General features: G+C 41.4%; 4 protein-coding genes across 4 annotated transcripts; all 4 read left to right on the top strand.

The window, feature by feature from the left end:
• The first annotated feature begins 6,335 nt into the window (after positions 1–6,335).
• On the top strand, positions 6,336–28,084 carry il21r.1 (interleukin 21 receptor, tandem duplicate 1). Its single transcript, XM_034174238.1, has 11 exons — positions 6,336–6,682; positions 6,915–7,009; positions 7,401–7,509; positions 9,050–9,222; positions 11,201–11,309; positions 13,477–13,667; positions 14,730–14,863; positions 14,958–15,147; positions 15,292–15,373; positions 21,880–21,973; positions 27,091–28,084. The coding sequence occupies exons 2-11, from the start codon at positions 6,949–6,951 to the stop codon at positions 27,862–27,864; spliced, it is 1,917 nt and encodes a 638-aa protein (XP_034030129.1). The 5' UTR covers positions 6,336–6,682; positions 6,915–6,948; the 3' UTR covers positions 27,865–28,084.
• An 18,769-nt stretch (positions 28,085–46,853) lies between these two features.
• Positions 46,854–59,484, top strand: LOC117513294 (interleukin-21 receptor-like). The gene is made up of 8 exons (XM_034173540.1): positions 46,854–47,174; positions 47,498–47,636; positions 49,313–49,479; positions 49,657–49,802; positions 49,901–50,075; positions 51,801–51,897; positions 52,002–52,086; positions 58,856–59,484. The coding sequence occupies exons 1-8, from the start codon at positions 47,096–47,098 to the stop codon at positions 59,210–59,212; spliced, it is 1,245 nt and encodes a 414-aa protein (XP_034029431.1). The 5' UTR covers positions 46,854–47,095; the 3' UTR covers positions 59,213–59,484.
• Positions 59,485–82,703: 23,219 nt separating this feature from the next.
• Positions 82,704–97,422, top strand: LOC117513974. The gene is made up of 4 exons (XM_034174237.1): positions 82,704–83,193; positions 94,205–94,498; positions 94,716–94,803; positions 96,671–97,422. Exons 1-4 carry the CDS (start codon positions 82,833–82,835, stop codon positions 97,080–97,082), a joined length of 1,155 nt encoding a protein of 384 aa, XP_034030128.1. The 5' UTR covers positions 82,704–82,832; the 3' UTR covers positions 97,083–97,422.
• A 16,482-nt stretch (positions 97,423–113,904) lies between these two features.
• On the top strand, positions 113,905–141,115 carry LOC117513972 (protein rapunzel-like). The gene is made up of 3 exons (XM_034174236.1): positions 113,905–113,966; positions 116,517–116,588; positions 140,156–141,115. Exon 3 carries the CDS (start codon positions 140,212–140,214, stop codon positions 140,893–140,895), a length of 684 nt encoding a protein of 227 aa, XP_034030127.1. The 5' UTR covers positions 113,905–113,966; positions 116,517–116,588; positions 140,156–140,211; the 3' UTR covers positions 140,896–141,115.
• The last annotated feature ends 3,064 nt before the right edge of the window (positions 141,116–144,179 follow it).

Below are 144,179 nucleotides of genomic sequence, written 5' to 3'. Positions count from 1 at the left end.
ATGATGGATTCCGGCGGATCCGACAGCTCTGTTTTGACTTAGTCTTCGTGGACCCGGAACAGGGCATCCGATCTTTGGTTCTTGGTCCTGGGGCGATAGGTGATCCGGAAGTCAAAACGCCCGAAGAACAGTGACCAGCGGGCTTGCCTGGGGTTCAGCCGCTTGGCGGTCCTGATGTACTCCAGGTTCCGGTGGTCCGTGAAAACCGTAAATGGCACCACAGCTCCCTCCAACAGATGTCTCCACTCCTCAAGAGCCTCTTTCACCACGAGGAGTTCCTGATTGCCCACGTCGTAGTTCCGCTCCGCCGGAGTCAACCTGCGTGAAAAATAGGCACATGGGTGGAGGACCTTGTCGGACTCTCCGCTCTGGGACAACACGGCTCCTATCCCTGAGTCAGAGGCGTCCACTTCAACCACGAACTGGCGGTTAGGATCAGGCTGCACCAGAACTGGTGCAGTCGAGAACCGGCGTTTCAACTCCCTGAATGCGGCCTCGCACCGATCCAACCAGGTGAAGGGGACTTTGGAGGAGGTCAGGGCTGTCAAGTGGCTAACCACCTGACTGTACCCCTTGATGAACCTCCTATAGAAGTTCGCAAAACCGAGGAACTGTTGCAGCTTCCTACGGCTTGTTGGTTGGGGCCAATCTCTCACCGCCGCAACCTTGGCCGGCGCAGGGGCGACGGAGTTGGAGGAGATGATGAACCCCAGGAAGGACAAAGAAGCGCGGTGAAACTCGCACTTCTCGCCCTTCACAAACAGCCGGTTCTCCAACAACCGCTGCAGGACCTGACGTACATGCTGGACATGAGTCTCAGGATCCGGGGAAAAGATGAGTATATCGTCTAGATATACGAAGACGAATCGGTGCAGGAAGTCCCGCAAGATGTCATTTACCAAAGCTTGGAACGTCGCGGGGGCGTTAGTGAGGCCGAACGGCATGACCAGGTACTCAAAATGACCTAATGGGGTGTTAAATGCCGTCTTCCATTCGTCTCCCTTCCGGATCCGAACCAGGTGGTACGCATTCCTAAGATCCAACTTTGAGAAGATTTTGGCTCCATGCAGGGGCGTGAACACTGAATCTAACAGGGGCAACGGGTATCGATTGCGAACCATAATCTCGTTCAGCCCTCTGTAATCAATGCATGGACGGAGTCCGCTGTCTTCCTTGCCCACAAAAAAGAAACCAGCATCCATCGGGGAGGTGGAATTTCGGATCAGCACGGCAGCTAATGAGTCCCGGATGTAGGTCTCCATTGATTCGTGCTCTGGGCGTGAGAGATTGTACAGCCTGCTGGATGGGTACTCAACGCCCGGGATCAAATCAATGGCACAATCATACGGATGGTGCGGGGGAAGAGTGAGTGCCAGATCTTTGCTGAAGACGTCAGCAAGATCGTGGTACTCCTCGGGCACCGCCGTCAGATTGGGGGGACTTTAGCCTCCTCATTAGCCGTCACACCGGGGGGAACCGAGGATCCTAAACATTCCCGGTGGCAGGTTTCGCTCCACTGAGCGACAAGATTGTGTTTTATCATCCACGGGAAGCCCAAAATCATGCGGGAGGTAGATGGAGTCACATAAAACTCAATCTCCTCCCGGTGATTCCCAGACACTACCAGAGTTACTGGCAGTGTCTTGTGTGTGATTAAAGGGAGAAGGGTGCCATCTAGTGCCCGCACCTTCAATGGTGAAGGGAGCGCCACCAGAGGGAGCCCTACTTCCCTTGCCCATCTGCTGTCCAGCAGATTCCCCTCTGACCCCGTGTCCACCAGTGCTGGGGCCTGAAGGGTTAGATCCCCACTCAGGATCGTAACTGGGAGACGTGCAGATATGCGTGTATGTCCCACATGAATGTTATGACCCACCCTTAGCCCAGTCTCTAAAGGCGAGTGTTGTCATTTTGGCCGTTTGGTGCAGTTTTTCTGTATATGCTCTTTTGAGCTGCAGAGAAAACACTCCCCGCGGGCCAGCCTCCTCATTCTGTCATCTGATCTCCTTTTGGCCCTGCTCGTCTCCCTAGCAATGTCAGCAGGGGGAGCTGTTGTCACACAGAGCGCTGAGGCTGTGGAGCGTGGGGAGGGCGGAACCCTTTCGGACCTGGAAGGGAGAGTGACGGCGTGTGCCCGGCCACGTCCTTCGTCTCGCTCCCGACGGCATTGTTCTAACCGATTGTCTAATTGTATGACTAGATCAATAAGCCCGTCCAAATCCCACGGCTCGTCCTTAGCCACCAGATGCTCCTTTAGGACCAGAGACAGTCCGTTTACAAAGGCAGCGCGGAGTGCAGCAGTATTCCAGCCGGACCTCGCAGCCGCGATGCGGAAGTCGACTGCATACTCGGCTGCACTCCGACGCCCCTGTCTCATAGACAGCAGCACCGTTGAAGCGGTCTCGCCTTTATGTGGTGATCGAACACCAGTCTGAACTCCCTCACAAACTCAGTATACACCGTTAGCAGCCGTGAATTCTGCTCCCAAAGAGCCGTAGCCCAGGCGCGTGCCTCACCTCGAAGCAAATTAATCACATAAGCCACCCGGCTTGTGTCCGACGCGTACATGACGGGACGCTGTGCAAAGACGAGCGAACACTGCATTAAGAAGTGTGCGCACGTCTCTACACAACCTCCGTACGGTTCCGGGGGACTTATGTATGCTTCAGGGGATGGTGGGGGGGTTCGTTGAACGACCAGTGGAACGTCAGTATTCGGCACCAGGACAGCAGGAGGAAGAGCTGCAGCCGCGCCCTGTGCACGCGCTTCTACCTCCGCGGTGAGAGCCTCCATCCTGCGATTGATTATATCGCTCTGCTCGGTCACTAAGTCCATCCGAGCAGTGAAGGCGGTTAAAATGCGCTGCAACTCACCTAACACGCCTCCTGCTGGCGCCTGTGCACCCTGCTCTTCCATTGGTTGTTCAACAGATGGTTGACGCCCCTCGGAATCCATGACGTTGGCCGAGATATCCTGTTGGGAAAGTGTAGGGACACGGACCAACAACAGGGGGCATAAATGAACCGGACAATGGATGAGCCAAAGAATAACAATTTACTGTTGTAAATGTGCACAATGGAATACAGACAGAAACAGAATTTAGATCACAGTCGATTACATGAAGGTGATGTGTGGGCAGGCTCGAGGATAGGAGAGCACCGTCCAGAGAAGAGCCGGGCCCCACACGATTTCCACCACCACCGGATCTAGAAACACACAGGAGACGCCAAGTCCTGATCTCCCCAGATGTGACTTTTAACCTCTTAAAATACCTTTTAAAATAGTTCAAGGTTAGCCATCTTTGAACTTGTCCAAGGTCTGTGTCCCAAGAATGTTCCCTGTGAATTTGAAGACTCTGGCAGTAATAGAACTGGATTTATGCTGAGCACAGACAGACGGATGGACAGACGCAAAGCCTTCACCTGATGGCTAAATTTTGATGGCCTCGGGTAAAAAAAAAAAAAAAATCAGGCAAAGAGATAAAGCTGCATCTGACTCCTGTGCAGCAGGACAGTCACAAAAGTACTCAAAACTTAAAGGTCCCAGGAATGGGAATTAACTCATGACACAACCACTGTCCTTTTTCATTCTACACAGCAGGTGCACAGAGGTGTAGAACATTTTGATTAGAGAGAGAAGTGTGTAATCCTAAAGAGGAAGTGTTAATGGAGAAACTAAAACAAACACGTCCAACCCAGCTACATGTGCATCACCGACTGGTTCAGCCTTGCACTTTGTGACATTTGACTCTGAGTAACGTTGGTCTACTGACATTAAATAACATACCACAAAACACCTACCTAAACCCACAGATTAGCATTTTTTATAAAAGACAGACTGAAGGAACATACAACTTTTGATGTGCACATTTACCATTTAGCATTCATTAATGATAATTAATTTGTTTTTGAAAGTCAGCCCTGAGGGGCTGTATAATGAACGGGTGAGTCATTCAGCTACAGAAACAATTCACTCTTCTGGAAACTTGAAAAACCCCTGAAAAAGTGTGCAGACATGTAGGTGTGAAATATAGGGGTCTTTTCATAGGTGTCTCAAAAACATCCCATCTGCTGTTACACCATTAACTCACAACTGAAACAGTTTTCTTCTGACTAAAGCCAAAAAAATTACCCAATCAAAAAGGCGCTATATCTCATAAATACAGCATTAAAAAACAGTTTCGAGAACAAAACAATCATTACAATAGACTCAAGACTGTATGTGTTTCCTGTTTATATTTGATCTGTGATCTGCACAGAGCGCTCCCTATGAATTAGCTCATATGTGAATGCGGATTAATTACAAAGTTTACATACTAGTGTGATTTTATGTTCTGGTGACTTGTTTTTAAAGTGGTAACTGTGCTTATTTTGACAGAGTTCAGTGAAATCAAAGTGTGAGTGGAGGGAATGTGAAGACGTGAAAGCAGCCTGTTAAAAACACTACACTACAGACAGCTTGCTGCAGGCTCAGCACAGTTCTGCATCCATACACGGAAATAATCTCTCAGAAACATCAGGAGTTGAAGATGAACTGTCTGTTGCCTCTTTCCTGTGCAGTCATGAGTCCCCTGAACTGAGCGCCGTGTTCTAAGAGCAGGTGCAGCCGAAGTAGCTCAGATCCAGAGTTTTGGAAAATAATGAGAATCCCAGACAAGGCCGGTTCTAGCCTGCTGTGTTAAGGTGGGCCAGTAGAAATAATAGGTAACATGGGTTCATAAATTTAGTCTGGAGCTCTGAAAATGTGATGATGCCCTGCAATTCCAAAAAAGACAGGTGTCTTTCTCTGATTAACAAACAGTTTCTCACTGATCAAAATGGAAACACACAGACCAAGTTAAAATAAAAGTATATATTTCAACCAAGCTACAGCATACTCAGTGGTTAAAGTGGAGTTTGACAGGTGGGGGAAAGTAATATTTCAAATTACTGTATTAACTTTTTTGGCCCATTGATCTTATGACAGCATTGCTTCTGAACACTACAACATGGAACACAACCTTGTTTTCGCTGTATTACAATATAAATTTAAATTTTAAATGAGAACTCTAAAACTGATTTATATTTAATACACCAAGATGCCTGCAGAAATGAATCACAGCATACACCATCTGCAGAATCAATCATCATAATCAAACTCACAGTGCCTGCTCTATTGTAAAAGAGGACCTACTGCAGTGTCACTCACTCATCTTCAACCGCTTACTCCAATTAAGGGTCACGGGGGGCTGAAGCCTATCCCAGCAGTGATGGGGCATGAGGCAGGGTTCACCTGGACAGGACAGCAGTCTGTCACAGGGCCACAAACAGCCAAACAAACATTCACATTCACACCTACAGACAATTTTTAGAGTTTCTAATCCACCTAACCTGCATGTCTTTGGTGGGAGGAAACCGAAGCAACCTGAGGGAACACACGCATACACGGGGAGAACATGCAAACTCCACACAGAAAGGCCACAGGTGGGATTCGAACCCATTACCTTCTTGCTGTGAAGCAACAGTACTAATCACTAAGTCATTATGCTGCCAGAGTCAGTCATCAGAATTTAAATGAATTGGGATCAGTCGGTAGGTCTAATGGATTATGTAAGTAAGTCCCTTCAGCTGCTCCCTTGTTTTGTACTCGGGGTCACCACAGCAAATCCAAGGTGGATCTGCATGTTGAATTGGCACAAATTTTACGCCCTTCCTGACGCAACTCCATATTACATGGAGAAATGTGGTAGGGGTGGGATTCGAACCGGGAACCTTCCATACTGAAACCAAGTGCATTAACCACTTGGCCACCACCCCTACCAGGTCTAATGGATTATGTACGTGTTATAAATAAAGTTATTGTTCTCCCCTCACCAGACAATGCAGAATCCTCATTTTAAAAAAAAAGAATCTGAAGTTATGAACTTGCATCAGGTTTGCTCCATTTCTGTTCTTTTTTTTTTTTTTTTACTTTTTCTTTAACAAAGGCTATTTTCATTTTCACTGCTACTGTTCATATTGCAATTTAACATAACAATTTTTAAATATTTTATTTTTAAAATATTGTGTAAAATATTGGACTCTTTGATTTCATTCAGAACCACAGGCTAAACTTCCTTGATTTCATTCCTTATTGATATTTTCAAAAATGGAAAGGAAAGCAGGGTTTGTCTGACTTTCTTCTCTCTCTCTCTCTCTCTCTCTCTCTCTCTCTCTCTCTCTCTCTCTCTCTCTCTCTCTCTCATTTGAAATAATCTGTTCCGTGACTTAAAAAACGTGATCTGATCTTAACTGTGGGTTTTTTGGGTTTTTTTTTGGATCAGTAACACCTTTTGTTTCCAGAATAAAAATAGATGCATTCTATAAAGTTTAGTGTCATATTTTCAGCTAAGGCCCGCCTTATTTCTTTTTTAAAGCCAGATCATAAACAATTGTTTTGTAAGAAGCCAACTGATTTCCCCTTCAGCGTCTGTTCTCTGGGTAACAGTGCATATTCATAGCAGCAGTGTGGATGTGGTGGGAAGGCACTACAGAGACACCACTTACAGGCTGGAAACCCACATCCTCAGTCACGCCGCTGATGATGACGCCTTCAGCGTGACGAAGCCTGAGTACTGTTCCACTAAGCAAAGTCACAGAGACACCACTGCATCTGTACCTCACTTAACCCGTTCGATGAAGTGAGAGAATTTTGAATTTAAAAAAAGGTAAGATTTTTAATTCATTAAGATTTTGTTATGAGAAAAAAATATATAAATTAAGAAGTACAAATCATTAATTATCTAATTATTGGTGAGTGATGATTTGATTTTACTGTTTGTTGTTTTTGAATAATGACTCCTCTATTCAGTATTTCCAGGAAATCTCAGATGATGTCATTTTAAATTACATTATTAAATTGTAGCTAAATTGTAGAGTAATATTTATCTTTGATTTCAGTTGCTGTGTTTTCAGTCTAACCAGCGCCATTCCCATGGCTCCTAAACTCGTGCTCTTACTGTTGCTGTGGGTCCTCAGATTGTTGATTCATGAAGGTAGGCCACCAAGTCTCATTAATATCACATTGTCTCTGAGAAAATGTTCTTCTATAATTACACAAGCTTACATTTTTATTTGTTACAATGATGTTGACAGTAAATTTTGTTGAATAAAGTATACCATTTGATCCCACATAGTATAAATAACTCATATTAGAGTTAAACAACTTGAGGTAACACTATGATATATCTAAGATAACATAGTTGAGTTCAATTGGCTCTCTTTGGAGTGGGAGTTTATTTTACTCAGTAAAATTTACTGTGTGTCTTTCTGCTTGCCTCGACTAAGATTCCCATGACGTAGATGTGCCTAAAATTCAAAGCAATGATTTAAAGGGCAGACATATGATGCTAAAATGAGCAAAAATTGCTTTCATTTCTGCTGTAGTCGCCTCTTTATGCAATGTCACCTGCATGCCAGACTACAACGGCTCACTGAACTGTTCCTGTTCGGGCTCAGTGTTGACGCATCCTGTCCTACTGGAAGTCAACTGCAGGTAACGTCCTCCCTGATTTATGATAACACAGCAATTTCATTTGTGTAGCACAAAATAGCAACATGTGCAAGTGCAGATTTACACTTTTTGCACATCACAGTCTGTCCCTGCACCCCGTGAAAGTGAACAATCATGAGATGTCAGTGCAAGATGACTGTATTTACTGGGGGGCAATTTCTCATGAAAAGGGTACAAAATTGTCCTTTCCTGAAGAGTGACCATGGGAGCAAAGAAAAAAAAGCTGCAGAATGAAATATGTAATGTCCAGCAGTCCACACCACCAAAGAGTTCCTGACTGGTACAGTCATGCACAGATGGTGTGCGATAATGAGTCGCAGAATAAAATACGCACTGTCTAGCAGTGCACACTATTAAAGAGGTCCTGGCTGGCACCATCTCACACAGATGACTTGTGATCAGCAGCCGCAGCATGAAATATGTAATGTCCAGCAATCCATACCATCAAAGAGGGCCTAGCTGGTGGTGTCATGCATGGATGATGTGTGATCATCAGCCTCAGGATGAAACATGTAATGTCCTTAGGTCCATACCATCAAAGAGCTCTTTGCTGACACCTTGACACATGGATGGCAAGTGAGCTACAGCTATAGGATGAAATATGTGATGTCCAATGATCCATGCCGTTAAAGAAGGCCTGGCTGGCGATGTCATGCATGGATGGTGCATGATTGGCAGCTGCAGGATGAAATATGTAATGTCCTGCAGTCTACACTATGAAAGAGCTTGTCCTCCTGTGGACAGATGTCCTCCTTAGTTCTTGGGAATGGCCAGTATTTGTCCACTGCTGTGCTGAAGCCCATCTCTGTGTGTGCAGGCTGATTATGCATGCATGCTGTTCATAGCCACCAGCATGACACTTTTTTTCTGATTGTGGTCTTGATTTAGATGAACAAATAAGACAATCCCAGCTACTGTGAACAGGTGTGTCCAGCCCGCTGATCATTCGTATACATGATTCAGCAGTTGATCCACAACTGCTGGACTCCCTTGGTGCCTTCCAGAAGTGCAAACTCTCTCCAATCATCTCCGGTATTTTGGGGGCTCCCAGGGTGACTCCCACAGGGAATATCAGATCCTCACTATTGTCTCCAATCGCTCACAATGCAGTTTTATCCATCGTCAGCCCCTCACAAAGTTCTCTCACGATTCTCACCACGTTATGAGTCATGGAGACTACAATCAGAGGGCTTTTCAATGCCCACAATGGCTCTGTGAGTATTTGGCAAGGACTTTTGCTGTTTCCCTACTTCATACTGTTCAAATTTCTGGCGACATACAAGCAACACCCTAAGTCTGTTTTATGCTCGCCTGCCGCTGTTTTCAGGAGCCTTAATAATCTGCTGTTTTTCTCAAGTGAGGAAAAGCATGTTGTACATTTGTTATACAAATACAAAGATATTTGGCATTTTAAAAAGCTGCAGACAGTTGCTTTTGTCTTGCAGTTTGGAACCTTTAAGGATGCAGTCATACCCATGAATTGCATTGGACTGATGACCAGTGTTTGTTTTGTGTTTTACAGTGATGGAGATGAAGAAGAGTTTCATGACAGCTGTGAAGTCAAACCTCCTCAATCCTGGTGCATGATATATCCAGCAGCCTTTAGAACATACTGTACTGCAAGAATTAGTCAAAACACTGATCAAGTAATAACAAATGCAAGTGAATCATCCCCCCAGCCGCTGCATGATGTGGGTAAGTTAACTGGTCTCAACCCACTGATCTGATCTTTTGCTGACAGCAGTTCTGTGGTAAATGTAAGAACAAAGGTCAGTTCTGCAACATATGAGTAAACATGGTCATAGTGGGACTTCACAGCAGCTGTGCAAACATCTGTTCACATACACGATAAATTTAATTTACTCTGCCAGGACTACATTTAGTCCCACTCCAAATACACTTAAATTCTACTGCAAAATCAAATTTTTCAATTCTAATTTTTACTTTGATTGTCTTTATATAATTTTGTTGGAGTGGGATAAAATGCAGTCCTAACACAGTAACTCTGAAAAACTGACAGTATAATGTTGAATAGCCAACAGGGGTGGTGCTTTTTTCCAGTGCAGAAGGTTACCAGTTAAAACCCACTCCTGCACATTCACCAATACAGAGTTGTGTCAGGAAGGGCATCTGGTGTGGCAAATACTATGGGAGCTACAACCACAACCTTTGCACCCCCCCCCCCCCCCCCCACCCCCGAACCAGGACTAAACCAAACCAACTGTTTTAGGTTCCTTAGATGAACCCAAAACACAGGATGTTCCCAAAAATAAAAACTGGCCTCAAGCCAGTTATCCAAGATGGCCCCCAAAACAGTTTTTTTTTTTTTTTCACTAAAACACCCTTACACAACATATAAACAACTTGAATATCACAGAGATTTAATGGGAAGACCATTGCAGGTCACAGCAAACTCATTTGTGCCTAAACTAAATTCATTCATGGGTTTAAGATTCAAAATGGCCACCAATAGACCCATATCATTAATATATGGATAATATCAATAGACTTAATAATGACAGAAGTCACTGGTGTTTTAGTTTTAGTTTATATACTGGTTTGGTTTAGTCCGGGGGGTGCAAAGATAGTGGTCGTAGCTCCCCTAGTAAAATCAATATTCATCCACCTCAGATCTGCTGTGGTGACACCGAGTGAACTCAAGGGAGAAGCTCAAGGCACTTACTAATAATACAATAACATGCTTTTGGAGGGCGGCCCAAAACGACATTCGCACGAGTTAGACGAGGGCGAATATCTGTCATTTTGGATGACAGCATGGACGGAGGGACTCAGAAAATGCATACCGCACGACAACTGCATGTTATTTTTTGCTTTATTATCAGTTACTGAGATACACAACACGTGGAATCACATTAACAATATTTAATGTAATTTCAAAATGCACAACAACCAGCAAATGCGTACATAAAAAGTTGGCTCACTTTAAATTGTCGTGTTGGCTAGAGCACGCTGCTCTCCAAATTTGCCAGTGCATCCTCATCAAGCCGGCTGTTTGGCTACTGTTCATTGTCAGACTATCCATGAGAAAATCATCTGTAATATCCATATTGGGACCAACACACACTTACCGCCTTTTCATCTTTTCCTCTGCGGACAGTTCTTGGGCTGCGCGCGCTATGACGTCATCAGTTTATGCACAGCGGGCGGGCATCCCAATACCCGCCCGCTACTGCGGGCAGGTATAGCCAAGTAGCGTAAATGTAAATCTATGCTACCAGCCCAGCAACGCCTCAGTATGTGATAATAATGTTAAATAGTACACTACCAGTCAAATGTTTGGACACACGGGATGTTTGACTGGTAGTGCATGTAATTATGGTGTTACATGATGCTGTTGTGGTTAAAACCTCCTTTCGTGACATGAGCGTAGACGGTGCCACACACAGTTCTGTGCATAACACTTTATGTACTGTAGAGCTTTACGCAAGATGAACTCCTAAAATGATTGAACATGGGATCCTTTGCTCCTTTCAACCCCAACATGAATTTTAGTGTTTTAATTTGTTACACTGATGTGGTTCTCTACTTGTCTTGGCTTAGTTTACCTTGAGGGAATTGTCCCTAAAATTCTAAATAGTCATTTTCAAAGGCAGACATTCTAAAATTAACAAATGCATCATTGTTAATCTTTGTACTTTCCTTTCTGTTGCAGGTTCATCTTTATGCAATGTTACCTGCACCACAGACTACAGCAGCTTACTGAATTGTTCCTGTTCGGGTTCAGTGCTGACGCATCCTGTCCGACTGGAAGTCAACTGCAGGTAAAAGTTGTCCTGATAATGCAAATCAATTTCACTTTTATCATGCAAAATTACAAAATGCATCAGAGGGACTTTACATTTTGTACACTGTCCATCCTTGAGCTTCTTCAGGGGATTACAACATAGACAGACAAGCATATGAATTATTAAGAGAAATTCCATCAATAATAGAAATACAACATACTAAAATGTAATTTTAAAGACAAGTCTGAAAGTTAAAAGGCACAGAGAGAAGAATGGTGAGGGAGATGCACTGGAAAAAGTTGTAAAATGGAGCAAAACTTTTTCTAACGTCATTAATGTTCATTAAATGTGTTCAGCATTTTTTTTTTTTTAAAGATTTAAGTCATAAAAAGAATTTAGCACCACTATAGTTTTATTTAGTAGCCTTTAAATTGGGGATTAATAATACAACATTGCCAATATGATCAAAATTTACATTTTATGGAAAAATAAATAAAAAATAGTTCACCTGAAGAGAAAAAGTTCAAATGAACAGATGGCTTTAAACTACATTCAGTAGCAACCCATCCACTCTATGATAGCGACCATGGAGACGTCATAGATCATGTGGGGGCTTCCCTCAACCTGTGTGAGGGACACTGGGAAGCACACAGTGACAGCCAGTCATAGTAAAAATGCACGGTAACGTCAACTGGCTGCTCACTCGATCAGAAATAATCCAATATGGATTATTATGCTGTTTATGAAACCCAGTAACACCTCTGAAGTGATTTACAAGATATTTTACAGATGTTAGCATGCACTCTCCATGTACACACATCACCACGCGATGTGAAAGGTAATTTCAAAACCTCATGCATGCACACACGCACATCCTCCTGCAGACAGCGTTAAACGGAAAATAAATATGGAATTCCCCTCTCCCCCAGGTATATATGTTCTCTTCATTAAAATGAGGTGTAATTTTGCAACATTTCAGAAAATAAACCACCATTATAACGCTTGGATTTCAGTAGAAACTAAATTTTGTCAGTTTTGTGAAATTTGAAAGGCTGTAGAGCTTTAAGCAATACCCAGTAATGCACAACATGTAATGAGTATGAACATGTAACAAGTTAAAGAGAGCACCGGTGTTGTAAATCTAATTTAAAAAAAAAACAAAAAAAAACAAGGCAAGTTAACATTAAAGTTGAGTGTTGGAAGCAGTAAAAATGGGGACAAATGAAAATTTGAGTAACTTTGACAAAGGCTGATTTATGATGGCTGGACTACTGGGCCAAAGCATCTCCAAAACTGCAGGTCCAGTGATAGGGTCATGAGCAGCCAAAGCTCACTGATGCATGTGGGGAGCGAAGGCATGCCCAGTCCAACAGAAAGCTCCGCTGCCAACATCTTGGTGCCAGATACCACAGCACACCATCAGAAGTCCATGCCTCAGTGGGTTAGGGCTGTTTTGGTGGCAAAAGGGTGCCCAACACAATATTAGGCAGGTGGTCACAATGTTATGGCTGATGGGTGTATTAGTATTTGGAATACAGTAGTGTATGGAGAAACTTGGTTTCAGCACCACTGAGAATTTTTCTTTTTAAATGGCAGTTGATTTAACTGCTTGTTGACATCTGGTGCCAAGATGTTGAAATCTTGCAAGCTACAGTCAACTTTGTTGCACTTTCCACAGAAGATCATCTCTCTGTTTTTCATTTGCAACTAAATTCATACAAAATCCTTTCTGCAGGGTTGTGTGGATGTATAATTGTGTTGTTTAAATTGTATAAAGTAACTGTTGTTAAACAATCAAAAAGTAACAGTTTATTCCTCTGATTTGATACATTTCTGTGCAGAAATGGCCTGTTTCTCTTACTGACGACCACACCTGCTCCTAATCCATCATCAAACCAAATTCCGCTGCCAGTAGTTGGCAGACACATCTATTTGACATTACACTGATTCAAAAACGTAACCCGTGGATGCAATAATGCAAAGTCTTGTTTATGTTTGATCATCACTGGATTAAGGAGTGAAATGTCCATCTTGTTCTGAAGTGATGCAAAACACATTGCACATTTCATTATTCACTTGTAATTATTCAGTTATTTAAAATGCATACAGATGCTTTTGTGTCAGAAATTGGAACTCTGAGGATGCAATCGTACCAGCAAATTGCATCAGACTCATGGCCAGCATTTTGCTTTGTGGTTTGCAGTGATGGAGATGAAGAAGAGCTTCATGACAGCTGTGAAGTCAAACCACCTCAGTCCTGGTGCACAATGTATCCCGAAACACTTTATGTTATAGCAGCCATTGGAACAAACTGTACTGCAAGAGTTAGTCATCAGGCTGGTCAAGTAATAAGGAATGTGTTTGAGTCGTCCCCCTGGGCAGTGAGTGATGTGGGTAAGTTACAATGGCAATAACTCGCAGTAACTCAAAGTTAAGAACAAACAGCAGAGGTTTGAAAAATATGAGTAGAGATGGAATTATATTAGTCATGGTGGCACTTAATGCTTCATAGTACACAGTGGATGTGCAAACGTCTGTTTGCAAAATGTCGAATAGCAAACTGTTAAATTACAGCATGCAATTTCATCGTTACACGATGTTATTGTGGTCTGAACATCTTCTGTACCACATGCGTATACTGCAGAAGGTGCTACATACTGTGCAAAAGCTTGAGGCACAGTAGAGCTTTGGGCAAGACAATGAACTGCAAAACTGTTCAAATATGTGACATACAGCTCTTTGCAAACCTTCTATGTTTTAGTGTTTCACCCCACATGAATATGTAATAAAGATGTTGATGAAAAAAAAAACATCTAAAACTGAAATATTTAAGCACTGGCATTTCATCAAAAATTATTTGGTAGAGTTAAATTTGTTTCTTTAAAGAAACAATGGTCAAGTTACAAACCTCATTTGAAAATTAAAAAAGAAAAACTTTTTTTGTGCATGTGCTATCTTGTACACGACAACACAAAGACAGTTCCTGATAATCATTCAGTAATAAATTATAGGAGAAACCTGATTAAAAACATGTGAAACATGAGCATACATTTCTCTTGTGTGTGTGTGTGTGTGTGTGTGTGTGTGTGTGTGTGTGTGTGTGTGTGTGTGTGTGTGTGTGTGTGTGTGTGTGTGTGTGTGTGTGTGTGTGTGTACTGTATACCGTAGTATTTAAAAAATATGGTAAATACCAGAAAGTAAAGAAAACACTAATATGTTGCACTGAAAAAAATGTGGAATAAAAATTTTATTAAAAAAAAAATGGGGGGAGGGCTTTTGAAATTGTTTTTGTAATGTGGTAACTTCCCCCAAAATACCCAAACCCTCTTGTGGTCCTTACCATCTGCTCCACCCTCCAGATTAACACAAAAGCTACAAATATTTTCCAACTGCAACTTCTGATGCAAGAACATTCTCAGTCTCATAATGATGCCTCTTTTTTGTTTACTTTCACAGTGAAACCTCTGCCTCCTTTTGATGTACATGTGACAAACACAACTGGATTTTACAACATTACCTGGGATGCAAACGACCAGGAATACTGTCAAAGATACCGGGTGCGAATAAGGGAAAGCAAGCACTTGACCAAGGTAGCATCTGTGAAGGAAAAAAAAACACATAAAATGATTGTTGCATTTCTTTGCCAAAATGTTCTCGTGCAAAACATTTTTTCCTTTCTGACAGGATCCAGTTTATTCCCTTTTTGTGGAACAAAAATATGTAGTGATAGACACCAAGCATCTGCAGCCACAGATCAGATATACGGTGGATGTTCAGGCCAAAGTGTGTGCTGATGCCATTTACAAAGGCCCCTGGAGTGAGTGGAGCTCCTCGTCAGAATGGGAGTCCACAGGACCGTCCGTGCAGACCAAAGGTAGAGAGAGCAAACTATTCAGCACAAAATGCAGTGTTCATCGGAAACTTTGTGTCCGAGCTGGGCCAGCTACAAATGTTACTTTGTCACTGTGTTGATCAAATAGTTCACTTCAAAACTTGTATTATTATGGTTGCCTTATAGGTATTGATTCACGGTGGTGGTACATCTCTCTAACCATCGTTTTGGCCATTGGTCTCCTGATTCTGGGTTATTCAAAAAAGCCGTGAGTAGACATTGTTTTATCCATGATTATTCTTACTCAGAAGGAACAAACAAAAACTGCACTCTGTATATTCTGCATATTAAGTGATGAACCTATTATGACCAAACATTCATCAAGAATTTGTATAAAATATGAAATGATTTTTGAGATTTACCCTCTGTTATTATATTATAGAGCCAGACACTGAGCAAACAACAAGGATTTTATTAGAAATTCAGCCACTTTTATAATTAGTTTGTTAGGGTGCATTGGTAGTACAGCATTCTACCTCATGAGCTACAGTACTTACATATTAATATAAATTTTTACCTTTGAAAAATACCTTTTGATTAACAGTGAACATATCCATGTTTCCAAACTTTACAGATCATATGTAGTTGAGATGCAGTTGTTGTCACTTATGCATCTGTCAGTCTCATGCTGATCCTTAATCTATAGGTTTTATAGCACAAATTCTAACATGAGACAGAAAATAGCCATAAAACATCTCAATAAAAATAAAAATTTCTTTTTGTGAAACATAATGTACATCTACCTTCATCGTTTTGAAAAGCTAATATACATATATATATATATATATATATATATATATATACACGAGGGTAGGCTGAAAAGTACTAAGGCTCACTATGATACAGTTAATGCATTAACTAATTAATATATATATATATATATACACACACACACAGTCAAAATGTAGTAACAATTAAAGGTTAGCAGTACTTTGTTTTCCAGTAAGTGATTCAGAATATTCTCACTGCTTCAATGCACACTTTCCTGGCATCACCTCCCACATATATAGAAACCGCTGCTGTTCTTTTCATGCAGCGACACATTGCACTCAATTGGCTCACACACATAGGAAGTCATGCAATGCGTCAGTGTCAGAGAAGTGAGATTATGAAGCTCAGACATGGAGATGAGAACACAAACTTTTAGTTGGACGGCTTCTGTATTTCACTTCATATTTGCTAGACAGCTGACTGGTAGCGTATACAGTGCATCCAGAAAGTATTCATAGTGCTTCATGTTTTTCACATTTTGTTATGTTACAGCCTTATTCCAAAATGGATGAAAATAATATTTTTCCTCAACATTCTACACACAATACCCCATAATGACAATGTGAAAAACATTTTATATATAATATTATATATATATTTGCAAATTTATTAAAAATAAAAATACTAAGAAATCACATGTACATAAGTATTCACAGCATATGCCATGAAGCTCAAAATTGAGCTCAGCTGCATCCTGTTTGGGAAGGGTACAGAAACATTTCTGCTGCTTTGAAGGCCCCAATGAGCATCATCCATAAGTGGAAGACGTTCGGTTTGGATTCACCAGGACTCTTCCTAGAATTGGCCGGCTGTCGGAGTGATCAGGGACAAGGGCCTTAGTCAGAGAGGTAACCAAGAACTCGATGGTCACTGTCAGAACTCCGGCATTCTTCTGTGGAGAGAGGACAACTTTCCAGCAGGACAGCCATCTCTGTAGCAATCCACCAATCAGACCTGTATGGTAGAATGGCCAGACAGAAGCCACTCCTTAGTAAATGGCACATGGCAGCCCACCTGGAGGCAACAAAATTATCTGGTCTGATGAAACAAAGATTGAACTCTTTGGGGTGAATGCCAGGTGTCATGTTTGGAGGAAACCAGGCACCATCCCTACAGTGAAGCATGGTGGTGGCAGCATCATGCTGTGGGGATGTTTTTTAGCAGCAGGAACTGGGAGACTAGTCAGGATTGAGGGAAAGATGAATGCAGCAATGTACAGAGACATCCTGGATGAAAATCTGTTCCAGAGCGCTCTTGACCTTAGACTGGGACGGCGGTTCATCTTTAGGGACAATGACCCTAAAGGCACCTTGACACTTGGACAAATTTGATCCCTGCACTGTCCCACTGGATGCTACGCTATGTAAAATAAGTGTCTCGTACCTGATGACGCATATGCTATCAGAACTTGGCTGGTGAAACCATTCTCTCATCGCTCCCAGAATCACAGAGAAATTATCTACAGCTGCAGGTTTTCTCATGCGCACCATGCAGTGGAGAATGCATTTGGAATCTTTTCTCAAAGGTAATTATTTATTATATATGTATGTTGTAATGGATTGGTAAAACAGTTGCATTTTCATTCCTTCTTACACTTTATACTATAGATAATGTATCTGTAAAGTTATGTTCATGACAGATGTAACATCTCATTATAATCGTTCATATGCCCTGCGCACAATAACACGCAGTGACACGCAGTGTTGTCGAATAAATTGCACAATGTTTACAACTAGTTCCTGTAAGTGGCACGAAATTCAATGTGTGCCAGATATTTTCAACATTTCAAAATTTTCTTTGCGCCATGGCACGCAGCCACACACAGTTTACGATGGTTTTACTCACTGGCACACCAGATTGGGTGCCAGTAGATCAAGTTTGTGCAAGTGTCAAGGTGCCTTAAGATAAAAATAATAAAAAAGAATAAAAACCGTATACCAGACCTATACAGGCCATTGGCCAGCATCTCAAAAAACTTTTACAAATACAAAAGTTAGTTTCTGGGACAAAAACATATTTGAGGATCACAGAGACACAGAGTGGTGAGACGGCTCATCTTTCAGCAAGACAATGACCCTAAGCACACAGCCAAGATATCAAAAGAGTGGCTTCAGGACAACTCTGTGAATGTCCTTGAGCGGCCCAGCCAGAGCCCAGACCTGAATCGGAACATCTCTGGAGAGATCTGAAAATGGCTGTGCACCGACGCTCCCCATCCAGCCTGATGGAGCTTGAGAAGTGCAGCAAAGAGGAATGGACAAAACTGCCCAAAGATAGGTGCACCAAGCTTGTGGCATCATATTCAAGAAGACTTGAGGCTGTAATTGTTGCCAAAGGTGCATAAACAAAGTACTGAACAAAAGCTGTGAACACTTATGCACATGTGATTTCTTAGTTTTTATTTTTAATAAATTTGCAAATATATATATAACTTTTTCATCTTTTCATTATGGGGTGTTGTGAGTAGAATTTTGAAGTAGAAAATTAATTTGCTCTATTTTGGAATAAGGCTGTAACATAACAAAATGTGGAAAAACTGCAGTGCTGTGAATACTTTCCAGATGCACCGTACATACTTGGACTGTAAATTTAGGTGTGCCAAAGCTCATATTAAACTACTAGGATGTACATAACAAATTCTGTGGGCCCTATCTTCTGCCGACAGAAAGCAGCACATAATGCAGTACAAGCGTCGTTGCTCGTTTCCAACTGAAAAGTTGTTGAGTTGTCATTTTCACACCTGTACATTCATAAAATACCATTTGCATCTGTGCATCCAGATGGTCTTAAAATGAGATGCAGGGTTGATGAGTAACTGTGAGAAAACAGAAAGCATTTATGCTGTAGACCACCAAAAACTTCTTCTCAAGACAAGCAAGGAATTTTCCTGTTATCAGTGTGGTGCAGTATAAAGATATACATTCCATGTGTACAAGTACTCTTTCTTTTTTCACCATGAGTGCTCCATGTGAAAATGACAACTGTGCCAGGTGGAAACTAGCATTAATACTTTCACTGCGCTGTGTGCTGCTTTATTCCAAGTGTAAGATAGGGCTGGTGGGACGCACCCACTGAACCAATGTATGCTGTGTGTGACACACCAGCATGTTGTTTGAGAACCAGTGAGACAGACTCATTGTTATCTGTCAACAATTAATCCATTTGGTAGTCACTTTGAGGTTGACCTTTGACTCGTATGACCTTTGACTATGCAGTAGTGATTCAATCTACAATGAAACACTGCAACTCATTGCTTTGTTTTACTACAATTTATTCCTGAATTAATTAAAGTGAAGTAATGTTATTCATGATGGGGGTGGGGGCACCACTATCTTACCCCCCACCCCCAAAATACAGGCAATTTTATATGTGGAAAAATACACAATGAAAGCAAAATGAAAACAACCATTAAATGAAAGGAAAATAAACACTCACACAAAAAACCCTCACCTTCGAGCAGGCTTCACCTCAGGGAGCTTTGGTGTCCACTATCCACAATGCACCCCGACAGGTTGATGTTAATCTGTTTGCTCTCCAGAAATTCTTTCGCTCTGTCAATACTACAGCACTGTGTGCCTGGCACAGTCTAGTTTAAAGGACAAGTGCTACTCTGACTGGTTGATATTGTGCTCAATCTACAGCTTGCCCAGACAGTTATTCCAACCACTTTAATCCCAGCCTCTGGCTTTGTGCCGGTATTCACCAGCACTTAAATGGCAGTGTGTTCTTGTGCATGCACCAAATCGACTTTCACCTTCTGTACAACTCATTTTTGCCCCCACCATCAAGATAATAGGCACTAAAATGTCTAATATTTATCAGAATTTTATAATCCAGTGCATTGATCTCCTGAATTAATTTTAAACTTTTCTTATTGCAGTATGTATACAGGTAAACACATTAATCTGACACAAAACACTTCATGTATTCATGTATCACTTCAAAACACTTCACTTCAAAACACTGACGTTATTGTACTTGGCCCCACAAATCTTAGAAACATGGTGTTTAACCAGATCCTTACTCTGGATGGTATTACCCTGACCTCTAGTAATACTGTGAGAAATCTTGGAGTCATTTTTGATCAGGATATGTCATTCAATGTGCATATTAAGCAAATATGTAGGACTGCTTTTTTGCATTTGCGCAATATCTCTAAAATTAGAAAGGTCTTGTCTCAGAGTGATGCTGAAAAACTAATTCATGCATTTATTTCCTCTAGGCTGGACTATTGTAATTCATTATTATCAGGTTGTCCTAAAAGTTCCCTGAAAAGCATTCAGTTAATTCAAAATGCTGCAGCTAGAGTACTGACGGGGACTAGAAGGAGAGAGCATATCTCACCAATATTGGCTTCTCTTCATTGGCTTCCTGTTAATTCTAGAATAGAATTTAAAATTCTTTTTCTTACTTATAAGGTTTTGAATAATCAGGTCCCATCTTATCTTAGGGACCTCATAGTACCATATAACCCCAATAGAGCACTTCGCTCTCAGACTGCAGGCTTACTTGTAGTTCCTAGGGTTTGTAAGAGTAGAATGGGAGGCAGAGCCTTCAGCTTTCAGGCTCCTCTCCTGTGGAACCAGCTCCCAATTCGGATCAGGGAGACAGACACCCTCTCTACTTTTAAGATTAGGCTTAAAACTTTCCTTTTTGCTAAAGCTTATAGTTAGGGCTGGATCAGGTGAACCTGAACCATCCTTTAGTTATGCTGCTATAGACTTAGACTGCTGGGGGGTTCCCATGATGCACTGAGTGTTTCTTTCTCTTTTTGCTCTGTATGCACCACTCTGCATTTAATCATTAGTGATTGATCTCTGCTCCCCTCCACAGCATGTCTTTTTCCTGGTTCTCTCCCTCAGCCCCAACCAGTCCCAGCAGAAGACTGCCCCTCCCTGAGCCTGGTTCTGCTGGAGGTTTCTTCCTGTTAAAAGGGAGTTTTTCCTTCCCACTGTCGCCAAGTGCTTGCTCACAGGGGGTCGTTTTGACCGTTGGGGTTTTTCCGTAATTACTGTATGGCTTTGCCTTACAATATAAAGCACCTTGGGGCAACTGTTTGTTGTGATTTGGTGCTATATAAATAAAATTGATTTGATTTGATTTGATTTCATGTCTTTAACATGCACATGAAATCCAGGACAAAGCCTTCACTCAGTCTTTGTGGGTAACCAAGTTGGGAATGAGAGGCATGAGTGTGGAGGGCTGGGGAGGAAAATAATGCATCCAGCTGTATGGAAGCTAATCATTGCATTAATATACAAACAACCCAATGCCAACCTTTGACCAAAAACTTTTAATCAGTGCATTCATTTCCCTGAAACGTTTGACTTTGAAAGCCCTCTTTCTGAATTTCTGTGGTTTGACTTTCCCTTTATGAATTTTTAATAGTTTCAAGTTGTGTGAATTCAAAGTACAGTGCACAGGCTGCTTTGCACCACCTTCAAACTTTTCAAAAATAAGAAATAGGAAATAATATGCACCAACAAAAAACTTTTAGGAGTAGCAGGCAGCAGAACACACACTCAGAATAGTTTGTGACACACAAAAAAAAATAAAAAAATAAAAAACTGCTGCCTTTTATTTCAAAGACAAATCTGCAGGTACATTAAACTGACCACGTTATCACAAATGTTTGTTCATGGAGCCTCATGATAGTTTCAGTGAAGCAGTTAACACAAAGAAACGTCAGGACTACAGCTAGCCATGTGGACGTTAGCCGCTAGCCAAGTTCTACAAACTTTGATTCACAGAACACAAATGCTGAAATATTCAGTACAACATACACCATGCTGTCAACGCTACTGTTAAGCAAGACTTATGCTAGTGCTGTTTCAGTCACCCAGTGTCCAGCCTCACTGCTAGGAACGCAATGTCGCTCGCATTAATATGACTTCAACCCATGCGAGTGGCCCACACTTTTGCCTAATTTCATTTGTTTTTCAGGTTTTTGTTGAAAAAGTTCCACCATATAACATACATCCCCAGACCACATGATTTTTTCAAGACCCTCGACCAAAGCTACAGAGGGAACTTCAAGGTAAGAAAAATCCTCAGCTCTATGGGGCCAGTGTACTTTCTACACTTGGCCAGCAGATGTTGCTGAAGAAGTCACTTTCAGCATCTGTTGGCTGTTTGGTGGGTTTTTCCCTCTGACTTCATGTCTGTGGGGCTGGTGGAAGTGAATGAGTCAGTGTGTAGGGGCTTCAAGACGTGCTTCATTTACATTTACGTAACAACCCCAGTGGAAAATACCACTGAAAAGTCAAATTCACAGCTTTGATGTGTTATTGTGGCAGGTTAAAAACTTAGTTGGAGCACAGAGTGTTGATGGGGCTTACAGATGTACCATATAACCTTGTCTGTTATTTTGTTGTAATTTTCTTGTGCTTGAATCGCTCCAAAAATGTATGGATAAAGAAATATTAAAATTCTAAATTATGGTTGAAAATAGCCTGCTTGTCATTTCCATGACACTTTTGTCCAATATAGCGCAATCTTATGTTGGACTGTATTTTTGTAACTTGTGGGTTTAATTTTTTCACTCAGAACAAAATCATTTAATTGGTGGTGTATTTAAATATAAAGCAAACGCCATCACAGGTTAACAGGCTAACTTACTCTCAGAACACAATTTTCAATTTCAATTTATTTTCATTTATATACCACCAAATCATAACAAAGTTGCCTTAAGGTGCTTCACACAAGTTAGGTCTAACCTTACTAACCCGCAGAGCAAGCACACAGGTGACAGTGGTAAGGAAAAACTCCCTCTGATGATTTGAGGAAGAAACCTCAAGCAGAGCAGACTAAAAAGGGTGACCCTCTGCTTGGGCCATGCTACCGACACACTAGACAATACAGGAAATTATACAGGAAATTTTGGGAGATTTTGGGAGTCCATGCTGGTGTCTAGGACGGGAGGCCTACAGAGGGAAACACCCACTCCCGAGCTGCACCTTAGAGAGAAAAAAACAGAATCAGGTGACAGAAAGACAACAAATCCAGTATAATTTATCAGCATTTAGCAACAAGAAAAACAGAAGACATACTAAGGTGACCGCCGGCCACTAGCGGCCACTAGCCCTAAGCTTCACTAAAAGACCCAGAATTTAGATAAAGTTGAGGCCGCGGCACGCTCCATTTCCTAATAAAATGAATTAAAAGGGTTAAAAGCATAATAACATACTATACCAGTATGCTAGCCATATGAAAGGGAAAATAAGTGTTTCTTAAATCTGGACTTGAAAGTCTCTACAGAATCTGACTTTTATTGATGCAGGGAGATCATTCCATAAAGCAGACGCACGATAAGAGAAAGATCTGTCACCACTGAACAGTACTGTCATTAGAAGGGTCTCATTCAGCTTCTGATCTGTAATTGACTTGAAGTGATTCAGTTGTGAGTGATGCTGCAGGGAGGGCTAAGAAGCTAAGGTAAATGGCTAATTGCATAATCAGTTTTAAAACATTTTATAACATTTAGCTTGGTAAACATGTATGTTTACTTCCGTAGGATCCTCTCCAAGCTACCAGACACTTCTAAAGACATTTTTGTCTCTTCATTGGTGACAACAAGCAGATTATTATGAGTGTTTTCAGCTTGCCCCGTGCCATTACATTATGTAGCCGGTTAGCCTGTTACAGTGTCTATGTTCTAAATCAATGCTGCACCAGTTAAATTCATATTTTTCCAAATTGAAAAGATGAACTCCACAACTTCTAAAAAAATAGAGCCCAGGTTAAAAATTACTTAACTTCTTTAACAGGTACCTCTACTATTTCAAATTTAGATCATCTATAACTGCTGAAAAGACATTTTTGAATGGACCATTTTAACTGATCCTTATTATTTGAGACCTACAGTATACAGTTAAAAACTGCAAATGTTAAAGGCGCTGATATATAGGGTGGAGCTGATGTGTGATTAAAGGGGTTTTTATTCTTTTCAGTGTACCAAAACAACCTGATAAGACTTCTTGGTTTGTGGGTCTAATTCAGTGGAATGTTACCCCGAGTCAAAGATTATCTGATGAGTGTTACTATCTGTGGCCTAAAGTCACATAAGAGATGATGAAACCTTTGCAGTCGTTAGCCCATGAATGATCTTTATATTTCTACAGAATTATTATAACACTACTGCAGTTACAATAGTATTTATTTAAAAACACAGTGGAAGATGTTGCATCCTATGCAAAGAGAGACTAAAATTATTTAAAGAATATATTTCTGCAAAATCAACTTTTAATCACTTGTTATAGTTAAATGTGATGACTATATATATTCAAGTTTATACAGTGATGATTAAAAAGGTTTATAAATCCAAACCTGAAAGAACTGTCTCATGTTCTGGAAGAATATGTAAATTTGCCCTGAACAATATTTTCAGGCATGATGCTGTTATTTGATTTTACACTCAGCAATAAGGAACAAGAATTTTTGGAGGGATTAATAATGACCAGATTATAAAGTTTATTCACACTTACGTCTGAAACTGCAGCTGTAATAAGTCTACGGTGCACTTACAGGGATCATTCAGCAGAGTGTGCTCACCGCAAACATGAGTCAATGCATGTAGGTTCACGGAAACTCCATGATATAGATACACAAACAAGATAATGATATCTGAGAAGTCAACCCCTCCCCAATTCACTGTAATTCTTTATCTTTATTTTAAATCTGCTACATCTGTCATAAAGAGCACGTTTATATTAATAACCTTAATGATTCATGCATCCCAGCTATTCTGCACGCAGTCCAGTCCATTAAGTATTTCGCCAGCGGCACACTTTATGTCACACAACCACAATGGAGTTGAAATAATAAAGATGTGCTTCTAGTGTAGACGTTTAGCTTTAATTCAGGATGTCAACTTTACTTTCATTTTTACACAGCCCCTCCTGTTTTCAGAGCCCATAAGTAACTGGACAAACAGAAAGACACCTGTCGGACATCTGAAGGAGTGACAGGCTTTTGTACCTTTGACTGGATAAACTGTGCATAGTTCAGATTTCATCTATTGCACCACCAATTACAAAATGAAAACTTTTCAAAATTGCAGCCTTTCTTGTACTAATGCACTGCAAACTGAACTGTTACAAATAATGTTGCAACTGCAGAAGTATTCAAAATCCCTTGTGTGTGACACATGATTTCTTCTTTCCGATTTTGTGTTTGTATATATATATATATATATATATATATATATATATATATATATATATATATACACACTCTTGAACAAAAAAAGGAGCATGAAAAAAGCATATCAGCAGGGTAGCTGTGACACAGAACAGGGAGAGATTCAAATTTCTTCCACTGTCTGTTTCTGTGCATGTCAAATTTGAGATGTGTGGCACAGACTAAAGTGTGCTTCTAAAAACCATTGCTGACCTGACTCTGTTGTGTTAGTCTTGTGGTGACGGCTACTATCGCTTGCTGAGGAGATGAAAGATTGTTTTCTAAGCACATTTAAGCTGATTGAGCTGTGCTGACAGCGTCGTGTCAGGATGTGGTAGCATTTTCAGTAGGATATCGATTCATGCTTATCTGTCTTGGTAACACTGTTCTGCACAGTTTAGAGCTAATATTATAAGCCCTTCTAAATTCACAGCGACCGTCATACCTAAGACCCTTTAGATTAAATAAAATTAAGTTTTTAAATATTCTATTTGGAATGGGACCAAATGTAGTGTCTTACCCCTTCCAACACCTTTTATTATAAACTCTTTGGCCGAGGAAATAAAAAAAGGGCTATTTCCTTTTTGTCAATAATAGCGTCCAAAAATACAAAGAATGTTTGCTTTCCTAAAACAACGCAGTGACCATTAAACTGCTTAAACCTTGTGCAGTGGTCACAATTTAACCCAAACTAGCACATTGCCTATGGGGATCTATGGGCTCTAGATTGAGTAGTGTTTATAAAATAGGTAGCTGACATTTTTCAAGGGTGGTTATAAATTAAGCAAACTTTCTATCATGAGTTAGAATGGTGTGTGAGTCCAGAATGTTTTTAGAACCTTAGACCTCAACAGCTTTTAGAGGAAGAACTCAGCCCTTTTATTTCCTGTTGATTACATCATTTTTTAATGTTAATTTACTGTCTTAATGTATTAATGTGTTAAGGTTCTTGTCATCATATACACACTAATATTATTCGTATTATTATTACTATTAATTATTACTATTATTATTATTATCATCATCAATATTGTTATTATTATTTTATTTTATTATTACTTCTATTTTGTCATTTAATTTTTAAATGGACCAGAATGGAAATAAGTGTTTTCACTTTCTTGTGTCATCCATGTATTTTTAACATATTTACAATTATATTATGTACTTACATTAAACTTACTAAATAAAATCACGCACACACACGTTTAATATATAGATGATTTACCGCCCCCTGCTGGAATGGTATGTGAGGCTGGAATGTAATTATCAACGTCCATTGTTCAGTGTTGTTTGCTAATATCCATGCTTTCTCCGAAAATATTAGTCCTATTAATGGCAAAGGACAGCTCTCCACAGTTTGTCCATGCTCGAAGTTATACACACGCCGCAACCATGCATGCACACACACACACACACACACACACACACACATTTTGTCTTTTCTGCATTCTGCTGCAATCAGGTGCTTTTATTTTTACACACCCACAGACAGACTGTGGTGGAAAACATCAAATGCACTACACTTCTCATAACAACATGATACCTAACTAAACTGACTAAATCAATTGAACTACAAAAACACAATAAATCATTAACACTAACAATACTGTTAAACTAACATGAACCGCAATAACAACATTTAAAATACCAAAGCCCGGAACTCCCATGGTGCATTGCAGCACAACATCCATTGTTCACTGTTGTTAGCTAATATTGCTTTCTCCAAAAATATTATTGCTATCAACTCTCCATTTTCAGAGCTTTCATCCTTGACCCAAAATACATAAGCATACCAAATGGCAAATGTCAGCTCATCCCAGTTTGTCAGTGATCAAAGCCATACACACGCACACATGCACGCATGCACACAGAGGCCACTTGGCTATTATAATATAGATGAAAGTTAAATTAAATTGTCCAGTACCTGATGGTTATCCATTTATGTAGTGTTAAGACGTTTGATTTGCTGTGTTTTAGGACAGGGTGAGCCTTGTGCCCAGCGAGTATGACGTCCTCATGACCATCACTCCTATTGCTGTGCGGCCTGAGAAGCAGCAAGATGTTCTTCAGTGGAGTGGAGACACACAAAGCTGCAGCAAAAGTGAGGAGATGGAACCATGCGGCTGTTTCCTCTGTAACCTGCAGCCTCACTGCCATTCACTCCTGCACCACCCGGAGGGTGACAGCTTGCACAGCAACGGGCACTCCACCGGCCACATCTCTATCCACACTGTGACCCTGTCAGGAGAAGAGCTTGAGGAGGAAGCCACCTCACACAGCTCTATGAACACCCTGAGGAGGTCCATAGGGGAAGAGAGCTTCAGCTCTTATGCAGGAGACAACAGGCAGGAAGCTGGCTATGATTTAGGAGAACCTCAAATGTTCCAGTTCCACAGACAAAGTGGGATTTTGCAAGAGGATGAAATATCCAATGACTTATCAGCAGAAAATGTCATCCTTCATCCAGAGGTGCAGTTTAATGAACCAGAGCGGGTGTCACTTGACTCCTTTGTGTCAAACGAGCAATCAGAAGATGGATACCCTCGTGTGGACTTGGACACCATTGACAGTGGGTTTGGGGAGTGCGGCAGCCCCGTGCCCTCAGACTCACACATGGCAGAGCAGACAGACTCGCACTTACTCCATGAGCACAAAAATATTCATTCTAACTATGTCAAGCAGTGGATGATATGCAGCACTCTTCAAGTAGACTCCAGCAACTTGGAGAACCAAGTCCACACGACACAGTGAGTCTCATCAAATGAGACCCACTAGTGATTCCCATATCGGACACTAATTGAAACATTAGTGCACTGTAAAAACAAACAAATAAAAAAACTTGAGTTTGCTAGTATTACTGGGGAAAAAAAAAAATCACTTGATCATGTAAACTTAACGAGGTTCTTTGCTCCAGCAAACTGTATTGAGGTGGGGGAGGTGATGGTCTAGTGGTTAAGGCATTGGCCTTGAGACCAGAAGCCTGACTGGAAATCACTAAGTGCCCTTGAGCAAGGTCTTTAATCTCCTATTGCTCTTGGTGTGTAGTGAGTGCCTTGTATGGCAGCACCCTCACATCGGCGTGAATGTGAGGCATTATTTGTAAAGTGCTTTGAGTGTGTGATGCAGATGGAAAAGCGCTATATAAATGCAGTCCATTTACCAATTATTTATTGAGTTTTGAGTAAAAAGTTGTGTTGATGACATTACTGTTGACCAAAAAAAGAAAAAAACTCCATGTGGGGCACGGCCAGCTACATTGCTACACCTGGGTTACAACAGGGTTTCAAAAAGGAATTTGTAGGGGTTTCATCCGATGTATTTATTTTGGCTGTCTGTGTGTAGTTTAAAATGTACACTCTATTTGGACCAAGTTTGTTGAATAAATTACTCTTTTTTTTAATTTTGATTAACTTTAGTTATAATTGTTCTGGGGCTACATGTTCTGTATTTGGACCTTGGACACTTTTGTGATTTGATGCCTTTATGCAGGTACAGTAAATCCAGAAAGTATTCACAGCACTCTTCACTTTTCCCACATTTTGTTACAGCCATATTCCATAATGGAGAAAATGTATTTCTTTACCTCCAAAATTCTACTCACAACACCCCATAATGACAACCTGAAAAAAGTTTTTTTGAATTTTCTGCAAAAATCACGTTTATAAGTATTCACATCCTTTGCACAACACTTTGTTGATGCACCTCAGGGTGTAACATAACAAAATGTGGAAAAAGTGAAGCACTGAGAATAATTTCCAGATGCACTGTATCCCCTTCTGCTGGTGTAGTTTTTATACAATGTGCATGTTGTGCTGTTGTGCTTGGTATATTTGAAAATAAACTCCTTTTCCAGTGTGACCCAGCTGTGTTGCTCTGAGCACACTTCATTTCATTGAATACTAAAAGTTAAGAGGAGTAGATCCTAACAAAAATGCTTTGGAACACCAAGAGCTCAGAGTGTGTTTTTCCACGTCAAGCCTCAGTTGTGCTAGGAAAAGCATCTCGTGTAAAATTGACTTAGACTTAGACTTAGACAACTTTATTCATCCCACCAGGGGCAATTAATTTCAGCAGCCTGCATACCGGCACATAACAAAAAAAAAAAAAAAAACATACTACATCCCCATAAAATGTGCAACATACTACATCCCCATACCCATACATCCACACCTTACAAGGAATTTAAAAGACGGATAGCAGAAGGAATAAAAGATTTTAACAACCGATTCGTCCTGCAGACAGGTGAAACATAACGACGGCCCGAAGGCAACAAAGAAAATTCACCTGCCAGCACATGTCCGGGAGAAGACAAAATACAATTTGCCTTCCTCACCATTTGCTGTTCACAAAAACTAGCTAGGTCTCTGGTTTCCACTCCAATGATCTTTGAACATGTCTTTGTGATACTATGCAAGCTACTTTTATCTTTCAGTGCCAGGCTAGGAAACCAGCAGATGAAAGAAAAACATAAAAGACTTTCAATAAAGGACTGATAAAAACGACCCATAATAACAGAACTGACAGAGAAGGACTTCAGTTTGCGAAGGAGGTACACTCTCTGTTGCCCTCGCTTCACAATGTCTGCCGTATTTACGTCGAATCTCAACTTCTCATCAAAAAAAGTGCCCAGATATTTATATGCAGGAACTTTTTCTACAGCTTTCCCATGAATAATGCTGTCTATAGCAAACCCTTTGTTACGTCTAAAATCAATTATAAGCTCCTTCGTTTTAGATACATTTAACTCCAAGTGATTTGTATCGCACCATGAAACAAAATCAGCAAGGGCCTCCCCATGTCCTGACTCCTCTCCCTGAAGAAGGGACAGCAGAGCAGTATCATCAGAGAACTTAACTAAATAGCTGCGTTGCCTGACACTTCTACATTCATCTGTATATAAGATGAAAAGCAAGGGGGAAAGAACACAGCCCTGTGGTGAGCCTGTGGACAAAACTAAGGAGTCTGAAACGCGTCCATTTACCAAAACTCTCTGTCTCCTATTCGTTAAAAAGTCCGCCAACCATTCAACCATCTGGTGAGGCAATTTAAAATCACACCTTAACCTCTTAATTAAAAGGCAAGGCTGCATCAAGTTAAAAGCAGAAGAGAAATCAACAAATAAAAGCCGAGCATGAGCTCGAGGCTTTTCCAAATGTCTGTAAAGACAGTTGAGAATAAAAAGCTTAGCATCTTCTACTCCTTTACCCGCCTGATATGCAAATTGAAGTGGATCAATATTCCCTTTCATATTTGACATTATCATATTCTTCATAATTTTCTCAAAGACCTTCATACACAGTGATGTAAGTGCCACAGGTCTAAAGTCATTAAACTGTTTAGGAAATGACTTTTTCGGGACAGGAATTATAAGTGATGATTTCCATAAATCTGGCACTCGGCCGCAACTAAGTGACCTCTGAAAGATATAGAGGAGGAGGACACTACTGAGTTGCTCACCACAATACCTCAGTGTACGTCCACAAATTCCATCTGGACCACAAGACTTCCTTACATTAACCTTCTCCAGAAGTCTTTTCACACTATCCTCGCTAATGATTATACCATCGTCAGTAGCAGAGGAAGTGCTCTCAAGGGGGAGTTTATCTGCAACCTCATAGTTCTCAAACCTAGAATAGAAACAGTTAAATGCATTCGGCAGATCCTCATCGTTACTCCCCTCTACTTTAATTGGCGCTCTATTATTATCCTATGATACCTGTGAATTGTAAGCTTAACCAGCACAGTGACTTAGTGGTGTTGCCTCACAGCAAAAACGTCATGGGATCGCTTCCCGACTAGTTCTTCCGAAGTTCACATGGGTTCCTTCCACTTCCAAATTTTCGGTGAATTGGAAACTTTAACGTGTCTCTGGTTGTGAATGTGTTTGTCTGTCTATAGGTGGCCTGTCCAGGGGGTACCCTGGCTGTCACCCAGTAACTTCAGGGATAGGCTCCAGGTCCACTGTGACCCTTAATTGGAATAAGTGGGTACAGAAAATGAATGAATTACTTTTATATACACATCAAGTTTGAAAATGTAGAATTTTTAGTTCATGTAACTCAATATTAATTTCAACATATAAACATACATTTCAACACAAACAACATTTAAGAATTTGAATTGGACTCAAAATCTCAAAAATCATTTGCCGTAAGTTGACTTGGAACTTTGAGTTTTGACCTTTTTCTGGTGTTTCCAGGATAGAAATGTAAAGTTTAAAAAATGTCTCTTCTGTCCACTTTGCAACATTCGGATCAGATTTCTGTGTTTATTAATATATATATATATATATATATACATTTTTTTTTTTTTTTTAATGTTTGCCATTAAAATACCATTAAAGAGACAAAAGGGATTCTAATGACAAATGAGAGTTAACATGCAACATAAGAAATTTTGTGGTGAACATGTTTTTCTCTTTTTTGTATAGCGTTTCATATTCATGATTTTGTATTAGTAACCTGCACTGCAGCACCAGTGTGCATGCTGCCTTATCAAGATCCAGCCATCGGATACAATTTGCTGCACACGCATTTTGTCAACCTAAGGGTGTTTCCACACATCTTATCACAACATCCATCCTCTTTGTACAATGTCACTAAAGAGTACTCATCTCGAAACACAAGATTTTGATTCTGTTATCACGGAAATGGAAAAAAAAAAAAAAAGACCCAGACATGAGTTGATAAGATGTCCTTTAACGTTTTTGCAGAAAACATTTGCATACATTACTTTCTGTATTGTACCCTCAATTGGACTAAGCGGTTGAAGGTGTGTGTGTGTGTGTGTGTGTGTGTGTGTGTGTGTGTGTGTGTGTGTGTGTGTGTGTGTGTGTGTGTGTGTGTGTGTGTGTGTGTGTGTGTGTGTGTGTGTGTGTGTGTGTGTGTGTGTGTGTGTGTGTTTTCTGTATTGTGTTTTTTTTTATTATTCAGGGGTGCAGATGCAGGTTTAATATGTCAAACCTATTTCCATTTTCTGATTATATATAATAGTGTAATGACACTTGGAGTATTTTTGCTGTTGGAAAGTTTTACGTACGGTAACAAATGAAGTGGTAGGTGTAATTTTCACATTTGTTTGCCAAGTCCACAGTTTCTCTGTTAGATAATCTGTAACTGCTATTGATTTTGAAGTTGCAATGCTTTTTTTAAAAAATAGTCATTATTATGGTTCTTACAGTGAGTACACATTCTGTGTGCACAGAACTCAGATGATATCAACTCAGCATTGTCTCTGTACATACGTATGTATAAGTCAGCCCAGTCTCACGTTTTTTAAAATTTCGTGATTTTTTTTTTTTTATTCAATATTCCTAACCCTACTCCTACCCCCAACCCTAACCTTAGCCACACCTTGCCGTGAGACCAGGTTGGTATAAGTAGAAGAATTTCCGCTGTTATGCATTCATTTCTGAAAATAACAGCAAAATATGAAACAACAGAAATAGCATGCATCAACTACCAATCATAGCACAAGAATAAAAAAAAATATGAAAGCTTTCAAATCCAGGAAGAAAGTGTGAATGTGTGGGTTTAGTGGGTAACATCTCCTGCTGTGTATTTCACTTGTAATTTCATGTAGTCAGTCCCATACTCAGCTTTCAGGTTTTACAATCATGGTAAATGTTTTATATTGTTAACTCAGTCATAAAATTTAAATGAAACACGCAGCCTTGTTGGTTCCATTTTTATTTATAGAGCCCCCCAAAAAAAAATCACAGAAAGTCTCACTCTGATTAAAGGAGGTAAAGGGAGTGGGGGATTGAACCTTGCGACCAACTGAATAGAAAGCACCATCTTTAACATTTGAAATTCCCCTAATTTATACCTAATATTGTCTATTTTATTGTAGAACAAATGTAAGAAACTACAATTACCAAAAGTGCACCAGTTTGCAAAAGGATGCCTCCGAATTTGCTTTGCAACAATTTAAAAAAGTTGTTTACTTCTTTTTAGCTTAATTATTAACGTAAAGCTGTACGGCATTTCAAATGTAACAAAACTGACAAAATTTAGTTACTACGAAAATCAAAGTGTTATAATGTGTGTTTACTTTTGAAAAATTTTGTAAAATCACAGCTCATTTTAATGAAGGTCATGTTTACCTGGGGCAGTTCTATAATGAATATTTTTTATTTTCTTTTTAACACTGTCAACAGGAGGAAGCACGTGTGCGCATGCATGAGGTTTTGAAATTACCAGAAATGACCTTTGACCTTGCGTGATGTGCGTATGTAGAGCATAGAAAGAATCGTGATAACGTCATGTGCTGGGCAGGGCCACACCGGTAGGCAGAAAACAAGCTCACCCTGTGTTCCAACTCATCACATTAAAAACAAACCTCCCCTTCTGTATATATTTTTTTTATCTTTTTTCTTTTGGTTTTCTCTGTACAGCTCCAGAATTAGGCGATAAGCTGTGACTGAAGTTATGAGGGCTGCAAACTAACAACAATCTGATTTTCATTTCATTCTTTGAAATCAAACACAGTTTAACACATGCAAATGAGTGATTTCGCAGACAAACGGAGGAACACAAAGTGAAAACTTGGGCTCACCGGCGTCAAAATGACCGTAAGCCGCGGAAGAAATAAAACCAGCGAGAAGAAACACAGAGGTGACTGTCCATGGTTCAGTTCTAGCTGATCTGGTGGCTTTCAGGTTGTTAAAATGTATAAATAAATGAATACATACACACACACACACACACACACACACATATATACATATACGAGGTCTGTCCATAAAGTAACGGTCCTTAACTATATGGATTTCATTCATATGTTTTTACGTCAGACATGCTTGAACCCTCGTGCGCATGCGTGAGTTTTTCCACGCCTGTTGGTGACGTCATTCGCCTGTGAGCACGCCTTGTGGAAGGAGTGGTCCCGCCCCCTCGTCGGATTTTCATTGTCTGGAAATGGCGGAATGAAAAGGACTTTTTTTCCATCAGAATTTTTTCAGAAGCTGTTAGAGACTGGCACCTGGAAACCATTCGAAAAATTTATCTGGCTTTCGGTGAAAATTTTACGGGCTTCACAGAGAATAAGGACTATTACTACAGCTTTAAGGACCCCTTTAAGGACGCTCGGCGCACCGCGCTCCAAGCTGCGACGACGCGGCACAAGCCACCAGACCATTTCTAAACGGATGGCTCTGTGGATACGAGACCATCGTGTGCTCTTTCTCTGGTTATCACAAGAGCTGGACATCAGCCATTTTCCGGCAGATTTCACTTTTAACAAGAGATTTTGTCATGGAAAGTCGCGCGGAGGCTTCGCGCATCACGACCGATTCGCTGATGAAGCGAGACAAAGGAACACCTCCGTTTCGGCGTGTCAGAGGACAAGTTGGGACATGTCCAGCTCTCCACAAGTTCTCTTATACTCACTCGACTAGTAAGCACTGAAAGAGGAGATAGGCATGTCGAGGGGCGGGAGAACTCCTTCCACAAGGTGTGCTCACAGGCGAATGACGTCACCGACAGCCATGGAAAAACTCACGCATGCGCACGAGGGTTCAAGCATGTCTGACGTAAAAACATATGAATGAAATCCATATAGTTTTTGAAAAAAATAAAAAGGACCGTTACTTTATGGACAGACCTCGTACATGCCCATATATAGAGGGGGTTCAGGGGGTTCTGACCCCCCCCCCCCCCGAGAATTCTGCTGATTTTTTCTGCTGATTTTTTTCTGATCTGGATATCAACGTTATGTATTTTCTTTTCATTGATAATAAGCAACAAGCACTAACTGTTACACAGCTATTATCACACATCCTCAAGTTTCAATTTCCTCTGCCAGAGTAATCCCTTAAGTGATGAAAGGGGAAACTGCTAGATAAACGTTTCCCATGGGGGTTGAGAATTTTTGCTCCCTGGTCCCTATCCTCCTCTGATATCAAACAGATTAGTAGGCTTGTAAATACCCATGTAGACACACAATTACACTTGTCTGATTTGTAAAAACATGTTTGTATGTATAAGCTGAGAAATAAAGCGAGCTTCTCCTTCCTGTTGCAAATACTGTAAAGGTGCAAATATTCACGTGGGATTTATTATGCGAATTTCGTGAGTTAAACAAGGTCGCCAAATTAAATACCGCTATTTTAATTCATAACGTACATACGTACATATTCATAATGTAAACGTGATATTAATACCGCTAAATACGAGGTCTGTTAGAAAACTATCCGACTTTTTTATTTTTTGCAAAAACGATATGGATTTGAATCATGTGCGCTTGCATTAGCCAAGCTTGAACCTTCGTGTGCATGCGTGAGTTTTTTCACGCTTGTCGGTTGCGTCATTCGCAACCGACAGGCAGGTATAAAGTTTGCATTAATGTTATCTTGGTTCTTCCTGGGTGATTCTTATGGCAACTGATCCAATCCCAAGCAAGGACTATTTGTATATAAAAATGTATTTCCTAAAATTATACATTTCGGGTTTCAAATGAAATTTATGTAGCTTTTTACCCCTCGAAATCTTCAAAAAGCTTCTGCTTTGGAGCCCCCCACGAGGGCGTTGCTGCTCAACCCCACAGGGGGCCCTGCGGCCCACTGGACCCCCAACTCAAGGATTTGAACCCCTCCCCTTTCACATTCCTATATACGGCCCTGCATATATATATATATATATACAAGTGTGTGTATATATATACGTATATATATACACACACTTGTATATGGAGTATCAGAGAATTTAGACAATTTTCATATACTCAGAAAATATCAGTTCCTTATATTGGCGTTTAAACTGATTGACATTTGGACATCGCTTAAGTTCCTTCGCCAGATTATCCCATATTTTAGGGCCACAAGTAGAAACACAGAAACCTTTCCTGGTCATCCGAGCGCCAGCAATTTTAAAATGATACAAGCCCCTTAAATTATATTTTCCCTCTCTCCCTTAAATAAATTTGAATTCAGTTGCTTATTTTTCACTTTATACATTAATTGCACAGTCTTAAACGTAATCATATCGTGAAGTTTTAATATTTCACTTGAGCAATGTTGGCTGACCAGTAAAAATAGGGGAAAAATGCAACCAAATGTAGCGGGATGAAAGTCCCGGGTCCCAATTGAAAAGACATTCCCGCTAGCTTGGCTAACGGGGAGTTCCCCTTTGGCTGACCTGGTTGAGGAATGGTCTTTTGGTGCGGGCCGTGTAGGTTCGATCCCCCACCGTCGTCCTGGCCACGTAGGTCCTGCTGCTTCAATCTGGCGTCACGAACAGGATGTGGGTCACAGAGTATGCTAACATGCACCTGTGACTTCGGGACGAAGTCAGAAATGGTGGGGAGATGTGTAGCAGGATGAAAGTCCCGGGTCCCAATTGAAAAGACATTCCCGCTAGCTTGGCTAATGGGGAGTTCCCCTTTGGCTGACCTGGTAGAGGAATGGTCTTTTGGTGCGGGCCGTGTGGGTTCGATCCCCCACCGTCGTCCTGGCCACGTAGGTCCTGCTGCTTCAATCTGGAGTCACGAACAGGATGTGGGTCACAGAGTATGCTAACATGCACCTGTGACTTTGGGACGAAGTCAAACATGTTGGGGAGATGTGTAGCGGGATGAAAGTCTCGGGTCCCAATTGAAAAGATGTTCCCTCTAGCTTGGCTAACGGGGAGTTCCCCTTTGGCTGACCTGGTAGAGGAATGGTCTTTTGGTGCGGGCCGTGTGGGTTCGATCCCCCACCGTCGTCCTGGCCACATAGGTCCTGCTGCTTCAATCTGGAGTCACGAACAGGATGTGGGTCACAGAGTATGCTAACATGCACCTATGACTTTGGGACGAAGTCAAAAATGTTGGGGAGATGTGTAGCGGGATGAAAGTCTTGGGTCCCAATTGAAAAGACGTTCCCTCTAGCTTGGCTAACGGGGAGTTCCCCTTTGGCTGACCTGGTAGAGGAACGGTCTTTTGGTGCGAGCCGCGTGGGTTCGATCCCCCACCGTCGTCCCGGCCACGAAGGTCCTGCTGCTTCACAAAGAAAAGATTATTAACTTGAATTTCCTCTAAATCCAAATGTTACTTGACCTTTCATTAATCAAACTAATGTCCAGAATAAATAATATAATTGCTATGTTTAGGGAATATGTTGTGTGAACAAAATGCCAACAAACTAAAAATACAACAAAATAAAACAAGTGCTTTTGGGACTTCGGGGCTTTTATGGGGATTAAATTTATACAGTGTTAAAAATCAGAGGTGCACCTGAAAAATGATGTCACCTCACTGTCCAATATAGGAATTTATTTATTTTTTCATGACTGTTGAAGTACCAACAAAATGAACTAGGGCAAACCTCTCACAGGCAAACTTTGCCTGGTGTAAGGGTCCCATCAATTTACTGAGAAGATTATCTGTCTAATCACAGACTTCCTACACAAACATTTCTAAACATACACACACAGGAACAACTAAAACAGAAAACTGTCCTTTCAGAAAGTGTCTGCACTCCCAGGGATAAGACCTTTGCAAAGCAGCTAAGTATATACAAGCTATAACAGTTCTATGCAAAGACCCCAGTGCAGAGAACTACAATGAAGGTTGGTTGAAAAGATTTTATTGTCCAATAAACAATAGGGCATCACAGTCTCATTTGAACCCTGCGTGATATTGCGGGATTTAACCACTGGGTTTTCAAGGTGCACTTGCAGGGTTCCCCAGAGCTCAGTCCTTGGGCCTTTGCTGTTTCTTTTGTATATCAATGAGATGTTTAGTTTCCAACAGGGCGGAGTTAGCCTATTTTTAGGGGTATTCAAGCACCCCTAAATATATTTTAAGCACCACTAAAAATATATATGTATATATATATATATGCTTCTATACTACTATTTTTTTAAACAACTTATTTCAAGCATTATGCCAAAATATGTATTACAGGAACACAGTAATTTGATCATCTCCCCTTCTTGGGCAAATGGCTCAATCCACGAAGTGCGCCTACATTCATCTCCCTCGCTCTCCGTCCACAACTCCGTCTGCTCTGGCATGTGTTTGTGTCGCGTGGTGCTGCTGCGGGTGGCGCTCATTTAGCAGAGGCGGTCCTGTGAGCGCTGGTGGTAACCTCGCGCAGCCGCGCTGTCAAGTGATTGCCAGGCAACTGTCGCGAGGTATTTATTCAAAGTTTATGTCTCTGAATGTGAAGAGCAAGTGCAACTTTCTGAAAAGTGCTTATTTTACTCACCTGGCAACCTATCGCAAAACATATATTGCTCTACAAATTAGTGCGCGGTGTGCGTGGTCAAATGCAAGATTGATACGGTGTTGTCTTTTTTTTCCAACTAATTCCTCTTGTCAGCTACTAAATGGTGCTCGCCCTTCAATCTGTGTAGCTTCCATTAACAAATCACTCTCCTACATCAAATACCATGTACACAGATCTGACCTTAAATGCTTAGTTAAGGTCCTTAACTAAGCATTTCAGAATTAAGACAGTAAACTTTACCGCAAAGTTTAATGCACAGCATGATAATAAGTGAATAACTTAAATTCCTGCTAAAAAGGCATAAATCATAAAACTCATTTTGTATTTTTATTTGTTGGTAGTAAGCGGCAAACCAAGCCTACAGTACAGTGATGGATATCAGAGCATTTTTTTCAAAAGCAAAAAAAGCTTCAGGTGAGGGTTGTGCACTCTATAGACCTTATGTGATAGTAGATATGGACATTGAGAATAGCAAAGGATGGAAAGTGAAGCTAAGTGGAAATTGAATATGTGTATCAGACTGTGGAGGTGTCTTACTTGTGTTACTGGTGTTTTGGTATGAATTCTGACTTTTAAGTCACACATTTTTATTTTTCTTACTTTTAAGGACTTCATTAGATCTTGTCTGTCCTTTCTATGCTTTGCTGTTAATCCAATAAATAATTCATATTCATATATTTCTTATCCTGAACCCATTTATGTGCAATATACCATCTGTGTTCTCCATCCAGCCTTATAGTGGAGTGCTGCTGTAGCTGTGCTAAACCAGGTCCTCCTGCACACGGCACTAAACCTCACTGATCATAACAACTGCAACTACTGTATTTTTATGACTTAAGACGTGGATGTGCGTGCTGCCAGAAAAACCGAGACATCAGTCAGTTTGTAGAATAAATAAATGAATAGCCAAAACTAAAATACAATCTAAGTAATGCCTAAAACTGTCTAAATGTAATTGAAAAGTGATACCAGGGTGAGTGTTCTGTACTAAGTACTATGACATAATAATCTGTTAAGATGAAATAAAAAAAATCTTCAATAACTATAGGCTCATAAGACTAATATAAAAACAAGGATAATATACTTTACTCAGCCTCTGAATATTTCAGACCTGCTCCTAAATTGTAATTACTATTTACCCTCACCACATTAGGAGATTAAATTATTTGTTATATAAACTGCACCAGAATGCAGGAATTTTATGTGTGGGCCGTTATCCATTGCTAATATGCTTTTTTTTTATCATTTTGACAATGAATGCAGATTTTACAAGTAATGTTTTCACTCTGAAATCATGGGAAATTGTATTTCTGGAGATCTAGATTTTAAAAGTTTTTAAAAAATGTGCTAAGCACCCCTAAAACTGGAAGTCTAAAATCGCCTCTGGTTTCCAAGTTTATGCGTTGTATTTTATTTGCTGATGACATGACTGTGTTTTGTAGAGGGGATCATTTGGGACAGGTCCTGGACATGATGGAGCAGGAACTACAGAAATTCAAGGAATGGTTTGATTCCAACAAACTGTCATTTCACTTTGGTAAAACAAAGTGTATCATATTTGGTAATAACCCAGGACCTTATGTAGAAGTTTATGTTGAAACTGAACTCATAAATGAAACTAAATTTCTAGGGGTCTTTATCAATGATAATCTAAGTTGGAAAACACACAAATTATGTTAAATATAAAATGTTAAAAATTATTGCCATCTTGTATAAAGCACAAGACTTCCTCCCCCAACACTCAGTTACCTATATCATTCATTACTTGTTCCATATATGACCTACTGTAGTGAAGTTTGGGGAACCACCTGTGAAACAAACGAAAATCCAATATTTTTACTTCAAAAGAAAGCCATAAGAATTATTTGCAAGAAACCATAACGTGAGCCAACAAATCCATTGTTTGTCCATTTGCATATTTTGAAATTTTGGGATTTGATTGATTATATCATAATACAAATTATGTTTAAAGCACAAAATAAACTTCTGCCACTACATGTCCAGGACCTGTTTAACCTTATCCAGGACTTTAGTGAGCACAATATGGAGAAAGCAATTGCCATGGGGTCCAGTGGACCCTAAAAGTCCTGAATAGGGTTAAAATGAGAGACTCCAGTTATAACTACGAGGCACATTGTTATTTCAGGTATCAAAGATACGAATTACCGTAAAAAGTGGAGGAAAAAAAAAAGCAGAGGAAAAAAAATATGGAATCTGATTTGATGCAGGTCTTAGTTTTGGGGATGAAAATTTACAGGGTGATTCCATAATTTTTTTCCTCAGAATTGAGTGAGTCCATATTTTTTTCCCTCTGCTTGGTCTAAAAAAGTAACCGTTACTGACTGCCACAATTTGTTTCCTGATTTCTTATAGTGTTTCTTAAAGCCAGAAAGTTGCCATTTGAAATGACTTTAGTTTTGTGTCATGTCTGTGATCTGCTTTTTTTCTACAAAATTAAACAACTGAATGAACATCCTCCGACGCCAGTGATTCCATAACTATTGCCAGGCGTTGTAGTTCAGAGATCGATTTATATTGAATTAGGTATATGTATAATTATTTATATACATATGTACAATTTTTATTTTTAATTTTTTGTTTAAAGGTGTAGGTGTCTACAAGCTTTGCTTCTGCCTGCACCCTTTTGGCTGCATAGGTGTGCTGTTGGACTATTTTCTATTTTTCTTTGTATGTTTTGTTGATTTGCTTTGGATCCATGTGTGCCGAATAAATTCATTCATTCATTCTTATGGGGACCTTTGCTCCCGTTGTGCAATATATACACAGCATAACTTCACATGGAAAAATGGTGCACCGTTGTGTTTTCGGCTGCAATCATTGAAGCAGTCGTGAAAAGTGTTTTTTTCAGTTCTCAGTGGAGAAGAGAAGACAAAGCAAGTGGGAGACGTCATGTCGGTAAGTGTTAGCCTACACAGCTAACCAGAGTAGCTACGTTCTCTCGCCTGCAAAACTGCCTCGACATGTTTGTGCTCCGGGTCAAACAAACCACAACATGACCACTTTTCCACTGCATCGTCACTTTTTCTTTGCATTTTCACTTTGTTAGCATGTAATTTGCTTAAAAATCCACTGAAAATGCTGTGGTTTTTCCCCAAGGAAGTAGAGAAATTATGTCATATGCGTCATATTGTACCCCTTTAGTGCCCGCTGTCAAATGAGACTGTCGTGCCCAATTAACCTAATGCAATTAATTAATGCAATGTGCACTAGACATGAACACTGGGCAATCACAACGAATACACCGTGTTTCACAGACAGTCGGTGTGTCTCAGAGCCACGCTGTATCGTGCACGGCTGACCGGGCTGTCACATCCATAATAGGTTCAAGATTACAGATACAACCTACCACATCCTACTTTTTCTGGCTCCGGCTCAAAACTTTTCAATCACCCCTTGTAACACCAACTAGAAGACATTCTCATAGAGCCTTTAAAGCCACGGAGCAATTACACCTGGACGTGAGCGAACAAGCGAATGTGGAGGTCACCAATCCAGAAGTCAACACTAAGACAGTGAGATGATCGTAATAAGAGCACTGCAGGTAAACACCACTAAATAACATGAAAATACTCAGAATAACAATAAAATAGACAAAACAGGAGAAGAGGACTGGAGCTAAAATGTCATCCATGACAGTAGTCAAACCAGAACACAAATACCATGGAAGGAAAATAACAGGTGACAGAGGGGAAATCAGCAGAAATAACTCTCGAAACTCCGACCTACAAATTGTTCCTGATGTCAACACTTGACACTGCGGTGAACATGTGGCTTGTAAAGGATGCTGAGTGACAGGGATTAGAGAGACTGAGAAACCAAACACAAAAACATTCAAAGTGGATGTATTAAGTAGCGACAGTGAAATCAGAAACAAATGAAAACAAAGACTGAGGACAAAACAAGAGGAACTCTCAAGCCCATAACTATTTGGATAGTGCAAGTTTTTGTAATTTTGCCTCTTTCTAATTCCATTATTGAGAAGAAATGACAATCAAGATGCACTTATATTGTAGAAATTCAGCTTTAGTTAGAAGGGTTTATAATTTATTTAGTTTATATAGCGCCAAATCACAACAAAGCAGCCTCAAGGCACTTCACACAAGTAAGGTCTAACCTTACCAACCCCTAGAGCAAGTCCACAGGCAACACTGGTAAGGAAAAATTCCCTCCGATGATTTGAGGAAGAAACCTCAAGCAGACCAGACTTAAAGGGGTGACCAACTGCTAAGACCATTCTACCAAAAAGATTTACAATACAGAACACAACACATTTTATTTTAAATATTGCCTTAAGCATTAATGGTGAAACATTTATACATTGTCCCCCCATTTTCAGAGTCCATAGGTAACTGGACAATCTAAATATAAGTATTATTGTTACTACAAACCATTAATTTAACATAAAGTTAACTTTAAAGAAATCGGGGTGGGATACATAAACATTTCCAAGTCACTGAATATGTCTTGAACTTTCTCAAAAGCTGAGCAGCCACACAAGAAGGAAAGTAAGTGAAGCCACCAAAACACGTACAGTATGTGCACAGTGCAACTTGTCTTTTTTTTTTTTTTTTTTATGAACAGCGAAGGATTTTCACAAAGCAAAGACTAGGCAAAGACTAGGCTCAAGTCTTATGTGTCTTCTGTAAAAACTGACGCTGAAATTTCATATCTTTTGTTCAGAAAATCATTCTCTTTTCCAGTTCTCCATTAAGATGCACGATGCAACAGAATTTATGGTAGCAGGAAGGAAAGTTATTTATATGCCATAACCTCCTTAAAAACTGTATTCTCATATGACAACATATTGGATATACATTCAAAGAGTGTGAGGCTTAATAATGAGTTGACATTTTTAGTTTAGTTGACTTCAGAAAAGTCTTATCACAAGCAGCAGTGACCTTGGTGTCCACCAGCACCAGACATTGATAATGAAGAAAATAAACTAATTTCCACCAGCATACAAAGAACCAAACATCAGGCTCAGAAACAGCTTTTTTTGCCAATTGGATTTTCACCTATGAGGAATTTGTTATGTGTTATGGTGCAAACATAGAACTGTCATTATAGAAATTTGCAAGGGAAAAAATACTAGATTACTGCCTATGGCTTCAATCAAACACAGTTTGCAATAATGCATCAGCATAAAATGAAATAATTTTCAATTTCAATTTATTTTCATTTATATAGCACCAAATCACAACAGAGTTGCCTCAAGGTGCTTCACATGAGTAAGGTCTAACCTTACTAACCCCCAGAGCAGCAGTGGTAAGGAAAAACTCCCTCTGAGGAAGAAACCTCAAGCAGACCAGACACAAAGGGGTGACCCTCTGCTTGGGCCATGCTACAGACATGAATTACAGAAACAATTCACAAAAGCAATACACAGGAAAAGCTGTTGGTGCACAGGTCAGGAGGGTCTCCAGCACAAATACCGCAACCATCTCTGGATGGAGCTGCACCTTAAACAGAGAGAAAAAACCAGAATCAAGCATCAGAAAGACAAGAAATACAGTATAATTTGTCAGCATTAAACAACAAGAAAAATAGGAAGGTGATCGCCAGCCAACTCTATATAGGACATATGTTGAGAGAGACAGAGAGCAAGAAGAATTGTTAGTTTCAGTAGCATTCAAACAAAATCCTTCCTTAGGGTTGTGTGGAACCTACCTGGCTCTGTGAGTTTTATGAACTGGTTCTTTCAGCTCACTCTCTGAGCCGCTGAACTCATTATCTGAGCTCTCTGTGGTGTCTGAGCTCACTGTCTGTACTCTCTGAGTTGGTTTACTGAGTTCTCCCCTTTTTTATCTCTCAAGGACCCCAATGACTCCATATCTCACTCTCAATCTCCCTTATTCACTTTTTTCATTAAATTCATACACAATCCTTTCTGCATGGTTGTGTCAATGGTTGTGTCATTTGAGATTTAGAAAGTAACCACTACTGTTTTCTTCAAAAAGAAAGAAACAAAATATCAAGCATCCATGAAAATTCAGTAGGTATATCTTATATATTATATTCCAATTCTAAGGTGGAACTCTGCTTGTATACTAAGGTATATCTAAATATCTAAAAAGGAAGAGTAAAATAGAAGAGCAGAAAAGAGTAGAGTGGAGCCACTTAGGTACCTGGTCTTGAAGAACCAGGGATGGTTTTACTGAGTTTACTGAGTTTAGATTTTACTGGTTTTACTAACGATTATTTTACTGAGTTAAAGGCGGCAGTAGATAATTACGCAGGACGGGACATCAGCCTATCGCAGAGCCACATACAGACATGCATGTTTTCGAAAGAGGAAGGAAGCCAGAGGAACCTGGAGATAAACCACAAGAACACGGGTCAACATGCAAATTCCACACATAAGAACCAGGCAGGAAGTGAGCCCAGGACCTTCTTGCTGTCTGGCAACAGTGCGAACCACCAAGCCAACGTGTCACCTTCAAGGGAGTTTCACACACTAATAACTTGACAGCAGCTACTGCCATCATGTTCACACTTAGGTTTTTGATAAAAGAGCAGCTGTTAGTAACAATATGGGAAGTATTAATAAACTTTTAAGAGTTTTCAATGACTTTTTATACCCAGAGTTGTCTCAGAGCACAACTCGAACTGCAGAGCATGAAGCGATGTGTTCATGCAACCCAGTCTCACGGCAGGTACATGATTGCTTCACGAAAACTGGCTTAATCAATTAGTTTGTGATACCATCATGAAAATAATTGATTAAATCACTTTGAATAAATACATATACGGTAGAGTAAATCATCACTTTCACTGCAATTTTACTTTAGTCTAGTCAGATGATGGATACATGTAACATTTCCAAGCCAAAATCTTTAGAATTAAACTTCTGTGGTACTAGTAATTCTGGAATTACACACTACTTTTGTATCTCTCATTGAATCATTTATAACATGCCGTATTAAATAAGTGCTTTCTTTATGATATTGTACCTTTTTAAAGCAAACATTGCTTACATTATGTGTGTGTGTGTGTGTGTGTGTGTGTGTGTGTGTGTGTGTGTGTGTGTGTGTGTGTGTGTGTGTGTGTGTGTGTGTGTGTGTGTGTGTGTGTGTGTGTGTGTGTGTGTGTGTGTGTGTGTGTGTGTGTCTCAATATAGACTACTTTGTAGTGATTTTAGATAAATTTAATTAGCCTAAAAATTTGGGAAAAAATTCTAGAACTCCTAAATAGCTAACATAATAAATAAATAAATTTAAACAGTAAAAATGTCTTTCAATTCTCATCTTCAAAAATAAGTAAGTTCTTTTTATCTGTTCGAGGTCTGAAACGTCTTTTAAAGGTTGGTCTCCTACCATTCATATTGGTTATAGTTAAAGGTTTGTTTTTGTTTTTTTTCTCTCAGAAACAGCTGCACTGCCTAGGCAGAAATCAAGTTTTTTTTTTTTTCATTATATGAAATGAAACAAAACATTAAGTTGTTCTTTTCTATTTTTTAACTACATTTGTAACTTCATATTTGATTTGATTTTAATTAAATTGACATAATTGGATGTCATATTTAGATTAATTAGATGACAATTAGATTAATTACATGGTGTAGATTTTTAAAGGTTGTTCAATTTAAAGGGTTCTTTAGTAATAGATATCAATACATAGTATCTAAGTTTGAGGTTTCCATTAAAAAGCATGTAGAATATGGAATTTGTCTTCCTATAGTAGCAAAAACCTAAAACATATTACATCATAGCTTCTGTTTCTGTAATAACATAACCAGATTTATAGCTTAACCTACTAGCTATAATTTAGTTTTACAACAATTCCACAGACTAGGTAGATGTATTCTATAATCTTTGCCTGTATGAACACTTAGGTTTCAGGAGCTAACTCCTATAATATTATGTAGTACAACTATATTTCTTGTATATGTTGTTCACTGTCCTGATTGTGTAAATGTCATTTATATACATGCTGTCCATATTCTTGAGTCGCATAGGTGGGTAGGGAGAGTTCCCATGGGATAAAAAAAAAGCTTTTCAACCTACCATCCCTGGTTCTCAAGACCAGGCAACTGAGTGGTTCTACTCTTTTTTAAGATATTTAGATGTACCTTAGTATACACTAGTGGAGTTCCACCTTAGATTTGGAATGTATAATAGAAGATATACCTTACTGAATTTTCATAAAATAGTCACTTTTTAAATTTGAATGAGAATGTTTGAATGTTTCTGTTCCTGTTGACCCACTGCTCAGGAAACACATTAAATGTTTGCCAACATTCTGGCCCCCACACACAAAAAAATTGGACACTGTACAAATTAATTGCCCCCAGTTCTAGCCAAACATTTATAGTCTAAAAGTTTCCATATTAATTTACAAAATCTAAATACAATGCCTTACCCAAAACCAAAGAAGATGCAAAAAAGGAAGAAAAAAGGTAGGGGGTGTTGGGGAGAGTGTGCAAAAAACCCATGACGTAAAACCTCCGACTTCCTCTGTTGCAGAGATCATTTAAACCTCAGTTCCACCTTTCATTCACTGACATCAATAGCAGCTGGGCACCCTGGGGTAATAAGACATTTCCATGCTCTGCAGACTATTTTATATTAGACTGAATGTTTTAAAATTGTGTATAGTGGATTTATTTGTTCACCTATATCTCACAGAACAATTAGTTCTTATAGTGTCATAATTCAATTTGATAAATGTCTTGTACACCTGAAGATTTAATCCAAATAATTAGGACAAAAATGAAGACAAGTTTTTTTCCCACCTGTGACTGAGGTCAAAGGAGACATGAAGTGTGAGCAGCTGCTGCTTGTGTGCTGCTGCTGCTGCTGTTCCAGCATCCTACGAGTGACCAACAGCATCAACGGTATCTGCATCTCATCCTGCAACACAACATGCTTTTACCAAATAGTGTCTTTGGAGCAAATTGTCTTCATGATGTGCCCGCTTTGACAGCGATCATTTTTTTTTGGGGGGGGGGGGGGGGGGCTACATTTTTACATGCTGGTCATCAACCAAGGTTCAAGGAAAATGTTTCGTTGTTGACTTCAGCACTTGAGCATTACAATGAAATATCAGCATGCACACACAAATTCATACTGATATACATGTATAATTATATTTCATATACATATGTTTGTATGGCAAATATGTAATTAGCAATAACTGACTATTTTTTCCCATTTCCAGTTAAAATTGAGAGTTATTCCTGTGTGACTGACTACTGGTCTACCATAAGCTGCATCTTGAAAATCACCAGGAATCCCGTGGAACAGACAAAAAAAAGATACTGGATCAAGTTTAAAGCTGTAGATAGCTGGAAACCTGGGTAATTACAGTTCTCAAATATTGCAATAAAATTTATGATTTACAGTGCCCTTCAAAGTATTTGGCCCCTTGGTATTTCAGACATTTTAATTTGCTTATGCCATTTCAAAGACAAAAAGTAAATTAGGCTTCTCAATATAAAAATTTCTAAAATTACCTTCCTTAAACTCAAAGCAAATCTTTACAACTTGACATAAATTAATTAAAAATATAAAAGCCAAGATGATGGGTTGCAAAAGTAATGGGCCCCTTTGGTATAATACCTGCAAGTAATCAGTTTTATTGTCAGTTTTCTTCAGACAAGTCAGGAGATGGATACATGAACATTTCCAAGTCACTGAATTTGTCTTGAACTTTATTTACATCATTTATGAAGAAATACAAATAGTATGGCACTCCATGGTAAATCTGTATGGCCTAGACAGTTCTCAAAAACTGAGTGACTGTGCAAGGAGAAGAGTGAGGAAAGCCACCAATACACTCAGACAACCCAGAAGTTGTTATAGGCTTCTGGTGTATTTTGTATCACCAGTTATACAGCTTCATGATCAAGTGGTATAGAGGAGGAGTTTCTTAAAAAGATGACCTGAAAGCTCAGCTACACTTTATCAAAAGGTACATCCAAGATGGAAGCCTAGATTTGATGTTTTGGTGAAAGAAAATTCTCCTTCTACTTTTGGAGGGCACTATATGTATTGTATACCATATTTTCTGGGGTATAAGTCACACTGGAGTATAAGTTGCACCTGTCAAAAAATGCCTCTTGGAGAGGAAAAAAAAACATATATAAGTTGCACCAGAGTATATTATGAGCTCTTTAAATTCAGATTTTTGTGCATTATTGTAGTGTATTTTTTATCTTTATTATTGGCATTTATTCTTTTATTATTGGAGTTTATTTTATTTAGGGCTTTGACTCTTGGGAAAACTCTATATAAATAGTCATTATCATTCCTATGATTAATAACAAACATGTGAATTTGCACCGCAAATAATATAGCATATAATTTGCACCGCAGTATGAGTCACAGGGAATCCCAAACTAGTAAAAAAAATACATGACTTATACTATGGAAAATATGGTAATTGCATTTTTTTTTTTTTTATCCATGCAGGTGGATTAGGGTGTTTTAGCAAAAACATACGAATAAACTTAATGTGATGCATATTTGCCAGTGTAACTGGTTTTATCAGTTCAATACAAATTGCATTTTTTAATGATAAATATATAAAAGAGGTTATTGAAATTTTGTTATTCTTATTATTATAAATGAATTTAATTCTAATACATGAATCTTACATTGTAGGCCTAATGGTTTTATTGGGACTTTGATTAGTTTTACAAGAATGTATTACACATCCTGGAACTGCCCCTGTATCTGGACTTAATGGGTTTTTGGTCCATCCCCTTATTGATATTCTGAAAAGTTGTTAAAATGCTTTTGGCAATACTATTGCTACTGTAATTTAGCACTTGATGATTGTAGTATTTCTGTCTTGTTGTAAAAACATTAACAATTTGTGTGTGTGTGTGTGTGTGTGTGTGTGTGTGTGTGTGTGTGTGTGTGTGTGTGTGTGTGTGTGTGTGTGTGTGTGTGTGTGTGTGTGTGTGTGTGTGTGTGTGTGTGTGTGTGTGTGTGTGTGTGTGTGTGTGTGTGTGTGTGTCATTATCCACAGACAAAATTACTCCTGCCCACTCGATGAGATAAATCAGACTTACAACTGCTCTGTTAAAGCCAACAGCGACTCAGTGGCTTTTTTAGATGAGGATGTCTATTCTGTACAGCTTTGTCTTGAATCTGACTGCATAAGTGTAACAGAGAACTTTATGCCATCACTGAGCAGTAAGTTTGAATTTAATGCATTGTATTAGATTGTATTACTTATTGTGCATCTGAATAAATGTGTTAAAATTTGATCTTTGAAATTCACCACAATCTGTTGGAACTAATGCAAAGTAGAGTAGAGTAGAGTACCTATGCAAAGTGTTGAAATATGATTTGATGACTATTTGCAAACAGTTCAGCCAACAACTCCGTATGACGTTGTGGTTCAGAGGACACAAAAGAATCTCAAATTTACATGGGAAACTGGATACGAAAACCATGTCTACCTTCATGATGAACTTGACTATCAACTGTCAGTCCAAACTTCTCAAACAAACAAAGTAAGGTCCACCGTCTTGATGCAAACGTTTAATAAGTTGTTCAGTAGCAACAACATCTGGTAACAATTCATTATTTGATACTTACAACTTTTTACCAGACTTTTGACCAAGTGACATCACCGTTCATTCTAACGCCGAACCAGCTCTTGGAACTCAAACTAAGTGGTACATGTTGTGTTAAAGTGAGATCTTTTCCAAGCCTCACCTCAGATTATGAAGGAACTTGGAGTAAATGGAGCTTTCCAACATGCTGGAAAACTGAAGCCACTGAGGGTAAAATTAAAAACTGTTTCTCTTGTACAACAAGTTTGTTACACACTGGATCTGATAGATTACAGTGAACTAAATCTCATTAAGAAGGAGCGCTTGTATGAAAAGCTTTTTTTTTTTTTGGAATACTTTAAAGAATGATGTTGGTTTTATTCTTCCATGACCACCTATAACCCTAATTCCAATGAAGTAGTAAATAAAAACATAATACAATGATTTGCAAATCCTCTTCAACCTATATTCAATTGAATACACCACAAAGACAAGATATTTAATGTTCAAACTGATAAACTTTATTGTTTTTGTGTTATGAAATGGTTCCCTGCAACACGTTTCAAAAAAGCTGGGACAGTGGTGTGTTTACCATTGTGTTACATCACCTTTCCTTCTAACAACACTCAATAAGCGTTTGGGAACTGAGGACATTAATTGTTGAAGCTTTGTAGGTGGAATTCTTTCCCATTCTTTCTTGATGTACGACTTCAGTTGTTCAATAGTCCGGGGTCTCCGTTGTTGTATTTTGCGCTTCATAATGCACCACACATTTTCAATGGACGTCAGGTCTGGACTGCAGGCAAGCCAGTCTCGTACCCGCACTCTTTTAATACGAAGCCATGCTGTTGTAACACGTGCAGAATGTGGCTTGGCATTGTCTTTCTGAAATAAGCAGGGATGCCCCTGAAAAAGACTTTGCTTGGATGGCAGCATGTGTTGCTCCAAAACCTGGATGTACTTTTCAGAATTGTTGGTACCATTACAGATGTGTAAGTTGCCCATGCCATGGGCACTAACACACCCCCATACCATCACAGATGCTGGCTTTTGAACTTTGCGCTGGCAACAATCCATGATTTCCAAAAACAATCTGAAATGTGGACTCATCAGACCACAGCACAATTTTCCACTTTGCATCTGTCCATTTCAAATGAGCTCGGCCCCAGAGAAGGCGGTGGTATTTCTGGGTGTTGTTGATGTACAGCTTTCACTTTGCATGCATTAACTTGCACTTGTAGATGTAGCGATGAACTGTGTTGACTGACAATGGTTTTCTGAAGTGTTCCTGAGCCCACGCGGTAAGATCCTTTACACGATGATGTTGGTTTTTTATGCAGTGCCGCCTGAGGGATTGAAGGTCACGGGCATTCAATGTTGGCTTTCAGCCTTGCCACTTACGTGTAGAAAGTTCTCCAGATTCTCTGAAACTTCTGATTATATTATGGACTGTAGATGCTGGAATCTCTAATTCCTTGCAATTGAATGTTGAGAAACATTGTTCTTAAACTGTTGGACTATTTTTTCATGCAGTTGTTCACAAAGTGGTGATCCTCGCCCCATCTTTGCTTGTGAATGGCTGAGCCTTTTGGGGATGCTCCTTTTATACCCAATCATGACATTCACCTGTTTCCAATTAGGTGTTCTTTGAGCATTCAACTTTCCCAGTCTTTTGTTGCCCTGTCCCAACTTTTTTTTTTTAAATGTGCTGCAGGCATCCATTTCAAAATGACAAAATATGTGCACAAAAACAACAAAGATTATCAATTTGAACATTAAATATCTTGTCTTTGTGGTGTATTCAATTGAATATAGGTTGATGAGGATTTGCAAATCATTGTATTCTGTTTATATTTACATTTTACACAACATCCCAACTTCACTGGAATTGGGGTTGTAAAATATATAATTTGTGCAGAACGATCCTCTCATTCTGTGCCGTTTCATGTTCCTTAGAACGAAAACCTATCCTAGTCATTTTGATCAAATCTCTGAGCCCGTTGTGCGTGGTTGTGGGAGCTGTGCTCTTTGTATTCTACAGTCCTACTGCAAGGTAACAACGCTTTACCTCAAATAAAGCAATTTAGGATTGTTGTGTTTACCAATATTTGCCTAAAATTGAATTTATTTATTTCTTCATGATGATTTTCACTGCAGACTGAAGATAAAATCTTTGTCCCACACACCGTCTCCAGCCCCGTTCTTTGGATCTCTATTTAAACAATATGATGGCAATCTTCAGGTGAGACAGTAGCACACATGTACTTTACGTTGCAGTCAGAAGTTTATGTGCACTCATCATGGGCACGAATGTCATTGTAATTTTTAGCTGTTTTTTTTTGTTTGTTTTGTTTTTTTTGCCAGGGTGGAATAGTTGTACAGCATACATCATTAATGACTCTATAAAGAATTGGGTGTACAAGGTTGATTTAATTTTGGATCTTCTCTAATCCACACAGGGTCACAAATACACATTCAGGCTCAAATATATATAAACACCCGCCCTAATATTTGTTTAAATGTCCCTCGACCAGAGGTTTTTAGTAGCCATTAACAAGCTTCTGGCATAAATCTGACTGGATATTTGACCACTCTTCTTGGCAGAATTTTAAACTTCATGTAGGGCCCCTTCACACATAACAAGATTGAAGCCAACTAGCGCACGGAGGAGGAATTGCATGCCATTCATGAAAAATCCGAGCTGCCTCTAACACCTCGTACACCTGTCACTACAACTATTCACATACATCAGAGGTCGAAAGAGAGAGAGTGCTCTGTGAGAGCCAATTCGATCCCTCTCGCGGCAGGTGTCGGCCAAATTCCAGGTGACACACACGAACATCCAACACCGCTTGCTGGACACTTAGAAAATGTGGTGCCATTCACTCTGTCAGCACAAAAATAGTGAGCAGACAATCACTTTGAGCTGGCTGTGAAATTTGTCTAAGTGCCCCCATGAGTGTGGCATTGCTTTGCCAGTATGCCGGCTTCCCCCCCAACACGTGGTGTGCATTTGTTTTGCGCCTCCAAACAACACATGTGGCATAGGTGTTTCATGCCCCCCAACACATGTGGTGTGCAGGGGAGAGAGGGCACACTTGCATGAAATGCTGATATCAGTGACGTGTGGTGAGGTTGATGGCTGGTGAGGCACTGACTTCATCACAATCAGATTTACAAACATATGAACCCTACAGAGGAGATTATTCACCGTTTGATTGGCAGCAGTTAAGGGGTTATGTTTAAAATCTCATGTCAGTATTCTTTACGCATACAAACTGTAGCACACACAAAAGCACCGCTCCTTCTGAACAAAAGCATCAATGACTTGCTTGTGGAAGTTTTCCTTAGCTTCCTTCAGTTTTAAAAGTCTCTGTCTCAGTGGAGATCACTGCCAGGGAAGAAAATCATCCTTCATCAGTCCTGTTCTTTTTGTTTTCAGCCTTTTCTGGCTTTGAATGTTGAGTGGTCAACCGCTCGTGTTTGATGAGATTTCTTTGCAAATTCTTCAGGTCACAATATCTCATCTGAGACCAGATGGGATATCCAGTCAGTCTGAAACAAAACTTTTAGCTTTGGTGTTGGTCTTCCATTAATTATTACCTCCTGCTTTGATTAAAAGTCCAGTTAAGACACATGTTTCAGTTTGGATGTGTAATCCTCCATTCTGAAAGTAAAGTTCAGGCGAGAGGAAAAAGATAAATGAATGGCTGCTCTTGTAGCTTGCTGTCATTCTGCACCTGAGGAATTGTTGCAAGTAGAATCCCTGGGATCACTAGTGCCCCCTAAAATGAGGCAGGAGAACTGCGTGCCTCACCTAATGCCTTTTTGCAGCTGTTTTGTGCTCGCTCAGCACACGAAACACGTTACACACACATACAGCTGTTGACTAAAAACACTGTACATTATGTACATCAGCTAAACTATGGAATTTAAGTTCATACAGCCAAAATGTTTGGCCATTTTAATAGCTGACATGCTGTGCAGTGAAACAGAGTCTCACTGCACAGCATGCCAGCAGTTAGCCCAGTGATTGTGCACTCCGAGGTGAGGCACGGCTGGCTGCTGCCTCACCACACATCTCTTCTCAGTATTTGATGGCAAAAGTGATAATTCAGCTATTTTGAATTTAAAAATAATCTAAAACTGGTGAAGTTAAAAGGAAAATAACTTTTTAGTATAAATCACTGGATAAATATAACCATTTAATTCTTTTTTTTTTTTTTTTTCATTTTACATTTTCACCTTTCCATGATGACAGGTGAGGCACAGCCTCACCTACCTCCCCTGACTGCACGTCACTGACTGATATGTATGTACAGATGGGGAGCAGCCAGCCACATCTGAGCACACACAGCACGGTAATCTGCCTCTCAGCTAATCGCCGTCCAGAGAATCACTGACAGCTGCAAATGACGGCTCATTGCACACGACGTGTCACATTAAAAACACAGAGACCACAGCCAGCACAGGTATATAAATAAGTACTACAATAACTACATACACAATTACATGTCAAATAACTAAAATGAATGATCACATAACACAGAAACAGAGAGTGACATGTTGGTGTGTGTGTGCGCTGAACGGCCAGGGTGGTGTGTCTGCCATTAGCAGCAGCTATTGAGATCTCCGGTCCTGGACGCCACAGCTGGGGAACACGTACCATGTTTTGAAGTACATGACCTTACAACTCTATGCCGCGACGCACGTGTCTGCTTGCTGTCCTCATGTGGAAATACATAAAAACATATATCGCCATTGCAACAGACTGCAGCAAGCGAGCGCACAGCGCGCACATTGGCAGGCTTTCTCAGGTGAAACGGACATCAGATCATGTGAACACGCTGCAGGCGATCTGAATGTCGCGTCACCCATGTGAGCTCTGTTTCACATGACATGGCGTCTGTCCTGTGGTGCGCCATTCACAGGACTCACTCAGGGTCGCCACAGCAAATCTGAGGCAGATATTCAAGTTGATTTGGCACACATTTTATAGTGGATGCCCTTCCTGACACAACTGTACATTCTTGTGAAATATCATGTCTGCAGACAGATAACCAATACCTCCATGCCACATTACCAGTGAAAAGGTTTCATACATCACTGTAACAGAGTAGTGAATGGTGAAGATCTGTGAGCAGCAATATGGTGAAAGAACACTACAGATGCAATGTTTGCTCTAATGTTTGCTGATGGAGAAGTATAAAGAAAGACAGAGGGAGCTTCTTTATGCATTTGTGGACTTAGAGAACACTTGTGACAGGCTGCCAAGAGTAGAGTTGTGGTATTGTCTAAGGATGTCTGGAGTAGCAGAGAAGTATGTGAACGTCATGTAGAATAGGTAGAATGACAAGTGTAACGACAGTGAAATGCGCAGTAGGAATGTGTGATTCATTCAAGGTGGAGGTGGGATTACATCAAAGATCGGCCCCGAGCCCTTTCTGGTTTTCAGTGGTAATGGATGAGATAGGACAGGAGTCTCCATGGACTGTGATGTCTGCTGATGACATTGTAATCTGTAGTGAGAGTAGAGAGCAGGTTGAGGCCAGCCTGTAGATGTGGCGATATGATCTGAAGATAAGGGGAATGATAGTCAGTCAGAGCAAGACTGAGTACATATGTAATATGTACATTGTAATTCACGTCGGCAGTAATGACACCCGGTTACGCCAATCGGAGGTCACTAAAATTAACATTAAATCGGTGTGTAACTTTGCAAAAACAATGTCGGACTCTGTAGTTTTCTCTCGGGCCCCTCCCCAATCGGACCGGGAGTGACATGTTTAGCCGCATGTTCTCCTTGAATTGCTGGCTGTCTGAGTGGTGTCCAAAAAATGAGGTGGGCTTCATAGATAATTGGCAAAGCTTCTGGGGAAAACCTGGTCTTGTTAGGAGAGACGGCATCCATCCCACTTTGGATGGAGCAGCTCTCATTTCTAGAAATCTGGCCAATTTTCTTAAATCCTCCAAACCGTGACTATCCAGGGTTGGGACCAGGAAGCAGAGTTGTAGTCTTACACACCTCTCTGCAGCTTCTCTCCCCCTGCCATCCCCTCATTACCCCATCCCCGTAGAGACGGTGCCTGCTCCCAGACTACCAATAACCAGCAAAAATCCTATTTAAGCATAAAAATTCAAAAAGAAAAAATAATATAGCACCTTCAACTGCACCACAGACTAAAACAGTTAAATGTGGTCTATTAAACATTAGGTCTCTCTCTTCTAAGTCCCTGTTGGTAAATGATATAATAATTGATCAACATATTGATTTATTCTGCCTTACAGAAACCTGGTTACAGCAGGATGAATATGTTAGTTTAAATGAGTCAACACCCCCGAGTCACACTAACTGTCAGAATGCTCGTAGCACGGGCCGGGGCGGAGGATTAGCAGCAATCTTCCATTCCAGCTTATTAATTAATCAAAAACCCAGACAGAGCTTTAATTCATTTGAAAGCTTGACTCTTAGTCTTGTCCATCCAAATTGGAAGTCCCAAAAAACAGTTTTATTTGTTATTATCTATCATCCACCTGGTCGTTACTGTGAGTTTCTCTGTGAATTTTCAGACCTTTTGTCTGACTTAGTGCTTAGCTCAGATAAGATAATTATAGTGGGCGATTTTAACATCCACACAGATGCTGAGAATGACAGCCTCAACACTGCATTTAATCTATTATTAGACTCTATTGGCTTTGCTCAAAAAGTAAATGAGTCCACCCACCACTTTAATCATATCTTAGATCTTGTTCTGACTTATGGTATGGAAATAGAAGACTTAACAGTATTCCCTGAAAACTCCCTTCTGTCTGATCATTTCTTAATAACATTTACATTTACTCTGATGGACTACCCAGCAGTGGGGAATAAGTTTCATTACACTAGAAGTCTTTCAGAAAGCGCTGTAACTAGGTTTAAGGATATGATTCCTTCTTGCATGAATTGAAACTAATTCATGCATTTATTTCCTCTAGGCTGGACTATTGTAATTCATTATTATCAGGTTGTCCTAAAACTTCCCTAAAAAGCCTTCAGTTAATTCAAAATGCTGCAGCTAGAGTACTGACGGGGACTAGAAGGAGAGAGCATATCTCACCCATATTGGCCTCTCTTCATTGGCTTCCTGTTAATTCTAGAATAGAATTTAAAATTCTTCTTCTTACTTATAAGGTTTTGAATAATCAGGTCCCATCTTATCTTAGGGACCTCGTAGTACCATATCACCCAATAGAGCGCTTCGCTCTCAGACTGCAGGCTTACTTGTAGTTCCTAGGGTTTGTAAGAGTAGAATGGGAGGCAGAGCCTTCAGCTTTCAGGCTCCTCTCCTGTGGAACCAGCTCCCAATTCAGATCAGGGAGACAGACACCCTCTCTACTTTTAAGATTAGGCTTAAAACTTTCCTTTTTGCTAAAGCTTATAGTTAGGGCTGGATCATCCCTTAGTTATGCTGCTATAGACGTAGACTGCTGGGGGGTTCCCATGATGCACTGTTTCTTTCTCTTTTTGCTCTGTATGCACAACTCTGCATTTAATCATTAGTGATCGATCTCTGCTCCCCTCCACAGCATGTCTTTTTCCTGGTTCTCTCCCTCAGCCCCAACCAGTCCCAGCAGAAGACTGCCCCTCCCTGAGCCTGGTTCTGCTGGAGGTTTCTTCCTGTTAAAAGGGAGTTTTTCCTTCCCACTGTAGCCAAGTGCTTGCTCACAGGGGGTCGTTTTGACCGTTGGGGTTTTACATAATTATTGTATGGCCTTGCCTTACAATATAAAGCGCCTTGGGGCAACTGTTTGTTGTGATTTGGCGCTATATAAAAAATTGATTGATTGATTGATTGATGTGTGAATGAGAGGGAGCCCAGTGAAACAGTGCGGTTACTAATCAGAATCAGAATCGAATTTATGGCCAAGTAAGTTCTCACATACAAGGAATTTGATCTGGTGTCATTGGTGCATAAACAACAATAAAAGAAAAATACTTCTGTAAGAAGTAATAGGTGCATAAACAACAATAAAAAGAAAAATATATATGGGTGATTCTTAGACTACAGGCATTTATTATGTCCTTTGATCATATTGTATGAAAAACAGAAAAAAGGGGAAATTTCACACTTTTATAGTTATCTTTACAATGAAATTGTGTTAAGAAATTTTTTCTAGTAGTCTATGATGACTTTTTCACCTTTTTTCAGCATCATTATATGCAAATATTGCCGTTTTGTGCTTGTCCCACATCCAGACTTTTGATCTTCAATGACAAAAATGAATGGTAAAAAAAAATGTTTTTTCTAATGTTTTAAAATATCTCTGAATAAAATATCAGTAAAATAATCAAAACATAATTGGGGTATTCAATGTCATACAACTGTTGTGATTTTTTTAAACAAAATGTAGTTGTCCCACACTATTGCCGTAATTTCCACCACAACACTGTAATGTCCCTTTAAACAGTTTGTATGAAAGATTGTTTGGGTAGTTTCTATGGAGATAAACAGTGACATCAGAGCACATGTATATAGCGCCAAATCACAACAAACAGTTGCCCCAAGGCGCTTTATACTGTAAGGCAATGGTGTGGTGAAAATTACATTTACAAGGCCAATAGTGCCCGTAGTTAAAGAATCACCCATATTTCTGTGAGAAGTAAAGGAGTCAAATAGACAAATAGGCAAAGCCAAGTTTGCTGTCAAACAGATATAGTGGAATGGGGCTGTGCAGGCCTGCAGATGAACAGTACTTGGATGATCAGTCTGTACTTTGTGGGAGTGGGGAGGCAGGGTACAAGGAGTGGAGCGGGTCAAAATAGATGAGTTTAAATACTTGAGGTCAGCTATCCACAGTAATGGAGACTGTGGTAGAAAGCTGAAAAAGAGAGTGCAGGCAGGGTGGAGTAGGTGGAGAAAGGTGGCAGGGGTGATTTGTGACAGAAGGATATTGGCAAGAGAAAATACAGGAGCAGCTGTAAGAGAAAGAAGACTCTAACATGACATATCTCAATGCTGCTGAATTTGCAGGAATGGCTCTCACCTCGACATAGTGTTGTAATGAAAAACAACGCTGAGGAGATTTTGTCAGCCGCCTCTATGATTGTTGAATCAAAAACCATCAGGAAGGAACTAGAGGAGAATGAGGATCTGCAGAAACTCTCAGTGACACAGCTACTTTTCTCTCAGTGTCAAACTTCTATTTGTTCACACGGACTCTCTCCCGGGGATACGCCTTACACTCAGCTCCCTTGCTCAACTTGGGGGTTTGGTGTTGAAGAAGTAGCAGATACATCTGCATCATCTACACATTTCCAAGACAACAGCTTTGACGAGATGAGAGCAAGCCTCGGCAAAACTTCAAACAGTCCTCTTAACCTAAGCTGATATAAAGTTACCTTCCATACCTGTGCATTGCTATGACAACTATGGCACCCTCAGCAAATCTGCAGAAGATGTTGTTCCTGTTTTGCTATCCAAAGCTTAAATAGTCCATCTAAATGTTAGAAATGCTGACTGTATCTTATTATTGCAATTTTTGTAAACTGGTTAACATATAGTAGTCATACTTGCCATTTTTACTGCAATGTCTTGCTCTTGATGTGTACGAATTTCACACCCATCTGTATGTCTTGTATGTAGATCAAGTTTGCTTTTTTATTGAATACCAATTAAAGTGACAACAATCAATCGCAAAACATAGTCTTGATCTTGGATGTGTCATACTATATATATATATATATATATATATATATATATATATATATATATATATATATATATATATATATATATATATATATATTTCAGATCCATCTTTTATACAGATGCTCAAAGCACCTTGCAATGAAGCCTCACATTTAATGGCATAATAATCAATTTCAATTTATTTTCAAGTTATTCATTTATATAGCACCAACTCACGACAAAGTCGCCCCAAGGCGCTTCACACAGTTCACAACAATACAAATTAATCTAAAATCAAAATTAAAAACAAGAAAAGCACAATAAAAAGATAAAACACAGTAGAATAAAAAGAAATTACAAAACAGACTAAATCAATGATAAGACAGTCTAAAAAAGTGGGTCTTCAGTCTTGATTTAAAAGTCTCCACCATGTCAGACTGCCTAATAACAGCAGGTAGATCATTCCAAAGAGTCAGACCACGGTAGAAGAAGGCTCTATACCCCACAGACCTCTTGTTCATCCTCGGAACACACAGAAGCCCTGCGCCCTGTGAATGCAAGGGCCTCGCAGGTACGTAGGGCTTAACCAAGTCCGCCAGGTAGGAAGGTGCCAGTTCATGAACAATTTTATAAACCAACAATAAAACTTTAAAATCCGATCTGGCAGAAACCGGTAGCCAATGAAGGGATGCCAGAATGGGAGTAATGTGGTCAAACCTTCTACTTTGTGTCAAAAGTCTGGCAGCAGCATTCTGTACCAACTGAAGTCCTCAAATGCTAGACTGTGACAGGCCAGAAAATAAAGCATTACAATAATACAGTCTGGAAGAAATAAACGCATGTATCAAAGTCTCAGCATCAGCCATAGACAGGATGGGATGAATCCTCGCCACATTTCGCAGATGAAAGAAGGCAGTCCTCGTAATGTCTCTAATGTGGGGGCCAAAAGACAATGCAGGATCGAAAAGTACTCCAAGATTCCTCACTTTGTCAATAATGGCAGCATGCTGCTATTCAAGGTACTCAACTGCACACTAGGAGCAATTAAAGGATTAAGGGTACCACATAGATAAACCAAGGATCTTCTAGTCACAAGCCTGCCACTTTAACCTCTCGATGGGCCATTCCCAAACTTAAGAATGCTGGGGCCCTGTTTGAAATATGAAAATCTTCTGAATCCCTCCCCCCAAAACCTTTTTATTTCCACATGTATGTTATGTTAAACTGGAGTATACCAAATGCACAGAACTGCAATACTGAGAAAACGGAAGCTAGTGAATTTTTGTGGCAACTTAAAGCATCAGAGCACATGTGGAATCAGCTGGCAAAACAGCCATAACGCCCAACATGTGTTAATATGAGAGTTGGACTAGCACCTGTCGCATCCACCAGCTATATCTGAAGCTTGTTCATTGACTACCATGGACAGAAGGTGGAGCCGTTTCTGCTGGCCTTTGAAAATGATCTCATACAAATTCCTGAATGAGGGTGATTCTTAGACTACGGGCACTTATTATGTCCTTTGATCATATTGTATGAAAGACAGAAAAAAGGAGAAATTTCACACTTTTATAGTTATCTTTACAATGAAAGTGTGTTACGAAATTTGTTCTAGTAGTCTATAATGACTTTTTCATCTTTTTTCAGCATCATTATATGCAAATATTGCCGTTTTGTGCTTGTCCCACACCCAGACTTTTGATCTTCAATGATAAAAATGAACAGTAAAGAAACGTTTTTTCTAATGTTTTAAATTATCTCTGAATAAAATATCAGTAAAATAATCAAAACATAATTGGGGTATTCAATGTCATACAACTGACTGATTTTTTTTAAACAAAATGTAGTTGTCCCACACTATTGCCGTAATTTCCACCACAACACTGTAATGTCCCTTTAAACAGTTTGTATGAAAGATTGTTTGGGTAGTTTCTATGGAGATAAACAGTGACATCAGAGCACATGTATATAGCGCCAAATCACAGCAAACAGTTGCCCCAAGGCGCTTTATATTGTAAGGCAATGGTGTGGTGGAAATTACATTTACAAGGCCAATGGTGCCCGTAGTTAAAGAATCACCCATGAATGGAAGAATTGTCACCTGCAGCAGGATTATGGTAAATTAAAAACTGTTCACTCAGTTGTCTTGCACTATTACACAGATGAATGAGTGAGTTTGCTGTTTACGTTAAGGCTTACAGTATGAGATTAGAGTCTAACCTATTTTATTGTCAAAGCACAGGTTGTAATAATTTTTAATGACATATTGTCAGCAGTCTATATTTTTGTTTCAAACAATGTTTACAATCCAGACACCTGTGAAGAAAAAACCCGTTTGTCCACATAGTCCAGCAGCCAAGGGCTGAAAAAAATGCCCATACCCCTCCCGGCGGTAGAACAAAATGAGACCTGTTTTATTTGAAGGGTATCGATGTCTACTTTTAGAAAATCATGGTTGTACTAAATTAAAATGTGTACAGTGCAGCAGATTAACCCCGTTTGCCAAAACATTAACATGTCTTTGTACTGCAATATCTGATATATTCCCCTAACAAAAAAAACACAATATGTAATCAGGGCATCAATTAACCCCATTTTTTAGGTGTAAGGCATACCACTACATTAAGTTCTTACCCTACTATGGGGATATTAACCTTTTAGAATCCCAAATTTTTATGAATTTTCCCCCATATATTTTGTTGATAGCACAGATTATTCATGAGTGAATGGGAATAAAATAAATTGAAGTTTATAACATTTGACAATTTTATGTCTTTTATTAGAAAATACCAGGTAGAATCATTTAAAATGGGTACGATGCTTCAAATTAACCCTTTGTTAGCAGTAAACCATCAGTTCACAGTTAGTTAGCTATTTGACTGATTGTGGCTGAGAATTCCTTTGGGGATGAAAGTACATGACTTTTATATAAAAATCATCACAAAGAATGTTCTGAAGTACTTTTAATGACAGTATAGACAGTTTTAACCCCTTTCCAGCTAATCACATGTTGATCTAGCAATCATTATTTGAAACTTGCAGAGGGTATTTGTGTGACCAGTTTAGTCCTGATTGAGATCAAATCCATTTCTTGAAACAAAGGATCAATTGTGGAGCCATCTATAGGCAAATTTAAGACATAGAATCTATGGGAAGCTACACCTGAAAATGATGAAAATGGTTATCAACAGCCAACTGTTCTTTAAGTTGCTGCATTCAGAAATACAGTGAATTAACTGGGTAAAACCACAGAAAGATACCTAAAACACTCTGTTGTTTGTATTAGTAGTGGTTAATTTCAGCAAGATTATCAAAACTGTACAACCAGATGCATTCCGGCAAGTTTCGAAAGAATTCTTGATCAACATGTCATTAGCTGGAAAGAGGTTAACACTGTCTATACTGCCATTAAAAGGACTTCAGAACATTCTGTGTGATGATTTTTATATAAAAGTCGTGTACTTTCATCCCCAAAGGAAATCTCGGCCACAATCAGTCAAATTGCTTACTAACTGTGGACTGATGGTTTACCACAAACAAAGGGTTAATTTAAAGCATTGTACCCATTTTAAATGATTCTACCTGGTATTTTCTAATAAAAGACATCTAAAATTGTCAAATGATATACACAGCAACTTATTTTATTAACATCCACTCATGAATAATCAGAGCATCAACAAAACGTGGGAAAATTCATAAAAAAATTTGAGTTCTAAGGGGTTAATATCCCCACAGTAGGATAAAAACCACATTAAACCCTAAGAATGTGTGTAGTGGTATGCCTTACACCTGAAAGATGGGGTTAATTGATGCTCTGATTACATATTATGCCTCTTTGCTAGGTGAATATATCAAATATTGCAGTACAAAGACATGTTAATGTTTTGGCAAACAGGGGGTTAATCTGATGCATTGTACACATTTTAATTTAGTACAACCATGATTTTCTAAAAGTAGACATCCATACCCTTTAAATAAAACAGGTCTCATTTTGTTCTACCGCCGGGAGGGGTATTACCCTTTTCTAGCAGTCTTTTTTGGGCATGGCCGCTACTCTAACATGATCTCTCGAGCTCCAGAGCCACAGCCAACAGAAAAGTTTTGTCAAACCAGACTTGTTTCGGCAGCAGTGCAATACAACAGTCACAGGTCACAAATATTGTACAAATGAAAAGGCCAGTTATTTTGTAATTTTTAGCCTGTTCTGTTCAAGTGAGATGCCGAGGCACAAGGGCAGGCCTTTATCTCTTCCAGAATTGATGAATGTTCCTTTTCTATTCTGCTGTTAGTATAAGAAATGGCCAAATGGTTCAAATTCATGGTTAAAATTCATACCAGAACCAGGAACTTCAACTACAACACTCAGTAATGGTGTATTGTTACTGGTTTTCTTATAGCTGTGAGGTGGGATTTTAGGGTAACAGAAAATTTTTAATTGTTGTTAGCCTTCTTATTTTGTTGCTCTTATTAAACCTCACATACCACACAGAAATCTGAGCAAATGTTTTGTGTGGTCCAGATTATGCGACTTGTCTGTGTCCTTGGACAAGACATCGAATCTACATTGTGTCTGTCTACCCAACTGTAAATGGATACTGGCCTCAGACCGCACTCTTTTACTACGAAGCGATGCTGTTGTAACACGTGCAGAATGTGGCTTGGCATTGTCTTGATGAAATAAGCAGGGACATCCCTGAAAAAGATGTTGCTTGGATGGCAGCATGTGTTGCTCCAAAACCTGGATGTACCTTTCAGCATTGATGGTGCCATCACAGATGTGTAAGTTGCCAATGCCATGGGCACTAACACACCCCCATTCCATCACAGATGCTGGCTTTTGAACTTTGCGCTGGTAACAATCTGGATGATCTTTTTCCTCTTTTGTCTAGAGGACACGACGTCCATGATTCCAAAAACAATTTGAAATGTGGACTCATCAGACCACAGCACACTTTTCCACTTTGCGTCTGTCCATTTCAAATAAGCTTGGGTCCAGAGAAGGCGGCGGCGTTTCTGGATGTTGTTGATGTATGACTTTCGCTTTGCATGGTAGAGTTTTAACTTGCACTTCTAGATGTAGCGACAAACTGTGTTAACTGACAATGGTTTTCCTATACACAATGATGTCGGTTTTTAATGCAGTGCCGCCTGAGGGATCGAAGGTCATGAGCATTCAATGTTGGTTTTCGGCCTTGCCGCTTACGTGTAGAAAGCTCTCCAGATTCTCTGAATCTTCTGATTATATTATGGACTGTAGATGATGGAATCCCTAAATCCCTTGCAATTAAACATGGAGAAACATTGTTCTTAAACTGTTGGACTATTTTTTCCACACAGTTGTTCACAAAGTGGTGATCCTCGTCTCATCTTTGCTTGTGAACGGCTGAGCTTTTTGGAGATGCTCCTTTTATACCCAATCATGACACTCACCTGTTTCCAATTAACCTGTTCACCTGTGGAATGTTCCAAACAGGTGTTCTTTGAGCACTGGTGATGTAACACAGTGGTAAACAGACCACTGTCCCAGCTTTCTTCAAACGTGTTGCAGGCATCCATTTCAAAATGAGCAAATATTTGCACAAAAACAATAACATTTATCAGTTTGAACATTAAATATCGTGTCTTTGTGGTGTATTCAGTTGAATATAGGTTGAAGAGGATTTGCAAATCATTGTATTCTGTTTTTATTTACATTTTACACAATGTCTCACCTTCATTGGAATTGGGGTTGTATGACACAAGAAAACAAAAACACTTATTTCCATTGTGGTCCAATTAAAAATCAAATGACAAAATAGAAGTAATCATAAAATAAATAAATAATAATGCTGATAATAATAATAATAATAGTGTGTATATGATCACAAGAACCTAAACAATTTATAAATACATTAAAACAATAAATTAACATTTTAAAAAATTACGTAATTAACAGGAAATAAAAGGGTTGAGCTCTTCTAAAAACTGTTGAGATCTGAGGTCTAAAGTCCTAAAAACATTCACGCCATTGAAACTCATTATAGAAACTTTGAACTTTGCACATTTTATAGCCGCTCTTGGAAAATGTCACCTACCTATTTTATAAACACCGCTCAATCTATTTTTACTGCCATGTGTCTGACAGCCCTGCATGAAAATGCCTCCCATGGAATGTTTTAATATGTAAATAGTTATAGCAAGTTCATGTGGACTCACCATCAACTTTCCACTTTTCCATCATTTGTATAATCCAGAGTTTGACTCACAGAGCTTTGTGCAGAAAGAGGACAAAGTGACGTCTCTGAAACGAAGATCAGTCACATGACTTTTTTCAGTCACTGCAATGTTTTTTAAATCTCTTTTTATTTTTCATAGATGTCGGTTATTTTCCAACCATAGACCGGTTGTCATAAAAACAGTCATCAGATTAGCAGATTGCTTCAAGCCACAATGTTACGTAACAGTCAGCAGATTACTTCAGCTGCTGTTTAGTGACAAGTGCATGTCAGACGTGGCACGTCAGCACAACACATGCTTTCGGTAATAGCACACCTTAGTTTGCAAGCGGTTATTGAAAGTTTGCTGTGAAATGCAGGGTCTTGGTGGCCAGTAAGGCCGCTGTGCCATATGATGGATGAAGTACAACTTCCCTGTAAGTCATAACGGTAAACTGTGATGACATTATAGGTTAGAAAAAGGCAGGATATGCAACAGCTGATGTTGCAACAGCTATGTTTGACTCAGACTTTATCTGTTTATCAGAAGTGGGCACAGCTACTCCTCCACATTCTCAAGATCCATGACACTGCTGGGACTTTTCCCCACCAACATGTTGCAGCTCTGATCCATGTGCATGAATCTGAGCTGAAGCCCCCAAAGATGAGAAAAATAATTTGTGGTCAGTTTATCAACATTGCTGAAACACCAGCTATTAAAAATGGGTGACAAACATGTCGCAGATAGGCCTCAACAAAAGGTTGGGGGGAAACCCCTAAAGCTATCTGCAAGAAAAAATTGACTATATGCACCAAAGACAAATGAGCAAAGGACACGTTGAAAATACGTCTTCAGAGGTACTTATCGATCAGGTCTAGGAGAATGTACCAGTGCTGTACACCACTGCATCACCAGTCGACGGAACCCTCTTGGGTCTTGGATGACAGACAACCATTCCATTATCATCTCTTGCATGGGAAGATCTATAGTGGAGTTATGAGGACTCTGGACAAGAAATACTATATGGTTGTGAGACTTTGATGCCATTGATCTAAGGTCCAAATGCATTTCTTGCTAGGTCTCTTTGGAAGATCCTTTGATATAGTTGGAGTGCCTTGTGCGGCTCAATAGTGACAGACTTTATCTGTTGCTCGAACGTCAAACAGCTGTCAAACACAAAGTAATCCCAAGAGTCATAATCATTTTCTTTTTGATGGCTTCTTGAACCCTAACTGACCTGATTTTAAAGCCCGAACCCCAAACAGACCCAGTAATGCTTAGTTTGGCATGCCTAGCTCAGACATTAGTTATGTAGTTTAGAAGAAAATTTAAATTAAATAAACTTATTTTTACATGGGTCATCAAATAAACAGTGCAGAACTGTAGTAAAACTCTGGCCCAGAGTAACACAGATTTAAACATTTTAGTTGATAAAAATATTATTATTAATTATTATTATTGTAATACTGGTCAACACGATTTTTATTGCATGGAGTTTTTCAGTGGATTTTGGGTAATTTGAGGGCACTGAATCTGAATCTGGTGTTTGCAATCACATCACGTTTTTGAGATATGAAAACATATTTCTCATATCAAGCATTGAAGCAAAGACTGCAGTCTCGCACACCTCTTCGGTGCCATAAACAATATTACGGCTCTTTGTTCACATTTCGCAAACGTAGTTTAAAAACTATATTTTTGATGCTGCTTTTTGCACGATTAGTGGTGTCAAACTTGTGACTGAATGAGCAACTTTTGCGTAATCCATCAATACAGAAAACTGTCACCCTGAGAGTGACTGGTATCTTGCCAAAAGGTGATCAAAAGAGACTACCATGAGGAACAACCACCATGATGAGGGACTGACGGGCAAGTGAATATACTATATTCATGCCAAATTTGAAGGCAAAATTTCAAAAACTGCAACCAGCAATCAGGGTAGGTATACGCACATCTCCAGGTGCAAGGTTACTGCAGTGAATATACAGTGGGGTAAAAAAGTATTTAATCAGTCCCTGATTGTGCAAGTTCTCCTACTTACAAAGATGAGAGAGGTCTGTAATTTTCATCATAGGTACACTTCCACTATGAGAGACAAAATGAGGGGAAAAAAATCCAGGAAATCACACTGTAGGATTTTTAAAGAATTTATTTGTGAATTATGGTGGAAAATAAGTATTTGGTCAATAACAAAAGTTCAACTCAATACTTTGCAACATATCCTTTGTTGGCAATGACAGAGGTCAAATGTTTCTTGTAGGTCTTCACCAGGTTTGCACACACTGTAGCTGGTATTTTGGCCCATTCCTCCATGCAGTTCTCCTCTAGAGCAGTGATGTGTTGGGGCTGTCACTGGGCAACACAGATTTTGAACTCCCTCCACAAATTTTCTGAGTTTTTAGGGGTTGAGGTCTGGAGACTGGCTCGGCCACTTCAGGACCTTGAAATGCTTTTTACAGAGCCACTCCTTCGTTGCCCAAGTGGTCTGTTTGGGATCATTATCATGCTGGAAGACCCAGCCATGTTGCATCTTCAATGCTCTCACTGATGGAAGGAGGTTTTGGCTTAAAATGTCATGATACATGGCCCCGTTCATTCTTCCCTTAACACAGATCAGTCGTCCTGTCCCCTTTGCAGAAAAACAGCCCCAAAGCATGATGTTTCCACCCCCATGCTTCACAGTAGATATGATGTTCTTGGAATGCAACTCAGCATTCTTCTTCCTCCAAACACAATGAGTTGAGTTTTTACCAAAAAGTTCTATTTTGGTTTCATCTGACCACATGATATTCTCCCAGTCCTCTTCTGGATCATCCATATGCTCTCTGGCAAACTTCAGATGGGCCTGGACATGTACTGGCGTAAACAGGGGGACACGCCTAGCACTGCAGGATTTGAGTCCCTCTCTGCGTAGTGTGTAGCCTTTGTTACTTTGGTCCCAGCTCTCTGCAGGTCATTCATCAGGTCCCTCCGTGTAGTTCTCGGATTTTTGCTCACCGTTCTCATGATCATTTTGACCCCACGGGATGAAATCTTGCGTGGAGCCCCAGATCGAGGGAGATTATCAATGGTCTTGTATGTCTTCCATTTTCTTACAGTTGTTCCCACTGTTGATTTATTCACACCAACCTGCTTGACTATTGTAGATTCACTCTTCCCAGCCTGGTGCACATCTACAATTTTCTTCCTGGTGTCCTTTGACAGCTCTTTGGTCTTGGCCATGATTGAGTTTGGAGTCTGACTGTTTGAGGCTGTGGACAGGTGTCTTTTATACAGATAACGAGTTCCAACAGACGCCATTAATACAGGTAACAGGTGGAGGACAGAAGAACTTCTTCAAGAAGAAGTTACAGGTCTGTGAAGCCAGAAATCTTGCTTGTTTGTGGGTGACCAAATACTTATTTTTCACCATAATTTACAAATAAATTCTTTAAAAATCCTACAATGTGATCTCCTGGATTTTTTTTTTTCTTATTTTGTCTCTCTCAGTTGAAGTGTACCTATGATGAAAATTACAGACCTCTCTCATCTTTCTAAGTAGGAGTACTTGCACAATCGGGGGCTGACTAAATACTTTTTTACCCCACTGTACAACAACAATAATAAAAAAAACCTGCACACTTACTCCTTTGTTACTTCCTTTAATGTGACAACGTTTCAATCCCACTGGATCTTCCTCTGGTCAAAAATCAATTAAAAATTGCAACCAAGACATTTGTTTTGTTGAATTTAGTGTTTGACCTTCCTGTGACCTTGACCTTTGACCTCAACATAGACCCTTTTGTGTGCTAAAAGGTATCTCCATCAGACTGCTACATGTGATTTTACAAGAGTCTGCAATGATAATTTACAGGCTTTGTCACACCCTTAAAAAAAAAAATCTAAATTTTGGATTTTTTGTGATGAATCTTTGCTATATTCTGGAACTCTCTTCAAGCCCTTTAATTTGATGCATTACATGACATGTTTTGCTGTAATCTGAAGTTTAACCTAATTTAGGTGATCTTTGACCTCAAGCAACACCCTGAAGTTCAAGGTCAATCAGTTATCCCAGGCAATGGCTTATGGGCAAGGCCAGTTTCTGCGTCCATGCCAAATGTGAAGGCAAAATTTGAAAAACTGCAACCAGAAAAGTTGTTTAGTTGAATTTAGTGTTTGTCCTTGCTGTGACCTTGACATTTGACCTTGACCCTTTTGTGTGCTGAAAGGTACCTTCCTAGGGTTGCTATATGTGAAGTTGCATGATGCTGCGATGTAAACTGTGTGCAGCACAGCAAGTTAAATGAAACCCTTAAAAATCAAAAATTTTGATATTTTTTCATGATGACATCATAACTTAAAACCTTTGTTATATTCTGGGTCCTCTCATCGAACCCTTTTGCTGTAATCTGATGTTTGACCTTATTTAGGTGAGCTTTGAACCATGGCATGGGCAACTTACACATCTGTGATGGCACCATCAATTCTGAAAGGTACATCCAGGTTTTGGAGCAACACATGCTGCCATCCAAGCAACATCTTTTTCAGGGACGTCCCTGCTCATTTCAGCAAGACAATGCCAAACCACATTCTGCACGTGTTACAACAGCATGGCTTTGTAGTAAAACAGTGCAGGTACTAGACTGGCCTGCCTGCAGTCCAGACCTGTCGTCCATTGAAAATGTGTGGCACATTATGAAGCACAAAATACGACAACGGAGGGCTGGTATATGTCAATTTCCAAGAGTCTGCGATATAAACTGTGCTGCACAGCAAGATAAAGGAAACCCTTAAAAATACAAATTTTGCATGCTTTTTTCATGATGACGTCATCAAATAACATAACGTAAAACATTTCCGATATTCTGCATCCTGTCATCGAGCCCTTTAATTTTATGTATTACACAACATGTTTTACTGTAATCTGAAGTTTGACCTCATTTAGATGACCTTTGACCACTATGTTCTTACCAAATTTGGAGGCAAAATTTTTAAAATTGTGACCAGAAAAGTTGTTTTGTTGAATTTCGTGTTTGACCTTGCTGTGACCTTGACCTTTGACTTTGAGCTTGATTCTTTTGTGTGCTGAAAGGTACCTTGCTAGGGCTGCTATATGTGAAGTTGCTAGAATCTGCAATATAAACTGTGTGCTGCACAGAGAGTTACGGGTGAAAAATGCAGTGATTACAAAAAAACAAAACATACATACATATATACTAACATATCTTGCAAAACTTCATTTTGGCAAGATAAAAAAAACATGATGTGATAGAGGAAGTCTGAGGTCAGATTCTGATTCAGTGCGCCAAAATGACCCTCAATCAGTTCTCAAAGTCGATGCAAGACATTTTTTGTGTTATTGTTGATCAGTGTCATAAAATAGTAGTAGTGGTGGTACAGTCACTTGCCCAGTTCTGGATCACTTTTTTCAAAGTCCCGCTATACAGAGCCATAATACACCTGAATATCCTTTATTGCATATTGTTGTATTGGGTATTTGAATGTTATCTAGCTGAAAAAGTCTGGATGGGGTAGCCATTCTACTTAAAGTGTGAAGCCACATTATGTGTGGTGAAATATTTGCCGGAAATGGATCACTTTGCCCAGTTCTGGATCACGACACTGTCTCATTTTGGGGGCAATCCTGGTATCTAGCTGGAGCCCTTCTAATGCAGAATGATACACATTGTGCCCGAGAATGTGTTCAAAACACATTCACACACACACACACACACACACATTTTCAATAAATAAGTTTGAGATTACACATTATGTCTGAAAAAGCATAGTGTGTTGCAAGAGCTCTCATAACAAAAGATCAACGATTTTTTCAAAGATTTCTCTATAGTACTACACTGTATATAACTGTAAATAGCGTGTATCCACCATTCAACCTTCATGAACAAAATAATGCTTCTTTTAAAGGGTTATTAGCGCATGTCATGTTTTATTTATATTGTTAGAGATGGAGAGCAAAGGAAGGTTTTAAATGTGTGGAGGTGAGATTTCTCTCGAATTAAAAAGTAAAAGCCCCCACATTCATGCCCATTCGTGATGTTGAGATGATCCCCAAAGTCCACATGGCTCACAAGTACTGACATGAGGCTGCTGCTTCAGTGATCCACAACCGGCAAATTTTCACGTCAGAGATTAATTAAATTAATTAATTAAACAGCAAGACATAACACACTGACATTTTCTGCCCAAGTAAGTAAGTATTTTCCCACTCTAGAACCAATGACACTGAATGGCTAACTCACCTTTGCTACTTCTTAGAGATTGTTACTTTCACACTTGCACGAATGAGTGAGTCACAAAATGCGAGCATACCACGGAGACCGGATGTTTTGATTCCTCTGCTGATCACAAGGATGGCTGGATCTGGTCGAGCTTGTGGTCGTTTGTAGACAAAACATCAGTCTTTCCATTGGTACCAAGTATTAGCTCATTCGCACTGATTACGACAAACGGCGGCGCAAATACTACAGCAGTGATCCAGAACCGGCAATGATCCAGAACTGGGCAAGTGACTGTATTCTATTAGTATGCGAAAATGTCTTCAAAGGTGAACCTTTAATTGAGGGATCCCTCCGCCCCCCTGGTTTGCAGTCTCTGAGTAGGTAGAATGGAGAAGTTGTGTATTTGTGGACTGGACTGGGACAATCCCACCATCTTCCCTGATGATGACAGTGTTTTTTGGTCAGGGACAAATATGTGTTAAATATGTTCAGCTACAAGTGAGACCGAGACAGATGGAATGAGAGGAAATCCTCTGAAAACCTTTGATTTCACTGTTTGTGAGTGGAATGACCGCAGATGGTACAGGTTTGAGTCGTCCATTCAGGTTATTGAAATGTTTCCATGGCTTTTTTTGTTAACATGCAACATCATTTTAAACACACTTTTGTGATTTTCAATGTTATCTGTGTTCAATATTTGTACTATTAAAATGTCTTAATTTTAGTGATTTGCCTTTTTAATAGTTGGCCTTGTGAAATGCGTATTCAGTGTGAAGCTGCAGACAAGTGTTGAATTCTGTTTAAATAATATATTCTTCTGTAGTTTTTGCTACATTTTACTACCATGATCGGGTGCAGACAGTGACACCTGCAGCCAACCATGAAGAACTTCTGCATTTTGGACTAAAGTCTGGATGAGAGATGACTCTGAACTAATCAGAAGGAAATTATTCCCCTTAATTTTCACATTCCTATTCCAAGAAGCAATCTATAGCTGTGTCATTTTTGTTTTATCAATGTCACATGTTGTGGGTCAAACAATGAAAAAAAGGACATGGCAAATATGCCAAAATCTTTCCAGGCCAGCCAGCAACACTTCTCAGCTGTGTGTCAGAGACGACAAATGCAGCATTAAAAACTCCCCAGTACAACCACTCATAATTTGTACATAGTAAATCTTTACAGACATGACAGTGTTTGTTTAAAAAGTACTTTTTACTGAGACTCATTTAAATGACACACATTAAGCTGTACCATCGCAGAAAGTTATCATTTTGAGCAGCAGTTAGACTCAGAGCTTCCTGTCTGAATATGGTGTTGTATCATACATAACATCAACTGTATGATGTTATCATACAGTTGATGTTATCAGATGTGTTGCATGTGAGCTGCTCATTAGGAATGAAAACAAGCACAACTGAATGTGGAATTCAAAGCAGGTGAGGAAGAAAACTTGAGCCCACCACACGCACACACTGAGATAAAACATGATACCGCTGTGTCACAAATGCATCATCATGGTTTTCAGGACAACAGAATGTTTTCTGGTGTGCACTCCTCTCTGCTCCGTGCAGCACGTTTGTCCCAACTGTGTTCATGCAGATCTCCAGATAGATAGATATTGTCACTTGGGGTCACCACAGCAGCTCAGCTATGGAACAGCATGCTGATTTGTCACAGGTTTGACATGCACAGACAGATATGACCTTGACCTCAGTCCTGTTACAAGTTTGACCTTGCAGGAAAATTCTGGAAGCCATCTTAAAAGGTGCATTGCATTTGGTGGAAACTGCAGCGACAAAATTGAATTCTGACCTTTGACACCAATGACCTTACCCTTTCAGTTCAATTCTGAGGTTGACAACCACATAGCAAGCTTGAGGGAAATCAGGTCAAGGATGAAGGAGGAATAGAGGAACAAACTGTTGTGGTTTGTACCTGTCTGTTAGGTGTGTTCCTTATTTCACACTTCAGCCTTTCTTGAATTTAGTTTTTTGATGTTGGTTCCATTTAGTTTGGTAATTATTTGTGGCTTGTTTTAGGTGCTACTCACCCCAGGGCTGTTTGTAGTTTGATGTTTCTCTCTGTCAGTCCTTGTGTGTTTGTAGGCGTGCACTTCACAACTGGTTCACATCCCTATCACCTCACATGACATTTTGTAACATGTCACTATTTAAGTTTGTCACTGTTCTGCCTCACAACACAAGCAAGTGGTCACTCAAGTTCCCAGTTAAACTACCAAATTTTTTTGTACTGAGGGCTTATTTTTACTCCATGAAACATTTATGAATTAAAAACATTTTGTGGAAATGTTTTGGAGTGCTTTCCCTTTGGTTTATCACAAGGAAATATCTTATTGATGAATCATTTTAACTCTTTGTATGGATATTTTTAAAAGTTACATGTCTGGCGTACACCGCTGGACTGATAGTATTGCACACCAGGCATTTGCCTGCTGGCCTGATGGCCTACTGGCCTGCAGATTTTTTTTTTTTTTTTTTTTACGAAGTAAAGTGAGCTGTGAGCTTTTCATCCGCGTGTTTTTTTAATTTTTTTTTTTGTAGCAGCTACGACTCGTCACCTCTTAAAGCGCGATGATAACAGCACACCTGCACTGAGCTTTACAAAGACATTTTTATGCTTTTTTCCTCCTTTATTTAGAGCTGAGCCGCTCCGTATCTGCTCCTTAAAAACAGCTGATCCTCCGCGACGCGTCAACAACTAACACTATTTTACACTCAAATGCACCTAAACTATCTTTCTGGGGACCACATGATGTGAAAACGCAATAAAACTTTCTGACCTGTAAATCTGGTCATGTTTTCTGCATAAATAAATGTTATCCATTCTTTGTGCTCAAACGCCAAAGCAGGAGCGAATCCAGATGGAATGGGGGCGTGGGGCAAGGATGTGCCCCCCCACAACACCCCTAGATTAAAGGTCCAGTTTTGAAGCCTTTTTTTTTACTACAACTACTAATACTACTTAAAATAATAATAATTGCGACAAGTAAAATGCTTAGAGAAAATTTAAATGTTAGAAAAATGTTAGAAATAATTTGATAGTTACATTTATTAACAATGTAGGTTCGAAATTACAAGTTTTACTGTTACAGTGCTGTCAACAGTTAAATATGAGGTCAAGAAAGAGGTCTTTATTTTACTTTTTATAAAACAAGTATATATTTTCATTGAAGTCAAGAAAGGGTGACTATAAAGTGAGTTTTGGCAAAACAAGTATCATTGTCATGTTGAGGTGGCAGAGGGTTGTTGTGGGCAGCTGGGGAAAGTAACTAAAAAGTAACTAGTAATCTAACTTAGTTACTTTTACAAATGAGTAATCAGTAAAGTAACTAAGTTACTTTTTCAAGGAGTAATCAGTAATTGGATTACTTTTTCAAAGTAACTGTGGCAACACTGGATACCGGTATATAAACCCTCCTATTAGTGCATAAACTGGTAGATCGGCCCTTTAGTCATGATTGATTGTGGCCTGGACCAATGAGGTGAGGGGCAGGCCAATTACCCCTTCATCTCAGGCCTCGGTTGGGCTACACAGTGCGCCAGTGCCGGACAGAGCGATAATGAGCGATATGGATGGTGGCAAGAAGAGGAAAGGTGGCGCTGAAAGAGCCAGGGATCAGAAGAGAGTAGCCCTTCAGGCAGATGCTGCAAAATGTCTTAAAATAACAGACATGTTTGCTTCGCGTGGACGCAGAGCATCCACATCTGTGGCAGGCAGCCTCAGCAAGTGGCGGAGAAGAAGTTCAACAGGTGGACGAGGCGGGGACCACTACGGCCATGACGGTAAGTGAAGGTTAACTTCAGCTATTAATTGATGAACAGCAACCTAACTTGTTCATAAATCAGACATCTGTGTGTGAGAGAGACATTCTGATCTTCTGGTCCGAAGTAAAGTGATGTCTAACTGGGTCACTCAGATATGAATTAAGGTTGGATATAATTTTCGTTCGTGCTAACTCTGCCAGTCACGTAACCTAGCCTAGCAATGTAACCTGTGCAAATGGTGTGCATGGCTAGCTACCATGCTGCCGCCGCCAGTTTGTTTCTTTATTCTATTTGTGTGACGGTCGTGCGTCGGTCATACGAAGTATTCTGTTTTGCACAGTCTGCGGTGTGGTGGTGTGGTATAATGGCGTCCCTGTCTAAAATGCATTTTCCCAAGTCCTGGCATAATTTCACATACCTAACATTTTACTTTAAACTGAGAGTCATTCTCTAAGTTGATTAGCAACACAGATTGGTAATAAAAGAAATCCTTGATGTTACTTGTAGCTTGTAGTGAGATAGACAACTGTCTCCATCTTGTGGCCTTTTTGTGTATTGCAGTTTCAAAAGTTCAACCTTTGTATCCAGTCATTGGTTCAGTCATCCAGTCATTTCTTGCTTTATATGATGAATTGTATCACACAAGTAATGATATATTATTTATAGTATAGCCTACAGTATTTCTATAACAAATGTTTTTATATAATTTCTATTTCTAAATTTAAGTAACAAGGCTGAATGAAATGATGGCTTATTATGTCTAAAAAGTAATGTGACCTACTGTCAATAGATCGTACTTTTGATAAGCCTATGATAACTGTATTTCGGGAGAACTTGTCATAATGCTTCTTATAGTGTTAAAATGTATGTGTCTCCTGGTGCACATTGATCAGTTAAGGGACCAAAAAAAAAAAAAAAAAAACACACTGTCACAGCAGGCTTAATTTTTTTCCCCCTTCGGTACCTGGTGGTGGCCTGGTCTTGGTTAAAAATGCCCGGCCTGAAAAATTTCCCCAGTCCAGCCCTGTCTGGCTAATGAATTCAGTGTGGGAGCTGGATGTTATTTCCTCTGAGCAGTTTATGGTCACCCCAAGCCATGTTTCTCAACAACAAGCTGTTTCAACCTTTCATAAATCTATCTTGGAAAAAAAAAAACAGCACTTTTCCTCCAGTTTAATATATATATATAGAGAGAGAGAGAGAGAGAGAGAGAGAGAGAGAGAGAGAGAGAGAGAGAGAGAGAGAGAGAGAGAGAATTTATTTTAAAAAATGAAGAAATCACACAAACACAAGTATTCCCAGCATTTGCCATGAAGCTGAAAACTGAGCATCCCATCTCCACTCATCATGTATGAGATGTTTCTCCAGCTTAATTTGAGTCCACCTGGGGTAAATTCAGTTTATTTGGATATGATTTGGAAAGGCAAACACCTGTCTACATATAAGGTCCCACAGTTGACAGTGCATGTCAGAGCACAAACCAAGCATGAAGTCAAAGGAACTGTCTCTGAGACAGGATTGTCTCAAGGCATAAATCTGGAGAAGGGTACAGAAACATTTCTGCTGCTTTGAAGGTCCCAGTGAGCACAGTGGCCTCCATCAAGGTATCAAGGTGTCTTTATTATCCCCAATGGGGAAATTTCTTGGGCAACACATTCATACATACATAAACATAAACATAACATGATGTTAAATGTGGCATGAAAACTCACCAAACAGTAGACATAATAATACAATATAAGATAATAATAAAACCTACTTTAAAAACTACTCATGTGATAGTGTTTAAAAACTTAGTGGCAGTAGGTATAAAAGAGTTCTTTTACCTATAGGGCAGCACAGTCTCGTTTGGGGGCGGGCACTAAAGGGGTAAAATATGACACATATGACGTAATTTCTCTACTTTCAGGGTACAAACCACAACATTTTCAATGGGGTTTTGGGCAAATTAAATGCAAAGTGGAAAATGCAAAGAAAAAGTGATGATGCGGTGGGAAAGTGGACATGTGTTGCAGTTTGTTTATGATCCGGAGCACAAACGTGTCGAGGCGGTTTTGCAGGCGAGAGAACGGAGCTACTCTGGTTAGCTGTGTAGGCTAACACTTACCATCACAACATCTCCTACCTCCTCACCTTTTCTTCTCCACCAGGAACCCCTCCAAAAAACTTTGCGACTGCTTCGTGACACATTCCTGACATTCTTAATGTGACTTTATGCATCTGAATAGGTTTCTTAATAGTGCGTGTTGGTGCGTGATATTCTTGATATTCGTGGAGCATGTTTTTGCCTGTCAAAAAAATCTTCCACGAATGTCACACACCACCTTCATTTTGTCTCACATCGTGGAGGTCGCAACTGAGTGTATTGTTCCGTCTTGATGAGTAGTGATCCTTAATAGAACGCGACAATGTTAGTAGTGGTTCCTGTGATGGTTCTTGGAGCCCAAACTGTCACGTGTTATTACAAAGTGACATGGAAACTGTCAGGTTTTGACACGACTTGTAACGCGGCGTCACATTTCACTGCGCGCCACGACAAATCAGTTTTCTGTCACGTACGCACAATTAAACTCGGCTCCAAATGTCGTTCCACAGTTCCTGCTGAAGCTCCTCAGGACACTCCTGCAGGTGTTCCACCTGCTGTTGTAACCGATGAGCAGGAGAACGAGTCTGAACTAGAGGAGCGAGAGGAGACTCATGTGCAGCCAGACATCTCTGCACCTCCTCCAGTCCAGCGGAGGAAGAAGCGTGCGCACAATTAAACCCTGCTACACCCCATTCAGTTTGATTGCTGACACCAAGTCGGCTAAAAGACTAATTTCAGTGCTCTTCAGCGTGCTCCTGCAGGTGTTTCACCTGCTGCATGTTCCTGATGTTTGGGAAAATGCGCAAGACGAGAGCTGCATGAAGCCACACATCTGGCTCTGTCCTCCTCCTCCTCTCTGCGCCACTCCATGGCACAGAGCCCAACTACGCATGCAGTCACAAAGTTCTAATGAAAAACTGGAGCAGTCTGAATTCGGTTGGAAGAATATGGGTGTGTGTGTGTGGAGACAATTCACTTCGTTCACAACGTGACAGAACTTAACAATGCGCTGTTACACGCAATAGCGCGCAACAACGCGGAACACTATTCTTGACCATGCGTAATGGTTCCTGATAATTCTCCAGCAACACGTGCCATTAATCGTAAAATGTGGTAACAGGTTGCAGCATTTCCTGAGGACACCTGACGCCTCTGCCCGAATAATCACATTCGTGATCAACAGCCAAGAATGTGCACTTCGTGGCATTCGTGACTTGTCGTTGTTATGTGTAAACGCAGCATTAATCAAAGAAGTTTGGATCCACCAGGACTCTTCCTAGAGCTGGCCGCTTGTCTAAACTGAGGGATCAGGGGAGAAGGACCTTTGTCAGAATGTGACAAAAGAACCCAATGGTCACTCTTTCAGAGCTCCAGCATTCCTCTGTGGAGAAAGGAGAACCTTCCAGAAGGACAATCATCTCTGGAGCAAGCCACCAATCAGGCCTGTATTGTAGAGTGGCCAGACGGAAGCCACTCCTTAGTAAAAGGCACATGGCAGCCCACCTGGAGTTTGCCAAGAGGCACCTGAAGGACTCTCAGACCATGAAAAACAAAATTCTCTGGTCTGATGAGACAAAGATTGATCTCTTTGGTGTGAATGCCAGGCATCATGTTTGGAGGAAACCAGGCATCATCCTTATAGTGAAGCACGGTGGTGGTGGCATCATGCTGTGGGGATGTTTTTCAGCAGGAGAAACTGGTAGATTAGTCAGGGTTGAGGGAAAGATGAATGCAGCAATGTACAGAGACATCCTGGATGAAAACTTGCTCCAGAGCGCTCTTGACCTCAGACTGGGGTGACAGTTCATCTTTCAACCAGACAATGATCCTAAGCACACAGCCAAGATATCAAAGGAGTGGCTTCAGGACAACTCTGTGAATGTCCTTGAGTGGCCCAGCCAGAGCCCAGACCTGAATCCGACTGAACATCTCTGAAGAGATCTGAAAAATTGTGAACTGATACTCCCCATCCAACCTGATGAAGCTTGGGAGGTGCTGCAAAGAGGAATTGACAAAACTGGGCAAATATAGGTGCACCAAGCTTGTGGCATCATATTCAAGAAGACTTGAGGCTGCAGTTGTTGCCAAAGATGCATCAACAAAGTATTGAGCAAAGAGTGTGAATACTTATGTACAATGTGGAAATAGTGAAGCACCGTGAAGGCTAGGTGAAGTTTCATCTTTGGGCAAAATGATGTGTCCTGTGTAAAATCAATCACCAAGATTACACATGTATGTTCTGTCAACACTTGAACACTGTTGCTGAATGCTAAACATGACAGAACCATTGTCAGAGGAGGAAATGTGAGACAGGAAATGTGCAGCTTACACTGAGCATCTGTGAGCCGGATGTTTAAGGGAAGGAAGGAAGGAAGGATTATTCTTAGACAGCGTGCAGAAAGTAAATAGACTCTTCAGTTTATCTGCTCTTCATTGTAGAGGGAAAAAGGCAAGGGCCCAGTTTGCACAAGGTGCAGATATGGGTGCTGTTTAACCAGCCTCTTGCACCTGATGAAGACTCTGGAGAGGCTGGCTCTCCGCCCCCTGGTGAAATCATCAATGAATGGGGAGTTAAGTTTATGTCAGTTTCTGTCTGTGTCTGCTGGAGTTGCAGAAGATAAGGAAGAAGGCAGCCGAATGGTTCACCAAGGCCGTAAAAATTCTTCTGGAGGAAAACAATGGGGCATTTTGTCCTTCAGAGGCTGATAAGCCTGTCATGTTTATGGTTGAGCAGTGAAAATACCTTTGCAGCTCACATGAACAACCAGATCCAATTTATGACTATTCCCTGGTCTCCGACATCTTCCTTTGCAAGGCATGCTTTTGCTCCGAGATGTTATCCAATTTGCGTCTGAGTTCAAGGGTTAACGCAGTCTGAGAACGTATCGCCTTGCCCAACTCATTAATGATGACAGACAGGTGAGGGGTCATGGTTCTGGTGACAGCCGTCTTGCCAATTCTCCGGTAGGTCAGGGCAGCACATAAACCAATAAGTACCAGCCCTCCTACAATAAAACCAAATATAAATACATCTTTGACTTCCTCCACAGGGAATGGCACCAAGGATGCGACACGCCATTACACCCAGGCGTCAAGAACATAGCCCACAGGGTACGTTTCATCTGGGCACGCAGGGTCCCCCGGCCCTGATTTCCTTGTTGAAAAAAAATGGTGTCAATAGCGTTCAGAGACCAGCTGATCAATTCCATGGTTAATCCAATATAGTTTGAAGAATTCACAGTCCGGTGAAGTAGGGACTTGAAAGTTGGAGCAGAGATAGAGGAGCAGAGATAGAGGAAAGAGGAGGAGATGCAACGGCCTCGCCGGAGTCCCAAGCTGTATAAGGCAAGTATATATAAGGCAACCAGAATTAAAGGAGAAATGCCACTTTTAACAACCTGGACCTCATTTCTGGCATAAAATACAGTCGTTTATTCACCAATATAATGTTGGTGTCATTATTAGTCCATGGTTTAAATGACGTGTTCAGTTCAAATCTGAGGCAAACATTTTTCTTCTTCTACTAAGGTGGATTAGAACTTTTTGTGGTACACAGCACCAACTACTGGACAGGAGGAACCTAACAGTCAATGTGACTCACTAGTTTCAAAATGCAACTCTTTTCAACCAGATGTGCAGTGCCATGACATGTCAATCATCTGTGTCCAATCAGATTTCAGGGGAGTCCAGTGCAACCCTGGCCTCTGCTGTAGCTCCACCCATGTCAGGAAGTGTTCAATATTTGGCACTTCCTGTTTCAGTGTGAACTTGCCACTGAGTTCCCATGAGATTCTATGAGATCTCATATGTCAATCCAGGAAGTGAAGATCCAGGATGTTTTTGACATTTGCTGTTTCACTGTGCCAAATTATGTGAAACACATAATTTGCACTTCCTGTTTGGGACTCCCTGTACCATCAGCGAGCTTCACGCCGCTGTGCATTGCTTCGCTCGTATTGCTACTACTAAAGTGTTCAATAGCCTCTCTCACTCCCTGTATATTAAAGTATGTGTGCCAAGTTTGGCTCAATTTCGAAGTGCTGTTTGGACAAGAGAAGGACATACGCACACATACAGTTGTCTGTTAGTACATAGATGGTCAGGTCAGACCACGGAACCACCCCAGATCCTGGAGGGCAACCACCCAGGCATACAGTCCATCTCCACCTCCCAAAAGTATATGCATCAGTTGCAAACAGTTGAGACTTGGGAGACCCCTTGGCCTTTTCTAGGTGTTGGGGTCCTCAACACTGAGGTACCTGTGTGCTGATGTTGTATGTTGTAGCTGATGCTCCTTCACAATGCAAGTCATAAACTTCCTCTGACTCTTCCTGCGGAACAGTTTGTTTTACACAAAAGCATCCCAGTGGTACCCAAGAAACCTACAAAAAAACTACAAACAAAAAACATCCATTTGTTGCCTAAGGTCACAAATGGATGGCTTCAAAGTCTCACAGCAATGCAGTTAGACTGCCCTTACCAACAAATAGTACTGATAAGTATATAAAAAGTAAACTGGAAGTATACTTGAAACGTACTTGCATGTACTACTTTTTGGTAAGGGTGGAACCACCAGGACCCAAAAGAATTAAAGCGTGTCTACACTACAACCCATCCTGCTTAATTTCCACATTTATCGTACTTTGGTGTACAGAGGCACAATGACAAAACGGTGTCGCTCAACTGTCCAAATGCTATTTCAGTTGTCTTGAAAAAATAAATAAATACATACTCGAGTCAAGTCAAAATGAGTCAGCAGATGGCGCTGTGGCCAAACTCCACTGATAATTCCACGAACAAAGCCTCGGTGACACAGGAAGTAGTTGTGTATGTTGTTGGTATAGCAGTAGCTAGCTAAAGTAGCAGTCTGACTTTGTTTTTGCCATAGACGGTTTAAATAAATATTTGTCTAAATGTGTTGAACGTGAGTTTACAGTTTTTCTTTTTTTTTTTGGACGGCCGTATGTGCACGTTTAGACTCAGTTTGCGGTACATGCCTGTGAGTTAGTTCGCCTATTTTCAGCTTTGTGAAGATGAACGTGGTTCCGAACAGAACGATGCGCGACGACGAGGCTGCGGTGGTGGAGAAGGCCATCAGACTGGCAATAGACTCCATCATCAACGTGCTGTACGGCGTGAACAGCGCCAGGACGCACGAATACCAGCGCATGGTGCTGGACAGGGACCGAGAGATCCAGCGGCTGGAGGGCAGGCTGAGAGAGATCGAGCAGGAGCTGCAGCTGCTCCGGGCGCAAGGCTGCACCTGTGGACTGTTTGAGATGGAACACAGCCTGGTGGGTCCTCAGTCCTCCAGAGAGCCGCAGAAAGGAGCGCAGAGCAATGCTGGACCGGACACCGCAGCAGGACAACAGGAGTGCGAAATGAGCATCACCTGTAAGTCAGCTTGAGCTTCATCACAGCAACACGAGTGCCAAACAGCACTGTAGTTTATCTTGGATTAAATGTGTTGTACAGCAACAATGTAGAGACTGTGCTTCTAACTTGCTGGAAATTCATCTTTCCACTTCAGTCTCCAACTTTTGTAAGATACAAAAAAGAGAGCAGCACAATGTCATACCAACATTACAATGAATCCCCACCACAAGCCAGGGTCAGATATGACTACAACCCCTGGCACAAATTATGGAATCACCGGCCTCGGAGGATGTTCATTCAGTTGTTTAATTTTGTAGAAAAAAGCAGATCACAGACATGACACAAAACTAAAGTCATTTCAAATGGCAACTTTCTGGCTTTAAGAAACACTATCAGAAATCAAGAAAAAAAGATTGTGGCAGTCAGTAACGGTTACTTTTTTAGACCAAGCAGAGGAAAAAAATATGGAATCACTCAATTCTGAGGAAAAAATTATGGAATCACCCTGTAAATTTTCATCCCCAAAACTAACACCTGCATCATATCAGATCTGCTCGTTAGTCTGCATCTAAAAAGGAGTGATCACACCTTGGAGAGCTGTTGCACGAAGTGGACTGACATGAATCATGGCTCCAACACGAGAGATGTCAATTGAAACAAAGGAGAGGATTATCAAACTCTTAAAAGAGGGTAAATCATCACGCAATGTTGCAAAAGATGTTGTTCACAGTCAGCTGTGTCTAAACTCTGGACCAAATACAAACAACATGGGAAGGTTGTTAAAGGCAAACATACTGGTAGACCAAGGAAGACATCAAAGCGTCAAGACAGAAAACTTAAAGCAATATGTCTCAAAAATCGAAAAATGCACAACAAAACAAATGAGGAAAGAATGGGAGGAAACTGGAGTCAACGTCTGTGAACGAACTGTAAGAAACCGCCTAAAGGAAATGAGATTTACATACAGAAAAGCTAAACAAAAGCCATTATTAACACCTAAACAGAAAAAAAACAAGGTTACAATGGGCTAAGGAAAAGCAATCGTGGACTGTGGATGACTGGATGAAAGTCATATTCAGTGATGAATCTTGAATCTGCATTGGGCAAGGTGATGATGCTGGAACTTTTGTTTGGTGCCGTTCAAATGAGATTTATAAAGATGACTGCCTGAAGAGAACATGTAAATTTCCACAGTCATTGATGATATGGGGCTGCATGTCAGGTAAAGGCACTGGGGAGATGGCTGTCATTACATCATCAATAAATGCACAAGTTTACGTTGATATTTTGGACAATTGAAAGGATGTTTGGGGATGATGAAATAATTTTTCAAGATGATAATGCATCTTGCCATAGAGCAAAAACTGCAAAAACATTCCTTGCAAAAAGACACATAGGGTCAATGTCATGGCATAGGGTCAATGTCAACGAGCAGATCTGATTTGATGCAGGTGTTAGTTTGGGGGATGAAAATTTACAGGGTGATTCCATAATTTATTCCTCAGAATTGAGTGATTACATATTTTTTTCCTCTGCTTGGTCTAAAAAAGTAACCATTACTGACTGTCACAATCTTTTTTTCTTGATTTCTTATAGTGTTTCTTAAAGTCAGAAAGTTGCCATTTGAAATCAATCAATCAATCAATTTTTTTTATATAGCGCCAAATCACAACAAACAGTTGCCCCAAGGCACTTTATATTGTAAGGCAAGGCCATACAATAATTATGTAAAACCCCAACGGTCAAAACGACCCCCTGTGAGCAAGCACTTGGCTACAGTGGGAAGGAAAAACTCCCTTTTAACAGGAAGAAACCTCCAGCAGAACCAGGCTCAGGGAGGGGCAGTCTTCTGCTGGGACTGGTTGGGGCTGAGGGAGAGAACCAGGAAAAAGACATGCTGTGGAGGGGAGCAGAGATCGATCACTAATGATTAAATGCAGAGTGGTGCATACAGAGCGAAAAGAGAAATAAACAGTGCATCATGGGAACCCCCCAGCAGTCTACGTCTATAGCAGCATAACTAAGGGATGGTTCAGGGTCACCTGATCCAGCCCTAACTATAAGCTTTAGCAAAAAGGAAAGTTTTAAGCCTAATCTTAAAAGTAGAGAGGGTGTCTGTCTCCCTGATCTGAATTGGGAGCTGGTTCCACAGGAGAGGAGCCTGAAAGCTGAAGGCTCTGCCTCCCATTCTACTCGTACAAACCCTAGGAACTACAAGTAAGCCTGCAGTCTGAGAGCGAAGCGCTCTATTGGGGTGATATGGTACTACGAGGTCCCTAAGATAAGATGGGACCTGATTATTCAAAACCTTATAAGTAAGAAGAAGAATTTTAAATTCTATTCTAGAATTAACAGGAAGCCAATGAAGAGAGGCCAATATGGGTGAGATATGCTCTATCCTTCTAGTCCCCGTCAGTACTCTAGCTGCAGCATTTTGAATTAACTGAAGGCTTTTTAGGGAACTTTTAGGACAACCTGATAATAATGAATTACAATAGTCCAGCCTAGAGGAAATAAATGCATGAATTAGTTTTTCAGCATCACTCTGAGACAAGACCTTTCTGATTTTAGAGATATTGCGTAAATGCAAAAAAGCAGTCCTACATATTTGTTTAATATGCGCTTTGAATGACATATCCTGATCAAAAATGACTCCAAGATTTCTCACAGTATTACTAGAGGTCAGGGTAATGCCATCCAGAGTAAGGATCTGGTTAGACACCATGTTTCTAAGATTTGTGGGGCCAAGTACAATAACTTCAGTTTTATCTGAGTTTAGAAGCAGGACATTAGAGGTCATCCATGTCTTTATGTCTGTAAGACAATCCTGCAGTTTAGCTAATTGGTGTGTGTCCTCTGGCTTCATGGATAGATAAAGCTGGGTATCATCTGCGTAACAATGAAAATTTAAGCAATACCGTCTAATAATACTGCCTAAGGGAAGCATGTATAAAGTGAATAAAATTGGTCCTAGCACAGAACCTTGTGGAACTCCATAATTAACTTTAGTCTGTGAAGAAGATTCCCCATTTACATGAACAAATTGTAATCTATTAGACAAATATGATTCAAACCACCGCAGTGCAGTGCCTTTAATACCTATGGCATGCTCTAATCTCTGTAATAAAATTTTATGGTCAACAGTATCAAAAGCAGCACTGAGGTCTAACAGAACAAGCACAGAGATGAGTCCACTGTCCGAGGCCATAAGAAGATCATTTGTAACCTTCACTAATGCTGTTTCTGTACTATGATGAATTCTAAAACCTGACTGAAACTCTTAAAATAGACCATTCCTCTGCAGATGATCAGTTAGCTGTTTTACAACTACCCTTTCAAGAATTTTTGAGAGAAAAGGAAGGTTGGAAATTGGCCTATAATTAGCTAAGATAGCTGGGTCAAGTGATGGCTTTTTAAGTAATGGTTTAATTACTGCCACCTTAAAAGCCTGTGGTACATAGCCAACTAACAAAGATAGATTGATCATATTTAAGATCGAAGCATTAAATAATGGTAGGGCTTCCTTGAGCAGCCTGGTAGGAATGGGGTCTAATAAACATGTTGATGGTTTGGATGAAGTAACTAATGAAAATAACTCAGACAGAACAATCGGAGAGAAAGAGTCTAACCAAATACCGGCATCACTGAAAGCAGCCAAAGATAACGATACGTCTTTGGGATGGTTATGAGTAATTTTTTCTCTAATAGTTAAAATTTTGTTAGCAAAGAAAGTCATGAAGTCATTACTAGTTAAAGTTAATGGAATACTCAGCTCAATAGAGCTCTGACTCTTTGTCAGCCTGGCTACAGTGCTGAAAAGAAACCTGGGGTTGTTCTTATTTTCTTCAATTAGTGATGAGTAGAAAGATGTCCTAGCTTTACGGAGGGCTTTTTTATAGAGCAACAGACTCTTTTTCCAGGCTAAGTGAAGATCTTCTAAATTAGTGAGACGCCATTTCCTCTCCAACTTACGGGTTATCTGCTTTAAGCTACGAATTTGTGAGTTATACCACGGAGTCAGGCACTTCTGATTTAAAGCTCTCTTTTTTAGAGGAGCTACAGCATCCAAAGTTGTCTTCAATGAGGATGTAAAACTATTGACGAGATACTCTATCTCACTTACAGAGTTTAGGTAGCTACTCTGCACTGTGTTGGTATATGGCATTAGAGAACATAAAGAAGGAATCATATCCTTAAACCTAGTTACAGCGCTTTCTGAAAGACTTCTAGAGTAATGAAACTTATTCCCCACTGCTGGGTAGTCCATCAGAGTAAATGTAAATGTTATTAAGAAATGATCAGACAGAAGGGAGTTTTCAGGGAATACTGTTAAGTCTTCTATTTCCATACCATAAGTCGGAACAAGATCTAAGATATGATTAAAGTGGTGGGTGGACTCATTTACTTTTTGAGCAAAGCCAATAGAGTCTAATAATAGATTAAATGCAGTGTTGAGGCTGTCATTCTCAGCATCTGTGTGGATGTTAAAATCGCCCACTATAATTATCTTATCTGAGCTAAGCACTAAGTCAGACAAAAGGTCTGAAAATTCACAGAGAAACTCACAGTAACGACCAGGTGGACGATAGATAATAACAAATAAAACTGGTTTTTGGGACTTCCAATTTGGATGGACAAGACTAAGAGTCAAGCTTTCAAATGAATTAAAGCTCTGTCTGGGTTTTTGATTAATTAATAAGCTGGAATGGAAGATTGCTGATAATCCTCCGCCCCGGCCCGTGCTACGAGCATTCTGACAGTTAGTGTTACTCGGGGGTGTCGACTCATTTAAACTAACATATTCATCCTGCTGTAACCAGGTTTCTGTAAGGCAGAATAAATCAATATGTTGATCAATTATTATATCATTTACCAACAGGGACTTAGAAGAGAGAGACCTAATGTTTAATAGACCACATTTAACTGTTTTAGTCTGTGGTGCAGTTGAAGGTGCTATATTATTTTTTTCTTTTTGAATTTTTATGCTTAAATAGATTTTTGCTGGTTATTGGTAGTCTGGGAGCAGGCACCGTCTCTACGGGGATGGGGTAATGAGGGGATGGCAGGGGGAGAGAAGCTGCAGAGAGGTGTGTAAGACTACAACTCTGCTTCCTGGTCCCAACCCTGGATAGTCACGGTTTGGAGGATTTAAGAAAATTGGCCAGATTTCTAGAAATGAGAGCTGCTCCATCCAAAGTGGGATGGATGCCGTCTCTCCTAACAAGACCAGGTTTTCCCCAGAAGCTTTGCCAATTATCTATGAAGCCCACCTCATTTTTTGGACACCACTCAGACAGCCAGCAATTCAAGGAGAACATGCGACTAAACATGTCACTCCCTGTCTGATTGGGGAGGGGCCCAGAGAAAACTACAGAGTCCGACATTGTTTTTGCAAAGTTACACACCGATTTAATGTTAATTTTAGTGACCTCCGATTGGCGTAACCGGGTGTCATTACTGCCGACGTGAATTACAATCTTACCAAATTTACGCTTAGCCTTAGCCAGCAGTTTCAAATTTCCTTCAATGTCGCCTGCTCTGGCCCCCGGAAGACAATTGACTATGGTTGCTGGTGTCGCTAACTTCACATTTCGCAAAACAGAGTCGCCAATAACCAGAGTTTGATCCTCGGCGGGTGTGTTGTCGAGTGGGGAAAAACGGTTAGAGATGTGAACGGGTTGGCGGTGTACACGGGGCTTCTGTTTAGGGCTACGCTTCCTCCTCACAGTCACCCAGTCGGCCTGCTTTCCCGGCTGCTCGGGATCTGCCAGGGGGTAACTAACGGCGGCTAAGCTACCTTGGTCCGCACCGACTACAGGGGCCTGGCTAGCTGTAGAATTTTCCACGGTGCGGAGCCGAGTCTCCAATTCGCCCAGCCTGGCCTCCAAAGCTACGAATAAGCTACACTTATTACAAGTACCGTTACTGCTAAAGGAGGCCGAGGAATAACTAAACATTTCACACCCAGAGCAGAAAAGTGCGGGAGTGACAGGAGAAGCCGCCATGCTAAATCGGCTAAGAGCTAGTAGCTACGCTAAGCTAGCGGATTCCTAAAAACACGCAAAGTGAATAATGTGTAAATAATTTAGAGGTGATTCAGCAGAAGGAGTGCTTTAGTTAAGGCACGTAAAGATTACACTGGGAAACAAATCGTAATCTAGATAACTAGATCAATCTAACTGCACAGATTAAACAGCTAACAGATACAGAAAAACACCGCTGTGCTCCGGAACAGGAAGTGATACAATACCACAGTGAGAGCCAACCACCAGTAGAGGCAAGCAAGCAACTAAATGACTTTAGTTTTGTGTCATGTCTGTGATCTGCTTTTTTTCTACAAAATTAAACAACTGAATGAACATCATCCGAGGCTGGTGATTCCATAATTTTTGCCAGGGGTTGTAGAAACGTGATATTTGTAATCCAGACAAATGCCCCATGTTTAACAGCCTGATATGGCTCCGTCGGACAACAGACGAGGGCGACTGGTTGTCTCGGACTCACTGGAGGTTCAGCAACCACTGCAGTGGGTACTAAAACCCACTATTAAACAGAACCCAAGCCTAAATTATTAACGGCTGCAGTACCAATGAGCTCTGATGTTAATGGTACTGCTTTCGGTACTTGACAATAAATAATTAATTTTTGCTGTGCAGAAGAGATCATTGTCGCTCAGCCTGCATGCTGAATGCTCTTTCTCAAAACTCAAGTCCCATTATGAATATCGGAGTATATACTGGCCCACGGCCAGAGGGCCTGCCAGGTGGGAAGAATCACCCGCTAAAACATCAGTGATGAGGCTGGGCAACGGGGCCCTTCCCGGGGCAGGTAGCAGCTGCCTTTTGATCAGCACTGCGGTATTGTGGACAAAAGTCCAACAAGGGTACCAAGAATTTGGAGGGGAGAAGGGACATCCACCCTGAAAGCAAACCACTGGTAAGACCTCTGCCCTGGGGGCATCAGCCGAGCCTGGGGTAAGCTGGGGTAAGTTGTGGTGGACGTATCCCTCAGGGATTTGCCCCCCTCTTCCTCCCCCTCGAAAGCACACATAGGCAACAGTTGTCTTCTCCTTGTGTGTTTGCTGAGCCTGGGGTGAGCAACTGCAGAACTGTAGGCTCAGCTGGACATTTACTGAAAATGTTCCCAGAATGTACCTGCTGTCAACCTGCAACATTTGGACATTATTCCTATTTTACCACATCTGTTCTGCTACTTCTAACACTCACTGTTGCTTATACCTGAAAAATGGCAGTGCTCTGTGTTATCGTGCGGTGGTCACATCATCACTGACATCAGTGCAGACAGATTAATGTTGCAGGTGAGGCAATGGATGGACCCTGGCCCTGAACTCCTGGACTTATCTCACAACACCCTGCCTGTGGCACCAGTAACTGCGGGCTCACCACAGTAATGCACTTTGTTTTTGATGGTATTCTAGCTTTTCTGTTTCCTGTTTCTTCAGCTTGGTAAAACTTTGTAAAAACCTTGTTAGCTGTTAGAATGGCTTAAGCTGTATGTCACCCCTTTGAGTGCGTTGAGTCCCCTTTGAGTCTGGTCTGCTTGAGCTTTCTTCCCCAGCATCATCAGGGGGAGTTTTTCTTTACCACAACCGCCTATGTGCTTGCTCAAGGAGGTTTGGTAAGGTTAGATAGACCTTCCTCATGTGAAGCGCCCTGAGGCAGCTTTGTTGTGATTTGGCACCTACTTTGATCATTAATTTAAACTGAATCTGTTATGAAGCATCTTATCTTTGTGATGATTTAAATGCATTTTTTTGTGGACTGTAGGAGTAAAATGTCTAAAGGCCCATACTGATCATGCTGCTGCTGTAGGGTCATTCCATATCAAATCACCCAGTGGGTCTCAGCTCATCCTTACCAGATTGGCTTGAAAAAATTCATAGGTGCTCTTAAACCAAATCTGTGATGAAATCTCAAATAGGTCTGTATATCTCTAATAGTTTTGATGATAAAGCCCTTTGAAATTTTAATTAATTCTATTTATTTTGCTGAGCAATTATTTGTGTCTGACTTTGACAATTAGTATCTCATTGTTATTGTATGTACATTGTTGGAAATGACCTTCTGAGGAAAGTCATCCCTGTAGATCCCAAAAATTTAATCAGATCTGTGGTACCATATATATTTTACATTGTGCAAGGCTCTGAAAATGGCCAAAAATTCATAATACCCAAACATAATGTCTCATTTAAAGGCTTATAACTCCCACTTTATGCCACATGAAGCCCTCAGATTTTTTCCCTAATACAAGGTCTGTTAGAAAACTATCCGACCTTTTTATTTTTTGCAAAAACCATATGGATTTGAATCACATGTGATTGCATCAGCCAAGCTTGAACCTTCGTGCGCATGCGTGAGTTTTTTCACGCCTGTCGGTTGCGTCATTCGCCTGTGAGCAGGCTTTGTGTGAGCAGTGGTCCACCCCTCTCGTCGGATTTTTATTGCGAATAAAATGTCTGAACGATTTGGAGCTTTGCTGCATCGAATTTTTCGAGAAACTGTGACAGACCTCCAGGTGGACACCATTTGGAAAATTCAGATGGCTTTCAGGGACGATTTTATGGGGATTACACAGATTAAGGAGTGCTCCAGCCGGTTTAAAGACCACCCACAGTGGCTGAGAGCGCGGCGCACTCCGAGCGCCGATCGACAGGCTGCAACCCCGCTGAAACAACCAGATCATTTCCAAAGTGAAGGCTTTGTTGATCCGGGACGTCGTCTGACTTCCACAGAAATGGCAGAAGACGTGGACATCAGCACTTTTTCTGCACATTCCACTGTTACAGGAGTTTTTGTCATGGAAAGAGAAGCGGAGGGATGCGCCACGGAGCCGCTCATGGCGCGGGACAAAAGCACCTCCGTGTTGGTCTCACAGGACGGCTTTCAGATGGCTTTCGGTGGCTTTTCAGTCGTATGACTATCCGAGAAATTGTGGATGAGCTGGACATGCCAGAACATGTCCTGTGAGGCTTCATCACGGCATTGCTTTGCGCCATGCGGCTCCGTCCTGAAGCACGAATTTCTCCGCACGTCTGTCTCAATGTGCCGAAAAAGTGCTGATGTCCACGTCTTCTGCAATTTCTGTGGTAGTCAGATGATGTCCCGGATCAACACAACGTTCAGTTTGGAAATGAACGGCACATTCCACTGTTACAGAAGTTTTTGTCATGGAAAGAGGAGCGGAGAAATTCGCGCGTCGCGGTAGGAGCTGCATGACGCAAAGCAACGCCGTGATGAAGCCTCACAGGACATGTTGGGGCATGTCCAGCTCATGCACAATTTCTCGGATAGTCACACGACTGAAAAGCCACCGAAAGTCGTCTGAAAGCCATCTGAAAGCCGTCCTGTGAGACCAACATGGAGGTGCTTTTGTCCCGCGCCATGAGCAGCTCCGTGGCGCATCCCTCTGCTTCTCTTTCATGACAAAAACCCCTGCAACAGTGGAATGTGCCGAAAAAGTGCTGATGTCCACATCTTCTGCCATTTCTGTGGAAGTCAGACGACGTCCCGGATCAACAAAGCCTTCACTTTGGAAATGATCTGGTTGTTTCAGCGGGGTTTCAGCCTGTTGATCGGCGCTCAGAGTGCGCCGCGCTCTCAGCCGCTGTGGGCGATCTTTAAACCAGCTGGAGCACTCCTTAATCTGTGTAATCCCCATAAAATCGTCCCGGAAAGCCATCTGAATTTTCCGAATGGTGTCCACCTGGAGGTCTCTCACAGTTTCTGGAAAAATTTGATGCAGCAAAGCTCCAAATCGTTCAGACATTTTATTCGCAATAAAAATCCGACGAGAGGGGTGGACCACTGCTCACACAAAGCCTGCTCACAGGCAAGTGATGCAACCAACAGGTGTGAAAAAACTCACGCATGCGCACGAAGGTTCAAGCTTGGCTGATGCAATCACACGTGATTCAAATCCATATGGTTTTTGCAAAAAATAAAAAGGTCGGATAGTTTTCTAACAGACCTCGTATATGTGATATATTATGATAAAATTACGCACTAACCAAATCTATATCTGTAATTGTAACCTCAGAATAATTTTTGAAAATGTGCTCGATTCTCAAATGATTTTTTTTTTTTTCCAGTTAATCTGAGAGGGTGACCTGGGAAATTTTCCTGAAAGTGTGTGAATTTATATGAAATGACCCTATAGGGCAGGGGTAGGCAACCTGTTCCAGAAAGAGCCATGAGGGTGCAGGTTTTCTTTGCAGCCACTTACTCCACCAGGTGATTTCACTGATTAACTGATTCCATCTGCTCAAAGTGATATTAATCAGTAAAATCACCTGGTGGAGTCAGTGGCTGCAAAGAAAACCTGCACCCTCATGGCTCTTTCTGGAACAGGTTGCCTACCCCTGCTATAGGGTGATACTGATGCATAGTTTACCAGCTGCTGCTCCAGCACCTGACCCTTCTGAGAATGTTGAAATTGGTCCATTTTCACATGCGGAACCAGATCATATTGGTCTTGACCTTCCAGCCCCTCTGCCCTCAAAAAAGAGGGTCTGTTCCGCTTACGTCTTAATTAATAAGTGACAGAGCCATTGAATCATGAAGAACATTTTGGTGCTGATTAGCTGAGACTTTCTAAATTGTGATCAAGTTGTCACACAAGCAGGGTGGTGGTGGAGGAGAAAATGATTTTGGCTACTGACTGACTCCATCACCAAGCACACTATATCAATCTGGACCTGGATGAAATTCCACAAGGTCCTGGTGTGGCACATCCAGCTCCATGTTTGTTCCACATAGTATCAGAGTGGGAATATGGCTTAGGTTTAATATGATTGTAGGACCTCTTGTCTCAATAAGAACAGTCATTTCACCAAGTGTCATGGAGATGAGGTGAAATCTTTTGAGTAGGAAGTTTAACAAACAAACCATATGACCAGCAAACAGATGCAGTTTAAAAATGTTAGCTGCTCTATGCAGGTATTAAAACTGAGCATAAATATTGATTCACTGCAGGCTTACAGTGCAGTCTTTCTGTTTGTTTTCCTCTGCAGTAGGCCTTTTTGGCAGGCCTCCCTCACAGGTCTCCTCCCAAAGCCATGAGTCTGTTCTTCCCTCATCTCCCAGCAGAATGGGTTTGGAACAGACGTGCATGTCACACTCCTCAGAGGCATCAGGTGTATCAGAGGCAACAAGAAACCTCCCTACATCTCCCAGCAGCCTTATGGTGAAAGAGGAGCCTCGTGACCACGAAAAAGTCTTAATCAAGTGGGAAATGAATGAGGAGAGCTTTAAGCTGCGTCAGGAGAGCGAAGACTGTTACGACAAAGAGAGTTCCACTGTAACAAGTAATATTTTCTTTAACTCCAGTTACTCATAGCATTAATATTATGTACACTTAAGCCTTTGACTTATTTAAACTCATTTTGTAAGAACAGATAAAGCCCTCAATGAAATTCCTTCACAATAAAATGAATTAAGTTGATTTTAAAGTTGAAACCTGTAATCTGTCTTTGTCCATCTGTTTTCTGTTATTTTTTTGTTTGTTTTCTTGTATTATTTTAGGCAAACCAGAAAATGAGGCAAAAAGGTTGCAAGACAAACCCTGTGCAGGCCCAGGAGGAAACCTGGTCACTGAGGGAGAACACCCCAGGTGGGTGGCTGTACTTCAGTTTAAACTGTTAATCAAATATGACAGTGCTCACTTTGCTCTCTAAAGCTTACTTAATGAAATGATCTGTACATGATCACAATCAGAAACTTTTACAAGAACCTCAGGGGGCTGATGGGTAGGGTCATGATGTGTCACAGAATACAAACCCTTTAAACGCTGTCTGCTCTGAAACATAATGGTGGATTTTGGCCAACATTTCATGCAGTTATCTTTAGATAGCGACAGTCTCAGATTAAGGAGGGGTCAAAGGTGGGTTGATTCATAGCAGGTCACTTCCTGAAAATCCTTCAGTCCATCCCATTGGAAAAATTTACTGATAAATGACTTTATTTGTTGCAATTACTGTATTTTGACCTTTGCTCCTCTGCTTTTCTTTCTTTCTTTCGGTCTTTTTAATGGGTGTACTTGAAACAAACTCCAGTATTCTGTGGATTGTCAAGAATATTACCCTGTGGCATAAACAAATAATTGCTCAGTTATGAAAAACTGCACATACTCTACTGAACACATAACTAATTTTAAGTTTCTGTCTATCATAGCATGCCAGAGTTGAAAACAAAAGATTCTCTCTTTAAATTATAGCTTTTATTAATTATTTTTTTAGGAATGGTGTATGATGTACTTTGTGGATGTAGACACTCCTTTTTGGGAGGTTGGGTGGGTGATCAATTGTAACTGGACAGTTTTACTCAACCGTGTTACATTTGAATTTGGAATCTGTTTTGAGGTAACTCTTCTTATGAAGAATGACATTGTTCATTGCCAGTGAAGGAAGCAAATGTAATCAAAACATGTCAGCTAGGTTGTGCAAACATTAGGTTTGGCGATAAAAAAACATGTCAGAAAATGCTACAACATTGTGAATGTAAAATGCTACAACACTGTGGATGTAATACCTGATTGTAAAATACATACCCTAAATGTCTGCACTTTGAGGTCACATTTGCTTGTTTTCAACATCTAATGCTGTGATCAACAGATAAAACACAGACCAACTCTGCATCAGGAACGTCTAAATGATGTGGAAATCACTTTTACAAATCCATTCATTTTCTGCTGCTGATCTGGGTCCAAGTCACCGTGGCAGCACATCAAGCAGCGCTTCCCCCACTTTCCTACCCTCAGCCAAGTCCTATAACTCTTCCTGCGGGATCCCGAGGTGTTCTCAAGCCATCTGAGAAATAAAATCCCTCCAGTGGGTCCTTGGTCTTCTCAAGGGCTTCCTCCCAGTTGGCCGTGCTTGGAAGACCTCCCTAGGGACATGACCAAAGGGTCATCCTCACCAGATGCCCGAACCACCTAACCTGGTCCCTTTTAATGTGAAGAAGCAGGGGCTGTACTCTGAGCTGCTCCCAGACTGCGTTGCATGCAAATGATGGGGCAAATGCCCACATAGACTTAAAAAATATATGTTTTCATTACAGATGAGCCTGGTTTCGCATGTGGTTGACCCAGGAACTCCCTTTTATTTAAAAAAGGATGAAGACCTCTGAGAGACTGCTTTACATGTACATTGTTTGTAGAAAAAGAAAGGGTTTAAAAACTCCATTCTGTCCTTAAACTACACTTGGTGTCACCACGTAAAGCAGCAGCAGTCAGCTGGTAACAATTATAGCCATTCATTGCTGCATGAATATAAAAAGCAAAATAGTCATGCAAATTGCTAACTGCCTTAAACAGTACTGTCTTTTTATTGGTCTGTAATCTCGTTATTTTCTTTAATGCCTTTTGCGATGAGAATATGCCATTTGATTACATTTATTTCCATGAAATCGGTGGGGTGGGGACTAAAAAGCAGCAACTGTTTTCAGTTGTGTGATCCTTTGTCACCTCTTAACCTCCACAGGAGCAAGAAGAAGAATGTGCCGATGTCCGAATTGCCAGAAGAGGCCCAGAGACAGAAGAGGGCAGCGTGGAGAGCAGCATCCAGGCGGTATTATGCTCGTAAAGTGGCCCGCCAGAAGGGCAAACCCTCCCACTCGGCTACATTTCCACACTCTACAGACTCAGAGTCCATGTGTTTTCTGGATAAGTCGAAGACAACGCTGATATCAGAGTTACCTGCAGAGTCTCAGAGCCTGCAGAGGGAGGCATGGAGAGTTGCATCTCGGCGGTATTACACTCGAAAACTCTCCCGCTTCCAGACTGAGCCCGCGCAGTATGGTCAAATGCTGCAAATCACTGAGCCGTTTGGGGACACAAACGGAGGCCCATCCCAGACTAGTGGCGGGGGAATCGGAGGAATTCTGTGTAGCTGATAGACTGCTGCTTCAGGCTGAGGTTTTCAAATGGTTATAGTTATAGCTGGGTTCCATGTTTTACATTATAGAGTTCCTTTCATTGCAGTTATGCAGAATCTTCTATGAAATAAAGTTTATATGTTTTTGTTTGCTTGTTTTTTTTGTTTGTAAAACTGGTTGGTTTATGTCCTTCATTGGGCAGGGTGTCATGAACTTCGACACATTTTGACAAAGTATCATCGCTGGTTCTCTATAAAGAATTTATGCATTATGTCATTGCATTTATGTTTTATACAATGAAAGGACTTCATTTTTGCAGGGGGGGGGGGTTTTGTCTTGCACACCATATGATTATGCCTGCTTGTACCAGCCCAGTCTCATGTATTTTTTTTTTTTTTTTGATGATGTTGGTTTTTTGTCCCATTATGAAATATTAAAATTTTTGTGATGGGTTTTTTTTTTTTTTTTTTTTTTACCTCACTATGATTAACCCTGCTCCTACCCCCAACCCTAACCTTAAACATTACCTAAGCCTGCTCCTTCCCCTAACCATAACGAAACCCCCCCCCCCGCTGCACTTTTAATTATATGCACCCGTCATGGAATGAATTAGAATGCATTTGTGCTCCCATGATGAAAATTTTGCACTTTTCGTGACAATATGACAAACCAATGGATTAAAGTATATTTTGTGCTGCTGAATCACGACATGCTGTGAGACTGGGTTGCTTGTACAATACAAATAGAAATTCATACATTAGTCGTGTTGTGCCCCCGGTGTCCGCCGTTGATAATAACCATTCATCATTAGATTATCCACATCTCAATTATTTTGTCTTTATTGGTATTCTAAAATGTTTGGAATTTTTCTTGCTTTTGAGTGGAATGTCATTAAAATATAGGCCAACTGCAGTGTGACTTTTTGATTCCTTCTGAAAATAGAATTTCATGTTTGTTGCAAACTGTTTTCAAGTTTAAATTCTTTTTCTTAAAGAGAAAAAAAACACAGGTCCCGGTAAATGAGCTGCATTTATGTAGTGCTTTTTCCATCTGAATCAAACTCAAAGTGCTTTATAATAATGCCTCACATTCACAGACCCATGTCAGAGTGCTGCCATGCAAGGCACTCAACACACAGGGAGCAGCTCAGGGATTAAGATTCTTGCCCAAGGGCCCCGAATGATGGTCTGGTCTGCCTGGGGTTTGAACTGAGGATCTTCTGGTCTGAAGCCCAACACTTAACCACCATCACCTCCCCCAACTCGTGAAAACTTCAAGCAAAATGGAGGAACTATTTGTTCCAAAACATCTTGGATATTCTGCACTTGTAATAAAGAGACACTGGTTATTCACTGAGTTTATTTAGTAAAATAATGTACAAAATACAAAGATATACCCATTAAAATACTTTGATAACAAAATGTTAATTTTTCAGTGTGGTCCATAAAGTAGAGGTATGCAACCTAGAAATAAAATCTTTTTAAAAAGATGAAACATTAATAGTAACTACAATAATGTAGTGAAAATAAATATTATATATATATATAAGAGGTCTGTCAATAAAGTATAGGTCCTTTTTATTTTTTTCAAAAACTGGATTTCATTCATATGTTTTTACGTCAGACATGCTTGAACCCTCGTGCGCATGCGTGAGTTTTTCCACGCCTGTCGGTGACGTCATTCGCCTGTGAGCACTCCTTGTGGGAGGAGTCGTCCAGCCCCTAGTCGGAATTCCTTTGAGAAGTTGCTGAGAGACTGGCGCTTTGTTTGATCAAATTTTTTTCTAAACCTGTGAGACACATCGAAGTGGACATGGTTCGAAAAATTAAGCTGGTTTTCAGTGAAAATTTTAACGGCTGATGAGAGATTTTGAGGTGATTCTGTCGCTTTAAGGACTTCCCACGGTGCGAGACGTCGCTCAGCGCTCTCAGCCGCCGTCGTCAGCCTGTTCAAGCTGAAAACCTCCACATTTCAGGCTCTATTGATCCAGGACGTCGTGAGAGAACAGAGAAGTTTCAGAAGAAGTCGGTTTCAGCATTTTATCCGGATATTCCACTGTTAAAGGAGATTTTTTTTAATGAAAGACGTGCAGACAGGTCCGCGCGTCGGGACGCAGCTGCCGCGACGCTCCGCCACAGGAAAAACACCTCTGTTGGAAGCCTTAAGGACAAGTTGGAACATGTCCTGCTGTTTAACAATTTCTCATATACTCACTCCACTGAAAGCCATCAAAAGCCGCCTGGATTTTACAAATGGTTATCAACCATCAGCTTTCAGGCTCCTCTCCTGTGGAACCAGCTCCCAATTCAGATCAGGGAGACAGACACCCTCTCTACTTTTAAGATTAGGCTTAAAACTTTCCTTTTTGCTAAAGCTTATAGTTAGGGCTGGATCAGGTGACCCTGAACCATCCCTTAGTTATGCTGCTATAGACGTAGACTGCTGGGGGGTTCCCATGATGCACTGTATCTTTCTCTGTTTGCTCTGTATGCACCACTCTGCATTTAATCATTAGTGATCGATCTCTGCTCCCCTCCACAGCATGTCTTTTTCCTGGTTCTCTCCCTCAGCCCCAACCAGTCCCAGCAGAAGACTGCCCCTCCCTGAGCCTGGTTCTGCTGGAGGTTTCTTCCTGTTAAAAGGGAGTTTTTCCTTCCCACTGTAGCCAAGTGCTTGCTCACAGGGGGTCGTTTTGACCGTTGGGGTTTTACATAATTATTGTATGGCCTTGCCTTACAATATAAAGCGCCTTGGGGCAACTGTTCGTTGTGATTTGGCGCTATATAAAAAAATTGATTGATTGATTGATTGAACACGGAGGTGTTTTTCCTGTGCCGCCGCACCGCGTCGGCTGCGTCCCGACGCGCGGACCCGTCCGCACGTCTTTCATTAAAAAAATCTCCTTTAACAGTGGAATATCCGGATAAAATGCTGAAACCGACTTCTTCTGAAACTTCTCTGTTCTCTCACGACGTCCTGGATCAATAGAGCCTGAAATGTGGAGGTTTTCAGCTTGAACAGGCTGACGACGGCGGCTGAGAGCGCTGAGCGACGTCTTGCACCGTGGGAAGTCCTTAAAGCAACAGAATCACCTCAAAATCTCTCATCAGCCGTTAAAATTTTCACTGAAAACCAGCTTAATTTTTCGAACCGTGTCCACTTTGATGTGTCTCACAGGTTTAGAAAAAAATTTGATCAAACAAAGCGCCAGTCTCTCAGCAACTTCTCAAAGGAATTCCGACTAGGGGCTGGACGACTCCTCCCACAAGGAGTGCTCACAGGCGAATGACGTCACCGACAGGCGTGGAAAAACTCACGCATGCGCACGAGGGTTCAAGCATGTCTGACGTAAAAACATATGAATGAAATCCATATAGTTTTTGAAAAAAATCAATCAATCAATCAATCAACTTTTTTCTTATATAGCGCCAAATCACAACAAACAGTTGCCCCAAGGCGCTCCATATTGTAAGGCAAGGCCATACAATAATTATGAAAAACCCCAACCGTCAAAACGACCCCCTATGAGCAAGCACTTGGCCACAGTGGGAAGGAAAAACTCCCTTTTAACAGGAAGAAACCTCCAGCAGAACCAGGCTCAGGGAGGGGCAGTCTTCTGCTGAGACTGGTTGGGGCTGAGGGAAAAAACCAGGAAAAAGACATGCCGTGAAGGGGGGCAGAGATCGATCACTAATGATTAAATACAGAGTGATGCATACGGAGCAAAAAGAGAAAGAAACAGTGCATCATGGGAACCCCCCCACAATCTACGTCTAAAGCAGCATAACCAAGGGATGGTCCAGGGTCACCCGATCCAGCCCTAACTATAAGCCTTAGCGAAAAGGAAAGTTTTAAGCCTAATCTTAAAAGTAGAGAGGGTATCTGTCTCCCTGATCTGAATTGGGAGCTGGTTCCACAGGAGAGGAGCCTGAAAGCTGAAGGCTCTGCCTCCCATTCTACTCTTACAAACCCTAGGAACTACAAGTAAGTCCGCAGTCTGAGAGCGAAGCGCTCTAATGGGGTAATATGGTACTACGAGGTCCCTAAGATAAGATGGGACCTGATTATTCAAAACCTTATAAGTAAGAAGAAGAATTTTAAATTCTATTCTAGAATTAACAGGAAGCCAATGAAGAGAGGCCAACACGGGTGAGATATGCTCTCTCCTGCTAGTCCCCGTCAGTACTCTAGCTGCAGCATTCTGAACCAACTGAAGGCTTTTTAGGGAACTTTTAGGACAACCTGATAATAATGAATTACAATAGTCCAGCCTAGAGGAAATAAATGCATGAATTAGTTTTTCAGCATCACTCTGAGACAAGACCTTTCTGATTTTAGAGATATTGCGTAAATGCAAAAAGGCAGTCCTACATATTTGTTTAATATGCACTTTGAATGACATATCCTGATAAAAAATGACTCCAAGATTTCTCACAGTATTACTAGAGATCAGGGAAATGCCATCCAGAGTAACGATCTGGTTAGACACCATGCTTCTAAGATTTGTGGGGCCAAGTACAATAACTTCAGTTTTATCTGAGTTTAAAAGCAGGAAATTAGAGGTCATCCATGTCTTTATGTCTGTAAGACAATCCTGCAGTTTAGCTAATTGGTGTGTATCCTCTGGCTTCATGGATAGATAAAGCTGGGTATCATCTGCGTAACAATGAAAATTTAAGCAATACCGTCTAATAATACTGCCTAAGGGAAGCATCTATAAAGTGAATAAAATTGGTCCTAGCACAGAACCTTGTGGAACTCCATAATTAACTTTAGTCTGTGAAGAAGATTCCCCATTTACATGAACAAACTGTAATCTATTAGACAAATATGATTCAAACCACCGCAGCGCAGTGCCTTTAATACCTATGACATGCTCTAATCTCTGTAATAAAATTTTATGGTCAACAGTATCAAAAGCAGCACTGAGGTCCAACAGAACAAGCACAGAGATAAGTCCACTGTCCGAAGCCATAAGAAGATCATTTGTAACCTTCACTAATGCTGTTTCTGTACTATGATGAATTCTAAAACCTGACTGAAACTCTTCAAATAGACCATTCCTCTGCAGGTGATCAGTTAACTGTTTTACAACTACCCTCTCAAGAATCTTTGAGAGAAAAGGAAGGTTGGAAATTGGCCTATAATTAGCTAAGATAGCTGGGTCAAGTGATGGCTTTTTAAGTAATGGTTTAATTACTGCCACCTTAAAGGCCTGTGGTACATAACCAACTAACAAAGATAGATTGATCATATTTAAGATTGAAGCATTAAATAATGGTAGGACTTCCTTGAGCAGCCTGGCAGGAATGGGGTCCAATAAACATGCCGATGGTTTGGACGAAGCAACCAATGAAAATAACTCAGACAGAACAACCGGAGAGAAAGAGTCTAACCAAATACCGGCATCACTGAAAGCAGCCAAAGACAACGATACATCTTTGGGATGGTTATGAGTAATTTTTTCTCTAATAGTCAAAATTTTGTTAGCAAAGAAAGTCATGAAGTCATTACTAGTTAAAGTTAATGGAATACTCAGCTCAATAGAGCTCTGACTCTTTGTCAGCCTAGCTACAGTGCTGAAAAGAAACCTGAGGTTATTCTTATTTTCTTCAATTAGTGATCAATCAATCAATCAACTTTTTTCTTGTATAGCGCCAAATCACAACAAACAGTTGCCCCAAGGCGCTCCACATTGCAAGGCAAGGCCATACAATAATTATGAAACACAGTCTACGTCTAAAGCAACATAACCAAGGGATGGTCCAGGGTCTCCCGATCCAGCCCTAACTATAAGCCTTAGCGAAAAGGAAAGTTTTAAGCCTAATCTTAAAAGTAGAGAGGGTATCTGTCTCCCTGATCTGAATTGGGAGCTGGTTCCACAGGAGAGGAGCCTGAAAGCTGAAGGCTCTGCCTCCCATTCTACTCTTACAAACCCTAGGAACTACAAGTAAGCCCGCAGTCTGAGAGCGAAGCGCTCTAATGGGGTAATATGGTACTACGAGGTCCCTAAGATAAGATGGGACCTGATTATTCAAAACCTTATAAGTAAGAAGAAGAATTTTAAATTCTATTCTAGCATTAACAGGAAGCCAATGAAGGGAGGCCAACACGGGTGAGATATGCTCTCTCCTGCTAGTCCCCGTCAGTACTCTAGCTGCAGCATTCTGAACCAACTGAAGGCTTTTTAGGGAACTTTTAGGACAACCTGATAATAATGAATTACAATAGTCCAGCCTAGAGGAAATAATGCATGAATTAGTTTTTCAGCATCACTCTGAGACAAGACCTTTCTGATTTTAGAGATATTGCGTAAATGCAAAAAGGCAGTCCTACATATTTGTTTAATATGCGCTTTGAATGACATATCCTGATCAAAAATAACTCCAAGATTTCTCACAGTATTACTAGAGATCAGGGAAATGCCATCCAGAGTAACGATCTGGTTAGACACCATGCTTCTAAGATTTGTGGGGCCAAGTACAATAACTTCAGTTTTATCTGAGTTTAAAAGCAGGAAATTAGAGGTCATCCATGTCTTTATGTCTGTAAGACAATCCTGCAGTTTAGCTAATTGGTGCGTATCCTCTGGCTTCATGGATAGATAAAGCTGGGTATCATCTGCGTAACAATGAAAATTTAAGCAATACCGTCTAATAATACTGCCCAAGGGAAGCATGTATAAAGTGAATAAAATTGGTCCTAGCACAGAACCTTGTGGAACTCCATAATTAACTTTAGTCTGTGAAGAAGATTCCCCATTTACATGAACAAACTGTAATCTATTAGACAAATATGATTCAAACCACCGTAGCGCAATGCCTTTAATACCTATGACATGCTCTAATCTCTGTAATAAAATTTTATGGTCAACAGTATCAAAAGCAGCACTGAGGTCCAACAGAACAAGCACAGAGATAAGTCCACTGTCCGAAGCCATAAGAAGATCATTTGTAACCTTCACTAATGCTGTTTCTGTACTATGATGAATTCTAAAACCTGACTGAAACTCTTCAAATAGACCATTCCTCTGCAGGTGATCAGTTAGCTGTTTTACAACTACCCTCTCAAGAATCTTTGAGAGAAAAGGAAGGTTGGAGATTGGCCTATAATTAGCTAAGATAGCTGGGTCAAGTGATGGCTTTTAAGTAATGGTTTAATTACTGCCACCTTAAAGGCCTGTGGTACATAACCAACTAACAAAGATAGATTGATCATATTAAGATTGAAGCATTAAATAATGGTAGGACTTCCTTGAGCAGCCTGGCAGGAATGGGGTCTAATAAACATGTTGATGGTTTGGATGAAGTAACTAATGAAAATAACTCAGACAGAACAATCGGAGAGAAAGAGTCTAACCAAATACCGGCATCACTGAAAGCAGCCAAAGATAACGATACATCTTTGGGATGGTTATGAGTAATTTTTTCTCTAATAGTCAAAATTTTGTTAGCAAAGAAAGTCATGAAGTCATTACTAGTTAAAGTTAATGGAATACTCAGCTCAATAGAGCTCTGACTCTTTGTCAGCCTGGCTACAGTGCTGAAAAGAAACCTGGGGTTGTTCTTATTTTCTTCAATTAGTGATGAGTAGAAAGATGTCCTAGCTTCACGAAGGGCTTTCTTATAGAGCAACAAACTCTTTTTCCAGGCTAAGTGAAGATCTTCTAAATTAGTGAGACGCCATTTCCTCTCCAACTTACGGGTTATCAGCTTTAAGCTACGAGTTTGTGAGTTATACCACGGAGTCAGACACTTCTGATTTAAAGCTCTCTTTTTCAGAGGAGCTACAGCATCCAAAGTTGTCTTCAATGAGGATGTAAAACTATTGACAAGATACTCTAACTCCCTTACAGAGTTTAGGTAGCTACTCTGCTCTGTGTTGGTATATGACATTAGAGAACATAAAGAAGGAATCATATCCTTAAACCTAGTTACAGCGCTTTCTGAAAGACTTCTAGTGTAATGAAACTTATTCCCCACTGCAGGGTAGTCCATCAGGGTAAATGTAAATGTTATTAAAAAATGATCAGACAAAGGGAGTTTCAGGGAATACTGTTAAGTCTTCTATTTCCATACCATAAGTCAGAACAAGATCTAAAATATGATTAAAGTGGTGGGTGGACTCATTTACTTTTTGAGCAAAGCCGATAGAGTCTAATAATAGAGTAAATGCAGTGTTGAGGCTGTCATTCTCAGCATCTGTGTGGATGTTAAAATCGCCCACTATAATTATCTTATCTGAGCTAAGCACTAAGTCAGACAAAAGGTCTGAAAATTCACAGAGAAACTCACAGTAACGACCAGGTGGACGATAGATAATAACAAATAAAACTGGTTTTTGGGACTTCCAATTTGGATGGACAAGACTAAGAGACAAGCTTTCAAATGAATTAAAGCTCTGTCTAGGTTTTTGATTAATTAATAAGCTGGAATGGAAGATTGCTGCTAATCCTCCGCCCCGGCCCGTGCTACGAGCATTCTGACAGTTAGTGTGACTCGGGGGTGTTGACTCATTTAAACTAACATATTCATCCTGCTGTAACCAAGTTTCTGTTAGGCAGAATAAATCAATACATTGATCAATTATTATATCATTTACCAACAGGGACTTAGAAGAAAGAGACCTAATGTTTAATAGACCACATTTAACTGTTTTAGTCTGTGGTGCAATTGAAGGTGCTATATTATTTTTTCTTTTTGAATTTTATGCTTAAATAGATTTTTGCTGGTTATTGGTGGTCTGGGAGCAGGCACCGTCTCTACGGGGATGGGGTAATGAGGGGATGGCAGGGGGAGAGAAGCTGCAGAGAGGTGTATAAGTCCACAGCTCTGCCTCCTGGTCCCAACGCTGGACAGTCACAGTTTGGAGGATCCAAGAAAATTGGCCAGATTTCTAGAAATGAGAACTGCTCCATCTAAAGTGGGATGGATGCCGTCTCTCCTAACAAGACCAGGTTTTCCCCAGAAGCTTTGCCAATTATCAATGAAGCCCACCTCATTTTTTGGACACCACTCAGACAGCCAGCAATTCAAGGAGAACATGCGGCTAAACATGTCACTCCCGGTCCGATTGGGGAGGGGCCCAGAGAAAACAACAGAGTCCGACATTGTTTTTGCAAAGTTACACACCGATTTAATGTTAATTTTAGTGACCTCCGATTGGTGTAACCGAGTGTCATTACTGCCGACGTGAATTACAATCTTACCAAATTTACGCTTAGCCTTAGCCAGCAATTTCAAATGTCCTTCGATGTCGCCTGCTCTGGCCCCCGGAAGACAATTGACAATGGTTGCTGGTGTCGCTAACTTCACATTTCTCAAAACAGAGTCGCCAATAACCAGAGTTTGATCCTCGGCGAGTGTATCGTCGAGTGGGGAAAAACGGTTAGAGATGTGAACGGGTTGACGGTGTACACGGGGCTTCTGTTTAGGGCTACGCTTCCTCCTCACAGTCACCCAGTCAGCCTGCTTTCCCGGCTGCCCGGGATCTGCCAGAGGGGACCTAACGGCGGCTAAGCTACCTTGGTCCGCACCGACTACAGGGGCCTGGCTAGCTGTAGAATTTTCCACGGTGTGGAGCCGAGTCTCCAATTCGCCCAGCCTGGCCTCCAAAGCTACGAATAAGCTGCACTTATTACAAGTACCGTTACTGCTAAAGGAGGCTGAGGAATAACTAAACATTTCACACCCAGAGCAGAAAAGTGCGGGAGAGACAGGAGAAGCCGCCATGCTAAATCGGCTAAGAGCTAGTAGCTACGCAACCTAGCGGATTCCTAAAAACACACAAAGTGAATAATGTGTAAATAATTTAAAGGTGATTCAGCAGAAGGAGTGCCCCAATCAAGGCACCAAACAGGCCATGAAGCAGCACAGGCAACGCACGACAACAGTGCTAAAAGAGAAAAAAAAAATAAATAAATAAATAAATAAAAAACGAAAGCGTTAGCAAGCTAGTTAGCTTGCCAACGCTGATGAAAGTTAGCAGTAAAAGTGCTCCGTCGCGATGTTTCGACTGTTAGAGGTCTTCCTTAGGCGTTGGAGCACAGTAAAAAAGTAAAAAAAAAAAAAAAAAGTAAAAAAGTCTTGAAAAAGACTGTTAATTCAAGTCCAAAGCAGCAGGTAGCAGTCTCAGTGTAAACAGTCCCAACAGAGAGCCAAGTGTTACAGGGAAAATAAAAAGGACCTATACTTTATTGACAGCCCTTGTATACACACCGTTACAAAAGACAAATAGCACCAATGATACACTGACTAGAAAAGAAATGACTGCAGAAATTGTCATTTTAGAAAAGAGTTGTGTGACTCAAAATTGATCAAATGTGCCTTGAAAACGTTCAGCCCCTTGGGATTTTACACAGTTTATGCCATTTCAAATATAAAAAGTAATTCAGGCTTCTTGATATAAAATTTTCTAAAAGTATCCTCAAACTTAAAGCAAATCTCTACAACTTGACATGAATTATAAAAATATTAAAGATCAGATGAAGGGTTGCATAAGTAATTGTCCCCTTTGATCCATCCATCCATCCATTTTCTTCTGCTTTATCCGGAGTCGGGTCGTGGGGGCAGCAGCTCAAGCAAAGCCGCCCAGACCTCCCGATCCACACACACCTCCCCCAGCTCCTCCGGGGGAACCCCAAGGCGTTCCCAAGCCAGCCGAGAGATGTAATCCTTCCAGCGTGTCCTGGGTCTTCCCCGGGGCCTCCTCCCAATGGGACGTGCCTGGAACACCTCTCCAGCGACGCGTCCAGGGGGCATCCGGAAAAGATGCCCGAGCCACCTCAACTGACTCCTTTCGACGTGGAGGAGCAGCGGCTCGACTCCGAGCTCCTCCCGAGTGACCGAGCTCCTCACCCTATCTCTAAGGGAGCGCCCAGCCACCCTGCAGAGGAAACTCAGCTCGGCCGCTTGTACCCGCTATCTCGTTCTTTCAGTCATGAGCCAAATCTCATGACCATAGGTGAGGATCGGAACGTAGATCGATCGGTAAATCGAGCGCTTTGCCCCCCTACTCAGCTCTCTCTTCACCACGACGGTCCGATACAGTGACCGCATCACTGTAGACGCTGCACCGATCCGTCTATTGATCTCACGCTCCATCCGTCCCTCACTCGTGAATAAGGCCCTGAGATACTTAAACTCCTCCACTTGAGGCAAGGACACTCCACCGACCTGAAGAGGGCAAAGCACCTTTTTCCGGTTGAGAACCATGGCCTCGGATTTGGAGGTGCTGATCTTCATCCCGGACGCCTCACACTCGGCTGCAAACCACCCCAGTGCACACTGAAGGACCTGATTTGACGAAGCCAACAGAACCACATCGTCCGCAAACAGCAGAGACGAGATTCTGTGGTTCCCAAACCAGACCCCTCTACACCCTGGCTGCGCCTAGAAATTCTGTCCATAAAAATAATGAACAGAACCGGTGACAAAGGGCAGCCCTGGCGGAGGCCAATGTGCACTGGAAACAGGTTTGACTTACTACCGGCAATGCGAACCAAGCTCCTGCTGCGGTCATACAGGGACCGGATAGCCCTTAGCAAAGGACCCCGGACCCCATACTCCCCACAGGGTGCCCCGAGGGACACGGTCGAACGCCTTCTCCAGATCCACAAAACACATGTGGACTGGTTGGGCGAGCTCCCATGAACCCTCGAGCACCCGATGGAGCGTGTAGAGCTGGTCCAGTGTGTTGCGACCAGGACGAAATCCAAACTGCTCCTCCTGAATCCGAGGTTCGACCATTGGTCGAATTCTCCTCTCCAGTACTCTGGAATAGACCTTACCGGGGAGGCTGAGGAGTGTGATCCCCCTATAGTTGGAACACACCCTCCGGTCCCCCTTCTTAAACCGAGGGACCACCACCCTGGTCTGCCAATCCAGAGGCACTGTCCTCGATCGCCACGCGATGTTGCAGAGGCGTGTCAGCCAAGACAGTCCCACAACATCCAGAGACTTAAGGTACTCAGGACGGATTTCATCCACCCCAGGAGCCTTGCCACCGAGGAGCTTTCCAACCACCTCGGTGACTTCTGCCTGGGTAATGGATGAGTCCGCCTCTGGGTCCCCAGTCTCTGCCTCCTCTTCGGAAGACGTGACGATGGGATTGAGGAGATCCTCAAAGTACTCCTTCCACCGCCCAACAACATCCCCAGTCAGAGTCAACAGCTCCCCACCCGCACCGTAAACAGTGCCGGTGGAGAGCTGCTTCCGCCTCCTGAGGCGTCGGATGGTTTGCCAGAATCTCTTCGAGGCCGACCAATAGTCCTCCTCCATAACCTCCCCGAACTCCTCCCAGACCCGAGTTTTTGCCTCTGTGACCGCACGGGCTGCGGCACGCTTGGCCTGCCGGTACCTGTCAGCTGCCTCTGGGGTCCCACCTACCAACAAAGATAAGTAGGACTCCTTCTTCAGCTTGACAGCATCCCTTACTTCCGGTGTCCACCACCGGGTTCGGGGATTGCTGCCGCGACAGGCACCAGAGACCTTGCGACCACAGCTACGAGCAGCCGATTCAGCAATAGAGGTGGAGAACATGGTCCACTCGGACTCCATGTCTCCAACCTCCCCCGGGATCTGGGAGAAGCTCTCCCGGAGGTGGGAGTTGAAGACCTCCCTGACAGAGGGTTCTGCCAGTCGTTCCCAGCAGACCCTCACAATACGTTTGGGCCTGCCAGGTCTGACCGGCTTCCTCCCCTCCCAGTGGATCCAACTCACCACCAGGTGGTGATTGGTCGACAGCTCTGCCCCTCTCTTTACTCGAGTGTCCGAGACACGTGGCCGAAGGTCAGATGATACGACTACAAAGTCGATCATCGACCTCCGGCTCAGGGTGTCCTGGTGCCACGTGCACTTATGGACACCCTTGTGCTCGAACATGGTGTTATATGCAGGATATGTCCTTCAATGCGCATATTAAGCAAATATGTAGGACTGCTTTTTTACAGTTGCGCAATATCTCTAAAATTAGGTCTTGTCTCAGAGTGATGCTGAAAAACTAATTCATGCATTTATTTCCTCTAGGCTGGACTATTGTAATTCATTATTATCAGGTTGTCCTAAAAGTTCCCTGAAAAGCCTTCAGTTAATTCAAAATGCTGCAGCTAGAGTACTAGCGGGGACTAGAAGGAGAGAGCATATCTCACCCATATTGGCCTCTCTTCATTGGCTTCCTGTTTATTCTAGAATAGAATTTAAAATTCTTCTTCTTACTTATAAGGTTTTGAATAATCCCATGATGCACTGTTTCTTTCTCTTTTTGCTCTGTATGCACCACTCTGCATTTAATCATTAGTGATCGATCTCTGCTCCCCTCCACAGCATGTCTTTTTCCTGGTTCTCTCCCTCAGCCCCAACCAGTCCCAGCAGAAGACTGCCCCTCCCTGAGCCTGGTTCTGCTGGAGGTTTCTTCCTGTTAAAAGAGAGTTTTTCCTTCCCACTGTAGCCAAGTGCTTGCTCACAGGGGGTCGTTTTGACCGTTGGGGTTTTACATAATTATTGTATGGCCTTGCCTTACAATATAAAGCGCCTTGGGGCAACTGTTTGTTGTGATTTGGCGCTATATAAAAAATTGATTGATTGATTGATCTTATCTTAGGGACCTCTTAGTACCATATCACCCCAATAGAACGCTTCGCTCTCAGACTGCAGGCTTACTTGTAGTTCCTAGGGTTTTTAAGAGTAGAATGGGAGGCAGAGCCTTCAGCTTTCAGGCTCCTCTCCTGTGGAACCAGCTCCCAATTCAGATCAGGGAGACAGACACCCTCTCTACTTTTAAGATTAGGCTTAAAACTTTCCTTTTTGCTAAAGCTTATAGTTAGGGCTGGATCAGGTGACCCTGAACCATCCCTTAGTTATGCTGCTATAGACTTAGACTGCTGGGGGGTTTCCATGATGCACTGAGTGTTTCTTTCTCTTTTTGCTCTGTATGCACCACTCTGCATTTAATCATTAGTGATTGATCTCTGCTCCCCTCCACAGCATGTCTTTTTCCTGATTCTCTCCCCTCAGCCCCAACCAGTCCCAGCAGAAGACTGCCCCTCCCTGAGCCTGGTTCTGCTGGAGGTTTCTTCCTGTTAAAAGGGAGTTTTTCCTTCCCACTGTCGCCAAGCGCTTGCTCATAGGGGGTCGTTTTGACGGTTGGGATTTTTCTGTAATTATTGTATGGATTTTGCCTTGAAATATAGAGCGCCTTGGGGCAACTGTTGTTGTGATTTGGTGCTATATAAATAAAATTGATTTGATTTGATTTGATATGCTTCTGTGGCTGTGACTGGAGAAATACTACACAGTGCATGTTTTGCATTTTGCATCACCACTCTTAACATGATCCCATCACAAAAATTGACTCGATTTTGTAAGATCATTGTGATCTAATAGATTCCTTTTCGTGATGCCATCACGAACTGTCATGAGACTGGATTGCGTGAAGTGGAGCAAAGGATTTATTTTAAACAAAACAGATTCTGGCAAAGTGTAGTTGAACTTTCTTTTTTTTTTAAATCCTACTTTATATCACTTCATCATGAAGCTGTATAACTGGTGATGTAAAATGTAAATTTCTCCAATCATAGCCACAGAAGCCTATAACTTCTGAATTGTCTGGGCATCTTTCCTCACTTGTCACCTTTTTGCACAGTCCCTTAGTTTTTGACAACTGCTTCTTCCAGACAGAATTACAATGCATTATACACTATACAGTTTGCATTTCTTAAAGACTGATGTAAATTAAGTCTAAGAGACAGTGACTTGGAAATGTATATGTATCCATCTCCTGACGTGTCTGAAGAAAACTGGCAATTAAACTGCATGGTTATTTATATGTGTCATACCAAAGGGAACCATTACTTATGCAACCCATTGTCTTGGTTTTGATATTTGTATTTAATTTATAGCAAGTTGTAGAGGTTTGCTTTGAGTTTCAGTTTAAGGAGAATAATTTTAGAAGTTTAAAGATCAAGAAGCCTGAATTGATTTTTGTATCTGAAATGGCATAAACAAGTTAAAATGTGTAAAAGCCCAAGGGGCTCAATATTCTTTCAAGGCATTGTAAATAACGTATTTCAGTTTATTTAATAATTTTCACACCATAACTAATCAATGTATTAAAGTGATACTACAATAAAGCATCCTCACAATACAAATATCTTTAGCTTAGAATACAGTCTGCTGCCTTTCAGTTAAATCTATGGAGGCGTTTTTCAAAAGATAGTGTTTGTAACCGCACAACACAAATGTTGCGCCCCCAGACTCACAGCTGCGCTTGCACGAGGCGCACATTTCGGGTTTTACAGTAACACACAGAACTGTTCGTGGGTTCGCTCTGATATCTGATCTGACAGCTGCAGTGGCAGGTGCACACACACAAAGGCAGACATGCGTCGCTGCCTGTGCGCAAAACATGCGTCAGGCGCACAATAAGACTCGCTCGTTGATGTGGACGGCGAAAAAAACGACCAATGCTCGTGTCATTTTTTTTTTTTAAAGAAAAGAAATGAAGTTCGTTCTTTATTTCCTGCAGTGCTCTGCAGGGATCAGCAGCCTGCCGCTGGCTGAGCTTCGGTGCGTCACGGACGTGGGGTCTTTTAACCTGCTGCACGTGCAGGTCCGGACGCGAAGGAAGACAAACGTCCACCCCACATTTACCACGTGCTGTTGAAATATAGGATGCATACATCAGCGCCATCAAGGCTTGAAAGGAAACAGGGTTATCACTGTGCGCCTCGCTGGCGGCTGTCAACATAATTTGCGTACTGGTTTATTTTGGGGAAACAGCCAACCGTCAGCGCGGGCAGCCCCCGCTCTTCTCAACCGACAAGCTACATCTGAGGGCTTTTTAATTCTTGATTTTTCTGCTGCACAAATGAAAGTAGGATTCCCAAAGCCTGGATTTTATAAACAGACACAGGATTTGGCGCACTGGTGCACCTGAATGGATGCGTTTGGACCCCAAATGTTTCCTGGATGATGGTGTAATATTGACCAAAGAGATGGTGTTTTTTTTTATTGTGAACAGTGCTACAGTGCTGTCAGTCATCTCTTAGGTATAATCAAACAAATTAGATTTTTAAACAAGCGAAATAAATTGCTCTGAAGTCTGGAGAGCCAAATGCGCCATTTGGCACACTTTCCGTTGCATTGCGCGCTAAAAAGGACTAATTTGTTTTGTTTTTTTTAACGTAACTCTTATTTATAACAACATGCGGCATTTTTTTTAAATAATTAGAATAAAATTATACATTATAACCTGCACAAACCTTTCTTTTTTCATGCTTGAGCCACTGCAAAGCTTTTTATCCCATTTGGATCCACCTGTGTACTTTTGGAGAGTTACATTTGGAACCACAGACCTCCTTTTGCCTTTTTGGATTTTACCCGTATTGGATTATTTTCTTCGCACTTTCTTTGGTCCAGTCCACATTCAAATGGTCTCTTTGTGTCATAAATCCCACCAATGGGCTATTTGTAGCTGCTGGTAGATGCTGCAGGGCTTTTGACAAACGCACAAAAGGCACCAGAACGTCTCTGAGAGTGCAGCTGCGCACTGGCTGACAGTCGCTCTTCAGTTTCAACTGTGTGACTCGTGTTTGGACCGCAATAAATTCAAACTATAGGGGTAAGACATGGTGCATATGGGGAGGGGGGTTTACTGTCTAAAGTTAATAACATAACATTTTAAAATGGCATAATGAAACCTATGTGTATTGTGGGCCACAGAAACACTTTTTGGATTTCAGGGCCTCTCTGGGCCCCTAAGAAATAGTGTAGTCCAATCTGATCACCCCTACACATTCAACAAAGATGGAAGTGTCCTTTTTTGCAGGGATTGCTGGGAAGAAGAAGGAGGCTGTCTAGGTTGGGACTTTGGAGAGTGAGGTGTAGTCAAAGCTGCTTCCAAAAGGTAAGAAATCCTCTGTCTTACTGGATCCCAATGGTGCCCAATGTTGACTAGGAGGCACAGGGAGACTGTGAAGTCCATGTTTGGACACAGAAATGCGGGTTTTCAGGTGTATTTTGGTGCCTATGCTGTGTGATAGAGCAGGGAGGGGACAGGGCAGTATGGTGTGCAATAACAAGGAAATATGGAGGAATGGCTAGGGGGAGCCAGAGCTGGGTGTGAAGACAGCCTGTTGGCCCTGAGCAGTTAGGAGAGAGGATGTTTGCTCATCAACATGTTCCTAAACACACAGGACAGAGCATTGTTGTGTTTTAGTCTTCATTAGAATACTTAATATTTGATCTGGCTTCGCCTCAGTGGTGTGGTTCTGTCAGCAGATCTGTAAATACACACAGAAAACAGTCAGAGAGGCAGAAAAACCCTCAAACACATCAGGAAAATAGAACTCAGGCGCTATAGCAACAGTTTTACCGAGGTTTAAGATGACTATAATGTATGTATGTATATATAGAAATTAGCCTGGTGTTTGGTGTGAGTGTAGTAGACAGTAAAGATGGCTGCTGGCCTGCTGGGAGCAGCCTCACACTTCCTGATGTCACAGCTACTTTGTTTACAACCAAAAGTCAGTCAAATAATTAATAGACAGGATTATTAGAACTTTACATTTGCCTATAACAGCTGCTTTCTATAGACACAAAGTAATATCAGAGATGAGGAGTCCAAACACAGGGGCCAAACTTTGTGACTGAGGTATGTGAGTGATGTGTGCATGTTTACCCAAACATGATTGGTTCACTCCACTATTAGGTTTAATTCCCCAAATCATCATAGGCATCATCTGTTAGTCCCTAATGAGGGTTTTTTTTTTTTTATGTTTAACGTGCATAAAATGGGACTTTGTCTCTTACAATTGAAAATGATGAAATCTACTGAATGAGATGAGTTCTCACACGTGAATTATTCTTTTTAGAATAATTTAATCAGCACAAAGGGTTAATTTTAGTCACACTTTGCAGAACCAGCACTCAAAAACTTTTGGATTCACCAAAATAAATAAATAATAAATGCAGCTGAATCACAGTGGCTTAGTGGTTATCACTGTTGCCTCACAGCAAGAAGGTCATGGGATCAGTTCCCACCTGTGGCCTTTCTGTTGGCAGTTTGCATGTTCTCCCTGTGTTTTGTGGGTTCCCTCCGGGTGCTCTGGCTTCCACCCACACCCAAAGACAAGCAAGTTACGAGGTGGATTGGAAACTTTAAATTGTCCGTAGGTGTGCATGCACGTGTGAATGTTTGTCTATATGTGGCCCTGCGACAGACTGGCATCCTGTCCAGAGTGTACCCCACCTCACGCCCCATGACTGCTGAAATAGGCTCCAACCCCCCATGACCCTCAATTGGAGTAAGTAGTCAAAGATGAGTGAGTGAGTGCATCCAAATCAGAATTAAATTTCTCCTGAGTTCTGCAGAATGTTAGATTTTACGATATTGTGTCACAGAGTGTATTTTGGGGGGGGGGAAACAACAATTGCAGTTAACCCTTTCATTACCTGCATCCATCCAGAAGGTCAGCATGTTGCTCTTAGAACCCTTAGATGCTCTTTCAATCATCTGTGAAAACAAATGAATAGAATTAAAACACACTGCTTTGTTTCAAAAATGAGTTTGTGATGAGTATGGCCAAACTATTGAATCAGAAAATGCAGAAATAAATAAAAATGTTTTTAACATGGGGAAAATAAACTTGCAAAAAATACAGTGACGAGAGAAATATATATATATATATATATATATATATATATATATATATATATATATATATATATATATATATATATATATATATATATATGCTTTTGAGATCATTCAAATTGATGAACTAATTGTAATATTTAGTGACGTTTAAATGCATTGAGTGGCATCAGCCTAAAGGTTTGGCTGATTTGGGGTGGTTGATTCCTTCAGTCCACACAGTGGTGGTGCTGAAATCCCAGACAGGAGCTCAGTTAGTCTTTACTGCTCCCTGTGGCCAGTGTGGGTATATCAATGAAACAAAGCAGCAGCTGTGCGCGTGTGTAAGCTTGCACAGTTGTGCGGTCATCAGCTGGGTGAGTCACTGACGCCACCGTAACATCGGTGTTGTGCACATATTTGTGTGTGAGAGGCCGCGGTGGAGATACGATGCCTCCTCTCCTTATGCTGCAGCCACACCCACCCTGCAGACTGATCTTTTCCATATAAATGCCATAAACAAGCCTGATACTACCTCTTTCTGCGTTGTCTCTTCAGTCAGCCGTGATATTTTTTTGTTCCGCCTCAGAGCTGTGTGACTCTGCTGCACCAACACGCCTCCTCCTCCTCAGGAGCTATCAGCCTGCTCCATAGACACACAGGGAGAGCAGACTGGTGCTGAAAGTGCTGAATGTAGACAGGCTGTTAACTCGTGCAGCAATGAACGCTGTGCACACTGTCCCACTACGTGCAGTACTGTGCATAATGCAGCTGCAGCGGATAACAGCTGAATTTAAATCTTAACTGTGTGTTTGTTTTCAGCGAGCGCTGCCATCAGGACGAGTGTGTCTGACTTTGTGTGCAGAGGACGAGCCTGCAGCAGAAGGAGTTCATGTAAGATTCTTCAAAACCAGCAGATTTATGTGCACATCACTCATCAGTTATGTTGGAATTCTCTGGAACGCTGCCAGAAAATTTTTATTATCTGCACTTGTTGCAGCAGTGATCAGTGGTTCCTGTCGGAGTAATCAGATTAGTTATAGATGACAGTGATTCATATTTGTCTGTCTGCCAGCTAGCTGTAAAAAATAAAAAAAAACATTTTTGTTTTATTTAGTTATTTTTTTCTCTAAATACAGAGTAAAAATGCAGTACTGTGCAAAAGTTTTACACACACTAAATGTAAAGAAGATAATGACAAACAAGTATCAGTAACTCAGAAGGAATAAACGCTATAATCTTATAACTTGCCAAAATAAATGAATACACAATGATGAAGTGATTAGATGATGGGGAGCTTTGACGTACAAACTCAACAGCAAAAACAACTCTGTTGCTCTGTGTAATATCCCGTTCACGTGTCTGCCATCTGCTGGTTGTGGGACCTGTCTACACCCAGCAGGGACCAGAGCCTTTGGATCAGCTAACAAGTTAACATAGCAACTGTGTGGAGACATGTGATGCTCACTACATGGCCAAATAGACTGGGGAAATTAAAATAAGAATTAAAGAATGGTATGATGTGTTGCTTGGAATGATGGCAAAACATTTTGTCGCTACTGCAGATTAGTTATGGTGAACTCAAGACACGGTTTCAAAACTTTTACAACACCCATGTTTTGGAACATTATTCCAGAGTCTGTGTCAAAAGGAAGATGTGCTCAACATTGGCACCTGCTGGGCAGTTCACAAATTAATCAAATGATTAATTTTGTTTTTGAAGGCTGCACTCCGTGCAGGGTGTGCAGTGTGCACATGCAACGCCTGCAAGGCAAAACATGTCTTCTCTGTGAGCCTCTGTAATTGCATCCGCCAAGGATGTTATAAAATCATCTGTGTTTATTTATTTATTTCTCAGTCTTTTAGCAGGATTACATCAAACTACTTCACAAATTCTCAACAAATTTACACCACAGATAGATATTAGGCCACGGAAGACTCCACTGAATTTTGGAGGTGATCCGGATTCTGGATCAGGATTTCGATTTGTATGCTTCACTTTGTCAGATTTTGAGGATTATGTCAAAACTACTTAATGGATTTTCACCACACACTGGTGTTAGGCCTTGGAAGACGCCGTTAAATTTTGGTGGAGATCTGGATCCGGATCCTGGATCAGGATTTCACTTTGTAGAGTTCTAAGGATTACGTCAAAAATACTTCACAGATGCAACATCACGATGTAAACCCAAGATCAGGAAGCCACTATTTTGTTTCAGCTTGTAAATTAAATATCAGATTGCAACATCTTCAATCCACTTCGATCCACTTTATTTGTATAGCACATTTAAACAACAGAATAGTTTCCAAAGCGCTGCACATAAAAATGATTATACAAACTATACAAGACAATAAACCAACTCGGATACTAATAAATGAACATAAAAACAATAAATAAATAAAACACTGGGCCAAAAGACAACAGAGGACCATACAACTCACGCAGAGCTAAAAGCCAGAGAATAAAAGTGGGTCTTCAGATGAGACTTAAAACACTCCGTGGGGCTGTTCGAATGTGGAGAAGCAGAGTGTTCCAGAATCTGGGCCCAGCCACAGAGAAGGCCCTGTTCCCCCTGGTCTTGAGTCGCGTCCTAGGCACCGCGAGCTGGAGCTGGCCCTCAGACCTCAGAGCGCGCGCTGGGGAGTAGATTTGGAGGAGGTGTACAATGTATTGTGGGGCCAGTCTGTTTAAGGCTTTAAAAACAAATAATATTTTAAAATCAATTCTAAAATTAACAGGGAGCCAGTGCAAAGACGCAAGAATGGGTGTAATATGTTCATATTTTTTGCTCCCAGTTACGAGGCATGCAGCAGCGTTCTGGACTAACTGCAATCTGTGAAGTGTATTTTGATTAATTCCAAGAAAGAATGAATTGCAGTAGCCCAGGCGTGAAGAAATAAAAGCATGCATGACGTACTCCAAGTCTGAAAAGGATAAAATTGATTTAATTTTGGTTAAAAGACGAAGATGATAAAAGCTGGATTTAACAACCGCACTGACCTGCTTATCCAGTTTAAAATAAGAGTCCATAATGATGCCAAGGTTGGTGGCTGTGGGCTTCGTGTGTTGACTGAGAGGGCCCAGGTCTAATCGAGCTGTGGAACCAACACTGGGCCCAAACACAATCACCTCAGTTTTGTTCTCATTTAAGCTAAGAAAATTTTGAGCCAACCAAGCCTTGACGTCTTTCAGGCACACAAGCAAGGGTGTCAGGGGGCTGCTAGAGGAGTTCTTAATAGGCAAGTAGATTTGAGTGTCATCTGCATAAAAATGATAAGATATGCCATATATCTTGATCAGTCGGACCATTCTGGACCAGTATGCAATTATTGCATTGTGTTGTGGAATCCAGATCCAGGTATAGTGGGGTAAAAAAGTATTTAGTCAGTCCCTGATTGTGCAAGTTCTACTACTTAGTCTGAGTCTGACTGTTTGAGGCTGTGGACAGGTGTCTTTTATACAGGTAACAAGTTCCAACAGATGCCATTAATACAGGTAACAGGTGGAGGACAGAAGAGCTTCTTAAAGAAGTTGTTTCAGGTCTGTGTGAGCAAGAAATCTTGCTTGTTTGTGGGTGACCAAATACATATTTTCCACCATAATTTACAAATAAATTCTTTAAAAATTCTACAGTGTGATTTCCTAGAATTTTTTTTTTTTTTTTTGTCATTTTGTCTGTGATTGTTGAAGTGTACCTATGATGAAAATTACAGACCTCTCTCATGTTTCTAAGTAGGAGAACTTGCACAATCAGGGACAGACTAAATATTTTTTTACCCCACTGTAAAGTCTGTGTCATGATGTGAATCACATATCTTTTATTTTGAGTCCTCATCAACCCTTTGCAGATGTCAGAAATCTTGCAGTACTCTTGTTTCATTTAAAATAGGGTTGTATTGATTCATTCCAATCATTTTGCTATTGAGTGATCACTAGCAGCTCGCTTTGTGTTGTCATGTACAGAACAGTACACCTCCAAAACAAATTTATTTATTGTAAAATTAGTTTTTATCATTAGTTTCTAACGTGGAACCAGCAAAAGCACAACAAAGTTTAGATTTTTGTTGAAATATTAAAGGGTGGTCATTTTAAATTCACATTGGACCACATTGACATAAGGATGAAGGGCAAAAAATTATTTTCCACATCTTAAGCTACCTAGAAGATTTATACACATATGTGTAAATTACTTTGATATAATGCTCCCAAGTGTGAAATAAACATTAAACATGGACACAATGATGAGTGTGTATGATATCAATCAAACAATAATACCAAACTCAGATACCACACCCATCCAGAGAAGGGTGTGGTATCTGTTCCAGAAACAATCCTGTGCACCAGCAACACTTCCTGTATGTTCGTTTTGTGAATTGTTTTGCAATTTATGTCTGTAGCATGGCCCAAGCAGAGGGTCACCCCTTTGAGTCTGGTCTGCTTGAGGTTTCTTCCTCAGAGGGAGTTTTTCCTTATCACTGTTGCTCTGGGGGTTTGTAAGGTTAGACCTTACTTGTGGGAAGCACCTTGAGGCAACCTTGTTGTGATTTGGCGCTATATGAATGAAAATGAATTGAATTTAATTCAAATAATAGCAGTAAATTATTATATTCATTATTTAGTAATTTAGTGATTAACAGATTAATCATTTAGTAAAAGCTCCAAATAATTTTAAAAAGTGTTATCTTTGCACCGTTTGTCAGTGGAAAAGAACATGGTATTTCTCAATAAAATAAATGAAAAACTGAAACCATTCAGTTTAACATCATGATCAAATCAAGGAAGTTAAATGTTTTTAAATTCATTGCCTGTTCATTTTACCTCAATTTTAGTATGAAAGTGGTACTTTCTCTTAAAAATCCAAAAGAATGACTTTTACCACATCTCACCTTGACTCTGGGTGGTAAGTGAATGGATGAAGAGTGGGCAGGTGATTAACTGAACGTGTAACATGTAAAACGAGATCAGAGAGCGCAGTGAGGCTACACCCACATTTCAAAGTATCAGACATAGAGAAAATGTTGTGTAGGCTTTGATGCTAGAGTTGGGATGACTAATTGTTGGTCAACCAGTCTATGACTAATGGTACCAGACTCGACAACTAGTCACAGAATAACTTTGATCATAAGTGAATTTCTCAGTCTAAGCAGTAAACCTGCAAACTGACTTAAACAAAAGTACAAGTCACAAACACGCCATTAACTCAGGGAGCCAGCATTATACACAGGGTTTGTTTTTTATTACTGGGTTACAGAGGCGCTGTGCCTCTTTACTCTCTGTGTGCACTCTTTCTAAAATATCAATTAAAGAGCCATCCACTTACGCTGCTAGGAGTGTTTGGGGGAAAAAGTTCTTATCCTTAACGATTAAAAACAGATTTGACATGTTGAAAAATTGATTATTTTAAAATAACATCATCTCTGATTATTTGCTTCCCCTTACTGCTGGGCAGCGAGTTGCTTCTGTCTCTGTTTCCTGCTGCCTGCAGGAGGAGTCCGTGAGCGCCGTGTGTGTGCATAAACTGAAGAATTTACTTTTGTTCCAAACTAGGAACATAAAAGCTAAAGTGTATCCATATTTGTGTTAAATCTCTGTATCAAATGTGTTTGGACAGACAACATGGCCAACTTATTGCAAAGTTCAGGTTTTATATGAATTGGTTTAAGATTTCACGGATGGGATGTTAGCCAAAAATAGCGACGCTGCCTACAATGACTTTTAATCTGTACAGAGTGATGCTTTATGACATGCCATAATTTACACAAAAATTTAACTTAAAATTGACATGTTGAAGGTGGTCTGGCATGACACATCGTACGACTAGCCCCCCCCCCCCCAAAAAAAGTGTTGCAGAGTAAATGCATCCAACGGTAATGACGAGCTGTAAGCCAATTCAAAAACGTGTAAGGGGAAAAAAATCTGGGAAAAATCTGTTACCTGTTTAATCTGCGCAGTTAGATTGATCTAGTTAACTAGATAACGATTTGTTTCACAGTGTAATCTTCACATGCCTTAACTAAAGCACTCCCTCTGCTGAATCACCTCTAAATTATTTACACATTATTCACTTTGTGTGTTTTTAGGAATCCGCTAGCTTAGCACAGCTACTAGCTCTTAGCCGGTTTAGCATGGCGGCTTCTCCTGTCTCTCCCGCACTTTTTTGCTCTGGGTGTGAAATGTTTAGTTATTCCTCGGCCTCCTTTAGCAGTAATGGTACTTGTAATAAGTGTAGCTTTGGAGGCCAGGCTGGGCGAATTGGAGACTCGGCTCCGCACCGTGGAAAATTCTACAGCTAGCCAGGCCCCTGTAGTCGGTGCGGACCAAGGTAGCTTAGCCGCCGTTAGTTTCCCTCTGGCAGATCCCGAGCAGCCGGGAAAGCAGGCCGACTGGGTGACTGTGAGGAGGAAGCGTAGCCCTAAACAGAAGCCCCATGTACACCACCAACCCGTTGACATTTCTAACCGTTTTTCCCCACTCGGCGACACACCCGCCGAGGATCAAACTCTGGTTATTGGCCAACCAAGGTCACAGCCCGTGACCTTGGTTGGCTCAAAACATTTCTCATGTTTTGAGAAATGTGAAGTTAGCGACACCAGCAACCATAGTCAATTGTCTTCCGGTGGCCAGAGCAGGCGACACTGAAGGAAATTTGAAACTGCTGGCTAAGGCTAAGCGTAAATTTGGTAAGATTGTAATTCACGTCGGCAGTAATGACACCCGGTTACGCCAATCGGAGGTCACTAAAATTAACATTGAATCGGTGTGTAACTTTGCAAAAACGTCAGACTCTGTAGTTTTCTCTGGGCCCCTCCCCAATCGGACCGGGAGTGACATGTTTAGCCGCATGTTCTCCTTGAATTGCTGGCTGTCTGAGTGGTGTCCAAAAAATGAGGTGGGCTTCATAGATAATTGGCAAAGCTTCTGGGGAAAACCTGGTCTTGTTAGGAGAGACGGCATCCATCCCACTTTGGATGGAGCAGCTCTCATTTCTAGAAATCTGGCCAATTTTCTTAAATCCTCCAAACCGTGACTATCCAGGGTTGGGACCAGGAAGCAGAGTTGTAGTCTTACACACCTCTCTGCAGCTTCGCTCCCCCTGCCATCCCCTCATTACCCCATCCCCGTAGAGACGGTGCCTGCTCCCAGACCACCAATAACCAGCAAAAATCTATTTAAGCATACAAATTCAAAAAGAAAAAATAATATAGCACCTTCAACTGCACCACAGACTAAAACAGTTAAATGTGGTCTATTAAACATTAGGTCTCTCTCTTCTAAGTCCCTGTTAGTAAATGATATAATAATTGATCAACATATTGATTTATTCTGCCTTACAGAAACCTGGTTACAGCAGGATGAATATGTTAGTTTAAATGAGTCAACACCCCCGAGTCACACTAACTGCCAGAACACTCGTAGCACGGGCCGAGGCGGAGGATTATCAGCAATCTTCCATTCCAGCTTATTAATTAATCAAAAACCCAGACAGAGCTTTAATTCATTTGAAAGCTTGACTCTTAGTCTTGTCCATCCAAATTGGAAGTCCCAAAAACCAGTTTTATTTGTTGTTATCTATCGTCCTCCTGGTCGTTACTGTGAGTTTCTCTGTGAATTTTCAGAACTTTTGTCTGACTTAGTGCTTAGCTCAGATAATTATAGTGGGCGATTTTAACATCCACACAGATGCTGAGAATGACAGCCTCAACACTGCATTTAATCTATTATTAGACTCAATTGGCTTTGCTCAAAATGTAAATGAGTCCACCCACCACTTTAATCATATCTTAGACCTTGTTCTGACTTATGGTATGGAAATTGAAGACTTAACAGTATTCCCTGAAAACTCCCTTCTGTCTGATCATTTCTTAATAACATTTACATTTACTCTGATGGACTACCCAGCAGTGGGGAATAAGTTTCATTACACTAGAAGTCTTTCAGAAAGCACTGTAACTAGGTTTAAAGATATGATTCCTTCTTTATGTTCTCTAATGCCATATACCAACACAGTACAGAGTAGCTACCTAAACTCTGTAAGTGAGATAGAGTATCTCGTCAGTAGTTTTACATCCTCATTGACGACAACTTTGGATGCTGTAGCTCCTCTGAAAAAGAGAGCTTTAAATCAGAAGTGCCTGACTCCGTGGTATAACTCACAAACTCGCAGCTTAAAGCAGATAACCCGTAAGTTGGAGAGGAAATGGCGTCTCACTAATTTAGAAGATCTTCACTTAGCCTGGAAAAAGAGTCTGTTGCTCTATAAAAAAGCCCTCCGTAAAGCTAGGACATCTTACTACTCATCACTAATTGAAGAAAATAAGAACAACCCCAGGTTTCTTTTCAGCACTGTAGCCAGGCTGACAAAGAGTCAGAGCTCTATTAAGCCGAGTATTCCTTTAACTTTAACTAGTAATGACTTCATGACTTTCTTTGCTAATAAAATTTTAACTATTAGAGAAAAAATTACTCATAACCATCCCAAAGACGTATCGTTATCTTTGGCTGCTTTCAGTGATGCCGGTATTTGGTTAGACTCTTTCTCTCAGATTGTTCTGTCTGAGTTATTTTCATTAGTTACTTCATCCAAACCATCAACATGTCTATTAGACCCCATTCCTACCAGGCTGCTTAAGGAAGCCCTACCATTATTTAATGCTTCGATCTTAAGTATGATCAATCTATCTTTATTAGTTGGCTATGTACCACAGGCTTTTAAGGTGGCAGTAATTAAACCATTACTTAAAAAGCCATCACTTGACCCAGCTATCTTAGCTAATTATTGTTGTGTGGGCCACTGAAGAGGAGGTACTGCTGGCCCACCACCACCAGTCGGCGCCCTGCTTGGAGTGCGGGCTTCAAGCATGAGAGGGCGCCGAGACAACAGAGAGTGACAGTTGTCACTCATTTACACCAGCTGTCACCAATCACCACTGTCCCTACAAAAGCCGGATTATTACTCCACCTCCTCGCCGAGAAATCAGCTACCGTCTAAGGTAACCTTCTCTGCTGTGATTATTGTTGTATCTAACATTGTTCTGTGTGCAGCCGTGTTCCTGCGGGCTCTGTCTGAAGCTGGATTGGCGGATAGTGGGAGGGCGACGTTCTTCGCCTCTCACTCCATCCAGGGACGAGACTAACAGGAGCTGCACGGCTGAAATTGTTTCTGGAGGTGGAGGTTTTCCCTCCTTGAAGATCCGTAGGTGAAGGATTACTGGGTGTGTGGATACACACTCACCATTAACTGTTTTTCATCTTCTGCCAGCAGTACCAGGGTCTGCAACAGAAGACGGTGACCACCTGGGGACTCAGGACTTGGCGGCTCCGGTGTTCTTCAGGCCGTTGGTGGTGGAAGCTGTGTGGGTCCCGGCTCTCTGATCGCCAGAGGTCTCCTATCTTTGAGCCTGCCCGCACGTCACCTTGTGTTTAATTGGCATTATATCTTTGTCTGTATCCAGTTGTGCGTTTCACAACATTAAATTGTTACTCTTTGTCTTATCCATTGTCCGTTCATTTGCGCCCCCTGTTGCGGGTCCGTGTTACGACACCTTCCCAACAGGATTTCTCGGCCATTCGTCATGGATCCCGAGGGGCGTCAACCACAGCTTGAACAGCCAATGGGAGAACAAGGAGCGCAGGCGTCAGCAGGAGGCGTGGTAAGTGATCTGCAGCAAATCCTTACCACTTTCACCGCTCAGTTAAATCTGGTAGCCGAGCAGAATGCAGTCCTCAATCGGAGGGTGGAGGCTCTCACCACCAGAGTGGAAGCGCGCGACTCGAGCGCTGCTGCAGTGACTCCTCCTGCTGGCTCTGGGCCACAGACAGACGTTCCGCTGGCCGTTCAACAAACCCCCCCACCATCCCCTGAAGCTTACATAAGCCCTCCAGAACCGTACGGAGGCTGTGTCGAAACGTGCGCAGACTACTTAATGCAGTGTTCGCTCGTTTTTGCACAGCGTCCAGTTATGTACGCATCAGATGCCAGCCGGGTGGCTTATGTGATTAATCTGCTTCGAGGTGAGGCACGCGCCTGGGCTACGGCGCTTTGGGAACAGAATTCGTGGCTCCTGACGTCATACGCTGGGTTTGTACGGGAATTCAAACAGGTGTTTGATCATCCCAACAGAGGCGAGACCGCCTCGAGCGTGCTGCTGTCAATGAGACAGGGGCGCCGGAGCGCAGCTGATTATGCAGTCGACTTCCGCATCGCGGCTGCGAGGTCCGGCTGGAATAATGTTGCGCTCCGCGCCGCCTTCGTAAACGGACTGTCTCCGGTCCTGAAGGAGCTGGCTAAGGAGGAACTGCAAGATTTCGACGGGCTTATCAATTTGGTTATACGCTTAGACAACCGGTTGAATGAACACCGTCGGGAGCAGGCCGGGGGGCGTGGTCGGGCTCAAGCCGTCCCTCTTTCCTCCGGGTCCGAAAGGGTGTCGTCGTCCCCACGTTCCACTGCCAGAGGGCTCCGTGTGGCAACAGCTCCCCCTGCTGACGAAGCTATGGACACGAGCAGGGCCAAATTAAAATCAAATATCAGACAAAGGAGGCTGGCCCGCGGGGAGTGTTTTTTCTGTGGCTCTTGTGAGCACAGGTTAAAAGACTGCCCCAAACGATCAAACTCCAACGCCCATCCTTAGGAACTGGGTTAAGGGTGGGCCATAATATGTACACGGGGAAAACCCATAAATCAGCACGAATCCCAGTAACAATCCTGAGTGGGGATTTAACCCTTCACGCCCCAGCACTGGTAGACACGGGGTCAGAAGGGAATCTGCTGGATAGCAGATGGGCCAGGGAAGTAGGGCTTCCTCTGGTGGCTCTGCCTTCTCCATTGAAGGTGCGAGCACTAGATGGCACTCTACTCCCGTTAATTACACATCAGACACAGCCCGTGATCTTGGTTGTGTCTGGGAATCATAGGGAGGAGATCATGTTTTTTGTGACACCTTCTACCTCCCAAGTGATTCTGGGATTTCCATGGATGGTGAAGCACAATCCCCGGATTGATTGGCCGTCTGGGGTGGTGACGCAGTGGAGCGAAACCTGCCACCGGGAGTGTCTTGGATCCTCGGTTCCACCCGGAATCACAGCTAAAGAGGAGGTCAAAGTCCCCCCCCAATCTGACGGCGTTGCCCGAGGTGTACCACGATCTTGCTGACGTCTTCAGCAAAGATCTGGCACTCACTCTTCCCCCGCACCGACCGTACGATTGTGCCATCGATTTGATCCCGGGCGCTGAGTACCCGTCCAGTAGATTGTACAACCTCTCACGTCCGGAACGCGAATCGTGGAGACCTACATCCGGGACTCCTTAGCCGCCGGGTTGATTCGGAACGCCACCTCCCCGATGGGTGCGGGTTTCTTTTTTGTGGGTAAAAAAGACGGCGGACTCCGTCCATGCATTGACTACAGAGGGCTGAACGAGATTACGGTTCGCAATCGATACCCGTTGCCCCTGTTGGATTCGGTGTTCACGCCCCTGCATGGAGCCAAAATGTTCACCAAACTAGATCTTAGGAATGTGTACCACCTGGTTCGGATCCGGAAGGGAGACGAATGGAAGACGGCATTTAACACCCCGTTTAGGTCATTTTGAGTACCTAGTCATGCCGTTCGGCCTCACTAATGCCCCCGCGACGTTCCAAGCATTGGTTAATGACATCTTGCAGGACTTCTGGCACCGGTTTGTCTTCGTATATCTGGATGATATACTCATCGTTTCTCCGGACCCTGAGACTCATGTCCAACATGTACGTCAGGTCCTGCAGCGGTTACTAGAAAACCGGTTGTATGTGAAGGGCGAGAAGTGTGAGTTCCACCGCACTTCTTTGTCCTTCCTGGGGTTCATCATCTCCTCCAACTCCGTCGCCCCGGATCCGGCCAAGGTTGCGGCGGTGAGAGATTGGCCCCAACCAACAAGCCGTAGGAAGCTGCAACAGTTCCTCGGCTTTGCAAATTTCTACCGGAGGTTCATTAAAGGTTACAGTCAGGTTGTTAGCCCCCTGACTGCCCTGACCTCCACTAAAGTCCCTTTCACCTGGTCAGATCGGTGCGAAGCCGCGTTTAGGGAGTTGAAACGCCGGTTTTCGTCTGCACCAGTTCTGGTGCAGCCTGATCCTACTCGCCAGTTCATAGTGGAGGTGGACGCCTCTGACTCAGGGATAGGAGCCGTTCTGTCCCAGAGCGGGGAGTCCAACAAGGTTCTCCATCCATGTGCCTACTTTTCCCGCAGGTTGACCCCCGCTGAACGCAACTATGACGTGGGCAATCGGGAACTCCTCGCTGTGAAGGAGGCTCTTGAAGAGTGGAGACACCTGTTGGAGGGAGCTACGGTGCCTTTCACGGTTTTCACGGACCATCGGAACCTGGACTACATCCGGACCGCCAAGCGGCTGAACCCCAGGCAAGCCCGCTGGTCCCTGTTCTTCGGACGCTTTGACTTCCGGATCACCTACCGTCCCGGGACTAGGAACCAACGATCCGACGCACTGTCCCGGGTGCACAAAGAGGAAGCCAAGGCCAAGTTGTCAGACCCCATCGAGACCATCGTTCCCGAGTCCACTGTCGTGGCCACCCTCACATGGGACGTGGAGAAGACCGTCCGGGAGGCCCTGGCAAGGAACCCGGACCCGGGGAACGGTCCTAAGAACAGACTCTACGTCCCACCAGAAGCCAGGGCTGCCGTCTTGGACTTGTGCCACGGATCCAAGCTCTCCTGTCATCCCGGAGTGCGTAGGACCGTGGCAGTGGTCCAGCAGCGCTTCTGGTGGGTGTCACTGGAAGCCCACGTCCGGGACTATGTCCAGGCCTGTACCACCTGTGCTAGGGGCAAGGCGGATCATCATAAGATCAGGGGCCTCCTCCAGCCCCTGCCTGTGCCTCATCGCCCCTGGTCTCACATCGGCCTGGACTTCGTCACGGGCCTCCCGCCGTCCCAGGGCAACACCATCATCCTCACGATAGTGGACCGGTTCTCCAAGGCGGCCCACTTCGTGGCCCTCCCAAAGCTCCCGACGGCCCAGGAGACAGCAGACCTCCTGGTCCACCACGTCGTGCGTCTGCATGGGATACCATCGGACATCGTTTCGGATCGTGGTCCCCAGTTCTCTTCGCAGGTCTGGAGGAGTTTTTGTAAGGAACTGGGGGCCACCGTGAGTCTCTCGTCCGGGTATCACCCACAGACGAACGGTCAGGCAGAGCGGGCGAACCAGGAGTTGGAGCAGGCCCTCCGCTGCGTAACCTCCGCGCATCCGGCGGCTTGGAGTGACCATCTGGCCTGGATCGAGTACGCCCACAATAGCCAAGTCTCATCTGCTACCGGCCTCTCCCCTTTTGAGGCGTGTTTGGGGTATCAGCCCCCATTGTTCCCACTTGTGGCGGGAGAGGTCGGGGTCCCCTCGGTCCAGGCCCACCTGCGGAGGTGCCGCCGGGTGTGGCGGACCGCCCGTTCTGCCCTGTTGCAGGCCCGGACGAGGGCTAAGGCCCATGCAGATCGCCGGCGTTCCCCGGCCCCTACATACCAGCCTGGGCAGGAGGTGTGGTTGTCAACTAAGGACATCCCACTGCAGGTTGAATCACAGAAGCTCAAAGACCGGTTCATCGAACCTTTTTCTATAGTCAAGATCCTCAGCCCGGCCGCAGTGAAGCTGAAACTCCCAGCTTCACTGCGGATTCACCCAGTGTTCCACGTCTCCAGATTAAAACCATACCACGCCTCACCACTCTGCACCCCTGGACCCGTACCACCTCCTGCCCGTATCATCGACGGGGAGCCAGCATGGACTGTTCGTCGGCTCCTGGACGTCCATCGGAAGGGCCGGGGTTTTCAATATCTGGTGGACTGGGAGGGGTACGGACCCGAAGAACGCTCCTGGGTGAAGAGGAGCTTCATCCTGGACCCGGCCCTCCTGGCCGATTTCTACCGCCAACACCTGGACAAGCCTGGTCGGGCGCCAGGAGGCGCCCGTTGAGGGGGGATCCTGTTGTGTGGGCCGCTGAAGAGGAGGTACTGCTGGCCCACCACCACCAGTCGGCGCCCTGCTTGGAGTGCGGGCTTCAAGCATGAGAGGGCGCCGAGACAACAGAGTGACAGCTGTCACTCATTTACACCAGCTGTCACCAATCACCACCGTCCCTACAAAAGCTGGATTATTACTCCACCTCCTCGCCGAGAAATCAGCTACCGTCTAAGGTAACCTTCTCTGCTGTGATTATTGTTGTATCTAACATTGTTCTGTGTGCAGCCGTGTTCCTGCGGGCTCTGTCTGAAGCTGGATTGGCGGATAGTGGGACGGCGACCTTCTTCGCCTCTCACTCCATCCAGGGACGAGACTAACAGGAGCTGCACGGGTGAAATTGTTTCTGGAGGTGGAGGTTTTCCCTCCTTGAAGATCCGTAGGTGAAGGATTACTGGGTGTGTGGATACACACTCACCATTAACTGTTTTTCATCTTCTGCCAGCAGTACCAGGGTCTGCAACAGAAGACGGTGACCACCTGGGGACTCAGGACTTGGCGGCTCCGGTGTTCTTCAGGCCGTTGGTGGTGGAAGCTGTGTGGGTCCCGGCTCTCCGATCGCCAGAGGTCTCCTATCTTCAAGCCTGCCCGCACGTCACCTTGTGTTTAATTGGCATTATATCTTTGTCTGTATCCAGTTGTGCGTTTCACAACATTAAATTGTTACTCTTTGTCTTATCCATTGTCCGTTCATTTGCGCCCCCTGTTGCAGGTCCGTGTTACGACACCTTCCCAACAATTATAGGCCAATCTCCAACCTTCCTTTTCTCTCAAAAATTCTTGAAAGGGTAGTTGTAAAACAGCTAACTGATCATCTGCAGAGGAATGGTCTATTTGAAGAGTTTCAGTCAGGTTTTAGAATTCATCATAGTACAGAAACAGCATTAGTGAAGGTTACAAATGATCTTCTTATGGCCTCAGACAGTGGACTCATCTCTGTGCTTGTTCTGTTAGACCTCAGTGCTGCTTTTGATACTGTTGACCATAAAATTTTATTACAGAGATTAGAGCATGCCATAGGTATTAAAGGCACTGCGCTGCGGTGGTTTGAATCATATTTATCTAATAGATTACAATTTGTTCATGTAAATGGGGAATCTTCTTCACAAAGGTTAATTATGGAGTTCCACAAGGTTCTGTACTAGGACCAATTTTATTCACTTTATACATGCTTCCCTTAGGCAGTATTATTAGACGGCATTGCTTAAATTTTCATTGTTACGCAGATGATACCCAGCTTTATCTATCCATGAAGCCAGAGGACACACACCAATTAGCTAAACTGCAGGCTTGTCTTACAGACATAAAGACATGGATGACCTCTAATTTCCTGCTTTTAAACTCAGATAAAACTGAAGTTATTGTACTTGGCCCCACAAATCTTAGAAACATGGTGTCTAACCAGATCCTTACTCTGGATGGCATTACCCTGACCTCTAGTAATACTGTGAGAAATCTTGGAGTCATTTTTGATCAGGATATGTCATTCAAAGCGCATATTAAACAAATATGTAGGACTGCTTTTTTGCATTTACGCAATATCTCTAAAATTAGAAAGGTCTTGTCTCAGAGTGATGCTGAAAAACTAATTCATGCATTTATTTCCTCTAGGCTGGACTACTGTAATTCATTATTATCAGGTTGTCCTAAAAGTTCCCTGAAAAGCCTTCAGTTAATTCAAAATGCTGCAGCTAGAGTACTAGCGGGGACTAGAAGGAGAGAGCGTATCTCACCCATATTGGCCTCTCTTCATTGGCTTCCTGTTAATTCTAGAATAGAATTTAAAATTCTTCTTCTTACTTATAAGGTTTTGAATAATCAGGTCCCATCTTATCTTAGGGACCTCATAGTACCATATCACCCCAGTAGAGCGCTTCGCTCTCAGACTGCAGGCTTACTTGTAGTTCCTAGGGTTTGTAAGAATAGAATGGGAGGCAGAGCCTTCAGCTTTCAGGCTCCTCTCCTGTGGAACCAGCTCCCAATTCGGATCAGGGAGACAGACACCCTCTGTACTTTTAAGATTAGGCTTAAAACTTTCCTTTTTGCTAAAGCTTATAGTTAGGGTTGGATCAGGTGACCCTGAACCATCCCTTAGTTATGCTGCTATAGACTTAGACTGCTGGGGGGTTCCCATGATGCACTGAGTGTTTCTTTCTCTTTTTGCTCTGTATGCACCACTCTGCATTTAATCATTAGTGATTGATCTCTGCTCCCCTCCACAGCATGTCTTTTTCCTGGTTCTCTCCCTCAGCCCCAACCAGTCCCAGCAGAAGACTGCCCCTCCCTGAGCGTGGTTCTGCTGGAGGTTTCTTCCTGTTAAAAGGGAGTTTTTCCTTCCCACTGTCGCCAAGTGCTTGCTCACAGGGGGTCGTTTTGACCATTGGGGTTTTTACATAATTATTGTATGACCTTGCCTTACAATATAAAGCGCCTTGGGCAACTGTTTGTTGTGATTTGGCGCTATATAAATAAAATTGATTGATGTCACTTGCTGGTCTCTCTCTGGCTGCCAATCCAACATGGTGGAATCTGCTCCGAAACCGCTTTGTTTCTGTGTAAATCTAACATGCTTCTCATGTATTATGTAAAAGATAGCAAGAAAGAAATATTTGTAAAACAGAAATGCTGTTTGTGTAACCTGATAACACCTCTGGTGTGATTTACAAGCCATTTCGCTAATGTCATAGTGCACGCTAGGCATACTGACAATGATTCGATACGCAACATCGATACACTACCATTGATGCCATACATGATGATACTGACAATACGATGCAATATGATTCACAACTGTTCCTGATTCAATGCAATTTAATATGTATTTGATGGCGATTCAATTCCTCATAATGCGATACGATATGATTTGGTGCAATACGATTAGGGATGGGTATTAAGATTTTATCTATCGATCCGATTCTTTATCGATTCCCTTATCAATGTACTAAAAGTAGGCTTTCCAGATTTTCTATGCCAACAACATTTTATTGAGTCTTAAAGTAAATAAATATGAAATTGGTCACTGGATCCTTCATTTCTGGACATAAATAAAAATCATTAAATCTGCACATGGTCACTGGATCCTTGACGTACATGGTGGATCCTAGATCTCTGGACAGAAGAAAAAAACAATCTGTAGTTTTTGTCAAAACCATTTCCTTTCAGATATTAATGGCACAAATGTAACTCCACAGACCAGTCGGATGCGCGTCAAGATCAATGTTTCATAAAGAATGCAGAACGTCTCATTTTGGGAGGAAAAAAAAAACTGTCTTTGGACAGTTGTAGTTTGTTTGTATTATATTATTTGGAAAGAGGTGTCATTTGATTTTAAAACGGCAATTCGCTCTTAAGTTTTTAAATCCAACTGAAATCTGCGGCTCTTTGGAGCTGCACACTTTGTCCCACAAAACAAAGGATATTATTACTACTACTACTACTATTTCCTTTACCTGATGGACAACTTCATTTTATGCACCGGGTGGTGTTCACGCCAGTGGGCTTGCCGTTTCTGAAAACCAGCAAAGCAGAGAACCAGTTAACAGTGAGTAGAAGCACTGCTTCTTTGTTTCAAGAAGACTCGCTGTAGTCTGCAATCATCGTAGAGAAATAATCATTTTCTCAATAAACACCCTCAAGAACAACAGCCGCTCCGGTGTCCTGAACTGTCCGTGGTGCATTCAATGTCCCTCGGAAAAAATTGATGCAAGCAGGCAGCGAGCGATGCAGCATGATTCAACCCGTCAGTTGCCGGATGCTGTAGCTCCTCTGAAAAAGAGAGCTTTAAATCAGAAGTGTCTGACTCCATGGTATAACTCTCAAACTCGTAGCTTAAAGCAGATAACCCGTAAGTTGGAGAGGAAATGGCGTCTCACTAATTTAGAAGATCTTCACTTAGCCTGGAAAAAGAGTCTGTTGCTCTATAAAAAAGCCCTCCGTAAAGCTAGGACATCTTTCTACTCATCACTAATTGAAGAAAATAAGAACAACCCCAGGTTTCTTTTCAGCACTGTAGCCAGGCTGACAAAGAGTCAGAGCTCTATTGAGCTGAGTATTCCATTAACTTTAACTAGTAATGAGTTCATGACTTTCTTTGCTAACAAAATTTTAACTATTAGAGAAAAAATTACTCATAACCATCCCAAAGACGTATCGTTATCTTTGGCTGCTTTCAGTGATGCCGGTATTTGGTTAGACTCTTTCTCTCCGATTGTTCTGTCTGAGTTATTTTCATTAGTTACTTCATCCAAACCATCAACATGTTTATTAGACCCCATTCCTACCAGGCTGCTCAAGGAAGCCCTACCATTATTTAATGCTTCGATCTTAAATATGATCAATCTATCTTTGTTAGTTGGCTATGTACCACAGGCTTTTAAGGTGGCAGTAATTAAACCATTACTTAAAAAGCCATCACTTGACCCAGCTATCTTAGCTAATTATAGGCCAATCTCCAACCTTCCTTTTCTCTCAAAAATTCTTGAAAGGGTAGTTGTAAAACAGCTAACTGATCATCTGCAGAGGAATGGTCTATTTGAAGAGTTTCAGTCAGGTTTTAGAATTCATCATAGTACAGAAACAGCATTAGTGAAGGTTACAAATGATCTTCTTATGGCCTCGGACAGTGGACTCATCTCTGTGCTTGTTCTGTTAGACCTCAGTGCTGCTTTTGATACTGTTGACCATAAAATTTTATTACAGAGATTAGAGCATGCCATAGGTATTAAAGGCACTGCGCTGCGGTGGTTTGAATCATATTTGTCTAATAGATTACAATTTGTTCATGTAAATGTGCCATCCACCTTTTTCCTGGAAACTGAAACTTGACCCTTTATTCTCTGATACAGATTAGTTGCTGTAAACTGAAACTAAAAGAATCTTGGAAATAAATAATCATCGTTCAGCTCGGGGGCAACGGAAATCGACTGTAGTGGAAATGTGTATATATTAAATTATGTAAAAGTAACACTAAATTACTGTCTTATTATACAGAGTTTTTTTTGTTTTTGTTTAATGAGCTGGCCTTAAATTGTAGGAAAATGCCATTGAGTTACTCCATGAGTCAAATTGAAGAATAATAGCTGACCACTTTCCTGCTAGCATTGGGACATGTTGAAGATAAAACCCAAAATAATCAGAGTATAAACTTTTTAATAGGTGTTAAGGTTTTTGGAAGTGATTAGATTTAGGTAATGATGAAAACAGTGAGGGTTTTTCTGGACTGAGCAAATGATTCAGTTTCTCTTTTTTTCTTCTTCTTGTTAAATGTGTCTGACTTTATCAATTCAATACTGTAGCTTTGTTCAACAACCCGAAATGAGAAAAAGTTGGGACAGTATGTAATTAATAAAATAAAATCCCTGCTGTGATTCTTACATTTACTTTGACTTCTGTGTCATTGCAGACAGTTAATTTCATTTAATATACATCCATTCCTGCAGCACATTCCAAAACAAGTGGGGATGGGGATAATTTAGGATTAGTAACTAGGTAAAAGAAATTAAATAAAGATGTTATTTCAAACAGGTGATATGATTTGGTACAAAAGCAGAATTCACAAAAAGGTGAGTCTTTGAAGAGCAGAGACGGGCAGAGAATCTGTAGTTTATCAATACATGTGAGAAAATTATTGAAATGATTAAAAACAATGTTTTTCAAAGATTGAAAAAGATTTGTATATTTCCCACTCTATAGTGTAGAGCAGCTAGGTGTGTGGATAAGGGGCTGGCCTGCTAATATGTAGATCTGGGCTCAAATTCCACTCATCCTGCCAGTCTATATCCTTGGACAAGACATTTAATCTGCTTTATTTTAGTCTCAGCCTTGACTGGGGCAGTAATCTGCATCCGACTGGTGTCCTGGTCAGGGAGAGTCATAGACTGTCATTCGCATCATGCTACAGAATCCGTAAATAAGCTCCATCACCAACATCCCTCAGGGCCTTTTTTGGACTTGCTTCCGTCTACAGTACATAATATCATTAAATAGTTCATGGAATCTGGAGGCATTTTAGAGGAGGTGATGGTCTAGTGGTTAAGGTGTTGGGCTTGAGTCCAGAAGATCATGGGTTCAAATCCTGGGCCCTCAGGGCCCTTGGGCAAGGCCTTTAATCCTCTATTGCTCCCGGTGTGTAGTGAGCGCCTTGTATGGCAGCACCCTGACATTGGGGTGAATGTGAGGCATAATTGTAAAGCGCTTTGAGCAGATGGAAAAGCGTTATATAAATGTAGTCTATTTACCATTTACCATTGTCATACATAAAGGGTAAGGGTGTCAGCCTATGATGAACACCAGTGATCTCCGATTCCTCAGATGACACTGCATCAAGAATAATCATTCCATCAATAGCTAATACAACCACATGGACAAGGGACTACTTTGGGAATCATTTGTCAAGCACTACAATATCAGGTTACAGTCACAATTGTCACTTAAAGCTTTACTGTGCAAAAAAGAAGCCTCATGTCAATATTGTCCAGAGGTGGTGTTGAGTTCTCTATGCTCAGAGGCATCTGGGTTGGACCACTGCACAGTGGAAATTTGTATTGTGCGCAAACAAGTCAGTATTCCAGGTGTTTTTGGAAGAAATAGATGTCTTGTATTCTGGACCAAAGGGACCATTCAGACTTATCAGAAACAAATCCAAACTATAGGGTCTACCATGGTATGGGTTTGTGTCAGTGGCCTTAGCAAAGGTAATTTACACTTCTGGGATGGAAGCATTAATGCAGAAAAGTATACTGAGATGTTAGAGTGACATATGTTGCCTTAAAGACTAATCTTTTCCAAGAACATCCATGCATTTTTCAGCAAGAAAATACAAAACTACATTCTGTACACATTGCAGGGGTATGGCTGTGGAAGAAGAGGAGTATGGCAGTATGGGACACCTGTAAACATACAGTAGTGTTCAGAATAATAGTAGTGCTATGTGACTAAAAAGATTAATCCAGGTTTTGAGTATATTTCTTATTGTTACATGGGAAACAAGGTACCGGTAGATTCTCACAAATCCAACAAGACCAAGCATTTTTTTTCATGATATGCACACTCTTAAGGCTATGAAATTGGGCTATTAGTAAAAAAAAATAGAAAAGGGGGTGTTCACAATAATAGTAGCATCTGCTGTTGACGCTACAAACTCAAAACTGTTATGTTCAAACTGCTTTTTTAGCAATCCTGTGAATCACCAAACTAGTATTTAGTTGTATAACCACAGTTTTTCATGATTTCTTCACATCTGCGAGGCATTAATTTTGTTGGTTTGGAACCAAGATTTTGCTTGTTTACTCGTGTGCTTGGGGTCATTGTCTTGTTGAAACACCCATTTCAAGGGCATGTCCTCTTCAGCATAAGGCAACATGACCTCTTCAAGTATTCTGACATATCCAAACTGATCCATGATACCTGGTATGCGATATATAGGCCCAACACCATAGTAGAAGAAACATGCCCATATCATGATGCTTGCACCACCATGCTTCACTGTATTCACAGTGAACTGTGGCTTGAATTCAGAGTTTGGGGGTCGTCTCACAAACTGTCTGTAGCCCTTGGACCCAAAAAGAACAATTTTACTCTCATCAGTCCACAAAATATTCCTCCATTTCTTTTTAGGCCAGTTGATGTGTTCTTTGACAAATTGTAACCTCTTCTGCACATATCTTTTATTTAACAGAGGGACTTTGCTGGGGATTCTTGCAAATAAATTAGCTTCACACAGGCGTCTTCTAACCATCACAGCACTTACAGGTAACTCCAGACTGTTTTTGATCATCCTGGAGCTGATCAATGGGTGAGCCTTTGCCATTCTGGTTATTCTTCTATCCATTTTGATGGTTGTTTTCTGTTTTCTTCCACACGTCTCTTTTTTTTTTTTTTTTTTTTTTTGTCCATTTTAAAGCATTGGAGATCATTGTAGATGAACAGCCTATAATTTTTGCACCTGCGTATAAGTTTTCCCTCTCCAATCAACTTTTTAATCAAAGTACACTGTTCTTCTGAACAATGTCTTGAATGTCCCATTTTCCTCAGGCTTTCAAAGAGAAAAGCATGTTCAACAGATGCTGGCTTCATCTTTAAATAGGGGACGCCTGATTCACATCTGTTTGTTCCACAAAACTGAGAAACTCACTGACTGAATGCCACACTACTATTATTGTGAACACCCCCTTTTCTACTTTTTTTTTTACTAATAGCCCAATTTCATAGCCTTAAGAGTGTGCATATCATGAATGCTTGGTCTTGTTGGATTTGTGAGAATCTACTGGTACCTTGTTTCCCATGTAACAATAAGAAATATACTCAAAACCTGGATTAATCTTTCTAGTCACATAGCACTACTATTATTCTGAACACTACTGTATAACACCTGTATGCTTCTTCGCTTGATATCTCCAATGCCAAAATGTCTAAGTGGTGTTAGAACTGGCATTATTGCAGTAAAATGGTAAATGCTTTAGTGTCCCAACGTTGGAATGTGTTGTAGACCTAAAATGCAGGAATAGATGTATATTAACAAATGAAATGAAGTTGACCACACAAAATATATTTGGTTCATACTGTCTGCAATAAGGTAAAAGTTAATGTAAGAATCACTGTGTTCTGTAATGTCCTACCTTTTTTTGATTAGGGATTGTGTTTTGCTATTATTTTCAAAAAAAACTCTTCAGTGTTAATAAACTGTGAATGTTTGGACATACTGGATCTAGCCATATGGATACTCTTCTGTTTGACTTTATCAAAATGGTGCCAAATAAAAATCTGTGTTTTGACTCTTTCAGTCGATTCATCACTGTAATCTTTATGGGTCACTTGTGCCCTTAGTAAACCACATCAGTAGAAACAATCTACAACAGTGGTTTTCAAACTGGGTGGGCAGAGTTCTTCAGAGGGGAGGGCAAGGGATGGGTATCGAGAACCAGTTCTTTTCGAGAATCGTTAAGAAATGATCGATCCACCGACATCGATAGCCATTTTTGATTAACGATTCCCTTATCGGTCCTTCAGAGCGGCCGTTGTTTTTGAGGGTGTTTTATCAGGAAAATGATCATTTCTTTACGTTGATTGCAGACCCTGCAGTGGGTCTGTAATCAACTGCTTCTGCAGTGGCTGTTCTTGAAGCTTGAAGCAACGAAGCAGTGCTCCAACCCACTGCTTCATTGGTTCATTGCTTCGCTGCTTTTCAGAAGCAGCAAGTCCGCTTCTTAACCCCATCTCAATCTCATAAAAAAAAGTCATTCATGAGTCACTTTTGTGCAAATTAAAGTCACTAACTGGGACTCTTGTCTTGTTGCGGGCAAGAAATGAGAATCATCCTCCATTCTGTTCACACAGCTCCAAACCGCTCTCTGCCGAGTCAAGTTAGAGTCCATCCGGAATTGATAACTTCATAGTGAATTTAAATCAAATGACACCTCTTTCCGAACGTAACACAGACAACAATCTACAACAGACTAAAATGAGACGTCCTGCGTTCTTTATAAATTGCACTGATGTTGACTTACAGCGCAGCCGGCTGCAAGAGCTCAGCTCAGAGGTGTGGAGTGACATTCATGCTATTAATGTCTGAAAGGAAATGTTTTTGAGGAAAAACTACAGATTTTGTTTATTTTTATTTATGTCCAGAGATCAAGAATCCAATGACCAATTTCATACTTACTTACTTTAAGACTCAATCAAATGTTATTGACATAGAAAACCCGTAAAGCCTACTTTTAGTACACAGAAAATTCACAGGAGGTACTGATAAGGGAATCGGCTCGATAAGCGGAATCCATAATGACATCGGTATCGGTTAAAATCTTATCAATACCCATCCCTGTTTGAATTAATATTATTTATGTTAAAATGTTAGTTATGCCAAAGGCATTTAAAACACGCAGAGACGTTTAAAATAAAAAAAAGATGTTTAAAATATGACGAGATGAAAATAGAATAGAAAGTTCTTTAAAAACATGTTTAAAATGTTTCCAAAGGTTGTAAAATGTGTAAATGCAGTTCCTTTAAAAAAAACAAAAAAAAACACAACTTTAAAAATGTGTTTAAGATGTGTAAAAGAATAAAAAGAAACACATGCAGATATTGAAATTGTGTGTTTGTGTGTATGTGTGTCGGGGGGGGGGGGGGGGGTGCAGCTATTCATTTGTTCTCTGAGTGGGAGCTCACTCTCCCACATTTTGAAAACCCCTGATCAGATGTGGTGGAAATAAATTTTTCTGCAGCTCCCATACTGACCTATCTGAGCCATTTCAAATCAGGGAACTGCTGAAGGTCTACTACAGTCTTTCACTGGTGTTGGTGCTACTGTTCAGTATGTCCTGGTAACAGATTTGTTCTCAGAATGACTTGATTTGGTGTATCTCAGAGAATTAATGAATCTGTTACCTTAAGCAGTGATTTTCATTAAATGTTCACACAAATATGTGCTTCCTCTCCTTCCATCTATGTCACAGACTTCCACCTTTGCATCTCCACCCGGTGACCTACAAATCTTACCCTCCTGGGAACTATGATGTCAGAGGAGCTCACTGAGGACCAGGCCAAGCTGAAGCAGAGCCTAGTCAAAGTTCTCCAGTGTGTGGCCGCTATCTCATCTGCAGCAGCTGTGGTTAATCCCATTTTTGGTGTAGCTGGTTCCCTGATCCGAGTGGTGCTCCACCACATCGATGATGAAGACATCCGCACCCTGAAGCGTGAGTTTGGTTCTGTCAACAGGGCACTGGACCAACTCTCCTATCAGAATTACAACACACTGGTTCAGATCAAGAAAGAAACGCTGGACGGCCAGTACTGTCAAGTGGAGGAGAACCTGAGAAACCAGTTCAGAAAGTTCATGGAGATGGTGGAAGCAAAGCCGGAGCAGCGTGTGCGCAAGAAAGACAACTTTAAGGAGAGCTACACCGATGACTTAGGCGACCAGAACCTGCACACACTGTTTGATGGCGTGGATGGCAAACAAAAGCTCTTCAGCAAACCCATCCTAAAGGTCTACCTGATCCACTCTCACTACGACCGCCACAAGATGGAGCAGTTGTGCAAACGCCTCACCTACCTGTTCTGCATTGGGCTGATCGCCCTCATGGGCTACGCAGCAATCATTGGGGATGATGAGGAGGGTTTGAGCAAGGAGTGGGCTGAGAAGATGGAGCGTGTGCAGGAGAGGATGCAGGATGCTCTTCGCAAGTGCAAATGAAGAAGAGTGTTACTGCTTCTTGTTTGTATTCAGGGCTGTGTCCACATTCCCTCTGTCACACAGTCGTCTTTTCCTCTTTTTTTTTTTTTCCTGTCAACATCATATGTGCATCCTCATGAAGACACTAAATAATCAGCGGCATGTCTCCTTATAGTGGAAATATGATTTGTCCAAATGTTGCTGATGCACATTCTGTTCATGTTGAGCCAAGGTACCAAAATTGTCATTTAGCTGTACTTATACTTCATATTATAGACTCAGTTCATAGAGGTATACGAGGTCTGTTAGAAAAGTTTCTGACCTTTTTATTTTTTGCAAAAACTATATGGATTTGAATCGTGCGCTTGCATCAGCCAAGCTTGAACCTTCGTGCGCATGCCTGAGTTTTTTCACGCCTGTCGGTTGCGTCATTCGCCTGTGAGCACGCCTTGTGGGAGGAGTGGTCTAGCCTCCTCGTCGGATTTTCATTGTCAGGAAAATGGCCGAGCGACTGCCGCTTTGTTGCATCAAAATTTTTTCAGAAACTGTGTGAGACAGCCAGGTGGAAACCATTCGGAAAATTCAGATGGCTTTCGGTGAAGATTCAATGGGCATCACACAGATCCGTGTTGGAAGTCTCACTGGACATGTTGTGACATGCCCAGGTCTCCACAATTTCTCGGATACTCACTCGACTAAAAAGCCACCGAAAGCCGTCTGAATCTTCTGAATGGTGGAAGACCTGCGCAGACCCGTGAGACTTCCAACATGGACTTCCTTTTGTTCTCCGCCATTGCGGCTTCGTCCCGACGCCCGAATGCCTCCGCACGTCTTTCATTACAAAATCTCCTGTAACAGCGGAATCTGACGAAAAAGTGCTGATGTCCACCTTTTCTGCCATTTCTCTGGTAGTCACACGACGTCCCGGATCAACACAGCCTTCACTTTGGAAATGATCTGGTCATTTCAGCCTGTCGATGGCTGCTCAAAGCGCGGTGTGCCCTCAGCTACTGTGGGCCGTCTTTAATCCAGTTGTAATGCTCCTTAATCTGTGTGATGCCCATTGAATCTTCACCGAAAGCCATCTGAATTTTCCGAATGGTTTCCACCTGGCTGTCACACATTTTCTGAAAAAATTTTCATGCAGCAAAGCGGCAGTCACTCGGCCATTTTCCTGACAATGAAAATCCGATCAGGAGGCTGGACCACTCCTCCCACAAGGCGTGCTCACAGGCGAATGACGCAACTGACAGGAGTGAAAAAACTCACGCATGCGCACGAAGGTTCAAGCTTGGCTGATGCAAGCGCCCATCATTCAATTCCACATAGTTTTTGCAAAAAATAAAAAGGTCGGATACTTTTCTAACAGACCTCGTACATGAAACAAGCTTGTGTGCCGACCTATCATGACCCTGTGCTGCTATGAAGACTAATCCACCAACAGCAAAGAGGGCAAACCCTTATAAATGTGATCCACAGTGTAATATATGAATAATATAAAGAAGAAAGATATATGGATGTCAACTTGAGGTTGGCACTGTGGGTCTGGTATATTTCTGCATCTTGTTCTGAAAGCAATTCCAGATCTACAAATCTCTTTGTGTCTTAATGTATTTTATACAACACCATAAAAATTCAGAACAGTGAGGCTTCAATCTGATCTTGATAATCTTGTAAGATGGTCAAACCCATGGGCTATGGGCTATATTACCTCCAAGTGCAAATTGATGGGAATTTCCAGAAAATGCCAGCCAAGTACAGCAAAATGAGAATCTAAAAAATGTCACTGAAGGCAATTATATTGTTTTCATTTGAAATGGTAAAGCAGACTTTGCTGCAACCAAAGGTACCAAGATGTTAAATTTGATTCAAAGAATTGAACCACATTACATATGCCTCTGCTACATCGAACCTGAGACCAAAACATCATTCAAAGGTGAACTGCCAGGTAGAGAGTTTTATCCAAAATCTAGAATACCCAGAATGCTTGCTGACTTTTTGTAGAACAAATAAAATATGCACATTGTTCAGATTTGCCTAGTTTACACTAATATGTATGTATATCCAGGTATTTTGCTTTGCATCTTGCTCTCTTTGGTAATAGCGGATGTCTTCCCTTGTTGGCACAGTGGTGACATGTACACAGTAGGGAGTCTGTCCATCTATCTTATCTTATATACATCTCGAAATGACTCAAGGACATGGATGAATTCAGCAAACTATTCACTGTACATTATATGACTGGACAAAACTGTCGTGCTTTCAACTTGAACAAAACTATGATGAACAATATGATGATCACAAAGCTCATCACAAATCCAATACTGGATGCTACATTATAAGTCTGCAGTAATACATACAGCTACATTTTATCTATTAAAACAAAAACACCTTTGATTGTTGTCTTGAAAAAGGACATCTTCTAAAAAAATGGTCTTAAGATTAATTCCAGTTTTGGAGGGTTATGGTGCAATACATCCATAACATTGCACTTTTTGTATTAGCTAAGCATTTATTGCATTATAAGGAAATTAGAATATTGGAATGGACATCAATGGATGTATGTAGAGTCAGAGAATAGGAATTAAGTTTGTGTGTATATATATATATATATATATATATATATATATATATATATATAGTGTGCATAGTACTGTGCAAAACAATTGATGTATCATTTAAGAAATGTATAAAATTATATATGTATAATTTTATATGTATAAAATGGATAAATAATGAAAAACATCTCAATCTCATAATTTACAATAGAGGGTAAAAAGCGTTTAGGGCCAGCAAAGGATAATGCAATTTATTTACTTATTTGTTTTTAATAGTTAAAAATTTAAAAATTACAGGCAAAGGTGAATAACTGTTGCAAGGAATAGGTTAAAGACAAACATGCTGTTCCTATTAAACAATAAGTCATATCACCTTTCTAATTGGTCATGTGGCTTTAGCCCTTGAAAGGTCACACTAAGGTTTATTTTGAAAAAACTGATTAAACACACACCTACTACTAAACACTAATATGAAGTCATAGTTCACCCTTTTAATTGGTTGTGTGACCTTTGACCTTGGGTGAATAGCCATTTTGACAGTGTCGTTAATGATATACCTATGCATTGATTAAACACTAAACTGACAGCAGATCACAATTATCTCAGGTAAATATTTCATGGTCACATGACCTTTGCCCTTAGTGTCCTTGAAAGGTCAAACTCAAGGTCATAGTTGTTTAACTCAATTTGGAGCCGGTGTAGATAAAAATGAGGTGGAAGTGTTTTGTGTTAATGATAAAGTGGTTC

Source organism: Thalassophryne amazonica, chromosome 7 (genome assembly GCF_902500255.1).
Source record: "Thalassophryne amazonica chromosome 7, fThaAma1.1, whole genome shotgun sequence".
Classification (NCBI taxonomy): domain Eukaryota; kingdom Metazoa; phylum Chordata; class Actinopteri; order Batrachoidiformes; family Batrachoididae; genus Thalassophryne; species Thalassophryne amazonica.
Note: the sequence above shows the minus strand (reverse complement) of the source record. Positions and strands in the feature narration are given on the sequence as shown.

Bases quoted from the DNA above. Each gene is read 5' to 3' on its own strand.
- il21r.1 (XM_034174238.1), top strand. From the start codon at position 6,949: ATGGCTCCTAAACTCGTGCTCTTACTGTTGCTGTGGGTCCTCAGATTG. The intron at 13,668-14,729 runs GTAAGTTACAAT...TTACTTTCACAG, and splicing joins CTGGGCAGTGAGTGATGTGG to TGAAACCTCTGCCTCCTTTT. The intron at 15,374-21,879 runs GTGAGTAGACAT...TTTGTTTTTCAG, and splicing joins CTGGGTTATTCAAAAAAGCC to GTTTTTGTTGAAAAAGTTCC.
- LOC117513974 (XM_034174237.1), top strand. From the start codon at position 82,833: ATGAACGTGGTTCCGAACAGAACGATGCGCGACGACGAGGCTGCGGTG. The intron at 83,194-94,204 runs GTAAGTCAGCTT...TTTCCTCTGCAG, and splicing joins GTGCGAAATGAGCATCACCT to TAGGCCTTTTTGGCAGGCCT. The intron at 94,804-96,670 runs GTGGGTGGCTGT...TAACCTCCACAG, and splicing joins ACTGAGGGAGAACACCCCAG to GAGCAAGAAGAAGAATGTGC.
- LOC117513972 (XM_034174236.1), top strand. From the start codon at position 140,212: ATGATGTCAGAGGAGCTCACTGAGGACCAGGCCAAGCTGAAGCAGAGC.
- LOC117513294 (XM_034173540.1), top strand. From the start codon at position 47,096: ATGAAGTGTGAGCAGCTGCTGCTTGTGTGCTGCTGCTGCTGCTGTTCC. The intron at 49,803-49,900 runs GTAAGGTCCACC...ACTTTTTACCAG, and splicing joins AAACTTCTCAAACAAACAAA to ACTTTTGACCAAGTGACATC. The intron at 51,898-52,001 runs GTAACAACGCTT...TTTTCACTGCAG, and splicing joins TTCTACAGTCCTACTGCAAG to ACTGAAGATAAAATCTTTGT.